This window comes from Microtus pennsylvanicus, chromosome 6 (assembly GCF_037038515.1).
Source record: "Microtus pennsylvanicus isolate mMicPen1 chromosome 6, mMicPen1.hap1, whole genome shotgun sequence".
NCBI classification, from domain to species: Eukaryota; Metazoa; Chordata; class Mammalia; order Rodentia; family Cricetidae; genus Microtus; species Microtus pennsylvanicus.
Genome location: NC_134584.1, coordinates 15,957,677 through 16,101,855, shown reverse-complemented (window position 1 = coordinate 16,101,855; position 144,179 = coordinate 15,957,677). Strand labels below are relative to the sequence as shown.

The 144,179-nt window shown below is 40.9% G+C and overlaps 1 long non-coding RNA gene across 1 annotated transcript; it reads right to left on the bottom strand.

The window, feature by feature from the left end:
- Positions 1–63,915: 63,915 nt before the first annotated feature.
- Positions 63,916–122,494, bottom strand: LOC142852772 (uncharacterized). The gene is made up of 3 exons (XR_012910988.1): positions 122,383–122,494; positions 121,764–121,961; positions 63,916–65,934 (listed from the first exon to the last, which is right to left on the bottom strand). It is a non-coding gene; the product is annotated as an uncharacterized LOC142852772 (long non-coding RNA).
- Positions 122,495–144,179: the final 21,685 nt, after the last annotated feature.

Below are 144,179 nucleotides of genomic sequence, written 5' to 3'. Positions count from 1 at the left end.
GGCGTGCCAAAGATTTGCAGAAGTCAGTATCAGCTGCGGAGCTGGAAGCTCAGGCGAGGGCATAGTGATGATGTTGCCAAATCCCCTGCTGCCTGGGGCTTACAGGAGGGAGGGGATGCACAGTGGAAGCACGTAGCAGAAATATCATACAGGAAACCTGAGCTACCACAGAGCAAATATTCTGGACAGTGAGTCTTAGGAAGAAAAACAGGGAGCTTTGTAACATGGGACACAATCTCTCTGTGTATTAAAAAAAATCAAAATCTCCAAGAGCTAAGGATTGGCTGGTGAGCTGAGCTAAAGCATCAGCAAGTAGGAAAGCACTGGGAAAGACATTTCATTTCAGTGTTTGTAGGCAGACGTCACTTTTACAAACTCAGAACTAGGATGAGGATGCCCCAGTTACACCGGCTGTGAATACAAGATGCCAGATTTGGGAGACAGGGCATACTTGGATATTTCAGCAGAATGAAAATGTTCTCCCATGTATGCAAGCCACAGAACCGTGGTGGGGATGCCACAGTTTCATCCTTACACGTTGTAGGTTCTCCGTTATGTGCTTTATTGGGCCGAAATAGAGGAGAGTCATTTGTCCAGACACCTGGCAAGCACACTTTGCAAAGACCAGGCCTGTGGGATACAGACAACAGCAGAGAAAAGGGGGATGTGTATCAGTGAGGGAGCAGGCAAAAGGCTGCTGCAATTCTCTGGAATGAAAAGGAACTGCGGAGCCTTTGTGGTTCACAGATAGAAAAATTCACTTTCTACAAGGGAAGAAATTTCTAATTGAAGATGGTCTTCTTTATGAGTCTTCAGTGGGATCTTAGAAACACCTCAATAAAAATAGGACATAGTAGGGAGAAAATGAGCAGAGGTTGAGATGAAAGAGAGAGATGGGGGGGGCAGTCTGTGAATAATGAATAAGCCCAAGTCAATGAGTAAAGGAGTTGATAGAAATATCAGGAGCAGTTGGAAAAAGAGAATGAGATTTCATTGTGGAAAGACTCAAGCAGAGGCAGATGTTAACTCGGTACAAAGGTGGCTGCAGGAGCTCTGGCCATCTGGGAGGAAAATGAGATAGAAGGACCACAAAGCTTAGACAAGCTACTGAAATCCAGCAAAGCCACTCTTCATGCCTCATGCCCACAGACTGTCATCGTCCACCTCCACATATCCACGTCCAGCCCTCTCATGTATTACCAATGTTCTTTCCACAGATAGATAATAAAATTTATTTACCTGAACTCAGTCTCTCTTCTGCTTAAAGTGACTCACTGGTCCCCCATTGAGTGTAAGACTAGAATGGTTAGCATCCCCTGTAACACAGCCCAAGGGAGGAAATGACAGCTGCCGCCTCCTCTTCCCACCTATTGCTCTAGTTCATCCAGTCTTTCTCATATTGGAGTTCTTTAGGTCTTCAACCCTTCTGCCAGGCTTGAGGCATCTGATCAATCTGCCAAGGACATTTTCCACTTTCTCCACTGTCCTAATTAACATAAACTGCCAACGTAGTCTAGAATCACCTGAAAATAGAGTCTCACTTGAGTAATTGTCTTTATTCAATCAATCTATAGTCATGTTTTAATTGTTACTTGATATTGTAGGGTCTCACCATGTACTGTGGGCAGTATCATTCTCTGGAGAGGAATGTTTATAAAATCTCACTGAATATAGCCCTCTGAACAAGCCTGCAGGCAGCATGCTCCATGGTTTCTGCTTCAAGTACCTGCCTTGACTCTCCTCAGTAATGTACTGTGACCTAAATGTGTAAGCTTAAATAAACCATTTCCTCTCCTAAGATATTTGAGTTAGAGTTGTTTTTTTGTTTTGTTTTGTTTTTTTTTTTTTTTTTGTCACATTCTTCTTACTTGAGCTCAAAAGCCATATCCTCAAAGAAGCCTTATTTGGAGCCAGGCAGTAATGGTGCATGCCTTTAAACCCAGCACTTAGGAGGCAGAGGCATGCGGATTGCTGTGGGTTCAAGACCACCCTAGTCTACAAGAGCTAGTTCCAGGACAGGCTTCCAAGCAACAGAGAACTCCTTTCTCAAAAAAAAAAGGCAAAGATAGATAGATAGATAGATAGATAGATAGATAGATAGATAGATAGATAGATGAAGAATTCTTATTTGATCACCTAGGTGCCATGAATCCTCCTGGTTGTGTGCATTCATGCTAACCTTCATAAAGAGTTCCACAGTTATAAACGTACTGTGCATGAAGGCATGTGGCAGAAAACAGGGAGTGGGAAGCCACTGTTTCCTTCTGGCTGGTATAATAACAAAATGGTGGGAAAGAGACAAAGAGAGAGAGAGAGAAAGAGAGAGATACAGGGTGAGGAGGGTAAGAGAGTGGGAGTGAGGGAAGGATGAGGGGAGACAGAAGAAAAACTGAAGAAGAAATCTAATAAGAAAAGTCAAGAGTTAAGGATAGGACATGCGAAATCCTATGGAGAGATGACACTGTATGGAAGAAAGATAGTCTCTAGTGAGAATTTTAGTGATGGAAGCTTTCATAGAGTTTGAGAAGGGTGGCAGGAGCAGACAAACGCAGCTAGAACTTGCCTTTTGTCTCTACAACTACTGCAGAGTCCTTGTGTCTGGATAATACCCTAACAATGAAGTGGAACTCTGTGAAACGAGGCAGTAGGCATCAAAGAGGCAAAACATTTATACTAATGTTCCAAAGACCCTAACTGAATTCACGAGAGCCTTCATTATCTGTTTTAAAATAGTAACCAACTGAAAGCACAGATTTCTCTCAGCTAAAAAAAGCTATCTTAGTCTTATACAAAAAGTTTGAGATACAGAGTTAATTATAATTATTTTCTAATAGAATCTTCATAGGTTATTATGCATCTACACAAGGAGAGACAGTTGATGGGCCCAGGGAGGAAAGGTAGAAGTAGAAGGTTTGGGGTCATCTAGATAAAGCTGCAACTGGCTTTAACTGGAGGGCAGTAATAAAGACCTTCATCACCATCACTTCCTCCCTGCCCGTTTCCTCATCCTCTGCAAGGGCCGCAGCCACCTTTTCATTCTTTCACGCCCATCGTCGTCCTCTTTCCCATTGTCATCCTCTTTCCCTACGTCTTCAAAGCTGCATTTCTGTTTAAAAGATTTATTTTTTGGCCCAGTTCGTTCTTGCTGTTTTCTTGACATACCACCCTTAAAATATTTCCTTTATTACCTCTCAGGTTCATTACAATTTCAAAAGGCTTCCCTTAACCTCTAGCAGCTAAAGCCAGAAGGATAGGACTAAAAAATTTCTCTCCTAGTTTTATTCATAATGTGTATTATCATTTAGGGTATAAAATAATCATTCATAATGTGTAATCTATAATTGTTATTGTTGCTACCTTTGTTATTAACTGAAAGTTTGGTTTGAAATGTGTTTCAATATAGAGCCACTCCCTGTATTTTGATGTATTTTCTCTGAGATCCCGATGCTCAGGGGAAAAAAATTAGGCTGTGATAGGAAGTTCCGAATTTTCTTTGCCCACGTGAAGTGTGAAGACAAGGTTGGAGCTACCAAGTGTCTTGAGCAATGAAATGGGAGTTATCTATGCAGGCCATTTGGATGGAACTCAGAGGAGCGTCAAGGACCCAGGGAGAGGCACAACCAGCAGTCTAAAACAAGTGTCTGTCACATCAGGCAGACCTGAAGGAAAGCTATCTAACATACAGGCTTCTCTCAGATGACTATGAATGTCACAATCAAACATACATCATCAACTAATTTCTGTTCACAAAGTAGGGAACCTTTATGGCTGACTTGACTCTACAAGTCTCCTGGTATAGTCTACACACCAAGGACCTTTCCTGTGTCAACATTCATCCACATCCCCTTCACACACTATAAGAAATGTCTCCTCTAGTCTCCTAGCAAGTCAGCCTCTGGAGAATATTGTTATTTCTTCTGCAGTCTATCCCTGTGAGATGACGGAGGCATCTTGCCTCCTTTTGTTTTTCAAAGAGCATTTCTTCTCTCAGCAAAATTGCATGAGCAGAGACCTGATTCTGTCCATTGCTATCCCATTGTAACTGTCACAACCAAAGTCCACACCACGTCAGCAAGAGGAAGAAGCACCCACCCACCAGGTCGTGCTGTGGAGAAAAACAGGGATCAGTAGATAACGTTTCAGAGCTTAATCTCCCTGTACACGTGAGGACTCAGGGTTGCTTAACTGCCCGCCAAGCGGAGATAGGATCTACATTTCTTTCCTTCACAGAACTGTGACTGCTGCAGTGAAAATATGCAAGTGGAGACACTCACTAGGCATGGATTCAATTCCTAAATAGAAACTGGAAATACTTAAAAACCTAAAATCCTTGAAGTTTTCTTACATTGTCAACAAAGCTTAGCACACAGTGTCTTGTGTTTAAACTCCCCCACTTCCATCCTTAGGGTGCTGGAAGCTGAGAAGTAAAGGGCAAGGCAGAAGTGAGAGTGAGAACAGTGTGCATATTCTCAGACAATCGAGTCATCCCAGGTCTAAGAAAAACAACCTCACAAAATGACTGGAAGACCTGTAGAGAATTTTAAATATCTTCTTTTGCCTTCCAGGTTTAACTCATTCAATTACTGTTAGGGTACTACATTATTAGTAGATTGGATCAAATTTTAAAAATTAAATAAAACATTACCCAAACCATTTTCTCTCATGTCCACAAATACAAAATGATATCTTTGTGGCCTATCAGTACAGTGTCACACCATACAACCTAAAGACTGGATTTGTCACCGTGGACTATTGTCAAGTTGTCAGTCTTGGCAACATCTCTCAACATCCAGATAATGTCTTCGATCATTTAACATTTTACTTTTGAGATGTAATTTCTTATAGATTCAGACACCAATGATTCATGTCTTTAAGTTTCAGACCAAAAGTGAGAGCGTGGGAAATCTCCACACCACAGGGATGAGGATGCCAGGAATTTCTTCTAACCCCAGCCTTCTGACATGTCCAACCTACAGAATGTTCTGGTGCCTTCTCTGTGGAATGTTTTTGAGATAAATATAAGAAAATTGTAGGTAAGACCTTCCTGGAAAATTCAGCAAGAGACCCGACTTAACTTTCAAACCTGAAATGAACTTTTTTCATTGCAAAGGGAAAAGATGGAATTCTATGCCTCTCACTGGGAATTTGATGCTCCTCTCTTATGTCATGTAAGTAACAATCCAGTTTTTACAAACCAACATTTTTTCTTCACCTTAGTGGCACTAAAACTTGGTGCAGATTCTGTGCCTATTAAAAACTTGAGCCTGTAAAATCCTATACCTTTACATTTCTCCTTAGTCAGGATAGGAATGGTCTGGGCTCTGTGCCAAGAGATGTGCACATTTTTAAAAACAGTTAAAAACTGAAGAAGCAAAAAGTCAGAAGCTAATGAAAGGGTCAAGAACAGGTACAAACAATAACGTGTCTCATATTAAATCTCAAGGCATTCCAACCAAAATCAGTCCCATATGTTTACAAAATTCACTAACTTAGCCACAGTAAGAATTGTGTGTTTTCTGCCTTATTTGGAAAAAAAAGAAAGACTTGAAGGTAGAAAGGAATAAGAACTAGGCCAGTGAAGGATGATGGGAGATGATTATGGATAATAAGAGATAAATATGATCAAAGTGATACATGATACATATGCATGAAGGATAACATATTGAAACACATTACTTTGTAGAATGAATATACATTAATCTAAAAGTGCTCAGACCTGGGCCACATATTGAGAGAGTAAGACAAATGAAGAAACACTTTGCATAATAAGACTCAAACCAAGCTAATTCTTCTTCATAAATTCTCTTACTTAATTTTACTCTTAAATAAACATACATTTGATGAGAAAAAAGTCAGTAAAAACAATTAAACCTAAAATAAATGAATACAAACATCAATAAATCCTCAAATGGGAAGGTGAGCATTTTGTTGGTACACCGTTATGATTATATGAAATGTAACTGTGAATATAATATCACATTCTAAGAAATATCATGCTGTGTAGCAATTGAGACAGAAAATAATGCAATACTTCTTTAAATAAAATTATTTTCCCAACCATCACCAGAGTAAACAAATAAACTTTGAAAGAGTAAGAGAAAATAATGTGAGATCATTGTGCGTTGTTATAGAGAAAGCAATTATAGGTAGTTATAGTGGGTGCATTTATGAATTCACTAAAAAAATAGACCAAGTGTCCCTGTTGTGCTGGTGATACAAGAGAGGTAGCACCTAAAAGTTCTGCTTCCGGGAATCGAACCAGTTAATCAGCAATGCTAGAGGTGGAGTCATTCAGAAACTAAGGGAACAAACCACCAAAATGTCTTCCTTTCACAATCTTCAGAGACACCCAATTTTGCACAGGTAATTTAAAATTGCAGCACGTTTTAAAAAAGATGATTGATCAAAGTGTTGAGGGGCATCTTGATCCAAACCCTATCCCTCAAGGATCAGGAAATGTGACAGAAGAGAGGGCAGAAAGAGCGTAAGAGCTAAGGTCAGGAAGAAAGACAGGGAAATACTGTCTTCTGGACATACATGGCTATCACACGCAGATGAGGGCACCTACACAAAACCCGTACAAAGTCAAAACAGCTGAAGTCCTAGCAGAGATGAGGGGGAACCCCTATGCCACCCCCTCTGATGAGAAATTCCAAAAGTGTCAGGGAGAGGCATTTTTATTATTATTTAATTTTTAATTTTTGAGAGTTTCATACATGAATACTTTATTTACATCACTTTCATTCCGTCTTCTCCCTTGCCTTTGTACCTCTCTAATTCTTGACATTTTCTTCTACAGTTATTATTTTCACACACATGCATGTGCACAGACACACACACACACACAAACACAGAGAAAGAGAGAGAGAGAGATTAGAAAACAAGGTATGCATGCTTTATGCCTACTTCTTGCTTTGTAACTATCCTTATTCTTTATTCATTATCGTACCTGCTGTACAAGTTCTCATTTGTATTAACAATAAAAACCCAGAGTCGGATATAGGGGCTAATGCTGAAGATCAGAGAAGCAGAGAGGTCAGCCACTAGAGAGTTCTTACCTCTATTGATGCTCAGACTGAAGGGCTGATTCTGTCTTACAAATCCTCAGAATGCAAGCTCAGACTGAATCCTCAGACTGCATCTGAGTTTTTGTCTCCTCCTGCCTTATATTGCTCTTTCTGCCCAGCCATATCACAGTCTCCACCTTCCTAGTACTGATATTAAAAGCATGTGATCCCAAGTGCTGGAATAACTTTTGTGTGAGCTCTTTTTCTCTTATAGACAGAGTCAATCTTGTGTATCCCAGGGTGGCCTTGAACTCACAGAGATCCATCTACATCTGTCTCCCGAGTGTTGGGATTAAAGGTGTGTGCCACCACTGCTTGGTCTCTATGGCTAACTAGTGGCTTAGTACTCCATTCTGATCTTCAGGCAGAATACAAAGTATCACTACACTACACGTACCTAGTGCGAAAATTTTTAATTCTCATGTTGAAAATAAGTAATAAAATTAATATTCTCATAACCATTGTGACTTTTGCATCTTCTAGTATAAGCAAAGAGTAGAAATGATTGGGCTCTAAATACAGTTTAGCATATACCCATTTAATATATTGATGTGTATTACAAACCAACTAACTTTTTTTTTCGTTAATAAGAAGCTGAGGAACCTTGCTGTAAGTGAGTGGTCTTTTTCCCCTACTGATTCATTGTAAAAGTTACTGTGTTCTGTGAAATGTTGTTGCTATCACAGCTATATTTCTTCTAGGTTCTAGAGTCCTAATATATTCCGGATACTGTTTCTATATGATATTAATTTCCAAATTAGCATCTTTTAAGTTAAGACCTGTTTGGGATTAGTCTGTGCTACTAGAACAAATTAATCAACAATGTCTACCAGACTCATAGCTCCAGAACTGTGAACTACTTCAATGAAGCCTACAAGAGTTGAATGTAGGAACAACAAATTGAAGGACTGAAGGACAGAGTGAGAAACTTGAATATTAAGATCACTGAAGATCAGTCTTGTTTTTTTTTTTCATTTCCTTCCATCCATGTAACATGGCATCAAATGTTGCACATTTTCCTCTTGAAAAATAAGCAGGTTGATATCAGTATCTTAATGTCTGAGTTCCTTCAAGTTATTAATAATTTCCAAGACATGAAAATTCTGTCTGTTGATAAAAATTTCTATGATCTGAGAATTTTCTTGTGTTTCTGTGAGACATCTCCTTTTAGTTAAAAGTACATTACAGACTGAAAACATAGCTCAATGGCAGAGAACTTCTCTAGTATTTGTGAATTCCAGGGTTTAATCACCAGCATTTTGAAACAATTTTTTAAAGAATAGTATGTTTTATATAAATGCCAATGGTGATGTAATTGTTCTATAAATGTAATAACAGGGTGTTTATCATGTACAACATAAATTCTTGAAAGAGTATTGTACCTCTCTAAGATAAAAATTAAGTACAAAAGTAAGTATTCCCATAACCAAGACCAATATGGTTCCTAGTAGTTAGAAAAATAGAACAGTATAATTTTATTTATCACAGTGTTTATATCACAATTTTAAAGAGATTATAAATAGTTGTAGTATGTATATATAACCATATTATATAAACATCTTTTAACATGTCATGTAAATTAAAAGTTGAAGAATTAGCAACCGGAAATTACTACCCTAGAAGTTTAGAGAAACAAGAAATTACAGTGCTGAGCAGGAAAAATCTAAAGATTGCAACTCAGAAAATTGCTAACTGAAACTAAGAAGAAGGTGATGCTTACAAAATGAGGAAACAGAAAGGAGAATAATTTCAGCAAGAGTTGAATGAATTTTCTGACCTCAGGGGAAAAAATGCATCTTTAATACCAATGCCCCAGAATAAAAATTATCTTCCAAGTTCAATTTATCTTGTGCTACTAGGAGACCTTTGTTGGTCCTCTATTCCCTGATATCCTGGTTGTGGGAAATTATTTGAATTTTTATTGGGAGGCATACTACACATGTGTGACGAGAAGAGAACAGCTTTCACAGTTAAGTCCATTTTCTCCATCTATGGTGTGTATTTGGGGGACTAAACTCAGATCACTGGGTTTGACAATAAGAGCCTTTCCCCACTGAGCCATCTCACCAGCCCTCAAGGTACAGTATTTAGACTACTTACCAGATTTATGTGAATAAATTGAGAATGAGGAATCCTGCCATAGGATTACAGAGCTAGTATTGTTGAGGTCATTGATTAATTTACATGGGTGTTAGAGCTTAGGAAACACTGATAGATCCTACAGTCTCACAGCTCAAGGCAGCTGATAATTTCTAGTAATTGAATAGCAATTATTTGACATGATTTATAAATACTAAAATTACATAACTGAGAAGCAACTCATACATAATATGTTAGTCAGACACTAACAGAGGTCATGTATAAGGCAATTTGCTTATCTGAAACCTTAAGTATAGAAAACAGGAAGAAGAAGGAAACATGCTTCAAATCAAGTGCTGAGTCTTAGTAAGAAACTCCAGCCATTAACAGCAAAGCACTGACATTTTCAGATAGAAAGGTGAATTCTTGGCTCTTAACAGCAGTGTGAATGCACAAGGTTATAATTAGTATACACTGAATGTCAGAAGATTAATCTTTTAGTTCCTATGAAAGTGATTACCTAAATTATCAAGAATTAGTTTTTGTATATTAGTAATTGTATATGAGCTACATCAACTCCATACCAGGCCTTCTAGACCCTTTTCTACATGACACTCTATAGTCTAACAGATTTTGATGGGGTTTTTACCCATTTTTTTACTCTTACTAACTATATCTAAATGATATTTATCTATTCTAAGTTCAAAATGTTAGACACCAATGTAATGAAATGGTGCAGCCACTGAGAAAGAGGATGGATTGTCCTACAGAATTGCCATAGAATGTGAACTATCCTACCTGCTGTGTATTTAAATGAATGGAAAGGAGCATCTTGGAGAGCTAATTCGTATTCTTAGCAGTATTATTCATAACAACTAAAAGGTAGAAACAACTAAGGTGTCCCCTGAACCAAAGATAAGTAAAAGTTAAGCATGATAAATGTGCTCAATGGAGTCTTAAGCAGTCTTTAGAAGGAATGAAATTCTAAAACATGCTACAACATACATGAAACTTGAGACAGATGAGTACAATAAGATGGTCACAGAAGGAAGAGGCTGTGGGAGTCCATTATTACACGGTGTCTAGAGCATCTACATTCACAGAGAACATAGAATGGACACCAGGATGTGGGGAGAGGAGGAAAGGAAGAATTGTTGGTCACTGGGTATGCCCTAGTATAATTTCTGTTGTGTTGGCAAATATCCTGGTCAGAAGCAACTTAGGGGAGGAAAAGGTTTATTCGGTTTTCAGTTCTGGGCTACAGTTTATCACTGAGGAATAGCCAAGGTAAGAACTCAAGCAGCTAGTCACAGGTATCCACAGTGAAGAGCAAAGAGAAATGAGCACCACGTGCTTGCTGTTTGCTTGCTTGCTGTTTGCTTGCTGGCTTGCTTGCTTGCTTGCTTGTTTGCTTGCTTGCTTGCTTAAAGCTATATTTCTTCTGGCTTATATAGTTCAGAACCCCCCTGCCTTGAGAATGGTATCCCCCATTCTCACTTTTGCTAAATTAATTTTAAATCCTGCACTGTGTGGCTATTTTTTAGAGAGACTCTCTAGAACAGAATAACACATGCTACTTCCAATTTTCTTTCAGGAAAAATAACTTTTGTTAGTGCTATTCTTGTTAAGTCTTGTCCCAAAATTGATTTCACACAAAAGAAACAATGAGGCATTTAGTTAAATCACAACCTTGCTTTAATCTTCAGAAAGGAATGGATTAGAAAGCAAGGAGAAATTTTACATTTGGTTATTTGTTCTTGAGCTCACCAACATACAATCTCACATTTAGTACTTTATCATACAAAATATGTTAATCATATAAAATTATATATTTAGTCTCTCTGTATGAATACAAATGTCATTCATCGGCTACTGATGCCAGTACATTGTGTTCGTCTGTAGATTTCAAATTATCTACAAACTAATCTGCCTAATGCTGCTTTATGTTAATGTCAGTTTTATATTCATTCATTATGTAGAAAGTGCTAGTATCAATTTGTAACCATTGATGTAATGGAGAAGCCCACAAAACAAGCCAGTCAAGATGACAACAGAGTAGAGCTACCCCCGATCATGAGTCCTGGGACAGGCATCAGTGTTTAGAACTGATGTGAGATTTATTCAGCTTCTATGTTAAAGCATCCTGCATGGGCTATGAGAATGCAGGAGGAGAGCTCCTTGATTTGTTTAAACTGCTAAGATGCAGAAAATAGTACTTGATATATAATTTATTTTTTAAAACATCAAAACAATCTTTTTCATTTTATTTTTTTTATTTATTTATTAAAGAATTCTGTCTCCTCCCTGCCACTGCCTCCCATTTCCCTCCCCCTCCCCCAATCAACTCCCCCTCTCTCATCAGCCCAAAGAGCAGTCAGGGTTCCCTGCCCTGTGGGGAGTCCAAGGACCTCCCACCTCCTTCCAGGTCTAGTAAGGTGAACATCCAAACAGCCTAGGCTCCCACAAAGCCAGTACATGCAGTAGGATCAAAACCCAGTGCCATTGTTCTTGACGTCTCAGTAGTCCTCATTGTCTGCTATGTTCAGCGAGTCCAGTTTTATCCCATGCTTTTTCAGACCCAGTCCATCTGGCCTTGGTGAGTTTCCAATAGAACATCCCCATTGTCCTGGGTGCATCCCTCGCTGTCCTAAGTTCCTTGCTCGTGCTCTCTCTCCTTCTGCTCCTGATTTGGACCTTGGGGTTTCAGTCCAGTGCTCCAATGTGGGACTCTGTCTCTGTCTCCTTTCATTGCCTGATGAAGGTTAATATCCTGGAGGATAACTATATGTTTTCTTTGGATTCACCTTCTTATTTAACTTCTCTAGGATCACGAATTATAGGCTCAATGTCCTTTATTTATGGCTAGAAACCAATTATGAGTGAGTACATCTCATGTTCCTCTTTTTGGGTCTGGCTTACCTCACTCAGAATAGTGTTTTCTGTTTCTGTCCATTTGCATGCAAAATTCAAAAAGTCATTATTTTTTACTGCTGAGTAGTACTCTAATATGTATATATTCCATACTTTCTTCATCCATTCTTCCATTGAAGGGCATCTAGGTTGTTTCCAGGTTCTGGCTATTACAAACAATGCTGCTATGAACATAGTTGAGCATATACTTTTGTTGTATGATAGGGCATCTCTTGGGTATATTCCCAAGAGTGGTATTGCTGGGTCCAGGGGTAGGTTGATCCCGAATTTCCTGAGAAACTGCCACACTGCTTTCCAAAGTGGTTGTACAAGTTTGCATTCCCACCAGCAATGGATGAGGGTACCCCTTTCTCCACAATCTCTCCAGCAAAGGCTATGAGGACTGCTGAGAAGTCAAGAACAATGGCACCGGGTTTTGATCCTACTGCATGTACTGGCTTTGTGGGAGCCTAGGCTGTTTGGATGCTCACCTTACTAGACCTGGAAGGAGGTGGAAGGTCCTTGGACTCCCCACAGGGCAGGGAACCCTGACTGCTCTTCGGGCTGATGAGGAAGGGGGAGTTGATGGGGGGAGGGAGGGAAATAAGAGGCGGTGACAGGAAGGAGACAGAAATCTTTAATAAATAAATAAATACCAAGATAAAAAGGGAAAAAAGGTTACTTTAGAAAGATAATGGCCCTTTTCTTCAACTAAAAAGTAACATCATTCTTCATCTCACTATTGTGATTCTTCCTCCAAACTCATCATAGTGTTTTCTGAAACACCCTTCCTTTTCTGATCCAAATTCAACGAGACTAGAGATAAAAAAAACAATGCTGGAACTGTCATAATTATTTTATAAAGCGCTTCCAGAATCATTCTCTTGTCAATCAACCTCTATGGGTGCAATTTTGTAACTGATGGGAGGAGAGAGGAGTGAAGCAGTTGATCCCACAAGGGATGATGTGGTCTTAATTAACTGATGTGGGAGTGATTTCTTATTAATAAAGAAACTGCCTAGACCCATTTGATAGGCCAACCCTTAGGTAGGTGGAGTAAACAGAACAGAAGGCTGGGAGAAAGAAGCTGTGTCAAGGAGTCGCCATGATTCTACCACTCCAGGCAGACGCAGGTTAAGATCATTCCTGGTAAGCCAGCTCGTGGGCTACACAGGTTATAAGAAATGGGCTAGTCCAGGTGCGAGAGTTAGCCGAGAAAATGCTGGAACTAATGGGCCAAGGGTGTTTAAAAGAATACAGTTTCTGTGTAATTTTTTCAGGGCATAAGCTAGAGCTAGCCGTGTGGGCAGCCAGGTGCCGGGGACACAGCCATGCCACTCCTATTACAACAGAGTGGCACCCAACATGCTAATGAACTCCACTTAAAAATCCGAGAGAGCTTAATTTTAATTAGAGAACAAAACAGAATTTAACACAGATTTTTGCTGTTTGTTGGTGGTGTGCTGTAGAGAGATTTCCTGATTCGGCAACAGCAGCAGAAAAAACGCTGTGTCATGTTAAAGCCCGGCTTCCTGGGGCTGTGCTGCCAGCGTGAACTCTGGCTTTAAAGCATTTCAATGGATTTTATGGGACTGGATGTTTGTGTTCCCGCTTGGGATCGGAAGGAGAGTGCTCTGAGACCCTGCGGATGGCTCAGCACTCCCTGCCTGCACCTGGGCAGACAGCCAAATCAGGCTTAGGCAGGCGGAAGGGCATGGCGTGTTTTCAGACTGCGCAGTGCTCTGCGTGTCAGATTTGGCTGTAACTTGTATGAAAAGAATTTCTGTGCTGCACGCTCAGTCTCAGAACTAAAGTGCTGAGTGCCGCTCCTACCTGGTGGCCCCAGAGCTAGCACAAAATGGTAAGTCCTCCATTTTGAAATTTTCCTGACTCAGCAGCAGGAAAAAAACTGGCTGTTTTAAAATGCTGGCTTTCTGGGCTGTGCTGCCATTGCAATCTCTGTCTGGCTCCTGAGGGAGACAGAGCTTTTGGATGGAGCATTTGGAGTAAAGTGCTACGATTTGTTTGATGGCAACTTGACTGCTGTGTGCCTAAAAGGGGGACATTGCATGCTGCAGCTCAGAGGCACAAGCAGCTCCGCCATGCTACTGGTGCAATGTGCAAGGATCCGAGGCATGAGCTGCTCCACCATGTTGGACTGGGTGGGGCCAGCAGGCAGTACCTGTTTTTGACCTAGGAATGTCACAGCTTAGATTCTTAAGCGCCTAGTGATTTAAAGGCACAAATCAAAACTGCTCCTGGATATTAAAAAAAAAAAAAGTTACAGATTCACAATAAAACAGATTCAGACATAAAAGACCACACTGTTGGATGAATGTACGTAGGCTTGAGAGAGAGAAGAAAAATAATATAGAAAATAAAGTTAATGGTTTAAAATAAAAGTAAAGTCTTTAAAAAGACAGAGTACAGATAGTTATAGATTAAGAGAAATAAAGTAAAAATAAGCCACCTAAAAATGGAAAATTCACAGAGAGTCTGGATTATGTACATTGTGTTGTCTTTAAAATTTTTGACTGTAAAGGAGCTAAGTACAGAGAGACATTTCATTACATGGGCTGCCAAGCTAAATCAGAATAGATATAAGGGTATTACGATTTCAAAATTTGGGTCTAAGGATATGATGCTTTGGAGAGGGTCTTCTTTTGTTTTCACAGAGGACCAGACCCTATGGGTTGCATCTATCCCGATATGGTATGATAGACCACGACCTCCCGAAAAGTTCCTGTGAACACCCTCAAAAAATTACTTCACTCAACTGCCAACTGAGATAAACATGGCACACAGGTTACACCCTAAATGATCTGATTAACAGCGCCCCCATTCATCAGGAAGCAGTTTGGAGAGAAAAAACTGTGCCCATGTTCCCAAATATGGTTTATAAATGTTCTTTTACATTTAAAGGGGGATATGATATAAATATGAATAATTTGCATTAGTATAGATTTTGCTTTATTCATAGAGATTTAAGGTCAATTTTGTTATATGTATATGTATTTCTGATCTTTATTAAGGTGTTGTGATTGTGTAATTCATTTTTAAAATGTAATGTATAATTAGGAAATATAGGTTGTTGATGGATAATCATAAATAATAGTCAAGTTTGTAGTCATGTTACTTAGATTTTCTAGATATATAGAGATATATTTCAGATAGGCATTCTTCATATCTCTCAAAGGCTGCAGAATATGGCATTTAAAATATTTTAATAACTTAGGGCTTTTCATGACAATGAGACATATCTGCTCCTGGCAGCACCAATCTACTTCGTGAGGAAGATGGGCATCGAAGAGGATCCTTATAGAGTTTGATAGCCATTTGGGCAAGAAACTGCTCTTGCCTGGACTGTTGCATAAAATGGACACAGAGAACCCGCAGAGAGAGGACTGCTGAACTTGCCTAAAGGTGAGATGGTCTTTCGGGGTTCATGACTCATGAAAGAGTCTGCGAGACATTCTGCAGAACACAGCAGAAAGTGACTGAACTGTCTTTGAAATTTCCTGCTTCATGGAAATGTCTGCTGGATACTATGGGCCTGAAGGCTGAAGATGGATGCCCCAACGGTACAGAGGAACTTTGGGTGACTGTCCAGGCAGCGAGATGTCTTTGTCATTTCTAGAGTTTGGAGTTTCTTAGTTCTTGTTTACTTAGGTAATATTATTTCCTTCTGGAGTCTTTGATGGACTTGAAGAATGGATAAGTAGTTACAGTTTTCCATTGTTATGATAAAAGATAAAGTAGATATAAATATTGTAACTGTAATTCTTACTTGATAACTGTTTTGTTATATGTAACTTTACTATGTTAAAGTTAAAGCCTTTCTTTTTGTTTAAACAGAAAAAGGGGAAATGATGTGGGAGTGATTTCTTATTAATAAAGAAACTGCCTAGACCCATTTGATAGGCCAACCCTTAGGTAGGCGGAGTAAACAGAACAGAAGGCTGGGAGAAAGAAGCTGTGTCAAGGAGTCGCCATGATTCTACCACTCCAGGCAGACGCAGGTTAAGATCATTCCTGGTAAGCCAGCTCGTGGGCTACACAGGTTATAAGAAATGGGCTAGTCCAGGTGCGAGAGTTAGCCGAGAAAATGCTGGAACTAATGGGCCAAGGGTGTTTAAAAGAATACAGTTTCTGTGTAATTATTTTGGGGCATAAGCTAGAGCTAGCCATGTGGGCGGCCGGGTGTCAGGGACGCAGCCCCGCCGCTCTTATTACTACAATTAACAGATTAGAAATAAGAAAGAAGGATAGCTGCTTTCTATGATCGTGACTTATTTATTTTCATTTTTCTTCATTTGTTTTTTATTTTTTTGGACAGGGTTTGTTATGGCTTAGGCTGGTCCTAAACTTCCTGTATTGTTAAAGATGAGCTTGAATAACAGATCCTCCTGCATCCACATCCAGAATGCTAGAATTGCAGCTGTATACCATAGCATATATAGTGTTATAATTACAGGTGTACCATAGCATCCAGAGTGCTGGAATTACAGCTGTGTACAACAGCATCGCGAGTGCTGGAATTACAGGTGTGTTCCACAGCATCCAGAGTGCTGGAATTACAGGTGTATGCCACAGCATCCAGAGTGCTGGAATTACAGGTGTATGCCACAGCATCCAGAGTGCTGGAATTACAGCTGTGTACAACAGCATCGCGAGTGCTGGAATTACAGGTGTGTGCCACAGCATCTAGAGTGTTGGATTAGAGGTGTGTGCCACAGCATCCAGTGTTTAAGTTGTGCTGGGAATTGAACCCAGAACTTTATGTCTGTTAGGCAAAAACTCTATGAACTCAGTTGGCATCTTCTTTTTATACTGCACACTCAACAAAATACTTGTCAATGGTATGCTTATTGACCATGATACACATCATGGATAAAATGACATTAATGAAGTCCAACCTCTCTCTTTCCAGAAGTAAAAAAAAAAATCTGGTGTCTTGCAGTATTATTATATTCTACCCTTAGCCAGGAGTTTCTCAACTGCTGTCATTACTGAAAGCACAGACACTGAGAGAAACAATTAATAAATGGGACCTCTTGAAACTGAAAGCATCTGTAAAGCAAAGGACACAGTCAACAAAACAAAACAACAGCCTACAAAATGGGAAAAGATCTTCACTAACCCCACATCAGACAGAGGCCTGATCTCCAAAATATACAAAGAACTCAAGAACCAAAAGAACAAATAATCCAATAAAAAAATGGGGTACAGACCTAAACAGAAAACTCTCAGCAGATAAATCTAAAATGGCTAAAAGACATTTAAGGAAATGCTCAGCATCCTTAGTCATCAGAGAAATGCAAATCAAAACAATTCTGAGATTCCATCTTACACCTATAAGAATGGCCAAGATCAAAAACACTGATGACAACTTATGCTGGAGAGGATGTGGAGTAATAAGAGCATTCCTCCATTGTTGCTAGAAGTGCAAACTGGTTCAGCCAGGTTGGATTTCAGAATGGCAATTTCTCAGAAAATTAGGAAACAACCTACCTCAAGACCCAGCAATATCATTTTTGGATATATAGCTAAAGGATGCTCAATAGGACATGAGCTCAACTATGTTCATAGCAGCATTGTTTGTCATAGCCAGAACCTGGAAACAACCTAAATGCCCCTTGACCAAAGAATGCATAAGGAAAATGTGGTACATTTTCACAATGCAGTATGACACAGGAGAAAAAATAATGACATCTTGAAATTTTCAGACAAATGGATAGATCTAGAAAACATAATATTGAATGAGGTAACCTAGACCCAGAAAGGCAAATATTATTTGTACTCACTCATAATTGGCAAAAAAAAGCAATCTACAATTCACAATCCCAGAGAACTTAGACAACAAATAGGACCCTAAGAGAGACATACATAGATCTAATCTACATGGGAAGCAGAAAAAGACAAGATCTCCTGAGTAAAATGGGAGTGTGGGGATCATGGGAGAGGGTAGAATGGATGAGGAAGAAAAAGAGGGGAATGGAGAAAATATATGGTTCAATAAAAACAATTTTAAAAGCATACATTAACCTTATAATAAAATAAATGTGTTTTATAGTACATATGGAAATTTAATAATATTCAACTAAACTTTCATTCGTCTTTGGGATGCTGTAAATTAAGAATGTACAAGAAAATTATAGAGAGTACTGCAGATTGCTGCATGTATTCCACTCTTATACCCTAGCATTGTAAAGCAAGATCCTACTGCATAAAGTTATGATCAAAGTAGAAATACAGTAGATACTTCACTGGGAGCATGGAAAGGAAGAAATATGAGCAGATGTGGATCCCACCTAGGGAGCTTACTCTTCAGGAACAAAAGGAGAGGTGCCTTTAACTTAAAAAAGAGAGATTAAAAGCAATAAACTCAATGGACCCTAAAATTTAGAAGCTAGAAGAACTAACCTCAACATTTCTTCAAAGTCCAAAAAGCTGCTAACATATTACAACACAGGAACTGGTTGATGTCCATATTCATTCTTCAGCTAACATGTAAGTGCACTTTATTATGAATAGTCGTGACATACAAGGACCCAGTTACAACTTCAATAGTCAAAATCCCTTCACGTGTATCTCTCAAAGGAAATCTGCATCTTCATCCCAGCTGGTGGGGGACGTAGCTACCGCTCTGCACACATTGGCTGACAGCCTACAAACACCCCTTGGTGGATACTGTAAATTCAACATCTTACCCTTGAGAAAATGGAGATCTAGGGAGTTTAAGGCATTTTCCCAGAAATGCAGGAAATCAGTGAAGAGTAGGGAGGCACAGTGAGTGCACAGATGGCCCCAGCTTCCTTAGCACAGCACCTCTGGGGTGGGAGAACACTGCTAGTCCCAGAGCCGAAATCCTGTAACTCACATGCATCACGTCGGGCATTAATGTCTACAGGACTGAAATAAAGTAAATTCTGTATATTTGAGAGCATGCCTTCTGGGATAGTTCTGTTCAGTGCTTCCTTGCTCTTCCTTTCAGGTGTCTTATGGATTCCCCAACCCTTACATTCAACCATTACATTCCTCAAAACACAGGTTGCTTGAAAAATTTTTCTTTTATAGTTCTGTGGGGGGGGGGGATTACTACAATTATGCACTTATTCAAAGCCCGCTGAATATGATAGATCTTTACTAATGACGGGTTCACTTTTCCCAGCATGCTTTATTTCTTTAAGTGGATTGAGGACTAGAGCACTGTCAGTGTAACCCTGAAACTCCTTTCTTTGTATGCTACTCTGTTCTGATTCTAGGCCTTTGGAGCTCAGTTTCTCTCATCTCCAGCTTCTGTAAGCCACTGCTCCAAAAGTTCAAACCCTTAGAACCCTATGGCAAGTACGCAAGAAAGGGAGAAACTTATTTAGTCTAAGAGGAAAGTTAGTCACCCCCATTTTAGAAAGGAGATAGATTACTCTCAGAACCATAACTATTACCATCAATGTCATCTACATTAATTTTACATATCTATTAAAATGAAGTGTAAACAACAGTGCCGCATACGCCTGGGGAGGTGCTTCGGATGGTAAAATGACTGCATCGTGAGCCTAGAGATCAGAGTTCAGATACCCAGAACCTAATCAGACATGGTGGCACATGCCTATAACCCCAGCGATGGGAGTGGTGGACACATAGATCCCAGGAGCTAATCGCCCATCTCATCTAGCTAAACGGATGATCTCTAAATCCAGTGAGATTCTGTCTCCAAAAGTAAGGTAGAGAGTAATTGATGAAGATACTAGAATCCAATATCTGGCCTCCACAGATGTGAATACAGGTACATACATACAAACATTAGAAGGGAGGAGAAATGCACACTTGCAAGGAATGCTAGATAAATGTAAAGCTTAAGCTACCACACGCCACACAGAATGATGATAAAATATTTCCACCACAGTATATGTTAGATGCATTGAAGTCAGTGAAGATAAAAAGGAGAATGAAATATTCGTAGTTCTCATAGTTGGAAAATGGGTCTGGGTTGGAACACAGGAGTAATGACTTCCAACATAATTAAAACCACCTTAAGGCTATAGGAAGTAAATGAGCATGAGGTGCTTAGCATGTCTGAGTCAACAACCCCTTGTCTTTTCATCTCTTGATGGTTCTAGCACATGGTCTCAGACATGTCAAATAGGCTGTTTTGAGTCGCCTCACATAAATGCTCAGATTTCTCATCATTTTCTTCGATTTTGTTTCCTCTTAATGTGTTTTTACTCTTTCAAAGTTCTAATGGTATATTACAAAAGGCACCCTGTCTTCTGGCTGTATGCGAAACAAAGGAATAAACACACACACACACACACACACACCATAATGCAGATGACTATGTCCAAACCCACAAGAGTAATCAATAGCAAAACAGACTCACTCAAGTACAAATATTTTTACATTCTAGTTCAATCAATGTTCTGCCCACTGAACCATGCTACTTCAGTAGGACAGCCAGTACACTGTCTGATCGGCAGTTGCCAAATGTTTAACGACCAGCAAAACTAGCTTTGTGTTCAACCTATAAATGATAAATGATACCAGGTCAAAACAAAGCCACTCCACACATTGCATGATTGTGCCACCATTGTTCTCAAATTCTATGCTGCAGCCAGCCAACACAAATCAGCCTTTCTTGATGGGTTTTCTTTTTACCTTTCTATCATGACTACAGCTCCCCAACAGGAATAGTAGCCCTGACTAAAGCAAATCACAGAATTGATTGCCATTCTGGAAAGAAGAGCTTGGCTGTTGCCCGCCGCTGGTGCCAATACCTCCTGCCAATTGAAACTATAGCAAGGCATTATGGGACTTCTAAGCAAACTCTTACCTCTCTCTGCCAGGAGTGTTCGCTGTGACTCAGCTGTTTACTGGATTCCGCCGTTGTACTCCACTTCCTCTGCCCACATCCAGCTGCTACTTTCCAGAATGGTCTCTGGCAAACAGGGATTTCAGCAACTCCAGCTCACTGGTCATCCATTAGCTTACAAAACAGGGTTGATTCACCAGTAGAAAAGGAGTTAAAATCACGTTCAGATGATAGAGGTTTATTTTTTTTATTTTTAAACAACTGGTACTAAATTAGTATGTGTTCTGTTTTCTTGACAGCAAGAAAATTAAGGGAATTTTAATTAGGAAATTAATTTATACACATAACTTTGGAACCAAAAGAAGCTCAAGTCAAACATTTATCTTATGTCATAGAAAACTGAGCCCCAGAGAGGATATGATATTCTCAGAGCTGAGGGTGAAGCACACACTTACAATCCCCAAACCGGGGTATCAGAAGGTTGCAAGTTGAAGGCCAGACCAGCATACATAGTGAGTTCTAAGTTGCTACTTTAAGTTATTTTTCTCCTGCTGGGATAAAATATCCAGAGTTTTATTCTAGCCCATTCTGGCCTGGGGTCAAGGCATCAGGAACTTGAAATGGCGGGTAACATCACATCCAGAACTGGAAAGTAAAAGCATCAAACATTCTGTCTAGTGGACAATTTGCTTTGTCCTCTTTGTGCTCTCCAGGATCCCCTACTCAAGAAATGGACCCATTTACAATTACACTGTGTTTTTTCACAGCCATCAATGCAAGCAAGAGGTCTATGCAGAAGTGCTTCTCACAAATGATTCTAGATTCTGTCAAATTAACAACAAATGTAATAACAGCTATGCTGTTATGAGGGGGGCAGAGAGTAGGAAAACACAGAAGGAGTTGGAGGAAGGAGAAAAAATGATGTAATTATTTTAATTTTTAAGTCTGTGTCAGAAAACAAATGAAACCTGCCTAGACACTCTCCCTGACTGACATCTAAAGCAGAAACTGAGACCCCCACAAACTCTACCTACATCACCTACCCCTGTGTGCTCATCTTTACCACACTACAGATGGGAACCAGTCATTGCTCACATAGATGTCAAGTAAGATGGAAATTGAAGCCTTTATTCAGACCTCTTCCCATTGATATTCCTTACACTCATCACTAGAGACTAAGAATCCTGTTCTAATAACTTTTAGAAATAGCCCTCGTCCTAACCGTGACATAGCAAATAAGTGTCTATTGTCCATATTTTGTTACTGTGACAGCTGCATGAGGAAAACAACCTAAAGAAGATGACAGACACATTTCAGTCTGTAGCTCAGCTAGCACCATTCCTTTCATGTCCAAACTAGAGCCATACTTTGTATGCATGGAGCTCATGATGGAGTGATGCCCTCACATCATGGCAAATAAGAAGACTGAGGGGCCAGAGTCTGATAGGCCCTTCAACTGCAATGGCACACTCTCAATGACACACCTCCAAGTAGGTTCTCACTACCAAGTCTCTACCATCTTCCAATGATGCCTTTGAACTATGATTCCACCAACTGATTAATCTAAATGATCCAACAGCTTTTCAAAGGACCCATCCGCTGTAATGCAAATGTGTAGTGGAGAAACATTGAGATATTTCATCAGATTCGAGCCATCACAAATTAGAAATTCCTCATGACAGAGACTGGGGAAATTTGTTAGTCAGGAAAGTGCCTCCTTTGTGAGCTTGAGGACTTGCATTCAATTCTCAGAACCCACAAGGAAAAGAAAAAGAGAAGAAGAAAGAGAGAAAACTATGCTTGCTCTTGTGAGCTCATGGTCATGGGGAGGTGGAGGTAGGCTGATTGATTCCTGAACTTGCTAATCAACAACCTACTCAATGAGCTCCAGTCGTAGGCCATTGAGTATTGTAAGGAGGCTGTTAGTTTGTTCCCCAGCCACCGAGCAGCTCAGACCCAAAATAAGCACACAGAAACCATATTATTTAAGTCATTGCTTAACCCATTAGCTCTAGCTTCTTATTGACTAACCCTTACATATTAATTTAATCCATCTCCATTAATCTGTGTATCACCATGAGGCTGTGGCTTACTGGGTAAAGTTTCAGCATCTATCTCCAGCAGGGCTACATAGCTTCTCCTGACTCCACCTCCTTTCTCCCAGCATTCAGTTAAGTTTTCTCTGCCTATCTACCCTATCAGGCCAAACCAGTTTCTTTATTAACCAGTGGTATTCACAGCATACAGAGGGGAATCCCACATCAACTGAGAATCCCTGTCTTAAAAAGGAAAACATGGAGGACAGTGCCTGAAGCACAGCAGCTGAGGTTGTCCTCTGCCATGTACACTCACAGGCACATTTACACAAGCACGTGTGATAGGCTAGGAGTAAAGATTTGCTTTATTTCCAAACTGCATTGCTCTTATAGATCACAGTGACCAGAACTGTGGGTGTAGCTTTTAAAGAACATGTCATAAATATTTTACTTTCACTGTCGGTCATCTGTATAACAGACTAGCCAATCCATGAAACATCATTCTTGATCATCACTATTCAGAAAGAAAGCAATTAGCATCACTTGAACTAGCTATAGGTCACTTTCTTTGGAAAGATGGGCCCACAATGGTTCTATACTCCAGCTGCACATTTAAAATATCTGGGAATGTTTTAAAATTTCAAGACCTAAGTTATATTTAAGATGAATTTTTTTAAATTAGTGGAGCTGGGACCAACACATCTCTATTTTTAAAACTCTTCAAGAAATTTCATTCTTCAGCCAAGTCTGAGACTCACTGGCAAATTCACAAACCTTAGACTCAACATACATGGCAGCAATTCCTGCATCTGTCCCATACTTTATAAACATGGATACATTTCTTTACAGATCTCTATTTCAACTTCCTATTACTATTGATGATCCTGCAGCCTATCCATTGTGAACTAGTGTTAATGTTTGTAAAACCCTTGCCCAGTATAGGACAAAGGACTGACAGTATGCTCATAATTTGCATGAGAAGTCTGCTTCCATTTGTGATAGAATAGATCATAACAGACTATCTTAGTTAATTAAGGTTTCTATTGCTGTGAAAAGTCCATGACCATGGAATTCCTATAACTAGGGTTGGTTTGCAGTTTCAGAGGTTTAGTACATATCACTATAGCAGGCCAAACAAACATGGTGCTGGAAAAAGAGCTGGGAGTTCTACATCTTGATCCACAGGCAGCAGGAGACTGTGTACCAAACAGGGAACAACTTGGACCTCAAAGTCCATCCCCATAGTGACACCCTTCATCTAACAAGACCACACCTCCTGATAGCACCACTCCCTTTGGTATAAGTATTCAAACACCCATCTGTGCAGTGGGGGCATATCTACTCAAACTACCAGGCAAACTAAACGTTCTATGGTGATTATTATAACACACAAGAAAACTACTATGTGGCCTTGGTAAGTGCCCAAGAGAACATCCCCATTGTCTCAGTGTGTGGGTGCACCCCTCGTGGTCCTGAGTTTCTTGCTCGTGCTCTCTCTCCTTCTGCTCCTGATTTGGACCTTGAGATTTCTGTCCGGTGGCCAATATGGGACTCTGTCTCTGTCTCCTTTCATCGCCTGATGAAGGTTAATATCTGGCTGTTGAGGGAGGGGGAGTTGACGGGGGAGGGGAAGGGAAATGGGAGGCGGTGGCGGGGAGGAGGCAGAAATCTTTAATAAATAAATAATAAAAAAAGAAGAAAAAGAAAATTACTATGTGAAAGCATGGGTGTACAATTTGAATGAGGCAGAAACTCAGGACACAATCCTTCTACCAGTGAAAGCTCACTAGGTGAACTCCTAACTTTTGGCTCCTCTGATGATGCTTGTAGGCTCTTCGCATGGCCATATGGAGAAAATGGGCATCTTCCAGGAAAGTGTCCTATTGATATGAGGAAGCAGAGGTGAAGTGTAACAGAGACTGCTTGTTCGTTTCCTAGCTGCCCAGACCCAAATAATCACCCAGAAACTATAGTAATTACAATATTGTTTGACTAACAGCTCAGACACATTTCTAACTAGCTCTTATATCTGAAATTAACCCATTTCTACTATTTTGTATTTTAGCACGAGGCTCATAGTTTGTTACCTCCTGCTTCTTGGGCAGCTACATGGCAACTGCCTCCTTCGGCAGCTATATGGTGTCTCTGACTGTACCTACTCTCTCTGTGTATCTCTGTTTGGATTTCCTTACTGATTTTACTCTGCTAAGCCACTGGCCTAAAAAGTTTTATTCATCAACCAATAACAGCAATACAAATACAGAAGGTCATCCTGCGTGATCTCCCCTTTTCTGTCTAATTAAAAAGGAAGGCTTTAACTTTAACATAGGATAATTACATATATAAAACAAGTTCAAGAAAGAATTATCTTTACAATATTTAGTTCGTTTACATTTGGAAAATTAAAGAAAATATTCTATCATCTATTCTATCTCTGTGAGTCTAAAGTTTTATATCTAATTTATCTTTTATCATAACTAGTGAAAACTATAATTATAACTATCTAGTTTTCAACTCTTTAAAGACCCCAGAAGATTATAATATTACCTAAGTAAACAGGATGTGCATTGTAAGCAACTTCCAAAGCTGTAGAATTGACAGAGACATCTCACTGCCTGGACAGTCACCCAAAGTTCTTCTGTGATGTTGGAGCATCCATCTTCAACCTACAAGCCCACAGTATCTGGCAGAGTTTTTCATGAAAAAGGAAATTTGAAGAACTGTTTTGCCTTTTACTGGCAAAGTTTATCAGTTGCTTCCTTCTGTATTCTGTAGAATGTCTGGCATTTTTTTCTGTGAAGTGGAAACCTTGATGGACCATCCCATCTTTTGGCAAGTTCAGCAGTCACTTTTCTGTGTGTCCTACATGTCCAGTTCACACAGCATACCAAAAGAACTATCTGGAAGCAGAACCAAAAAGAATTTGAAAGTTGATGCTAGCAAAGTCTAAAACAGTCTTTTCCAAGGAAGAACACGGCAATTTGCCACCCCTGAAAAATACGAGAAAAATTATACAAAGTGAGCAGGTTATCTTTATGAGGGTGTATGTGTATACATATAAATATATGCATGTGATAATAATTAATGAAGAAAAGAGGCCATGAGACTGAAAAAGAGCTAGAAAGGGGTATATGGAAGAGTTTGGAGGGAGGAAAGGGAAAAGAGGCGTGCTATAGTTATAATTGTAAAAGTAAAAGAAATCACTTAAAATAAAAACAAAATATTTGATTATTATGATAAAAATTTGAGAAAAAAAGTGGACCAAAGACATGTGAAGAATCTTTACAGATAAATGAAAATTAATACAAAAACGTAAACAAGTGAAAAGGGCAAAAACAAAGCACTTGTATAAAAATGAAGTCAGATTAACTCTTGAGTAGATGTTGGGGACAAGTAATCAACTAACAGAGAAGTAGAGATGTGGGGGGAAACTGTAATAATTTATAAAGGCTGTGGGACAGTATTTTAAACCTAACAAATATGTAATCATGACCAGGAGATGAAAGAAGAAATAAATAGAGAAAGAATGATTAAACATTCCTGAATTCTGATAAAAAAAAATACAACTAGCCCCCAAAATAAAGGAACTGCAAATCTCACGTGATACAAAGACAAAGATTTCTAGGTAATTTTTCAGTAAACTGCCAAATAAAGAAAATAAAAGAGTCTATTTAGAAAAATGATAGGATAAATCTGACAGGGGAAAATGATGCATTGTACTCAGGAGAACAGCGTTAAGAAGGGTGGCTCAGGTGCTCAAATGTCATGAGATAAAAAGCCACTACAAGACATTGAAATAACTTCATGCCAAATGAAAGATCTGGGAACTGTTTATGTTGACGAATTCAAGGCAAAGCCATTTCAGACAATAGCTAAGCTTTTCCTGAAGCAAAACCTCAACTCATTAAAATAAGAAAAATGCTCAAAGAATTTCTTCAGGCCAGAAAGCCTGACACCAGCTGGAAACCCTGGTTTGCAGGAAGGATGAATAGACCACACACACACACGCACACACACACACACACACACACACACACACACACGGTACTTGGAGATAAGAACCAAAAAGGGCCATTTGGTTGGTCAATCCCTTAGTTGATTGGATAAATAACAAGAACACCTCATCTTTATGAGCTGCTCAGGCTGTGAGCAACACCTAGGATGTCAAGGTGGGATATCACAGTTGCACAGCTCCCGTGTTAGTGTCATGGAGGCCACGTATTCATCTAAAGGAATAAATGGCATGGTCGTTCAATTAGATAGTCCTTGAGAAAACTTAATTTTTGGTAAACTATTAAGCAAGTGTGAAAAAAAATCCATTCTACTGTTTCTGCTAAAATTACTTCATACAACAAATACAAAGGATGCCACCAAATTGGCATTTTTATGCATCAGAAGAACACTGACAAACTTTTATATGGACATCCAATCAATCAGGATCAACTCTTCCCCTAGTCAAATCACAGGAAGGTTTGCATTGGTTAAGTGCAAATACCACAGGAATGGACTGTCAGTAGAATATTTAATTGTCCAGAGTACTGGAGCATCCACGGGTTTTAAGAGCCAGAGAAAAAAATCATATGCTCACAAAACATTGAGGACATTAACAATAAAGAGAGAAGTCTGTCTTGTAAATTTCTTATAGCACTTATATTTTTACATTTTCCTCATTTTTTTCTCTTAGTCCCAGAAAGGGTGATATTTAGATAGGGAATCACCCACCAAATGACACTATGCAGAGTTAACCTTTTTCAAGTATCAAATTCAAAAAACTAACATTTACAAATATAATTCATCTTGTTAGAAGAGACAGGATGGAACCATAATCCAGTGCTAAAGGAAGTTCCTAGGTCCTGCACTGCTTGGTCCTTGCCTGACCACTTATCATGTTTCTTCCCATTGCCATTTACGAGAAAAAAAATTAAATTTCTAACTCTGTCTCATCTCCTTCTGATAAATTTTTTCATTGATATATATTCACTTTACAAAGTGAAGGATTTTTAATCATTTATTTTTTCTGTGTATGTTATATGACTGCATTAGTTTGTGTGTCCCACATGCAAGCAGGAGCCAACAGATACCAGAAGAGGTTATTGATTTCACTAGAACTGGAGTAACAGGCAGTCATGAGCCACTGTGTGAGTGATGGAAACTGAACCTAGTTCCTCTACAGGAATAATAACCCCTGATCCAGCTCCCCCAACTCCAATGTGATAGGTTTTATAATGACATTTTTTCATTCAAGTATATCCTATATTATCATATTCAACACCTTATTTCCCTCTCCTATACCTTCCCATGTAATAGTCTCATTCAGTTGCCTAGTGTTTTATCAACTTGACACAAGCTAGAATCATTTGGGAAGAAGAAACCTCAACTGAGAAAATATCCCCACCAGACTGGCCTGTGAAAATGACTGCAATACATTTTCTTCATTAGTAATTGTTGTTGAAAGACACAGAATATTGTAGGCACTGCCCTTCTTGGACTGGTGGTCCTTGGGTACATAAGAAACAGGCTGAACAAGTCAGGAAGGAACCAGCCAGGAAGGAACACTCCATGCTTCTGCTTCAGTTCCTGCCTCCAGGTTCCTGCCCTGTTTGTGTTCTTCCATGAGTTACAGACTACTTACTACCTGGCAGCATAAGATAACATAAACCGTTTCCTCCTCAGGTTGCTTTTGGTCATGGTGTTTCATCACAGCAATCGAAACCCTAACTAAGACGCCTTTTACTGACATGGTCTTCCCTCTAACAGAATGCTATCTTCTTACTTTGTTTCTTTTGATAAACTTCTTTTGCCTGGTACTATAAATATAGCCTTGTACTGTAATCTGAATCCTTCTTTCCTAGAGTTTCCACTAGGATTATTTGTATTTATACCAATTTGATGCCCCACAGAAAGATTATAGCGGTAGAACTGTCTTTATGCCGCATCCCTTCTGATCAAAGTCTTAACTACACTCTAATACCTAGAAAATCAGAATCAAATCAAGCATTGTGCTTTTTTGCAGTTATTTATCAGGCGTAACAAGTTGTCTGTGTTCCGTGACCTGCAAGTATGAAGAGCTCAGAGGACAACTTGCAATAGTCCAGTCTGCTCTCTCCTCCTACCATGTGTAGTCCTGGGATGAAGCTTATGTCACCAGTTTTTGGCAAGTGCCTTTCCCCACTGAACCATCTTGACAGTCCTGGAGCAATGCTCTTAAATATAATAAATGCAATGACATAGTTTATGTCTGCTTGTGGAGCAGACCTCTTGAGACTCAGTGCTACTTGTGATGGCAGAATTTGGGGAAAGTCACAACGTTTGAATTTAATGACAGAAACATTAATATGTTAATTTAACGTGCTGATTGTTTCATGTACACATCATAATACTTGTGTTCAAATCTGTGCAAAGTACACCAAGAACTCCTAAAATAAATTTTAGGTTGGATGATAGCGGTATGGTAATGTAGACTTATCAACTGAAGCAAATGTACGGCAACAGTGGTGTGTTTGGTGATAGGGAGACTGTGCCTGTTGGCACAGAGGGAATGTAAAATTCTCTGCACCTTCCTTTCAATTTTGCTAGAAGCCAAAAACTACCCCCCAAAAAACCTTTTAAATAATTTTAATTTCTGTTATTTTGATTGTTCCATTTTAATGAGAAGACATGCTGCAAAAAGGCATAGCGAATGTAGACACCCTGGTGGGTTTCTGTATGTGTCTACCCAAGCTCTTCACAGACAAAGGTCAGCTAGTCAGAAGAGCACACTATTTCTCCACAGGCAAATGTCAGCTTATGAGAACACACTAGTTTTCCAATATTTTTATAGTTGTCTATTTCTTTGCTCAAAATAGGGGGAGAAAAACCTTCAACAGTGAAAAGTGGGAGTATGGCAGAGCGGTGTGAAAACCCTAGGTATTTCACTTCTGGTATCCCGTATTACAGTTTTCCAGTTAGAGACATTGTGTCCTACTTAGATAGAGCAAGCAGAAGAAACTAACTTGTACCCACAGTTGGAAACAAAGTTCACTTCCCATATGAGTGCGAGAAGACAGAGAAGTCTTGTTCAACAAACCATAAGACGTCACAAGATGAATGGGAGCTGTAGCCAAGGGCATCATGCAGCACTGTTTCATGGCTGGAGTTACAAGCTGTGCCTCACCCTTCGTGTACCAATAACGCTGTGGGAAAATTTACTCTGGATTTCTGTTCACATCCTCAGCTTTGAGAGGTCTCAAGACAAATGTCATCTTGACATAGCCAAGAGAAACACAGCACTGAACATCTATCTTGCATTTTGAGAGCCACGGTTACAGAGCCAAATGCAAACAACTCCTTGCTAAAGCCTTCCTAGAAAGTACATCGATTACTCAGAATGAAAAATCCCAAAACAAAGCATGATTTATAGGAAGAAGGAATTATTTATTCCTCTTATGTACAATTCATCAAGTTATTCATTTACTTGTAATTTTTCATGGCCTACATCATCAGTTTTTAGACTTTACGCTACCACCCATTTTCTTCCTGTGGTGTTTGTTTGCTCCAAGATGATTAATAAATTACTGATCTGTTACAAATTCACACTTATTCGTCCCATTTATGTGTGATCATGAAAATTCCGTTCTAAGGAATATAGGGGAGAAGAAAATACTATATAAAGGACCTTCAAATAACAGAATCTGCCAGGCAGTGGTGGCACACGCCTTTAATCCCAGTGCTCAAGAGGCAGAGGCAGGTGAATCCCTAAGTTTGAAGCCAGCCTATTCTACAAAGCAAGTACCAGAACAGCCAGAGCGATTACACAGAAAAACCCTATTTCAAAAAAAAAAAAAAAAGGAATCCAAGTAAATAGAGGAAAAACATACCAAATATAGATGCTGCTTTTATTTTAGCCTAAGGGTCCCAAATCTCATGTAGTAAAGGCTTGATCTTCAGTGAGAGATAGTAAAAAGTTTAAGATATGGACATAGTGGAAGGTCATCTGGTCAACAAGTATGCTGTCAAAGGAGATTTGAGGACTCTAGTTTCTTCCCCTCTTTATTTTCCTCCCTTCTTCCCCTCTATTATTTCTTCTTCTTTCTTTCTTCTCTCCTCCTCCTTCCTTTTCGCCTCTCCTCTCCTCTTTTTTCTTCTCCTTTCCTGAATATGTAGTAAATGTTTGTGCTCTGCCATATATCCCTGCAATTATAAGCAGCTATAATCCTAAGGTCATGGGAACTGGTAATGGACTGAAACTTCCCAAAACTACAAGTCAAAAATAAACTTGTTTCTCTCAGTGAGGTCATTATTTAAGATACTTGTGATGGTGACAAAAAGCTAACACACATTATTATAGGATGGTTAAAACAGGAAATAAAATAGACACAAATTATTCTCAAATGTCCCAATTTCAAAAGTTTTTCACACACCAGACTTGGTGTCATATGCCTTTAATCCCAAAACTTTGGAAGAAGAGGGTTGACCCCAAACTCATAGAGATCTGCTTCCCAAGTACTGAAATTAAATATAGTGAATTTTCAGATGTTTCTCGGTTTATTAAAATTATGACATTGCAAAGTGATTTTCCAACCCACTGATTCTATAACATACCATGAAACACAAAATATTTCAAATTTCTCAGCTTTATTAGGTCAGCTCTATAACCTCAAATGTTCTTCAGTTCTAGCTGTCTCTCCCCTCATTCTCTCCCTTAATCCATCTCCTCTCCCCTTTCTCAACTGATCCTCCTGTTCCTGCCTCCCCACATATACTCTGCTCCAGTCCATTAATAAAATATATTTTATTTTTCCTTCCAAGAAAGATCCATGTGTCCCCCTACTAGTCCCTTCCTTTATGCCTAAGTTCTCTGGGTGTATAAAGTTTTAGCTTGGTTATTTAAAAGTTAATAACCTGATATAAGTGAATACATGCAATATTTATTTTTATTTTCTTAGCAATAAAATCAAAGTCTGATTTATTATAATTATTGATATTTTACATAATAGAGGAGTATATCATACCAGTAAAATATTCATTTTTTAATAACTTCATATCTTCCTCTAGCAGTTAAACTCCTTGTTTTTGTGGTGTGTTGCCATTAGATGTCAATGTCCAACAAAGAAGCTGGCATGACTTCAGTAATCTTCATGGACTCTAGATCACCCTGAGACTTCAGCCATAAGATTTGGGGAGCCTCTCAGAGCTAAAGATACCATATCCCAGAGAAGAAGTAAGTTAACATGATTTTTTCCATTTCTGTAGTAATTCATCATTCAAAGAAAAAAGAAAGGTATTCAAATTTGAAAGAATTAAAATTCTCTATGTGATTTCCTTCTGTTTTTTAAATCTTTGACAGTTATACACACAGACACACACACACAGAAAGAGAGAGATTTCATTTTACATTGCCTCCTCTCTTCTTCCATCTAATTCTGTTTTTTGTGAAGAAGAAGAAGAAGAAGAAGAAGAAGAAGAAGAAGAAGAAGAAGAAGAAGAAGAGGAGGAGGAGGAGGAGGAGGAGGAGGAGGAGGAGGAGAAGAAGAAGAAGAAGAAGAAGAAGAAGAAGAAGAAGAAGAAGAAGAAGAAGAAGAAGAAGAAGAAAAGAGGAAACAATAACAACTTTATTTTCAGGTTGTGGTTAAGTGTACATCCCACACAAAACAGTTAAATTACTAAACTACAAATAGCGATGAAATTATTTGATTTGCTTTGCTTTTGCTAATATTCATTCTTTTGTTTTTAAAACTTTTTATTGACTTTTTGTAGATTTCACATCATGCATCCCAGTCCCATTCCTCTCCCCATCCTTTCATATACACCCTCTGCCCTTGCAATGCCTCCCCCATAGCCAAATTTAAATTTAAAAGACAAAAAAAAAAAGAAAATCTCATCATGGAAGCAATAGCGTGACACAGTGCTTCACATAGTATACCCTTTAGTCCATGTATCTTTACTCCCAAGTGTTCATTGCTGAGTCATTGGTCTTGTTGGAGGCCTCTGGCTTCTGCTACACTATCTACACTGGGCCCTAACTGGGACTCCTCTTGGTTGTTGCCCTGTGTCATGGAGATGGCTCCGCTTTGGATCTGCAGGATCTGCCCCTTCACGTGCTTCTCCAGTTCATTGATGGGGTAGATGTTGAGATGGGCCAACTCATAGCCTTGGTTCTGGGTCTGGGTGGTAACTGGGTTGGTCAGCCCACCAGCTCTCCCTCAACCTCACCACTAGGGTGAGCTCTGCAGCTCTGCCCTGGTCAACTCACCCAATGCAGAAGGCAGCAAGGGGCAGGGCCAGTTGTACTCCCACTCCTTTGGGGTTCACCAACATTAACACCAGCAGGGCCAACTTTATTGTGCTGGCCAGGTAAGGCGCAGGTCCCACTTCCCAAAAATGCTGCAGCTGATGGGGGGCAAGGCCACCTCTCCCACGCCCATTCCCCAGAGGTCAACTCTCCCACCTGCCGAAGGTGATGAGTGGTGATGGGGAAGAGGCCATCTTTCCTTTGCAAGCACTACCACATCGCAGATGGCAGGGGTGGAGGTGGGGAGGTTTCAGCTCTTCTTTCAGGGCTGGCTCACCCACCTTCTCCTTTACCTTGCCACACACCCCCATCCTACCACCACCAGCAGGGTCAGCTCTCTTTTGTTGCCCAGGTCAACACTCTTTCAAGTGCTGCATCTAATGAGGGAAAACTACTCGGAGAAATATTGCAGAGTAAATTCTGAAATATTTGCAGCCTAAATAAGAAAAATAAAGTAAGACAAAGTCAGCAACTGTCAACTGATTCAGAAAATTGGGTTACATTCATAATTTCCACTATATCAAAGATGTCTAAAAATCGTTTCAGACTTTGATCTACTTTTTCAAAACATAGATGTGTTTTTTATTCTCAAAATAACTTTTTGAAAATGTAAATAAAATAACCTTTCAGCCTCCCACCCTTTCCACACATCCCCTCTTTTTTTCTACACACTTAGAGAAAGTGTTAGAATGTTCGAATGTCTGTGAAATTCTGCATCACTTTTATCCGATAGAAAAAGCCAACAAAATTGAAACAGCCTGATTGGAAAGTAGTGATTTAGCTATTGTTGGATCATTTCACTTCCATTTGGGAGGAGTTTTTCATGAGAAATTCAAGGTTTGGACGAATGCCTGAGGATTAGAATTGCAAAGAGATCTATCTCTTCATATCCTTACCTATATGAATCTAACTTGGGTTCCTTCTCTCTGTTCTCTCTCTCCATTCTCTCTCTCTCTCTTTCTCTCTCTCTCTCTCTCTCTCTCTCTCTCTCTCTCTCTCTCTCTCTCTCTCTCTCTCTCTCACACACACACACACACACACACACGCACACACATACATACACAATTTTCAACTTTGCGTGGACCCTATATCCCCTAAGGAAATGCTTCTCCTCTCAAGCTATGTTTTCTGTTGACTCCAAATATCCCTTGTTAGAAGTAAGATTAATGCAATGTTGATAACTTCTGACTATGGAGTGCTACCTCCAGACAAATGCAGCTCTCACCTTCATTAAACTCCTCTATTGAGTGGTCTTATAAAAAGCTAGCTGATCAAACCATGGTGAGCATGTTAGCAGTGCTCCTCTGTGGTGTGTGCTCCTGTTTCTATGTCTACTCTTGCTCTGACTGCACTCTATGAGGGAGTGTGATTGGGTAGTGTAAGCCAAATAAACCAGTTCCTCTCAATTTTGGTCAGTTTTCTGTCACATCAGTAGCCAAACTAGGACAGTGTCGTCGTTCGTGTCAGCTGTCAGCTTGACACAACTCAGAGACAGCTGGGAAGAGGAGATTCAGCTGAGAAATTGCCTAGATCTAACTAGCCTATGGCCATGTTTGTGAGTCATTTTCTTAATTGCTAATTGTTGCGGAAGGACTCAGCACACTGTGGTGCTGTCATCCCCAGGCAGGTGGGCCTGGGCTGTATAAGAAAGGTATTTGAGCAAGTTAGGGGAACCAAGCCAGCAGGCAGTGTTGCTCTGTTTTCTCTGCTTCAGCTCCTGCCTACAGGAGACGGCTGGGCTCCTTTCCTGTCTTGCTTCAAGATGGACTATAACCCTGTAAACTGAAATAAGACCTTTTCATCCCCATGTTGCTTTTGGACATTGTGTTTATCACAGCAACAGAATGCAAAATAGGACAGAAGGGGAGGAAGGAAGGAAAATGGAGAATTCGGTACTCGACTCAGTCTTCGCTTTACCCAGTCCATATTTTTATGGGAGATCGATTCTCCATACCATGAATGCACTGACTTCAGTGGGCCGCTCAGGAAAAGAACATAGAAAAGGAGAACTTGTAGAAGACAAGTTTTAGCAAAGAGAAGACTGGAGATGAAATAAGGGAAAAAGGGGTGAGAGATGACTGCAATTAGTTAATTCTTGGATATTTTTTAATTAAAAAAAATAGAATACAAAGTGAAAGGACCCCCAAAAGGCTGCAGCCATTTGAGGACGCTGAAAATAAGCTCCCAGTCACACGCTGAGAGCAGAGGAGGGATGTGGGGGATCCAGGGTTTGCTACAAATAGCAGAACTCTTTAAAGATAGAAGTGTTAGCAATGCTCTCCCAGAGATCTTTGAAACTACAGCACATCTTAGAAGTAATAAATCCCATCACCATTTCCTTAGCAGGGGAAGTTACATTATAATGAGCCAGCCAATGTGGGTGTAAAAGCCTATTCTAACGAAATCCATTTGTATGAAACCAGATCACCCTGTTTAGGCATCAGCTTTCTGACCAGTCATTAAGAGCAACAAAGAAAAACAGGGCCTTGGGTTAGTTTATATAAACACCATGCTGCAGGTAGTCTAGAAGGAAGGATTAAAGTGTAATTTGATGGTGTATGATTTTGAAAGCAAAGGAGACTTAAGATAGGTTATGGTAACCTAAAACTGTTTACTTTTTAAAACTGTAGGGGTATAGAAAACAGTCTACTTTAGTAAACTTTTATTCTAAAAATAAATAAATAAATTATTTTAAACAATACCTGATCATCTCTAAACGTCTTGAGCTGAAAACACAAAAGGCCTTACATGTGTTTATTTTTATTTTGACTTTAAGAACTTGTTCCTTGGCTCTGAAAATTGTGATTTTAAAAATAGTTTCATCTGAATCTTAATTTTGCATTTGCTTTCTACAAATATATTTGAAACACTTCATTGTGAGAAAGCTATCCCATGCTTAGTTCTCACCATTCGAGGACTTACTCTATTGACTTCACATCAAACTGTTGTGCCGTAGATCCTCCAATAGAAACACACTTTGCTTAAAATGTAGCTGTATGTATTTTAAATTCACACCACAGTTCACAAGAGAGAAGGATAATGAAGATGCCAGAAATGAGAAGATTAGAAGCAAATCTGGGCACATGGGGTTGACCCAAGATGTCTCTAAGACAGCAAAATGCCCGTGTTAATTCAACCATCAGTGCAGCACCCATAGCAACATCAGCACTTTGGGCACCAAGGGCAACCTTCACATAGCAGAAAACATCCCTCAAGTGAAGTGGAAGTCAGGATCAAGTGTTTATGTATAAACGTATCTAGTGTGTTATAGATAGAGCATTGCACTTCTAAAGCATGCAAAAGCGTAACAGCACAGCGCTCAAACATGGACCGCAGGTACAACAGTGGTCCCATAGAACCATAATGGAGCTGAAGACATCCTATCAACCATTGACGCTGCAGTTTAGTGCATGGCTTATTTCTCTGCAGTGAGGTGACACTGGGGGAAAACAAACCTGCCATGTACCAGTCACACGTACTGTGTGTGTATTATGTGTAGTACACAATACTTAATAAAGAATGACTTTGTTATGGTTTTATGTATTTGCTACAAAACCATTTGTCATTATTTTTGAATGTACTCCTTCTTACAGAAAAGAGCTAACAATAAATCATCATGCCTCCTTTTGTGGGAAATGGTCTCATACAGCTCCTGTTAATTCAACCTCATGGGTGGACTGCTTTCTCTTGTGCTGATTTATTTCTTGTTATTTTGCTCACCTTGAGGAGCAATAGATTTTGTACCTACACGCAGACACACACACACACTAAGTACGTAGTAGGCTACACCATCTCACCTTGTCCATGTTCACTTTATAAAAGTCACACAAGAGCATTACCTAACAACACATTTCTTAGACTTGATCCCACTCTGGTGATGAACAGGTATGTAGAGTGCACACTATTAAAACGTATCATTTCAGAAGACAAAGGAGTTGTAGAATCAGTTTGATCCTTATAAAATTGCTGCTATTTTATCATTTATGTGGCCGGTTACGTCAGGAAATAGCAGGGCATTAAAACATTTGCTTGACCCTGTACAACTTATGCTTGTCGTCCAGGGGTCTGAAAACCTGCCCTCCTGTCTCAGCTTCTGAGTAGCCACCCTCCTCACCGCCTGTTATAGCATCCCCACTAAATCTCCTCTTTCCCAAAGCAGACATCCAGTTTCATCGAGTTTGCTCTAAATAGATCTGTGGGGGAGACAGGGTATCTAATCCATGACTGTAGTTGCATGTGAAGGAGAGAGAGGAACACATTTAGAAGTTACAAGTGCAATCAGACAAGTCACCCCAAAACGAACAGACGTTACACACTTCAGAAGATGGTCACCTCAGCCTACACAATGTCAAGTGAGCCTCTTTAACCTTCTCATCCCTGAGATCAGTTACATAAGTCCCCTCTCAGTTACCTAACCTTAGTGAGTACCAAGCACCCAAAAGGAAGTTAGAGGGAAAGGTAAAAATTCCTTGCATAATTTTTTGGGCAATCTTTACTTTGCAGCCACCCACCAGATGTAAGGAAGCATTCCTCCTCGAGAGCCATCTGTCCCTTCTGAGATATGAGAGATTTACACTAGATGGTAGAAATCAAAGAAGTTAAATTGACCTAGGTTTAAATCTGGTCACCTGCTGTTGCTGAGGGTGCTTAAAATCTCTACCTACAATACTCTTGCCTGCCAGGTGGAACTGCCCCTCATCATCAGGGTAAAGTGAAGCCAAGTTTGTTAGGTATTTTTTTTAATGCCAAGGTACAGCTTTGAGATCAAGAGAGTTTGTATGGGGAACAGAATTGAGATGGCAAAGTACTTTAAAACAAAACTAAAACAAAACAAAAAACAGATAGAAAATCAGAGCAAATCAAAGCTCGGGGCTCTGAAAATTTAGTTCCCAAAGAAATATTTATTCTGGGCACATCAGGAGGATCTGTTAATCTGTTAAGATAACAAATACCTCCAGTAAACCTAAAGATTCCTTTGGTCCAGCACATTCACAGGATAGGATCTGCGGAATGCCTCTCACACTGATGCTCAGAAAGACAGCTCTGTGTAGTTCCAGGACCCCCTGAACACTATGTAGAGAAAAGGGGACAGTCAAACTTTTCATTAAAAAAGAACCATTACCAAGACTTTAGGGACCCAGTAGAGCCTGTGACACCTAATTTACTGCACTGTTTATGTGAAAATACTTAAACAAATAAACCCAATATTGGAAAATAAATGAATACCAATATGGTTATTGGAGCATAACCTTCATCACCACATTTAAAATGAGTGTAAGAAGTGAAGGAATATAATTGCTATAATTTTCAGCACATAAATTTAGGTTTTAAGGATTCAATACACACAGAGGTTGGGCATGCATGTGGTGTGTGTATCTGTGTGTGTGTGTGTGTGTGTGTGTGTGTGTGTGTGTGTGTGTGTGTGTCCTGAAGCTCCTCTGAAAATAGGCAAAGGTCTCTTGATAGAATAGTAGGTTGGAAAAACATAGTTGCACCAAACTTCATATAAGTTCATATAAGAAGACTTCTGGTGACATATAGGATGCAATTTCATCGCACACACACACAAAAAAAACCCAATATGGATATTTAAAGAAATCAGTGTATTAGACAAACAAATTTAAAAAACAAAAATTTCAAAGAGTAAAGAAGTGAACTGTCTTTGATCAGCTGTCTTCTCCCAAGGAACACTTGCTTTCTCTGACACACTCTAAAGATCAAAGCTGGTTCATTGAGAAGGATCACAGAAGGGAAAAGAACAGCCAGCAATACTGAAACATTCATACAAGTGGCCACAACTTGCAAATAAAAGTGCAACTTCTCTGTGTTCAGTACATCGTGTAGGTGTCTTCAGCAACAGGGTCTTACCACCAATAGCCTGGGTCAATGGGGGTTCCCATGGACCCATTTAACCATGAACTCTATTAGATATAACCCATTCCCAATACTGTGAGCTTTATTTGTTGAAGAGAGATACCAGCTAGGGCTCAGTCTCCTTGTTATTTTGTGATTGGTAATTTTGTTTAGAACACGTGTGTGTGTATGCATGTGTGTGTATACACATGTGTGCAGGCAGTCATGCCTGTGCATATGCAGAGAAGTCAGAGGAGTACTCTGAGTATATTCCTCTATCACTCTCTGTTATGGGTTGGTGTGACTGTACCCAGTGTTTTTGCGTGAGTGCTGGGATTGGGAACTCAGGCCCTTACGCTTTCCCACCAAGCACTCTTAACCACTGAGCCATCACCCAGGAATCCCCTGCTACCACTATCTTTCTTTTTGAAATTTCTACAAAAGGAAAATAAACAAGAAGGGAAAAAAAACATGGGTGTTTTCCAAAATCTTCCTTATTGAATAGTATCTTTTGTTCTTTGAAAGCCTCATATAGTTCTATGATGTGTATTGATCATATCCACCCACGGCTATCTCCATCAAACTCCTGGTGCTCTTTACCCCATCCCCCTCCCTACTTTGAGTCTAACTTTCACTTTCTTATGTTTTAATGCTAATAACCCCTGCGTCCAATTAGTGCAACCCAAAAGTCTAAAAGCAAGCAGTCTTTACATTTAAGAATCTCAGACAAATCCACAGTATAGATATTTAAAAAAAAACATAGCTTGCTATTTCACCACCCTCCTGTAGAAGATAAAGGACTTGGTTTCAATGAGCTAAGCGGTCAATGTACATCATCCTTGTTTTAACCGTAGACATCTCTTGTTACTGTTCATTTTAAAAGAAAATTTAATTCCCAACAATGACAAGAAAAAACACAAATGAATGGCCTATTGTTTGGAGATTATCAGTACCTAAGCTGTTTGTTTCTAATTGTCTTGTAACTGACATAACAGCACCTTAAAAAAGAATCTCTGTGTCTAACTAAATAAGCCAATAAAAGTGGTGAGAAATAACTTAGAAAAGTAAGTTTGAAATATTCAGTCTTTATAGTAACATTTGCTTCAGAGAACCTGGCTAATGTTTTTCATAGTGTCATAAAAATGGAGAATCAGGCACAGGGTATGAGTGGAATTAGAGACAAAGAACCAAAATGTGCGGAGCCCTTCACAGGTATCCGACATTTTTCTCAGTTCATTACAGCGGTCATGTGGATACGAAACCAACTTCACACAGATCATAAACGAGCGTGAAAGAAGGCCTACTCATTAGCCCAGACCCCTGGAATGTCTCACTTAATGCAAACCACTTCAGGACATCCCGTGTCTGAGTCCATTCCAGCTTTGATTTCCTTCTATCCAAAGATAGAATAAAGCTGCTGGCATCTGGACCGGTGTGAGATTCACTTCTTTCCCACTGATCTTTCTCCCTGGACTTCAGCTGGCAGGCCCTCCTCCCTTCTCATCTAAGAAAGTGCTCCAATCCCTCTCTCTCCTAACAGCAAATTTAACGATGAAAACAGACACAGCTGTCAACACATTCCAGCAATCCAGTATGCATATTCGTTTTACCTGGTTTTTTGTTTCTGTTTCTGCCAATCGCTTAGGAAAACAAGGACAATTGAAATCATAAACAAAGAAAGAAATTCATAACAAGTTTAGAGCCACCATTTCTAGAACACTATTCTATAACAGAAACTATAAATACATACAAGTGGCATTCTTCTCCCCAAACTCCACCCCTTCACTGGCCCTCAATCCGCCTTCTCTCTGAGCTCACAGTTGATTTAAGCAGACCCTGCTGATGTCACAAAAGCATCTGGCATCTCCGGGTTCTAGAGCTCAATGCCCAACACTTAGGTCCCATAGAAGTGTTTCAGCTGCCTCTATAGCTACTTCCATTGTAACATGGAACCCTCTAAGGTAAGACTCCATTAGCAGCAAACACAGGCTCGTTCCCTAACTCCTGACTAAAGAATGTTTGGGAAAGGGGGCATCTCAGAACCAAGTAAAGGTTCATGCTTGTCCTAAGTAAACCTGTTCAACCTAATTAGCAGCTTAAAGCTCTGGCATTCCTAAATGTCCAAATGATGACACATTGTGCCCTGTTTCACTTTACACACTCGAGTCATTATTTTTCCAAACTAGATAGATGTCTTTTCCTCCTTCCTTATATTTTGATTTTGATCTAAACTATCAATCATTTGCATTTTAGCATTTTCTCTTTTCTATTTGTTTTGAAGCTATCTCCTAATTACTACCGACCTATCTTGGAGGAAATTATTCCAAGTCACCCTGAAAATGTCTTGGAAGAAGGGGACAGAAGTTAACATTTCAGAGATTTATTTCCCATAGTGCCATGGAATTTCCCTTCCATAAGCACTCACTCTATTGTTCTAGGTCAAAACCTTTCTCATACCTTAAATAACAACATTGCACAGAATGAGGTTTTCTCCACAGCTACTGTTTAACTGTTCATAAACACAGTACGGCAGGAAGGGGGAAGGGGTTACTCTTTGACTTCTGTCCATGGCTTCATCTGTGACTCTCCGTATTTAACATCAAAACCAAGCAAAGAGACACAGCAGTTGGCCACTTCTGCCCCTTTCACCTCTTCCTTCCCATTATCAAATCTCTTTCCAGAACCTTGCCACTCTAGCTTTCTGGGAGATGGCGAGACTCAGAAAGGAAGTTAAAAGTTATGTAATAAATTAACTCAGTGACCTCAATTTCCTTGCCTTTTTGATAAATAACTTGTGGGTTTTTTTTTTTTTGAAACTGCAAACATGTTTGAGAGTTCAAGCCAGCTTGGTGGTCAATCATCCCGAGGCTTATACAAGCATGCAGCCTTCTCTTGGCAGACACCAATTCAAACAGCGAAAGTGAAGTGAAACCAAAACAGGGTGGATCAGTGTGTGCACAGCTGTACCTCGGTCCCCAAACCACAGACAGGCCGTGCATCCTCTGCTACACGACGTGAGATCAAGACTGTTGCACAATCCCATGGCAGCTAAACTTCAAATAATTTTTGAAAGCCTCAAAATAGCCCTAACACCCAATTTTCGCTGCTTTATTGAGAGACATAGATTATAGGTTGTGATCTAGAACCTCAGAAAACACTCAGAGTCATGCAAAGCCATTGTCCCCACCATCACCTCCTTGGCTTTTGCTTTCCTGTGAAAAAGGCAGACAGAGCTGGAACAGAAGACACTATGAGAACAGAGGTGGTGATCAGAGGCAGAACCTCTGCCACCACAGAAATAGAATTATAGATCAGTGAGGGAATGAGAACTTGGTTCAGGCATAAATACTAACTTTTCACTGTTAGTTCCCTTTTGAATAAGCACTAACCACAGCAAGACCCTCCTTCAGTTAATGGAAACTTCCCAGCTAGGAAACAGAACTTGAGACCATAAGCTCCCTGCTTATTACATAAACTCAAAACAACCCGTGCTTATCACTAGGTTTCCAGCGTCCATCCATGCCCTACCCCAGGTTCATTGCTTGCTTTGTCGGTTTTCAAAGCACCTATCAGAATAGATTTAAAGGCCTTTCATTCTCCTCCAAATAGTCATCCAAAGGACTTTGAAACCACACCTAGAGCCTGCGAGCTTGGAGTCACCAGAATAGCTATCTACAATCTGTGACCTGCAACCCGTTCTCATCCTCCACCTCTTGAGACCCTCCTCCTTCAAGGCCCCTGTTCACTTGTTCTAAGCACTTGGGGCTGCTTTGAGGCCTTTGTATTTCTACTCCTTTCCAAGCAGGTCTCCTGGCCTATAATCTAACCTTTCTTAACCCTCTGCTCAGATATTCCCTTCCCAGTGAGGCATGTCTAGTGACATTATCTGAACTGATAAAATATGGCTCTCCACAATTGGTACCCCATGCGACTCTGCTCCTACATACAGTATTGATCACCATCTTATATTCATAATATGTGTGTGTGTGTGTGTATTTCTCTTTCAATAAGATGCATGCTTATGGATTTTCCCTTCTTTTGTGCACTGTTAAATCTTACCATTAATATTAATGTCTGGTGCACAGTACGACAAATTAACCAAATGGGCAATTGTGTACTTCATCCTTCCATCTGACCTCAGACAGATTACTGTGGACTACTGTTCCCCAGTTATTGTCATTATCTTACTGAGAACATTGTATTACAGAAGCACTCTGAGAAGGATCGAAGAAGAGTTGGGTGGCTGAGGAGTCCAAGACTGAAGGCAGTCATGACCATCCAACTGGCTCAGAATTACTGTTTGATCTGCGGTACACTCCTTTAAGATTCCTCCTGACTGGCATTGTGTTGCCCGTTTTAGTCATTTAAATCTTCACAGGTATAGGGGGAAATGAGGTATTTGGCAGTATTCTTAGAAAAATAGCATCAACATTTTGAAGTACAACAAAGTGAAAATGCTTCTGAAAATTAGCTTAATAATTCTGACATTTCTCTACTGAAAATCAGCTCTATGGAGACCACAGAAAGTGCCAAGGAGACGAAGAATCCCTGCACTGTTGTGCTCTTTTGATCTTTCCACTGCACCTACTTCATTTGAGTAATGTGTCCAAAGACTGATTCTACCTCCCTCGCCCACTTTAATAAAGGCTCATTAGTGGATTAGAAGACATTTGAAACTGAGCCCAGTGGAGTCAGCAGAGACAAGTTCCAAACAACCGTTGTTCAGCGTATTTTGAAAAGTACCAAGCTAGCAATTTGGAAAAAGGCCGCCAGTAAGATGTGGGGCAATTGTGCATGAGGAGCCCAGGCAGACAAAGCTACCCCCACCCCCGCTGCTCCTTCTAAGTGGGCAAGAGCAGTAACCTGGACCGATGAAAAGGAACGAGGCAAAGGCTTGCATTTAGTGTGAGCCAACCCTGACAAGACGAAGACAGCAATCATGTGGAAAACGATGATGGGAAAGCTGACGGACTGCGGGAATGAAAAGAAATAAACGCACATGGCCACTTAGCCTGTCCTACCTAGGAAACCCATCACCCTCCACGAAAGCTTCAAGACAGCTCGGTGGCGGCATGGCAGTTTCCCCATCCCTCGGCAGGCTTTGCACCGATTCTAATAGCTCCTTGGGGTGAGCTTTGACAACATCCGCAAAAGATGTGGCCTTTCGGGTCCATTCTCGCCACCAGTTACCGTGCCACCTTGTGCTCTCCATTTACGTTGAGACGCTCGGGTCTTCACGGGGATAGGGTCACTCATTTACTTCATCTGCAGTCTCTTTCCTACCCCTACTGATGCCAGTGAATGCATCCAGAGCCGTGAGTGAGACAGAAAGAGCATTTACAGGAAGGCTGTTAACACAGCCTAAAGAGTTAAGAAAAAGCACATCAGAAGGACATGCTGTTTCAAATGGTATTTCTTTAGATTATTATTTTATCAAACATTGCTTTGTTTGGGCATTTTTTTCCATCTTACTGGTCTTTTGTTTGTATGTTATGCTTTCTGATGTGTGTGTGTGTGTGTGTGTGTGTGTGTGTGTGTGTGTGTGTGTGTGTATAGTGTGTTTCTTAGCTTTGTTTGCTTTTGTTTTTTAAATTCTGGTTTGTTTGTCTGTTTTCTAAAGAGAGAGAGAGAGAGAGAGAAAGAAGGCATGATGTTGGAGGAGTATGAGGTGTGGATGATCTTGATGGTAGAGGATAAACCATAATCAGAAAAAAATATCTTTAATAAAAAAGAGAAAAATTTAAAAGACGTTGGGTTCTATATTTATACAGTGAAGTTTCGAAAGCTAAATTTGACATGGGCATCACATAAATGGTGCCTTCCATTCTCCTGGCTATGCTATGCATTTGTGGTTATCTTCAAAGAAACAGAGGAACAAGCTTTGGAAAGGGCACTGGAAGCAGGATGGAAGCGGAATGCTAAGGATGGAGCAGGGAGAAAGAAAGGACCTTGAGGGACTTAAAGAAAGAACTCCAATAGGAGGCGTAACAGCAGCCTTGGTACTGTTTCCTCACAGCTGGAGATACAGACGGCTCAGGAATAGCAAATCTGACAATAAAGATTCTTACAAGATTAAGCAATATCTGAAATGCTCTGAGAAGGCATAAAATATGAGGACGTGCGGGGGTGGCTCAGCTGATAAAGTACTCGCCGAGCAAGCACAAAGACCTGAGTTTGATCCCCAGAACTCGTAGTTTAAAAGCCAGGCAGGCATGGTAGCTCACACTTGTAATGCCAGCCCTGGGGGAGTAGAGACAGGCACATCTCTGGGAGTGGTTAACCAGCCTAGCGTTACTTAGTGGGTGGTTCCAGGCCAGTGAGAGACTATAAATAAATAAATGAATAAATAAATAAATAAATAAATGATGGACAATATCTAAGGAATGATGCTTGAAGTTAATGGTTGACTTCGTGTATATATATATGAACACATACGCCACATATTGCCTCCACACGTAAGTACCTGGGCATATGTGGACACATGAGGGGACACCTAGAAAGAGAAAGAAAGGAAGAAGAGAGAGAAGAAAAGAAGTTAAATATTGGAAAGGAACAAGAACTATGTGACTCATAGAAATAATGTATAAACAGAGTAAAAATAACCACACAATGGAGTCTGACGACCTCTTCGTATGCATTTCCATTTCTGGGCACAGCATCATTGTCTAGCCGTTCACTCATTCCAGATGTCTGCTATCAAACTCAGCAAACCGAAGCTCACATCCCTAGGCAGCAGCTGGAATCCTGCATGGATCCAGTCTCCCAAATCCTTGGTGAAAAGCTCTCTTAATGTTGTTGCCATCATAATCTTCCCTTGTCACAGTGACAGTGTCTGAGAAGTCACTGTAGTCTTAATAAATATTAAAATTTGGAAAAAAAATAAGTTGGTGTGTCTTCATGAGCAGTGTGTCCTCATCTGCGGTCCTTTGGCAGCTGCTTCATTTCCCCCCTACTATTCTGCTCAGGCATATATGTGATCCACTGGTACCAGCCCGACTGCCCTGCAGGGTGAGAGCTCAGCCCGCTGCAGTGCACGCTGCTCCTCGGTGCCTGCAATGGTTCTCCATCTAGGCATAATGACCAGGCATGACTTCTAAGGTCAGTCCCATTCTTTTTTTCAGCATAGTAAGCCCTTACTCCCTTTGTGATAAATGTGGCTATTGGTATCTCCAATTGCTTTTCCAAAGATCAATAAAGAAAGCCTAAACCCAGAGCAACAGCTCATGGCTACCTTGGGAGTGGGGGCAAGAGGGCCTAGCAAGCTGAGATCCAATGACCACTCCTATATTTGTAGCCTACAAGAAAGAATCGCAATGCAAATAAAGCTCTGAGTTCTGCATGTACTGGAAACCACGAGTAAACCCAGCAAAGGCGTATGCAGGGACGCTAACATTTAGAAATGCCAGCTCCAGCTCTTATTCCAGAAGAGATGCCCTCGTGAAGCTGGTCATTTCTGCAGTTCTGTCTCTTAGTTGGTATCAGAAATACCTGTAACTGCTCTGGCAAGGTTCAGATTTGATGGGGTAATGGATGAAAATAAAAGTATGATAATTAAAAAAACTGAGAGAGAGCAAAGATAAAAGGTAGGAACTCGGAGGAAGTCTTGCACCCCTAGAAGGAGCCCCAGGTATCAGACAGAGGCCTCTGGGGCATGAGTGTATGCCAGGTGTAACAAATCACAGCAAGCATGGCGGGAAGAGCAGTAGCAGAGGCTGCGCCTAGAAATGGATTAGCTAATGCAGATTTACTGCACGTCTGTCTCAATGCATATGTAACATTTGAAGCCAATTATTACAGATCAGTATTATTTTGCATTAACACATCTCAATGTCCCTCTTTAAATCAAAGTGAGGCCTGGGCTGCCCTGAAAGCGAAGCCTCCAGTCACCCCGCCTAACACCCTTTGTTCCCAGTCACTCGATTACCATAATAATTGCACAAATGCCACGACACAGGCCAACAGATGACTTCCAACGCATTGTGTTTGTTCTGGCCTGGCACTGATTTCCGTTCCTGTGGAGACTTCCTTGCTTTGCTGACACTTTCTCTGAATGTTTAAACAAGAGCTGCCCCCACTCCCCTGAGGAGCAGGTGTTGGCGATGCTTGGGTTCCTTGAATATAATCACTTGTGTAACCTTGGCCACAGCCTTAGCCTCCTGTCACATTTCACAGGTGGAAACTGAGTCTGGGAGGAACTAAGCAACTCTTGCAAAGTGTCACACCTATGAAGTCCCCAGCCTGAGTTAAAATGACAACGCTATTCATTCAAAGATAGCTTTCAATTCTTAGACATTCTAACTTGTTAAACAAGTTAGCATCTGCTAAGAAATAAAAACTACTTCTCAACTGGCTGTCCTCATTGCATTTGTGGTCACAGACTTTCATCTTTGGAATGTATACGATTCCTCACTCTCCCTGATTGTAGAGGGTTCTGTTCCCACTTACCTGAAACCCTGAAGATTCATTCAGAAAACTGGTAACTGAGGATTCAAATCTCCTCCACCATTCTTTTTTTTTTTAATTTATTTATTTATTAAAGATTTCTGTCTCTTCCCCGCCACCGCCTCCCATTTCCCTCCCCCTCCCCCAATTAAGTCCCCCCCCCCAGCCCGAAAAGCAATCAGGGTTCCCTGTCCTGTGGGAAGTCCAAGGAACCCCCACCTCCATCCAGGTCTAGTAAGTTGAGCATCCAAACTGCCTAGGCTTCCACAAAGCCAGTGTGTGCAGTAGGATCAGAAACCCACTGCCATTGTTCTTGAGTTCTCAGTAGTCCTCATTGTCCGCTATGTTCAGAGAGTCTGGTTTTATCCCAGGCTTTTCCAGACCCAGGCCAGCTGGTTTTGGTGAGTTCCCAGTAGAACATCCCCATTGTCTCAGTGTGTGGGTGCACCCCTTTTGGTCCTGAGTTCCTTGCTCGTGCTCTCTCTCCTTCTGCTCCTGATTTGGACCTTGAGATTTCTGTCCTGTGCTCCAATGTGGGTCTCTGTCTCTGTCTCCTTTCATCACTTGCTGAAGGTTAATATTCAGGAGGATGCCTATATGTTTTTCTTTGGGTTCTCCTTATTTAGCTTCTCTAGGATCCCTAATTATAGGCTCAATGTCCTTGGTTTATGGCTAGAAACCAAATATGAGTGAGTACATCCCATGTTCCTCTTTTTGGGTCTGGCTTACCTCACTCAGGATAGTGTTTTCTATTTCCATCCATTTGCATGCAAAATTCAAGAAGTCCTTGTTTTTTACTGCTGAGTAGTACTCTAATATGTATATATTCCATACTTTCTTCATCCATTCTTCCATTGAAGGGCATCTAGGTTGTTTCCAGGTTCTGGCTATTACAAACAATGCTGCTATGAACATCGTAGAGCATATACTTTTGTTGTATGATAAGGCCTCTCTTGGGTATATTCCCAAGAGTGGTATTGCTGGGTCCAGGGGTAAGTTGATCCCGAATTTCCTGAGAAACCGCCATACTGCTTTCCAAAGTGGTTGCACAAGTTTGCATTCCCACCAGCAATGGATGAGTGTACCCCTGACTTCAAACTCTACTACAGAGCTACAGTATTGAAAACAGCTTGGTATTGGCATAAAAACAGAGAAGTCGACCAATGGAATCGAATAGAAGACCCTGACATTAACCCACAAACCTATGAACACCTGATTTTCAATAAAGGAGCTAAAAGTATACAATGGAAAAAAGAGAGCATCTTCAACAAATTGTGCTGGCAAAACTGGATGTCAACCTGTAGAAGAATGAAAATAGATCCATATCTATCACCATGCACAAAACTCAAGTCCAAATGGATTAAAGACCTCAATATCAGTCAGAACACACTGAACCTGATAGAAGAGAAAGTGGGAAGTACTCTACAACACATGGGCACAGGAGACCACTTTTTACGTATAACCCCAGCAGCACAGACATTAAGGACCTCATTGAATAAATGGGACCTCCTGAGACTGAGAAGCTTCTGTAAAGCAAAGGACACTGTCGCTAAGACACAAAGGCAACCCACTAACTGGGAGAAGATCTTCACCAATCCCGCAACTGACAAAGGTCTGATCTCCAAAATATATAAAGATCTCAAGAAACTAGACTGTAAAAGGCTAATCAACCCAATTATAAAATGGGGCATTGAGCTGAACAGAGAATTCTCAACAGAAGAACTTCAAATGGCCAAAAGACACTTAAGGGAATGCTCAACTTCCTTAGCGATTAGGGAAATGCAAATCAAGACAACTTCAAGATACCATCTTACACCTGTCAGAATGGCAAAATAAAAAAACACCAATGATATCCTCCACCATTCTTAAATGCTACTGATGTGAAAATGTCATAGTTTACTAATTACTGAAAATTCATAATGTCCCTAGAAATGAATGTGAAAGAAATTGCCATTGCCTTATATTTTAAACTGCCAAAGAAATACCAATCAGCTGTCATCTTGAGCGCTGAGGAAAATGTTTTTGTTTTTCCTGTTAAGGGATGAGGGCCATTATATCGTGAGCCTTCCCCTCCTCATTTGTCCCTATTAGCCAATCACATCAGATTGTGATGTCAAGCTCACACCAATGGGAATAGATGCGGTCACTACCTAAGTCAAGGATAAAAGATGGCGGGCATTTTGGCAAGTATGTTCATTAGCCCAGTTTGGATTCTATCACATCCTTTTTGTAAAAAAAGAAATCACCTTGCCAAATGACTTTCCCTTGATCCCTTTGTGGGCAACTGTGCGATTAGGCAGTTCTCGACAGTTCCCACCGTGGAACCTTGTCTAAAAGCATCAATTGCAGACGAAAGCTGACTTTGCCAAACCAACTCTGTAAGTAGCACCATTCCAATTGCACGACTTCAGGTTGCCTGTAGAATTCACACTTTTGTAATACAATGATAGACTAATATTACACTTGAACACAAAACTCACCCAGGCAGGAAAATGGCCACTACGAAAAGCAGGGCGGGGGGGGGGGGGGACAACTACAACAGCCTGAAAACTCAGGGATGCACCAACCCTACACAAGTCTACATATGCCTATGTAGAATATCTCCACACACACACATCTCTGTCTTTAGTTTGTCTTTAAGACAGAGAACCTAATCCAGAACCCAATGCTACCCATCTTGTCCCATACAAGAGCTCCATGATCAACTTGTTCTCAATAGGCTTTCTCTTGATAGTGGTCTGCAAATGAATGTAAAAAACATTCCACATTTGTTGGCATTGTGTTCTGCAGTATTCTGCACACACACTTCTTATAGCGTTCCCAACAACTCTGCGTCAGCTCAGTACATGTAATTTTCAACATGTCCTACATATTTATATTGCAAACAGAAGGGTGATTTAACCTGACCATTGGTCACTTGGTTTTTTTTTAAGACAATATGGTCAAGATTCATAACTCAATTTTCGAAGACAAAAATGGTCATCAATAAACACACTTGCATATGAACCATCAACATTCATGAAAGTTTTAATTAAACAAAAATCAAGAGCATATTGCACAGGTAGAAGGTAAGTGTTCGCTTGAGGTATGCTCTTTAAATCCAAGCATACCATAACGCACCACGACATGAAATGCCAAGAAGGGAAAACCGACTAAAATGGGAAACCAACATTACATTTCTTGCTGCCTACAACACAAGTGATGATAAATGGATATGCCTGGAGATCAAAGAATAAGAACTTCATGATCTGTCACTCCATTGACGGACTGCTAAAGCCTTGATGTCTTTGCCCCAAGAATTCTGGATCTTGCTGTAGTCTCTCTTCTCTCTCTCTTTCTCTCTCTCTCTCTCCCTCCCTCTCTCTCTCTCTCTCTCTCTCTCTCTCTCTCTCTCTCTCTCTCTCCCTCCCTCCCTCCCTCTCTCTCTCTCTCTTTCTCCCTCTCTCTCTCTCTCCCTCCATCCTTCCCTCCCTCCTTTCTTCCTCCCTTTGTCACTCCCTCCCTTCCTCATTCGCCCCCTCTTCTTGGTCACTAAGAAAAAAATGAATTCTCTGTTCTCTAATTAACACGTGTAGACTAGAACAGCTCTGTAATTCACTGTCAAGAGAAGTATTTTCCAGTTATTGACATTGTCTCATTCTCTGCCATGGCTACTAATACCCCAGGAATAACTAACTGTCCCGTGGAGACCCAGGGTCGTGAGGAGCCAGGTAAAATAAGGAGGATACAATTGAGCACCCCAAGAGATGCTGAGTTGTGCATAGAGCCACCCTGTGCTGCTTCCTCCTCTATGTCTGCACTTCATGCCATCTGTAAAGCATTTGTGGAGAGCTGCTGGTACTTTCCATGTCTGCATTTAGCCTTCTGACGTCACAACAGCAGGCAGAAGCTCAGCAAATGTTCCCTAGAAGACAGATCAGTCTAGCTTGTATTTTAAAGGACATATAATAAATCCTGTAGGTCAGGAATGGAGAAGCCATTGACTGAGAGGATACACAGAAGCAGACCAATCCTTCCTGAACTGATAACACAGCCCGACAGGAACAGAACCTTGCTGGAGCAGACACGGAGGCATAATTTGCCTGGCAGAGGCTGAGCTGCAGTACTCACTCTGGGCACTCAGAAATCCATCTGCTCGTGCCAACAAATCATGACTAACATTCAAGCTAATCACAGTCTTGTGTAGCAGCCGCAATCCCAGCAAAGTCTCAGGGAAACAAACCTCAGGAGGCTTTCTGTCAGCAGGTAGGGACATTTCAGCCTAGTTGCTTCCTCACCACCACCACCACCACCACCACCACCACTGTAAGTGAGATCGTCAACCAAAACTATTGGGAGAGGCTTGAGATATTCCCTGTTTGCATTTCAGATGCTCTTTGACTTATACACAGATTACATCTCATTACACTCATAATAAATCGAAAGTATCTTAGGTTGGAGATACTGAACATCACAGCTTAGCAATACAGCCAGTTATAGAAAACATACTGTTTTCCTCATGGTTGGGTGGCTAAATGGGGGCTGCAGCTTAATGAACACCCAATATCACGGAAGAGGATCAGACTGTCTATTGCTAGCCCAGGTAAACCACAAAACTCAAATTTAAGGTACCCTGAATGTCTGTATCTCTTGCAACAGCAGAAAAGCAGCTTTAAGGCAAACTGCTCTAAATCATGGGGCATATATTTATTTAACAACTGAGCCTTTTTAATAGATAACAGACATCTTTATCAGGAAAAAGAAACAACACACCTAAAAATTTCTCATAGGCCATTATTCCTCCAAGTCACTGCTATATCTAAATAACAGATGATTCATGGGCATTTGGGGCTGAATTGCTTCCCAGAACTGCTAAGAAGCAGGCTTTCTATTTAAATTTCTCTTACTCCTCTGCTTCCCAATCTTGCTGTTTCCTTTCTCCACAGAACTGAGTCTCACTAGGATCACATTTGGATTGCTCACACATTATGTTTATTGCTTATCTTCTGTCTTTGCTCATTTGATTCACTCGTGTATCTCCGGTTGCCTGGGTCATGTTTAACCGGAGGAGGAACTCAAGAATTATTTGTTCGGTGAGAACCTAGTGCATTAGAATTTCCTCTTTTAGCACCATAACTATTAGAACATTTCCATCAAAAAATACTGCGGCACAGTTCCTTAGAGGTGTAATCCATTGTGAAATTGGGGATTTCTCCTCTGCACCCAGTTCTTAATATGAATCTATATCTCTGACACAATTTCCAAAGGGATACAAAGGAGTTTCACTAGCATAGACAAAATGCAAAGCAGAGATGTGAGCGTTCCCATCTGTGCCCAAATGCTTGCCCATGTGCACATGTGAAGTTTAAAAGACCTTGTCAACTGTGACATCAGGGAATAAAAGGGTAAAATGAAGTATCCAAATCGAAATCCAAATAAATATCATTTCTAATGTTTATCAAAGTAATAAATTCTTAACTCCAAAAAAGAATGCAGATAAAAGGAAAGGAAAGGAAACCAAAGGAAAGGAAACGAAATGAAAGGAAAGGAAACGAAAGAAAAAAAAAGAAAAAATCTTTAAGGAGCTGGAGAGGTGGCTCAACAGTTAAAAGTTCTCCCCACTCTTACAGAAAAGCCAAGTCAGATTCCCAGCACCCATGTCAGGCAACTTACCTGGAACTCCAGCTGCAGGGCAACCAATGCCCTCTCTGGACTCTGCAGGATCTTGTACTCATGCATATACCCATACACACACAGACAATTTTTTAAAAATATGTATTTAAATATTAACAAACATTTAAATAATAAATGGCATTTAATAAATATTTTTGATTCTGAATTGTTTACCAGAAAAATATAATTTTAAGTATCTTAAAATTTTTTCATGAAAACACAAAACCAGAAAGCATAATATAGACACAAAGTCTCTATAAGGTAATAACCAATCAGATACTGGTTGGCTGGTTGGTTGGTTGGTTGGTTGGTTGGTTGGTTGGTTGGTTAGTTCCACAAACGTTGTGCTACTAGTTAGTACATCTTACAAGTAAGTCACCATTGTAGATTAAAAGGTTTGTAGTTGGGTTGGTGTTGGGTTTTTTGTTTTGTTTTGTTTTGTTTTGTTTTGTTTTGGGTAACATGTAGAGTACTTTCCAGTACCTTGAACATTAATCAATATGGTTAGAGGTTCTGTGTAGGCACCAGCTCGACTTCTCCATGTTCAATGAGTTGTTTAGGTGTTCTCTTTAGCAACAGAGTCTTGATGTCAGTTTGTAGAGAGAAACCTTGGCAAAGGGATTTCTGGATGTGTCTCTCCATCTATGTGTGTTTCTTGAGTTTTTTCTTTGACTCTTTTTCTTCTGTTTGTTCGTTCTTTTCTGGTTTGTTTGTTAATATTTTATCTATTATTATTATTATCATCTTTATCATTATTATAATTATAATTATTGTTTCAATGAGTGCTTACATCATAATGAGAGAAAGAAAGGAAGAAAGGGTGTGAATTTGGGTAGGTGGGGAAGTAGAGAATATCTGGGAGGAGTTGGAAGAAGGAAAACTTTAATTAGAACACATTGTTTTAAAAACAACAAAATCTATTTTCAAAAAATAAATAAAAATAAAATATGTTCACTAAAAAGAAATTTATCACTTCTATCTTAGTTAGGGTTTTTATTACTGTGCAGCAATGCCATGACCATGGCAACTCTTATAAAGTAAACATTTAATTGGGGCTAGCTTAACAGTTTCAGAGGTTTAGTCTATTATCACCATGGCAGGACATCATGTCATGCAAGCATAGTGCTGGAGAAGGAGCTGAGAGTTCTACATCATACACATACTGCAGAAAGAGACTGTCGCACTTGGTCTAGCTTGAACATATAAGACCTAAAATCCATCCATCTCTACAGTGACGAACTTCCTCCAACAAGGCCACACTTCCTAAAAAGGCCACTCCCTGTGGGCCAAGTATTCAAACAAATGAGTCTATAGGGGCCATTCCTAGTCAAACTACCACACTTTCTAAACCTCTTAAAGAAAGAATACATTAAAATTGTAATTGAAATTTTTATTTTAAAAAGTTCTTTCAATTATCTTAAGAGTACAGAAATGTTAAGAATTAAATAAAAATACATTTATAACTTATATAAGCTTAAAAATGTAAAGTTCTATCAAATGATCCAAATGGAGCCAAAAAGTTTCTATGAATTCTTTATGGCATGTTCAGCCATGTATATCATGTACGTGGTCTTATTCACTCCATTTCTCTCTCTTGCCTTCTTCACTGGTCTGTAGGGTCCAGAGAATGATTTATGATAGTGATGTCTTTGGGTTTTGAGTGAGTTGGGCTATTAAATATATATGAAGGAAAAGTAAAAGAGTAAACAACAAATACCAGTTACATATATATATATATATATATATATATATATATATATATATATATCAAATGGAGCACTTCACACATCCAAGTGGCACAATTGAGAGAACCAACAAAGATAACATCACCCAAATGGGTCTTATAAACATCCAGAGAAAACTAGCTGGGGACACCCAACCAGGCAATCAACTGGGCAGAGCAGTGTGCCTTTGAGTGGCTTTTCCAAAAGAAAGAACAGCAGCAGAAAGGAGGCGCCATTACACTGGGCACTTAGTTGTCCAGAAGAAAGAGAAAGAGGAAGTTCTGATGAAACTGTCAGGCTACAGTTCCCAGCAAGAACTCAAGAGTTCAGGGTAGAGAAGAGCTCCCTGCTTCTCTTTCTACCTGTAGGCATTTCGTATCATAGAATAAACATCTGTTGGAAACAGTTTACCTTCTAACTGTTCTCAAGGACACAGCATTTTGACTCTCAGATTATTTTGATGCTATCTTCCTTTCTTGTCACCGACTGGGAAGGGGGGACTAGTTCATCCCCAAACAAAGACTCTAAAAGAGGACACTCTGAGGTACTTGAGTTTGAAATGAGGGGGGCAACCCAATTCTCAGTGAACACAAACCGTGGTGTGACAATTTCCAATACACCATACATTACCTTCCCATTACTCTCCTCAAACAAAACAGCCTTTCCTCAACAGCCACACCACATAGATTATTATTTTTCTTGTACCTTATTTTGAATCTATCTTCTCTATAGAGAAAGGGCATATGGCATTTATCTTTTGGAGTTTGACTTATTTCACTCAACCTAGTGATCGCTAGTTCCATCCACTTTCCTACAATGATGTGATTTCGCCCTTCATGACTTAATCCAGTTCCATTGCATATATACATATACTTCATCAATTCATATGTTCATGGATATCTAGGCTGATCCCATAAGTTGGCCACTGTGAAGAGTGTGCTATCATCACAGTGAAGGAAACCCACTGGTTCTGAAACCTAAGAAAAAAGATCTTCTCACCTTTGGTATTGTGAGTAACCCTAACACCCAGGTGTATATTTGAAATTGACACTATAAAGATTTACTTCAACAAGTCTCATCTGCTGAAGTGCTTTAGCATGACAAAAAACATTAAATACATACTAATTCCATTTAACATAAATCATGTGCTATCATAAGCCTATATGTGAAGCAATCTCTGTCATATGCTGGCTATTATTCCTTCACATAAATACCTGGGTTGTTTAAGTTTTAACTCTAGTACATGACTTGAGGTCAGTGTCTATGGCATATTAGGGAAGCTGAGCTCTGAGCACCACAGTGTTGAAGCTTTCTCCAACTTTAGGGCCATTGACAGTATCAACCCTATGTAATTGGCTTCTGTTGGTTTTATTGTTGATTTTGTTATACCTTACACACTTATAACAATTCTACCCACACGTCATTTGAAAAGGGGCTTTGATATAGTCTCTAATCTAAAAATGATTCAGTTCTCAAGTAGAAAAATCACATTATTCATAATGTGATTACGACATGTTAGTTGTATAATTAAACACACACACAAGCTCATTTTTACTTCACTTTTTGTAATAGAAGTGAAATGACCTTATGTCCTTGTTCTCTCTATGTGGAGGGAGAATGAGCTGCTGCAAGACACAGTCATGTGTATCATCACAGTGGGTTTAGTGGAAACTGTACTTAGGTTATTGCAGCTGTTCTCAACCTGTGGGTCACAACTCCCTTAGGGGTCAAAGGATCCTTTCACAAGGGTCACCTAGGACCATCAGAAAACATAGGTGCCTACGCTACACTTCATAATGGTAGCAAAATTATAGTTATGAAGTAGCAATAAAATAATTTTGTAGTTGGGGGTCACCATAATATGAGGAGTTGTGTTAAGGGTCAAAGCAATAGAAAGGTTGAAAGCCACTGGCTTGTGGTGTCCTAGGCTTTAGCCTCTGCCTAAGACAGCTATACCCTACTTGAATTTCATACAATTCTTGGATCTAAGAAGTTGGGGCTTCTGTGGGAAGTGAATACATCAAGCATACTAGTTACTTTGTATTGTCCTGATACAGAACCATGACCAGAAGCAAGTCATAGAAGAGTTTATTTGGACTGACAGTTCCATAGGGAGAGTCTGTAACAACGGAGAAGGCATGCCAGCAGGTGGCCAGAGCAGGAATTTGGCTGATCACATTTCATTAGCACACAGGAAGCAGAAAGGGCCAAAAAATAATAATAATAATAAGATGAGGCTGTGAACTCTTAAAGCTATATCCTAATGATGGACTTCCTCCAACAAGGCTCTACATTCTAACAGTCACGCCAACCTCCCCGGATAGCACCAACAAGTGGGAACCTTGTTATTCTAACACGAGAGCCTGTGGGTCATTTCTCATTCAAACTACACCACTGAGATACAAGGGCTCCTCTCTGTTCAGACATGGTATCTACCTCAAGCGACCAGAATGCCACTCTCCTCTGTAGTATCTAGATGTGGGAATGTTGCTTGTATATCTCAGTGCAGTGAAGCAGACTGGGAAACTTGTGTTCTCTTTCTTTGCTTGTCATTCCACTGGCTCAGTGATTTTAAACCACTCCCCCTATTTTAGGTGTGTTTGCACATGTGTAACATGAAACACTCTGCTTGTGTAAAGTATATGAAAAATCCTAGTTTTGATATAATAAACTTAAAATACCGCTTTGTTATAGGAGCATGATTATTAGGCATGAGATAGTGGCTCACAACTTCAGCCTGCTTTGGAATCATCTGGAGAGAACTTGCTAAGACATAGATTTATGGACTTGCTCTGAGAGACTCCACTCAGGGCTCTGAGGTGCAATGGGGATGGTGCATTCCTTATAAACTACCAGTTGGTGAAGCTGCTGTTGTTCAATGGCCAGGCTTCGAGAGCCACCGGGCTATGAAATTAATGCAGTTGTCCATTCAATTGGATTGCTTGAGCTGTGCAGAAAAGGCCTCCCGTTGCTGGTACCTATTCCTGAAGATGACACCCCTGAACCTATTCCTGAAGGCTTTCCTAAGGACATACTTCTACGAAAAGGATGCTATACACCCCTCCTGAGGACGAGACGGCAGCATAGCAGTATCCAACCCTTCCCTGTCGCCAACTTTGCCTCTTCACAGGGCGGCTGCTGAGCAGGCACGTGGAAAAGTCGATGATTGTGAAAAGCCTCTTAGCTACCCTCAGGGAACCAGGGCACATTAGCACTCCCAGTTTGAGACAAAACGATCAAGGTCTCACTCCTGAGTGTGCGTGGTCCTGGCTACAGAGAACCACGCTGGGGATTCGGAGATGCAGCAGCTTTAGCAGCCAGCAGTGCTCAGCACCGCTTTGTGTGGGGTTCCCCCTGAGACCCCTGTCCCGTGTGGTTACAGCTGGTTCTCCATCTGTCAGCTCTCAGTGCATTTGGGGGGGCATAATAATGCAAATGCCAAACCTAAGTGTGTTTTTTTTCTTTTCTTTTCACCAGCTGCTAAAGGTTGACAAAGAAATTAGAAGCAGAGAATATTAGCACGTCCTCTCCAATCTGCAAAGAGGAAGGGGGTGTCTTAGAGGAGCTGACCGTAGCTGTCAGATAATTGTGCTCATTCCTCTTGAACAATGAGCCGGCTTGTACCCACTCTGCTCCCGGTGACTGCCCTTCCTATGCTGCTTTTTCCTGTGGCCTAGTTTCCGTTTGGGAAGGCTTCAGTGCTTAGAGTTCAGGAAAGAATCAACGTGAGACAATATTTTCTCTAAATAATAGTTTGCTAATATTTTTGGGGTAATATCCCACTCAGTAGCTAATATTTGATGAAAATATAAACGATGAAAGTACATATACTTACCATGATTTTAGAAAAGCTCTGGCTTAGTACAGTCATTTCATCTATAGGTAATCTACCTTTGTGAACTTGGATGGTGAATAGTGAGTTTTCTTTTCCATACAAACCAAGCCTTGCATTAAGCAAAGAACTATGTGCTTATTTATTTTGTTTTGCTTTGCTTTGGGTTTTGGTCTGTGGAAATGCTTTAAGCCTTATAGGTAAATGGGATTTTAAATAAGACACTGAGGAAATACTTTCCTTTAGAAAGAGCCTAAGTTGCAAAGATGGCTAGCCAGAGCTATAAAAAAGGCTCACACTTGAGATACACTTTGGAATTGGCACATTCTGCACATGAGGTTCTTCTTTTTTATTTACGTATTTATTTAATTTGGGTTTTGAGGCAGGGTTTCCCTGGGTAGCCCTGCTGTGCTAGAACTAACTCTGTAGACTCAGAGACCAGCCTGGCTCTGCCTCCTAAGTGCTGGAATTAAAGGTGTGCACCACCATACCTGGCTTAACCAGATAGTCTTCAGTTTGATCAATCTGTGGATACAGAGAACAGCAGAGCTGTTACGCACTGCCTTTTGGGTCACCAGGGCTAGCTGTACACAGCACATGGGGGGGGGGGGGTAAGAGGGGATTGAGCTGAGGGGCTTTGTAAATTTTCGTAAGGCTCAGGAGCTGGGATCTGAACTTCTAACTCCTGACTCATGCCTTCCTATGACTCCATTCAGAGGACTGGACACATGAGTATGGGGTATATGGAGGAGAAAAAGGGAATCCAAGCTATCCCCAGACATCCAGCGGAAGATGCAAAGGAAACAGCATGGTCACGATGCCCCCACCTTTCCCTTTTTCTTCTGACACTGACTTTGCACTCAGTGGTAAACTCAGAGCCAACTATAGGTTGTTTTTAAGAACCTAATAATCCTCACCCCAAATGGGTCAATGTTCCAGACGGAGTGATCATCTTCCACTGGTAACCTGTGTTCGATTGAGATATCTGGCCCTGTTGGGTGGTATCTAATAAAGAGAGGCCCATCTGTATTGGTCATACTTGATATACTTCTGACAAGTCCATGTAGAAAGGAAGTACCCAGGGACCAGGGCTAAGAATAGGAAATTCCTCTACTGCCCAAGGACCTAGCTGGGGACATCCCTGTGGATACCTGAGAACCCCTCTAGAGCCAAGTCTCTTGCCAACCCTAAAATGACTCCCTTAATTAAGATATCTACTTCCCTGCTCCCATATCTGCCCTTCTTCCATCTCAACCATCCCACTCCCCCAAGCTCTCCCCAATCCTCCCCTTCTCCCTTCTCTCGCCCTCTCTCCTCTTCCCCCAACCCCACCCCCATGCTCCCAACTTTCGCCTGGTGATCTTGTCTGCTTTCAATTTCCAGAAGATCTATATATGTTTTTCTTTGGGTTCACCTTATTATTTAGCTTCTCTAGGATCGCAAACTATAGGCTGGCCTTGTCCCATAGCCACAATGATGAATATCTTGAATATCACCATAGAACCTTCCTCTGGCAATGGATGGAGACAGAGACAGAGACCCGCATAGAAGCATTGGACTGAACTCCCAAGGTTCAGTTGAAGAGCAGGAGGAGGAAGAAGATGAGCAAGAAAGTCAGGACCGCAAGGGGTTGGTCCACCCACTGAGACAGTGTGACTGATCTAATGGGAGCTCACCAAGGCCAGCTGTACTGGGACTGAACTAGCATGTGATCAAACCAGACTCTCTGAATGTGGCTGACAATGAGGGCTGACTGAGAAGCCATTGATAATGGCACTGGGTTGTGATTCTACTGCATGGACTGACTTTGTGGGAGCCTAGTCTGTTTGGATGTTCACCTTTCTAGACCTGGATGGAGGGGGAGGACCTTGGACTTCCCACAGGGCAGGGTACCCTGCCCTCTCTTAGGACTGGAGGGGCAAATTGGGGAGTGGGAGGGAATGGGGAGGAGGGGAGGAGGTAGAAATTTTGAATGGTATTATTTATAAAGCAATAAAAATTAAAAATTAAAAAAATAGGAAACTCGTGCCACCTTCTACATGGGTCTCATGGAGTAAGTAGAGCCTTTCATCAATGCACAGCATCTTCTTATTTCCTCAATGCAGACACGTAGATGGAATTAATATTCAAGAAACGGGAGAAGGATGCAGTAAAGGAAGAGGCAGGCATGCGCTAGGGACAAACTTTCAAGCTGTGAAGTTCCGATGCGGGTGAGAAGACAGGGGAAACATCAGGGAGCGCCTCAGCGTGAAGCCAACTCTGAGAACTTTGAACCAGCTGATGGCAAGCTCTGGCGCAAAGGAAGACACCGCTTTCTGCAGGAAGGACATGGTGCTCATGTCTCAGACATGCTCCATGCATGGAAAAAGAGTCCAGAAGTGCAGCCGGAGCATAAACGTTATACAGAATTGGAAGACGGAGGCACCAAAGGCTGTTTGCCAACTCCCCAGCTTGGTGCAAATTTATTTTGTAGGCAGAGCTGAGCAACACACATTGCAATCTCCACACAAGTACTCACCACCCTTGTGTTTTGTTAACACCAATACAGAGCTTTCCCTAGCTATTCAGTGCCCCACGTGAGAACTGCCATTAGTTGCACATGGCGTGGTCATGCCACTAGTCCTTTGATTCTGATAAGTAACTGATAAGGTTACTACTGTTCAACAATAAGAATATCATGTTTCTTTACTCAATTGTTGTATCTTAGGCATGAGAGGGAGTTGTAGAAATAATTGAATCCATTTATACACGAGGAAATCTGGTTCAGCCTGAGCAAGCTTCTCCCCCACCTGTTGACTCCTTCTGGGTTTCTAAAACAAGGTTCTTGATTCTCCTTAGAGAATTCACAGGAGGGCTTTACAGACATCCCATGAAAGACAGCCAGATGGGATGCTTTGGTTTTTTTTTTTTAATAGCTCAGAGTATATATGATCTCCAAGTTCTTCAGCCCTTTGCATTTGGCTGAGAGATGTTTTTCAAGCCCAGGAAGCAGACTGAAAATATCTAGAGAGCTTTTAATAGTGGCCAGCTCCTCAACCACACTGACACCAAATACGTTCAATATTCCATAATGGGCACTGGAAACCCCTTGTGCTTTTTCTTGGCTCCAGATAACTGGTACAGTCTGATTTCATATTTAGTTGGCATTGTTTCAGAATGGATATGTTACTTCAATGAAGAAAAATAGCAGTCTCACACAGATTGACTTGAATCTAATAACAACATAATAGATATTAATATTACTTCAGGACAAGTCTTAAAGAAATACCATATCTGTGCTTGCTTGCATACTCATCTATTTTAGTAGAATATAATAGCAACTTAGAATTTTGTCCTACTTCATCAAACATGCATTTTCTACTTACAATTTCTAGATATTTTAAGACATGTTGAGTACATACTAAATAGTAGGTGCCAAACCCTTGATGCTGTGCAGAGCAGAAACTGAGAACTTTTTGCGATATGTTAAATTCTGTAAGATTGGAGCTGCTCTGTATACTGCTTCACTTTCCATACTATGGTGGAAAGTTTTAGTTATAGCCAAAAAATCAATCATCACCTTTCTTGGATGTGATTGTGGACTCAAATATAATTCTACTAAGCTACTTAGTAGCTGATGACTAACACACTTGCTGATTGTTGTATTGTACCTATAGGTGCTATTCTCCTATCTGTATCTACATAAGCAAACACACATAGATATGCATATATGCATATACATGATGATGACGATGATTGTTGTTGTTTGTAATCACAAACACTAAATGACTACCTACTGGGTCATAGATTCTATAAGAATTCATAATTAGGTTCAGTTTGCATCAACCAATCAATTAATAACCTTGTTTTATGTGTGTTTCTGATCTAATAAAAGAGAACTGACTCCTTAACATTAAACTCAACCACACTGCAATTTGTGTCTTCCTGCTTATCTACCATATGTTTTCTCTGTAAAAGGCACATCATCCACATCATGCATTTGGAAACACTACACAAGGCTTTACCACCACTCTTAAGAAGACAGGAAAATCAGAGCCAGAAAAATACAACTAAGCATATTGAGAAGGGGACAGATGCTTGCACTGTGAACGTTGGGAAGAGTGTTAGAACTCCACCTGGAGCAGACACAACAGGCCGTTTCCAGTGTTCACCACCAGTGCCTGTCCATAGTGACTGTGAAAGTGACGTGAGTATTGATTTCTACAATAAACCTGAACAAATAGGAAAACTGACCAATACAGAAACTCTCAATAGTGAGAACCAACTGGCCTTGTGTGCACATGTGTATCTCAGGAGGGTACATCCACAGCTCACAGTGGTTGTCTCAGATAGGAAATAGCCTCACCCTCATTTTATAAATTAAACTTCTAGGTGGCTTCTTGATGGCAGTTCTGAATGGCTGGTTTATTATTTGAAATCAAAGATTCAGACCTCAGAGCTCGTCCACCTCACACTCAGTGAGGATGATTACAGAATGTTTGTTTTTCCTTTATTTTCTTGGGGAAAGAAATGAAATATGGCAGAACTTCATAAAGTATGTATATCATATGTGTTCTGGCACAGGAATTGTCATTGAATGAAGAAAACCATGCAGCTAGGACTGATATGATGAAATAAATCAAAAGCCCTTGAGCCCCTTGAAGACCCTTCTCAGTGACCTCTACAGCTCCAAGGGTATCCAGTATCTTACCTTTAAGCATTGTCTGCTATTTAAACTAAGAGTCACACACCTGACACCAAGGGTCTCATCTCTAATAGTCTCCACTGGGTAACACCAATCGTCTTTGGTGATATAGCTGATTCTCAAACGAAAGCCCAAAAGCTTAGAGAGTAAAGAAGAAACAAACGTAATGGAGATGTTGAAAGATACGAGCCAACTAAACAAAGCCCTTAACTGTCAAAGCAATTGGGAAAAAACGAGCATCCAAATAAATAAAATATACTTGAGTATAACCCAAAATGCAAAACAAATATCCATGAGTCTACACTGATAGAAATAAATGATTAAATAGACAAATCAGCCAAAAAGAATAAATGTGTTTCCTATTCAGAAATACTACAGATAATGAATATAGGTCAACCATGTTCAAGAAGGTGAAGAATAATATCATGCTTCTCTATTCATTTCCATTTTTATTAATATATTCATTGTACAAAATAATGAGTTTTATTATGGAATTTTCATGCAGGGTATTTTTCACTTTGATATTATTCTTCTTCCCTCTGGCCTTCCACCCCCTCTACGACTCTTCAGTGTCCTTCTGCTTTCTGTATTGTCCGCTTTCTACTTTATGCTCTTCTTGAACTCCGCGTTTTTCATCATTATACAGAAAACACACAGTAGCTGCCTTTTTGAATCTGTGTTCTCTTCTTAATCATGATTATACCCAGTTGCACCCACTCTCTTGAGAATGGTATCGTTTCATTCTTCTTTACAAGTATCTTTTGGCACCACATTTCCTGTCTGCTTTCCTCTGCTGATGGGCATCTAGGCATCAAGCTCCATAACTTGACTATTGTGAACAGTGTCACGATAAACATGGATTGCAGGCATGTGTGTGTTATATTATCTAAACAGAGAGAATCCAATAAATGAGACCAGGGTTCCCTTGAGACACAGTTGGTCCTAGAGATACAACAGAAAAAGACACCACGCCTCTGCATTCTTCGTTGGAGTAGATCATGCAGAGCTACTCCCCTCCAAAGAGTCCAGCTCTCCGTTGTACTACTAAACTGGCCACAAGCTTCTGATCAGCTGCTTGCAAAACTAAGGAAATAATTGTGTTTTGTCCCTGCAAATGCTCATAACTGATACTGTATTATGGAAACTCCCAAGATTAGGTGCTAGCATCAAGCTGGGCAGTGGTGCTGCACACCTTTAATCCCAGCACTCCTGAGGCAGAGGCCAGAGGATGTCTGAGCTAGAGGCCAGCCTGGCCTAAGGGCAAGTTTCAGGACAGCCAGGGCTACACAGAGAAACCTTGTCTCAAAAAAAAAAAAAAGATAAGAAGAAGAGAAAGAAAAGAAGTCCAAGTATCGCCACCCACATTTACTAGTTGTAAATTCTAGACAAGCAGCTTGACTTCCTTCAGTTTTAACTTTCTTGTGTAAGAAATGTGGTAATACTACTGTCTACACTTTTGAGTGTTTACGGGTAATAAATATATACTGTGTGAGAAAATACTGTGAAGTGTGTGCCATAGAAGATGGGCGATATGCATTAAAGGCTGATTGGGATAATGACAGCCGTGACCTGCCTGACGTTATAAGCTTCAGCCATGCTGAGATCATCAGCTCTTCCATATAAGTCTTAATTGAACAGCGCAAAGGCCTACATGTCTCCCCTTCTTACACTTGTCTAGCTTCTCAATCAGCCCACCCATTGGACACATTCTGTCTTTCAATATATTGATAGATCTGATTGACTAGGGGTCAAAGTCTCACTGACCTAAGATCATTTTCCTCTAATAAATTGTTCCTACTTACATTATACCCAGAGACTCCCTGTTCCTTTCATATTCCATTTTCTTAGGAGAATCACTATGTTCCCCAGTTTTGGCTTTATCTTCCCCAACTCCCCATACATCCAATTCTGGGAGTCTTCTTTCTTTCTTTTCAAAAACAAACAGGCAAAAACTAAAACAATAAACAGGCAAAAACTTTAAAAATCAAAAAGAAATAGCAAGGAAAAAGCATGAGAAATACACACACATTTATCATACACTCAAGCACACTCATACACATATACACTTACACACATGCACATACACACACTCATACACACAGACAAACACACATGCACACACAGACTCATACACATACACACATGTACATACACACATACATACAATACACAAAGATGTACATGCACACACACACACTCTTACACACACACACACACTACCCATAAATACACAAAATTAGAAACCATAATCTACAAGCAAAAGACCAGTAGAAGGAAAACATTAAAAATGCCCAAACAAGCAATATGAGACAGAAAAAAAATCAATCTCCAAATCCACTACTGAGTTCATTTTGTGTTGGCCTTCTGCTGTTGGGCATGGGGCCTTAAGTGTGGTTTTGTATACCCAGTGAGTCCATGAAAGAACACTAATTTTTCCTCTGCAAGTTGTTGTCAATTAGAGATAGCTTCTTCCTTAGTGGTGAAATCTTGTGCCCACTTTCTCCTCTCAGTGCTGAGAAACCATCTGGTTTGCTGTGCATGGGCCATACGTTCTTGCTGAAGGTTTCCTGGGGCTTCTATGAGAACACAAATAATTCTATGATTAGATTTCAACTGCGTGTGTAGCAAATACCTTCATTTTTTCCTATAACCCTTGGTACTGAGAAAGATACAAGCTAACTAAAAAAAGATACACTAGCAGCTCCTCCAATTGAGGGAAAATGTTATGCACAACCACTTCCTTACATACAGAGCCAGACTGAAATGTAGTGTCTAATTGTGGGTTTTATTCAACCTGTAATTTGTGCTCAGACATTCTATACATTAGGGAAAAAAAGCTGGCTATCAAGGTTCACTAAATTCATATAAAACTTCTTTTGTATGAAAAGCTTTATTAAAGAACCTGAGTAAAGTCCAAGCCCTGGGCAACTGAGCTAAGACACAGTGAGCAGGAATCTTGAGCTCCCTTGGGCTCTGCCTTCTCTCACATAAAAGCCTGAATACTATATGTTCATCAATGGAGTGATTTTGTCACCTTTCCAGACTGATCTGTTCTTTCTTTCTTAAGTAGTGCTTATTAAATATTAACAAAACAGAGAAATCATTGAATGTTGCTGTAACCACCACAACGTTTAAAAATCAGATGTTATGAACATAGTTGAGCACATGTCCTTGTGATATAATTGAGCATCCTTTGGGTACATACCCAAGAGTGGTATTGCTGGGTCTTGAGGAAGGTTGTTTCCTAATTTTCTGAGAAATTTCCATACTGCTATCCAAAGGGACAGTACCAGTTTGCACTCCCACCAGCAATGGTGGAGTGTTTCCTTTACCCTACATCCTCTTCAGCATAAGTTGAAATTTGCATGGAAATGGACAGAGCTAGAAAACATCATATCAAGTGAGGTAACCCAGACCCAGAAAGACAATTATTATATGTACTCACTCATAAGTTGTTTTTTAACATAAAGCAAAAAAAAAAGCCTACAAATCACAATCCCAGAGAATCTAGACAACAATGAGGGCGCCAAGATAGACATACATGGATCTAATCTACATGAAATGGAATAAAAGACAAGATATCCTGTGTAAATTGGGAGCATGGGGACCATGGGAGAGGCAGGGAGGGGAGCAGAGAAAAATGTATAGCTCAATAAAATCAATTTAAAAAGTTAAAAATAAATAAATAAATGAAATTTACATAGCACTGTTAATATGCCAAAAAAATCAGATATTGATGTTAGGGAGACAACTTGGCAGATAAAATAGCTTTCTATGAAAGCAAGAGGGCCAGCTGGATGGTGGTGACACACAACTTTAATCCAAGCAATCAGGAGACAGAGACAAGCAGATCTCTTGGTTCGAGGTCAGTCTGGTCTATAAAGAGAGTTGCAGGACAGCCAGAGCTACACAGAGAAACCTTGTCTCAAGAAAATAACCACCAAACAAAAATAAATAGATGATAGATAGAATTCTCTTGGGTGTATGGGGGTTGTCAGGTTACCCAGGCAGCAGTGTTTGTCCTCACACCCATGAACATATGAACAGCACTAATTATACTAGTGGATTATATTTAAAAGAAAAAAATGGAAATAAAGAAAGAAGGAAGAAACCAAGAGAGGGAGGGAAGGAGGGAGGGAGGAAGGAAAGGGTATCAATAAGACATGAAGTTGGAAAGCAGGTGTGTTGGAGGGACTTTAAGGAAGTTGGTGTGGAAGAGCACGGGTAATATGATTAAGGAGCATTGCATCCATGTATGAAAGTTTCAAAGAATAAAGAAGAATATTTAAAGAGAATTTGTCAGAGGAAATATAGAATATTTTATACAAGCAATTTGCAATTAAACTTTTCTCATTTCACATCAGGTTGTTCCCTACGATGGAAAAAAAATCGTGAAGATTATTGATCCAATAAGCAGCAAATAAATTTAGTTCCTGCTGGAGATGAAGAAAACTATCTTCTTCAGGCGAACAAAATATAGAAGAAAAATAAGCAGGAACAGAAATCTTCCTTCCTGGTGGCCAGCTTTCATGGTGCTGGATGCTACTGTGCAGGCTGCTGAAGGAACAAAGGTGCCAAAGATCTTCCCCAACTGCAAATCCTATGAACTACAATACCAACCTGCAAGGAAAAATGGGCGAATTGTTGTAATAGTGGCCAACAGGGTCATTCCGCAAGAAGGAATACATTGCTAGCACAGAAACCCAGTCACATATCTATTACCGAGGATGTCTTGGGACCAATGTGGGAACTTACTATTGCTCCTTAGTTTATGTCACAACCTCAAACTAACTTCCTACTATCCATGTTGATACCCACACAGAAAGTCTATTCTCAACACCAGCCAGTAAAACAGTGAATGGAAGTGAATGCAGAAGCAGATACATGGTTGCACAAGATGCTAAAAATAAGGACTCAGCCCTATAGAAGATATTTATACAGAAGTTTAAGGCTTAGGGAACACTGCAAAAGAGAGGTTGGAAAGAATGTATGAGTCAGATAACAGGGAAAAGATTTAAAAGGCTACCTTCGTCCAACTCAGTCAACGTGATCCTGAGCTCACAGCACCTGCACTCACTTGAACAGGAACTGCAGAAGGGAGGCATGCTCAATAGTCAGCTGTGAATGATGGAGAGACTACCAGGGCCCTGCCAATTACTGCTGACTACTAGCAACTAACAGATGCTGGGAGGCGGGGAGGCAAAGGATCCAGCTGTGCATCTACTGATGAGCCCACTGGGCTCTAAGGGACAGTGCAAAAGCCCTGGTCACACAGACTGTGGTAGTGAAACATGGTAGGGCATTTTTGCTATGAATATCAAAATGAGATGGTAGGAAAGAAGCGTGGCCTGCTGGAGTAGAAAGAAAATAGCTGAATGTGAGAATGGAGGGTTGTCCGAGTACACTATGCTGTAGTTTGGTTTGCGTTGCTTTGACAAACAACATGACCAAAAGCAACCTGAGTAAGAAGGGGTTTATTTCAGATTAGAGGTTATAGTCCATCATCGAGAGGAGACACAAGGGCAAGGCAACAGCTTGAAACACAAAGTACTAAGGAATGCTTACTGGCCTGCTCCCTCGAGCTTGTTTCACTACATTTCTTACACAGCCCCGGCCCTGCCTAGGGATAGCACTTCCAACAGCATGCTGCCCCCTCCCTCATCTATTAGCAACCAAGACACTGTCGCCGGCCATTTGGTGCTGGACAATTCTTCACTGATCTTTCATCTTCCCAGGTGACTCCAGATTTGTGTCAAGGTGATAGCTGAAACCAACTTTATACAGGAAGGACTTGCCAAAAGAACATCAACAGTGAGCCTTAAAATGACATGAAAGAGGAGTATGTTCCCTTGAAAGTCAAAGTACAATGGACATTTTCAGAGAATATGAGTACAAAGTGAAGGACAATATTGGTTGTATCAACATTCCATTGGCAGCGAAGCTGTTTTTAAAGGCTATAAAAGAAAAGCTCTTGCAAGGCAGTGGTAGCACACACACATTAATCTTACAAGGTAGAGGCAGGTGGTGAACTCATGGTCTCTGGGAGTTCAAGGCTAGCCTAGTTAAGAGAGTATGTTTTAGGAAATTCTAGGATAGCTGGGTCTACACAGGGAAACCCTGTCTTGACAAAAACCAAAAATAAAAAAAAAAAAACTCTGTGCGATTCCACTCTGTATGCTTGGAATATGTTTTATTACCACTGAAGCTACTTTGGTCTGTAGCAAGGCAGAATAGAGCTAGGTGGGAAAACTAAACTGAATACTGGGAGAAGGCAAAGTCAGAGATACACCATGCAGCCACCAAAAGAGACAGACACCCTGAAACCTTGCCAATAAACCAAGAGCCTCGTGGTAATGCACAGAATAATAGAAATTGGTTAATTTAAGACATAATAGCTAGCTAGAAATATGTTTAAGCTATTGGTCAACTAGTATTGTAATTAATATAGTTTCTGTGTGATTATTTCAGGTTTGGGCAGCCAGGAAAATGAATGAGCAACCTCTGCCTACACTCTGACCTCAAAATACAGAGGTATTTTGCTGTTTTGTTGTCTATTTACTTTCAGATAAATTGTACTTCTCAGGCAAACAGAAATTTGATACATACATTGAACAATGTCTAATGAATAAACATGCACACTATTTTAAAAAAAAGTGTCATGGGTGTATTTAGTGGTCACCCAGAGATTTTCCTAGATTGAGTATAGAACACTGTAAGAAAAAAAGAAATCCAGAAATGAAAAACAGAAAGAAGAGGAAATATAAATCCTTTGATTTTTCCACATAAGAAATACATGGGAGAAACATTAACGAAGGAGGCAAAACAACAAATTGACTTAGAATACCATTGTTGAAAAGGGATTGTAGTTCCCAACTGTCCTACGAATTCTAAGAGCTCCAAAATTTGAATGTAAATATGGGTTGGATTAAGTAACAGTGGGTATGATTAAGAATTGGTGATCACACCTTCATTCGTATATTCACATCCTGCATATATATATACATCTATGAAAATAATATAATTGATTTTGTTATTGGTTTTTATATATTTTTATTGTCTCTTAAAGGAAAGATATAAATAAAGCATGTAAAAAATATTACTGAGACTACATAGCTACTTGTACAGACTAAGAAAAGATAAGCCATTTCTGCCTGGTTATACTTTTATGTTTGCACCAATATCTTGCACACAGTAAGTACTCAAAAGAGGAGCCAATATCTATGAGATCACAAATACAGAAGTGCTAAGTTGACAAACTGATAGAAACATATAGCTCTGAGAGATATTATTAGGTAAAGAAATAATTACTAATACCTTTGGATCCCAGGGAAAAGGCAGGAAGATGCTAGTGACCAGGGTCTGCTACTGCATGGAATGCTCGAGGCCCTTTATCCAGTGCTTAGTGATTACCCTAAGTTTAACTGTCCCACCTAATCTCTAACCTCAGACCACAATATCCTCTGCCATGTGTCTGCTTCTCACTTCCCTCCCCTCATTTCAGGAAGGGCACAAATGTACTTCCCTCTGCTCAGTCATTCTGAAATACTGCTTCAAACACAGCTCACAGCTCTGAGCATCTGAGTAACACTCACTTTGCCCTGCCTTTTCCTTTCTGTTTCATCTACTACACCCCAGTCCCTCATAATTGGTCTAAAATATATGTGTTTGTTAAAAAGCCTTTCCTAGCACCACCTGCTGAGACTAATATTTGCTCCACTGCCTGAATCAGAAATCTTTTTTAAGTATAATTTTGGGATATTTTTAAAGCAAGGAACAGATCTTTCTCACATTTGTATCTACCACATCTATGACAATATTACAGCTGTGCTATTTTAACTACTTCAAATGCTGAGAGAGATTCCCGGGAATTTTTGAGAACTGACACTCGAGAAAATGGAAAACACTAATCCCAAGATTAAACTTTCCCTGTGGTGTACATCCTTTGGATGGATCTGCTAATGCTATGAGGTGTCATTGTGTACCCCTAAACAGTGACTGCATTATATTTCTACTGAAGACAAATACTATTACCACACAATAATCATAAAGAATGTTTAAAGATTGAATGGATGCCTGTCAAACAGCATAAGCTTTCAAGCTGAAAGAGGGAAGAAGAAAACAAATACACGTTTATATTTCAAAGGTCAACAAGCAGAATTTATGTTCCTAAAAGGTTTTCTGAAAAATGCAGAGACTCACAGATTCATCAAACTTCAATCAGCAACTCAATAACTTACAAACAAATTTTTTTTTTTTTGGATTTTCGAGACAGGGTTTCTCCGTAGATTTTGGTTCCTGTCCTGGAACTAGCTCTTGTAGACCAGGCTGGACTTGAACTCACAGAGGTCCGCCTGCCTCCCAAGTGCTGGGATTAAAGGCGTGCGCCACCACCGCCCGGCTTACAAACAGATTTTGAGTTTGGTTCTGGCTACCTACAAAATCAACCACTAAATTCACCACACAACCATCATATAAGAAAAAAAGAATATCATTAACTTTATTATCTATATGTTGCTATGCCCCAGTTAAGTTGTGGTGACCAAAATGGATGACCACCTTCCTATAAGGAAATGTGGACATCACTCGGCATACAGCATATGGGTCTTCTTGTCTTGACTCTTGCTTCAAACACCACAAGCACCACAAGGTCAGATCAGAGACCAGTGTTGAGATTAAGGTGCACGATCTAGCATGGAATGTCATGTCGACCCTCAGCTGACTGACCTGGGTCTCACTGTCTTCATTTGTAAAATGACAAAAAAAGATTCATATATGCTTATGCAAATGCTTTATTAGCAGCAACCCCTTGTTTTCCCCAAAAGACATCTTACTTATAACCCTAATACAGAAAGGAGAAGATCAGCTCCCCCCCCCCCCCCGCACCCGTTCTCTGTAAGGGCACCAGAGCTCCAGGAAAGAGTTGAGAAAATCGCTGCACAGATGACAATCTAAGTCTTTTCCAGGAAAAGCCCCAAGTGGCCTGGTGAGTAAGGATGACAGCAAGGCAGGTCTGCTAAGCTGAGCATCCACCCTCACCTGTGGGGAAAATGATATAGCCCTGCTTCTAACCCTGAAGGTGAAGTGAGAGGTTCCTCCCTGAATGGCCTTGTAAGGCTTTGTCCGTACCTACCTGTTTTAAGCTGCAACCCTTCATGTTGTGGTGACCCCCAAGCATAAAATTATTTCATTCCTACTTCATAACTGTAATTTTGCTATGGTTTTAAATCATAATGTAAAGATCTGACATGTAGGATATCTGATATTTGACCCCTGTGAAAAAGTCATTGAACCCCCAAAAAGGTCTCAACCCACAAGTTGAGAACCACTTGTCTAGGAGTTCTTCAGCTCTTGGCTTCATACAAAAACAAAAAACAACAAACAAACAAAAAAAAACTTCTTGAACAGTACTGGTGACTACCTATCTGGCCCATGTCTCCACTTAGGCCCTCCAAAAACTGCTTTCACTGGCCCCTGCAACCAGTGACTTCTTCCCTGTGAGCCACACTTACCACTTCAGCCATGACCTCTGACCTCTATGACTCACTGAAGCAGGTGACTATGACTCTGAGATCTGGAAAACTCAGGCTCTTTCATGCCAACAGGAAGAACTGTGGTCCAAATGACCCCAAGGGCCCTTCATGACCCAAATCTCTAAATCTCTCATGCTGTCCTGCTTGGTTACAAGAAGTCAGGGCTTTGTCTGTCCTCCCACCAAGGTCCAAGGGCCCAGGACAGAGCAGATAAAACTCACAAGCCTTCACTCTCAACTGCTCAGACAAAGTGAGAAAATGCCTCCAAAACCACACCTTCCTTTGACCACTTTAACTCTTTCAGGAACCAAGTAGAGAAAACCAATTTCATTTTTCTCCTACAGCTTATGGCAAAATCTCCAAAGAGATTTCCAGAGAATGATAATTATCTACTCTCTCACAAAACACCCCCTCCCTCAGCACCTGAAGCCCGTTGGGCAGCTGATGCCACGGGACAGAAAGCAAACAGAAAGCTTCCTCCCAACTCAATGCCTCATGTTTCGTGTTTCTTTACATGTTCACTGTGTGAATGCTTGCCTGTCCTTCACCCTTTGGGCATCCCAGGCAATGCCTTGGAACTACATATTTTCAAAGTGGGAAGGCAAATGGAGCACGCTGTGAGTCGCCGAGGTGTCTTTTCCCCCAGGCCCATATCAGGGGCTTCTTCCTTTCCAAGTAACTCTTCTTCACAATCTCTCCTGAGACTCAGAAATCTCCCTTCAGGGGGAAGAGGTCACTGCCGTGGTATCACAAAACCCCCACTTTCTCTGACCTAATAAGTCTTGTCAGTAACCATTAGTATATAAGCAGATAGAGAGGCTGCTCTTCGGCCAGCTGGTATGGGGAAATGGCAGCCTCGCTCCCCAGGTTCCCTTGCTAAAGTACTAGCTCACCACAGACTTCAGACAGCACCTCATGGGAATGCTGCCCGGATTACCCGTCAATAATGTATGAGCACAGACGGCCAGCCCCAGAAATGTGCGCTTTAGGGCAGCTTGAAGTAGTGGGGGGGAGGGGGCGGGGGGGATGAGTCACTCCGAGACACACATAGCAGATAAAATAGCTGCCTCAGAGCCTGCCTTCTGCTGAGAAAAAATTCATTCCGAAAACTGGTTTTTCTCTTGCTACACTTCCACCTTCTGGGTAGACTTTATGCTTAGCCATGTTGAAACAGGAAGAGTGGCCAGATCTTTTCACAGTTCTCCCTATAAATAGAGGAGTGAGGTAAGAAGAGACTATGAGGTAGCTCCGTGGTAGAGCGCTTGTGCAAGGCCCTCTAGTCAATTGCGTATATTGCAATCCCCCCCCACACACACACACACAAAGAAGAAACAGATTAAAGCAGGAAAGCATTCTGTATGTGTCCACATACATATGTGTGTTTGTGTACATGTGGGCTGGGTTTGTAAATGCACATAGGACTTAATTGTGTGAGTTGTGTGTGTGCGTATGAACTGGTGTATAGGGGAGGATGTGTGTACAGTGTGGGTGTGTGAATTTGAATATGGTTTAGGTCATATCTATTTTAATCTTTTTGTTCAACAGGCAGTCACTCCAAGGCAGTGGCTCTTTTCCCTATAAAAGTTAAATGGAGCGTTTTCATCTCAGTCGTGAGATACAATACAATCTTCCAAACCAACTTTCCAATATTCCAGGAAATAACTGGCTCAGATAGCTCCTTCACAGATCTCAGGGTTTAGCTCATTAAGCCTTGACTTAATCTGAAACATCCCACGTAGTGTAAACTTCCATTCCGTTTAGTGACATATGCAGGCCTGACTCAGGTGTTTCTTCCTGGCTGATGACCTTAATTTTGGACACTGCTTTTCACGCTGGAGAAAGATAAGCGAAAACATGCAGGATCTCCACACCGAAGTCATGCCAATTTTCTTCTCCCCAGGCCCAGCCACACCTCCTCCTCCACCTGCCAGCCATGAGCAGCCTACATCAGCTGTAATTGCCGTTTGCGGACAGTCACCACTCCTGCATCTTTCCAAGCCTGCACTTGCTGTACTTTGATTTATTTTATCCTCTGAGCTGCTTTCTGTGAACATCTGTGACCTCCACTCTCAGGCTGCCTCTGGCTGGTGCTGAGAAGCATCAGTTGACTGACTTGGGGGTATTATTTATTTAGGCTTCCAGCATTTATTTGCTCTGTGATGTTAGTTGGCATGATTTTTTTTTCAATCTGCTTTATTTTGCTCTTGGAGTTCCTTTTTGCCTTTCCTTATCTACTCTCAGCTTAAGGCTTAGAACCTTGCTTAGGATGGGAGGTTGCTTTAATACCACCCTCTAGGTGATTCTCTGCGGCAGCTTTCAGGCTAGCAGTGGGGGAACAGCATGTTACTTGAAAATACACTAAATTTAGTGGTATTAAAAACACTGAGGATAATTAAGAATTTTTGCTTTAAGTATGAAACTAATATGAACATAGGCAGTGGCTCGTGAGAATACATGCTGCAGAACCTGAGACTTAACATCCGGTCTCCTTTCTGGTAACTCTCAACTAAGCAGTGATGTGCACAGAATTCTCCATTGTGATGTGCTCTCAGCTTAGGACAAGACCAGAGTGAAAGGCATTGCCACCGTCTTCTATTTCTTCCTTTAAAAGAGCAACTGCCTGTTTCACTTACTAAAGAATCAAGTCACCAAAAGTGTGTGGGACCACTCTGGTGAAAGATACACAGAAATGATGAGATTTGGCTCGCCTATTGAAATAGGCAAACTCCCTTCCTGCCTAGTGTTGGCTGTAGGCACATTTGAATTAACCTTCAGAGACAGGAAAAAGAAGGGCACCCAGGAGTCCTTCATCTCTGCATCTCAGTTCCTGTAGACACTCTAGACACTCAGTGCTACTCCACCAGCCGTGTTTCTCTAGGTTCCTACTATGCCTGGGTAAAACATAGAACATTGCTGGAGAAGGGCTGACAGGTGGCAATGCCTTTAAAGGAATTAATGTTCAAATTCCTCTACTTCATATACTGAATGTAATCTCTGTGGCATTATATCTCACTCTGAAGATCCAGACTTAACAAATCTCTCCATGGAAGCTAAGCTTATCCTGGCCTCAAAAGGGATTGAGAGGCCCTTACAAAAGCCCATTTGGAGCCAGATAGAACTATATCCACAGCCTCAACTCCCAGGTCCAAGGTGGTCCACAGTCCATGCAATCAGGAGAAGCAGGGGAATGGCATAGGCTTGACTCAGATGGCCAAGGTACTCAAGTGCAAAGAAACAGTTACATTTCCCTCCACTCCAGCAAGTAATGCTACTTTGCCAGAATGGAAAATTCAATTTGTGTCACTTCTGACCAAATCTGAAGGCAGAGCGATATGACTCAGCCTTTAGAAATCAGTCAGGGATTTGACTCCTAAAACCAGCAATGACTAAGGTCTCAGTAGCATCATACAGTAAGAAATAATAGTAAAATGTCAAGCCTTGGAGGGGATTGGCGGAGACAAAAGTCTTTCTACACTTCAAAATAGCACTCATTCCATTAAAAGCCACACGATGGGAATAAACTAGTAAAAATATCTGGAGGTGGAAGACTTCCTGTGACTGGGCAGTTGCAGATTCCTTCGAGAGTCCATGATTAGACAAGTCTTACAATCAAGTTTGCTTCACAAAAGTCTGGTTTCTCAGACCAATTTCAGTAGACGGCTTTGCTGGTTTCTTAGTGACGTCACTATGAAGTACCACAATGAGGAGGCCACAGCATCAGGAACTTAACCTTCATCAGTTCTAGTCTGAAGTCCAAATTAGGGAGCCAGCCAAGTGATTTCACTGAGTCAGGGCTGAGATAGCATGCCCCAGACCTCTCTTCTCAGGCTTTAGGAAGTGTCAGTCTGCTTTCTAGTTCCAACTTCATGAGATGTTCTCACTGTCTACACATCACTGTAACCAAATTATTCTTATAACAACACTGACCATATGGAAGTTGGAATTACTTTAATGGTATCAATTTATTTACCCTGCAAAGACTATTTACAAATCAGGTCACATTCTGAAGTCAGGATGAGGGTCTCTGCATTTGAGTATGTAGTCAGGACAGTCACTAAGGTCCAAGGGTGGAGGCAGTCATGCAAATTTAGAAAGGAACCTATTTATTAGCTGGCCGCTGGGGTACATCGGGCACAGTTAAAGGAGAGTTAACATATCCTGGGAAGTTAAATGGGGATGGACATGTCCTAACCTCAGTTTCAAAATCAATGAATTCCTCATGCTCCATATTTAGTATTCAGCTTCACTTCGTCAGAAGAAGAGAACACATTCAAAGGGTGTGCAAATCTCTCTCTGCTTCTGCCGTAATCCTGCATAGGTCAATATTCTTGGGTATTTTAGACAAAAGATTCAAGAGTCAACAGGACATTGGATCCTTGCCCTGTTTGGATATTGCAAACACCATCAAAATATATTTTTGAATTACAAATTAGGAAGAAGTTGAACTTAATCCTGAAACTCAGCTGGTCTTAGCGGGTCATTCCTAAAGAAAGAAGATACAGTCCATGGGAAGTATGTTCATTGACCTTGTGATCAGTAGCAATACTGACAGAGAGTAACACAGATAGGATGTCGTACACGTGAGGAGATTTGGTGCATTGTGTCTGCATGATTCAACACGAAAGCAGTCTAATCATGACAAAACCATCAAGCAAACCCGAAAGGAACAGTCCATACGATGCCTGACAAAATAATGGAGAGCTGGAAAGACGGGGGAAAGTGTCACCAACCAGAGGAGTCCAAGGAGACATGATATTCTGCAACATGAAAGCCCAGTGGGGACCCAGAACACCAAAAGGAAAATGGAGAAGAGCTGATGGACTTCAGTATAGCCTCGAGTTCCACTGTCACTGTGCAGCAGTGGCAGTTACTAGGTTGTGCAAGATGCCAAGAAGAAAGGAAGTAGAAAAATAGATGGGGAAATGCAGGGACATTCTCTACCATCTTAGAAACTTTTCTATAAACCCCAAAATATTCCCTTACAATATTTACTGAGTTAATTATAGACCCACATTTAAAAATCTATATATAGTATAAGAGTCTAAAGTCAATACCTCAACTATGAACCAAAATAGTAACAATGTATGCTTACTGATTTCCTTTGTTAAGAAATGAATATTAAAGGACCAAGGACATGTCAGGCATGGAGATTATTCAAGATAAAATCTTCTTGCCCTTAAAAACCCAAGTTCTTACTCTTGAGATAATGTAAAAGACATCTGCCCCACAGCAGTGTCACGGTCCTGAACTAAAGGGAACTGATAAGTACTTTTAAAATGCTGTTCCTAAGAGACCCTTATTGACAGTCAGCTTTGGGAATAAGAAACAGAGAGAGAGACAGAGATGAGAAGAAAAAAAGAAAGTGGGAAGAGGGAGTTGGAGAGATGGCTCAGAGGTTAAGAACACTAGCTATTCTTCCAAAGGTCCTGAGCTCAATTCCCAGCAACTACATGGTAGCTTACAACCATCTATAATGAGATCTGGTGCCTTCTTTGGCGGGACACTGTGTACATAATAATAATAAATAAATAAGTCATTTTTAAAAAAGAGAGAGAGGAAGGAGACACAAAAATTTTTCCTTGAATCTCTACTACTAGCTTTTCCCGCAGTTATTTACAAATGAAACTTTGATTGTTTGAACCCAAAGAGCCATTTTGTTTACATGTATATGAAGGATGCAAGTGAAAAGAATGTCTATCTTGGCTCATGGAACTTAAAACAATCAGATATCCACTACATAGTCACAGCATCACAAACAAAGGGTCTACTGCAGACAAAGGGCTGGAAGGAATAGGTGGTATTTGTAGAAATACAGAGGGGTTAAGGGAGGCTTTCTATGATGAATTGGCTTATGGCCTATACCATGCAGAAAAACGCTGAGAAAGATAAATCCCAGAAGTCAGTGCAGGTGAAAAGGTGGCAAGATCCAGTAGCCCCGCCTGCATATTGCTAACAAGACTTCAAGTGACCAGATAATGATCATATGTAGACATAAATGTAAAAAGATAAATAGCTTGACTGAACTCTGCCTTCTCCCAGAAAGGACTAACAGGATCCTTGGCCCCTGACACTTCGGTTCAGGTATAGGACCTTCCCAACCTTGTCAGTGTAGATGGATGCACAGCAGGCCTCTGACCAAGCCAGGCCAGGATTAAGATAATGCTCCAGGGCCTTCCTAATTGGAACAAAAATCTACATTGCTGGGTAAGTAAGCTGGAAGTTTGGAGGGTGATGTTCCCCAACAGTGGATGGGTGAGCTGACCGGTTTCAGAAAGAAATGAGATGGACTGTTGAGCCAGTCATCAGGGTGTCTGGAGTCTTTTACTTTTCAATAAGCCATGACAGTTGGCTTCTAGTGGGTCCCTCCACCACCTTTCTACACTTGCTAACGTCACTTGCAAACAAATAAGCCCTGAGTAAGAGTTTCTTATCACTAATAAGCATAAATTTGTTCCTATTAATTACCCACATAGTATTTTCCCCAAAGAAAATAATCAAATCCTTAAAAATACTATGTCCATAAGAAATAAAAAAAAAACAAGATTTTTAACACTTGCCTCATTTGTACCAAGAGAAACACGGGGAAGGACCTAGCCAGCCATATGGGAATTGTAAACAATGTCACTTTCACAACCCATCCCTTAAGAACGTGGTGCATCCTTTTAACACTGTGCACATTTACCTTACCTCTAACGGTTTCTGCTATTATAAATCTATGTGATATTTATAATATTAGGATCTTTAAAATAAAGATAGATTATAAGTATATGGCTACAACTATTGCAAAAAAACTGGGCACTAAAAAAATAATCCTCTTGATGAAAATAAAGCAAAATTACAGTGTGAATAACACATGCTAAAGATTCTGACCCTGCTGTGCATGTTCATGGTGAGCAATCACTGAACAATTCATAGTTATAAGTTACATCAGTGGCTAATACAGCCCTTTCTGGCTTTTACCCCTCACAAGGACAGGAAGTTGAACGGTGGGTTTGGCAGACCGTGTTAAAAGTACTGTGTTCTGGTATCTGAGGTTCTTAACCACCACGTACAGATGTAAATCACCAGTCATTCCATAGTCGTGCCTGTCAGTTAACCAATCTGGGCTTTATAGAACCAAGACACAAATGGAGGTCATCATGTGCCAAGGTTCGCTCCATCCAGTGCATTGCCCTTTCCTGAGCATGGAGTTAACCACCCAGGATAACTCTTCTAATCATGCTAGTGGGGTCATTACGCGGTCTCTAGTTTCACTCTAAGCATTTCTTCAACAGAAGCAGAAATCTAACACCTTGAACAGCTTTCCCTTGCTGTGTGCCTGGGTAAATGAACCAAATCTCTTGGTTCACCAATTATTAATCAGCTACACGTTATCAAAGAATGATTAAGAACACTTGCTACTAATGCAATACACTCATCACTGTACTAAAAAGGACAGAGAAAAGAAAAGGCAAACCATGAATATCCACTCAGTAGTGAATGCCTGTGACTTCACTCCCCCAGACAGATAATGAAGGAAAACACTAGCGATCCTGGAAGGAGAGTCAAGTTACTGCTCTAGAGTTAATAAGGCAGCTATTACAAGTTAATTGAATATCAATTGATTATACAAAGAAGTGTTTATTGAATCTTTATAGGGTGTGAAGATTGATTAAATCAGGAGAGTAAGTAGCTACCAAGGTATCAGGTTTAATTGTGCCTTTAAAGCCAGCATTTCTACCCATGACCTGGTTACCCAGTTAGTATATAATGCATAGTGACTACCCTGTGTACACGCTACCCATGACTTTGTTACCTGGATAGTGTATAATACAGAGTGACTACCCAGTGTACACCCATCCTATGACCTGGTCACCCAGTTAGTATATAATGTATAGTGACTACCCTGTGTACACGCTACCCATGACTTTGTTACCTGGTTAGTGTATAATACATAGTGACTACCCTGTGTACACGCTACCCATGTCCTTGTTACCTGGTTAGTGTATAATACATAGTGACTACCCTGTGTACACGCTACCCATGACTTTGTTACCTGGTTAGTGTATAATACATAGTGACTACCCTGTGTACACGCTACCCATGACCTTGTTACCCGGTTAGTTTATAATACATAGTGACTACCCTGTGTACACGCTACCCATGACTTTGTTACCTGGTTAGTGTATAATACAGAGTGACTACCCAGTGTACACGCTACCTATGACCTGGTCACCCAGTTAGTATATAATGCATAGTGACTATTCTGTGTACACGCTACCCATGACTTTGTTACCCGGTTAGTGTATAATACATAGTGACTACCCTGTGTACACGCTACCCATGACCTTGTTACCCGGTTAGTTTATAATACATAGTGACTACCCTGTGTACACGCTACCCATGACCTTGTTACCCGGTTAGTGTATAATACATAGTGACTACCCTGTGTACACACTACCCATGTCCTTGTTACCTGGTTAGTGTATAATACATAGTGACTACCCTGTGTACACGCTACCCATGACCTTGTTACCTGGTTAGTGTATAATACATAGTGACTACCCTGTGTACACGCTACCCATGACTTTGTTACCTGGTTAGTGTATAATACATAGTGACTACCCTGTGTACACGCTACCCATGACCTTGTTACCTGGTTAGTGTATAATACATAGTGACTACCCTGTGTACACGCTACCCAGGACCTTGTTACCTGGTTAGTGTATAATACATAGTGACTACCCTGTGTACACGCTACCCATGACTTTGTTACCTGGTTAGTGTATAATACATAGTGACTACCCTGTGTACACGCTACCCATGACCTTGTTACCCGGTTAGTTTATAATACATAGTGACTACCCTGTGTACACGCTACCCATGACTTTGTTACCTGGTTAGTGTATAATACAGAGTGACTACCCAGTGTACACGCTACCTATGACCTGGTCACCCAGTTAGTATATAATGCATAGTGACTACCCTGTGTACACGCTACCCATGACTTTGTTACCCGGTTAGTGTATAATACATAGTGACTACCCTGTGTACACGCTACCCATGACCTTGTTACCCGGTTAGTTTATAATACATAGTGACTACCCTGTGTACACGCTACCCATGACCTTGTTACCCGGTTAGTGTATAATACATAGTGACTACCCTGTGTACACACTACCCATGTCCTTGTTACCTGGTTAGTGTATAATACATAGTGACTACCCTGTGTACACGCTACCCATGACCTTGTTACCTGGTTAGTGTATAATACATAGTGACTACCCTGTGTACACGCTACCCATGACTTTGTTACCTGGTTAGTGTATAATACATAGTGACTACCCTGTGTACACGCTACCCATGACCTTGTTACCTGGTTAGTGTATAATACATAGTGACTACCCTGTGTACACGCTACCCATGACTTTGTTACCTGGTTAGTGTATAATACAGAGTGACTACCCAGTGTACACGCTACCTATGACCTGGTCACCCAGTTAGTATATAATGCATAGTGACTACCCTGTGTACATGCTACCCATGACTTTGTTACCCGGTTAGTGTATAATACATAGTGACTACCCTGTGTACACACTACCCATGTCCTTGTTACCTGGTTAGTTTATAATACATAGTGACTACCCTGTGTACACGCTACCCATGACCTTGTTACCTGGTTAGTGTATAATACATAGTGACTACCCTGTGTACACACTACCCATGTCCTTGTTACCTGGTTAGTGTATAATACATAGTGACTACCCTGTGTACACGCTACCCATGACCTTGTTACCTGGTTAGTGTATAATACATAGTGACTACCCTGTGTACACGCTACCCATGACTTTGTTACCTGGTTAGTGTATAATACATAGTGACTACCCTGTGTACACGCTACCCATGACCTTGTTACCTGGTTAGTGTATAATACATAGTGACTACCCTGTGTACACGCTACCCAGGACCTTGTTACCTGGTTAGTGTATAATACATAGTGACTACCCTGTGTACACGCTACCCATGACTTTGTTACCTGGTTAGTGTATAATACATAGTGACTACCCTGTGTACACGCTACCCATGACCTTGTTACCCGGTTAGTTTATAATACATAGTGACTACCCTGTGTACACGCTACCCAAGACTTTGTTACCTGGTTAGTGTATAATACAGAGTGACTACCCAGTGTACACGCTACCTATGACCTGGTCACCCAGTTAGTATATAATGCATAGTGACTACCCTGTGTACACGCTACCCATGACTTTGTTACCCGGTTAGTGTATAATACATAGTGACTACCCTGTGTACACGCTACCCATGACCTTGTTACCCGGTTAGTTTATAATACATAGTGACTACCCTGTGTACACGCTACCCATGACCTTGTTACCCGGTTAGTGTATAATACATAGTGACTACCCTGTGTACACACTACCCATGTCCTTGTTACCTGGTTAGTGTATAATACATAGTGACTACCCTGTGTACACGCTACCCATGACCTTGTTACCTGGTTAGTGTATAATACATAGTGACTACCCTGTGTACACGCTACCCATGACTTTGTTACCTGGTTAGTGTATAATACATAGTGACTACCCTGTGTACACGCTACCCATGACCTTGTTACCTGGTTAGTGTATAATACATAGTGACTACCCTGTGTACACGCTACCCATGACTTTGTTACCTGGTTAGTGTATAATACAGAGTGACTACCCAGTGTACACGCTACCTATGACCTGGTCACCCAGTTAGTATATAATGCATAGTGACTACCCTGTGTACATGCTACCCATGACTTTGTTACCCGGTTAGTGTATAATACATAGTGACTACCCTGTGTACACACTACCCATGTCCTTGTTACCTGGTTAGTTTATAATACATAGTGACTACCCTGTGTACACGCTACCCATGACCTTGTTACCTGGTTAGTGTATAATACATAGTGACTACCCTGTGTACACGCTACCCATGACCTTGTTACCTGGTTAGTGTATAATACATAGTGACTACCCTGTGTACACGCTACCCATGACCTTGTTACCTGGTTAGTGTATAATACATAGTGACTACCCTGTGTACACACTACCCATGACCTTGTTACCTGGTTAGTGTATAATACATAGTGACTACCCTGTGTACACGCTACCCATGACCTTGTTACCTGGTTAGTGTATAATACATAGTGACTACCCTGTGTTCACGCTACCCATGACCTTGTTACCCGGCTAGTGTATAATACATAGTGACTACCCTGTGTACACGCTACCCATGACCTTGTTACCTGGTTAGTGTATAATACATAGTGACTACCCTGTGTACACGCTACCCATGACCTTGTTACCCGGTTAGTGTATAATACATAGTGACTACCCTGTGTACACACTACCCTGTGTACATACTAGTGATCCAGGAAGGAAAATGCCAGGACAGTTTCCTTGCTGGTTTGAACCCACTTTATACCATCCTCTAACATCCCCATCACGGGTTCAGTATTTCACAGCATCCATATGACCTCCCGCCTTATAAGGAACCCATAGCTCCTCTGACAGTCCTACACATCCAAAGCAGAGATGCAGACCTCACAATATATGGTGTGTGCCAAAAATGAAAGAAAAAAATCAAAATACTCCTCATCTATGTCCACTATACTAAGACATTAAACTGGAGCAAAAAAAAAAAAGAGGCCATATATGAACAATAGCCAATAAGAAAAATACATGCTAGAATACCTAATTGTGTTTATATCAAACAGTTTTAATTTCTATATCAAATATGCTCTACATGGTGGGCTTCTGTTGGTCTGCAACACAGACAGTGGGACTGTGCATTGCTCTAGGCATTGCTAGCACACAGGACAGCTCAGCATAGTACTAGGCCTGAGACAGTAGAGACGTCTTCACTCCTGGATCCAGACATGCCAAAAGCTAACGTACTTCTCACAGCATTCTTTGTTGTCTCACATGAACTTAGACTCATTTCTGGAATCTATAAATAAAATATTCTACAAGTCTAATCTTATGATACTTAAACAAAAATAGTCAAAACAAACAAAATGTAAAGCACAAAGAAAACAAAAGTCAATAGCAAGAATAGAAAAGAAAGGCAACGTTCCCTTATGACACACATTCTTTCTTCAACAATGAAAAAAATATAAAAGCTCAACACTAAATGTAAATAAATTGTGATGACAGTATACAAATAGTATCACAAGAGCTTAAGTATCAAATTTAAAGAACTTTTGGATAATACATTTTTACACAACAAAATTCAATCTTATATCATCACATTGTAACGCTAACAATAACAGTGTACAATAATGATAATGTATCCACTCAAAAATAAATGGAAATAAAAGAATAAATGATTATCCCTTAACCGTACCTAAAATTAAAAACTTTGGTATAAGAAACAACCACTTTCATTGATTACACTTTAGAGACAACTTTAAAGGGGAATTGTGGTTAGACTGAAGTTCAGCATCCCTAAATGCCAGACCAGAATACATCTTGAAGCTTCTAGAGGAAAAGAAAGGAGAACATCTTCAAGATCCACACCTAGGATCTGAAGAGGCCTTGGATTGCTGAGGAAAATAAGCCCAAATACTGACAAAAGGACTCAATGAAATTTCAAGACCTGAACAGCAAAGGATTAAAAAAAAATCATCTAGGTGAAGGGAAACCTACAAAATGAGAGAAGGCTTTACCATCTGCACATCTGCTGGAGGATTAATATCTAGAATTTACAGAGAACGTAAAAGCTTCAATAACAAGATAACAACCCAATCAATAAATGGGCCGATGGAATGAACAGGCAGGTCTCAAAAGAATGAAAGCGATGGGCAATTTGCATATGAGAAAATATTCCACATCTTTAGCTATCATGAAATATAAATCAAAGCTACATTGAGAGCCTGTCTCACCCCCACTCATTAGGAAGAAGGGCATCAAGAAAACAAACCGCAGGTAAGGGTGTGGGGAAGGAGGATCCATAAGCATTGCTGTTGGGAATGTCAATTGGTGCAGCCACAATGGAAACCAGTATGAAGGTTTCTCCAGCAAGTCAAGCAGAACGACCACGTGGTCCAGCTACACCACTCTTGGGGGACATACACCAAGGAACCTAAGTCAGTATACTACAGGGACACTGAACATCCATGTGTCTTGTGGCACAATTCATAGGAGCCTAGATTCAAAGCCATGATTTACAGCTCTATGTAGGTGTTCATCAACAGGCAAACGGATAAAGAAAGTACGCTGTCCACCCACGGTGGAGTGTCATTCAACAGCAAAGAAGGGCATTTGCATGAAAGTAAAAGCCAAGTCTCCCTAATAACTGGCTAAGAACGTGTGCATGGGTGGAATAGAATACTAAGTCGCAGGGTTCAAGAAGATGGTTTCTATCTCCACGGAGAATGAGACAAGGTCGTATGGTGGAAGCTATACTACGGTTGGCTTAGGGACAAGAGGAAGAAATTTTTGAAAATTCTCGTCTACTCAATTGTGTGATTTTTTTTCTACCAACTTTTAGCTGCCAAATATCAGCTTAGGAAAGGTGACAAAAGATTCATGCCAGCTTCAGGGTAGGAAAAAGTTTTCATCCACGTGTGAGTGCAGCCAAGAAATGATAGTGTCAATTAGACTCGTGTATATTCCTTTCTGCCGGATTCTCAAAACCACCCTACCCAGCGGGTCTCTTTTTACAGATCGGGCCAACAAATGAAATAGCTTGGCATGTGAGCTTTTGATCGGCTCTCCTGGACCTGCGGTGCATACTAATAGGCTTCCTTTATTCCTCTCTGCACCTCTCCATGGTTGCACAGTGGGCACAACTCTCCATGACTTCAAAGTGGACCTGCTACACGGAACAGACCCAGGGGCTCTGCCTGCACATCACAGAAATGTGGATGATAATGACCTCTGAAACACCAGTGGATATTCCCAGCTACACGTGGTTGTTGAGGGGTTAGAGAGATGGATCAGCCTTTAATAGTGTAGACGGTTCTTGCAGAGGAACGTTTTGATTCCCAGCACTTTTACTGGGGAGCTCACAGCCTCCTGTAACCCTGGCTCCACAGGATATGACATCCTTTTCTGGCCATACTATTACACAGACAAACACACATACAGAATTTTTTAAATATATTGAAGAGCTGGCTCAGCAATTGAGAGTACTGACTGCCCTTCCAGAGAACAAGGGTTTGGTTTCCAACATTCACATGGCATTTCACAACCATCTGTAACTCCAGTTCTGAGGGATCTGACACCTTCTTCTGGCCTCTTTGAATACCAGGCAGGTATGTGTTGCAAAGACATACATGCAGACATAACACATTTAAAAAATATAGATCTTCAGCAGTGGTTTAAACTCAACTAATTGTTAAGGTAAGAAACATAACACAATATTATAGGATATAGTACACCTTGAAAACAGAGAGAAATTGGCTGGTGGCTGATCAGTTAGTTAAGTCGGAAGGCACAGGAATAAGAAGCCATGGTAATAGATAACAATTACAGCTGTGCACCCTGTCTTACACACACGCTCACAAGGTTGGCCTGCTCTTACATTCAAGGCTGGCTCTCTTGAAAGGCATGCCCACAGTGAAGCTTGTCAGTCTCAAGCAAACTAAATTGTCATCTTAATTTACCTGTGGCTAACTTAGCTCCCTTGTCAACCTGACAATACACTTTGGGGTACGTCCCTAGGAGAGTTTCTACAGAGTACGAGACCTTTCCTGGATGTGGGTGGCACTGTCCTGTGCTGGAACTTGAAAGGAATAAAAGAAGAAAAGAAGAAAGCCATCAGGATACTGGCACCCTACTTCTCTGCTTCTTAGCACACTGTGATGTGAGCTGCCAGGCGGTGGACAGGGCTCTCTAGAAGTACAAACTTCATAAGCCCTCCCTTCTTTGTTTATGTAGAGATTTCGCCACAGTAAGAGGTAACAGTACTTGAAATACTTGTGAACATTCTGCACGTGGTCCAGGAATAAGACTTGTCTTTGAGAGAATGCCCAGGGGTGAATTTCTGGAATTTCTGGAACATCTCCTCATCCTCAGTTCAACCAAAGCACCTTCCTGACCTTGCTAGCCCCTTAGGGGAAGCTGAAAGGATCCTAGAGGCCAATGCTCTCTCAGCTGATCACTGTCTTCATTTTTGCAGCTAATAAAATGCATCAGAAAGAATTCGTTCCTTATTGTTTGAAAACCACAGCAAGAGAGTTGGAGGCATCCATGCATTGAGAACTCAATCTGTCCTCAACAAACTTACACAATTCTAATACAGAGAAAATTTATTAGATAAGAAAGGAGCAAATAAAAAAAAACTAATGCCTGAGCAAACCTTTAAAACCTGTGGATGAGAACTGATTAACTGTGAATAAGCTGGAGAAGGAAGGCCTGCGAGACCAAGAAGCTTGAGAGGCGGTGCTATTGTCTTGGTGCTTGCTGGCATAACTTTTGTTTTTATCATTGTTTTTGTTTGTTTGCTTGCTTGTTTTGTTATTTTGTTTTGTTTTTCACAAAATACATTTGCCACCAATGCAGCAAAGCAGAGTAAATGATATCACTTTTTTTAGAAAACCATGCTCACCATATATGACAGGCTTCCATATGTGACAAAAAGTCCTTTCTCTCACAAAAAAAGAAAGAAAGAAAGAAAGAAAGAAAGAAAGAAAGAAAGAAAGAAAGAAAGAAAGGTGTAAGAAAGAAAGAAAGAAAGAAAGAAAGAAAGAAAGAAAGAAAGAAAGAAAGAAAGACGTAAGAAAGAAAGAAAGGACAAAATGGAATCCAAGCATCTTACGATTGGTTAGAGAATCTTTGGAATGAGGTTGAGACGCATAAAGACACCCCCAAATGTGACCCCCGTGGTCAATAAATTGTGACCATTACAATTGGTACAACTGATAAGTTGACATTGGCAGCTACCATTTTGTCAAACCACACACGATTCAAAACACTCTGCTATAAAACCTCGAGCAATGCATTTTAATTTTCCTGTGTCACAAGTGCTGTTCTGTCCCTGTGGACTTAAAAAGAACAGAGGATGCTTTGATGTTTTTCTCCAAATGAATTTCATTTTGGAATTGCAAAATTAATATCAAACATCATTCAAAACTTAGTACACCTGAAATTAAATTTATAAGCTTGCCTCGCCCATTTTGATACACCTTTAATTCTTTTCTGTCACAAAATGACTTTGTCCAAAATTTCATCACTCAGAAGAGTATTTAGTTTATTGTCAAACAGCTTACATAGGACAGGGATGGCCCAGGACTTAATTGCATCTCTTAATCCAAGGGTTCTCTTAGGCTGTAATGAAGATGTGCAGTGGGTTGCAGAGAACTCACAGTTAAACTGAGAAAGAATTGTATTTCAAGCTCATAGATCAACACAGAATTCATTTCTTCATGGGTAGTTAAACTTAAGATCTCCGTTCATGGCAACACACGGGCATAGTGTCTAAAGCAGCACACCACGGGATTGCATCTTAACCTGCTGCAGGTAATAAACAGGCTGAGGTCCCAGATTCTAGCCTAGTTCTTGCTGTTCCACCAGAGCAAGCCTGCCCCACCAGATCCCAGGTTTCCTGTGCATGTGTCTGTGTGTCTGTCCTCTCTTTACTCCCTTTATGCTCCAACCAGGTTTCCAGGACCAAGCAGTGCAGAAGGCGGCAGAGCCTGTAATATATCTACCAGCTCTCATGACATTTGATTGATAAATTGCTCCACTTGGCATCAAATATAGGAAAGAACAATAATGACAGGCTTTTAGCATATTGTGTACCTGTCATCGACAGATCTAGTCCCTATAACCATGTGACCGGATGATCTCTTCTTCAAGCTGTCTGTGTACAGAAATAATATCACCAATATAGAAACACATATTTTTCCCTCCAATTTAGTTATGCCTATAGTATTGCTCGTCCCGTGCATACATAAGCAGCAGCGGCTAATGTAGGCTGTAATAAAATTTCCATATAGTATCTTTTTTCCCCATCTGTAAAATTATAGAGAAACGTGCCTTGTCCTTTCATTGGGACCATTTACAAGCCTGGGGGCAATTACCAAGAGTGTATTAGAGTCACCCACACAATCTCCTAATGGCAGCTTGGCCCAGAGCCAAGCTTTAAGCCAACCCTCGGGGAATTCAAATGTACAAGTCAGCTGCATTAGGGGCAGTGATTCGGTTTGAAGAAGGTATCGTCTTTCATGATTTATTACACCCGGTGCTCTCAGTACACTCAAGAGATGATCTAGTTTAGTTGCGTTTGCAAGGGAGCAGGGCTGCATAAATGAGAACCATCTGAACTGGGGGCAGCAGAATGGGGAAGCTTGAGCAGAACTTGTGTTATGTGGAAAACACGATTCCTCTTAGAACGAGGCCTGCAGAAACCCCAGGATCTGCAAAAGTAGCCCACACTTTCCATCCCCGGTGTCTAGCGTGCAGTTATGAAATGACTACAAAAGTGTTAATTCCCTATGTGCAGAATAACCCCTTAGTACAGGGATTAGACGTGCGATTTAAGATGTTATTCTTGGTAGAGTTTGTAATCTGTGAGCAAACTGTGCCCACTCTCAAGGAGAACTTCAAAACTCTCCTCTGTATAGCCCCAGAGAACCTGAACCAAGATTTAAGGGCTAATGGATTCTCGCTGTGTGCCCTGATAGATTCCACCTCAACAGGAGATCCACCAGGGAGTCAGGAAATCCCTTCCAAACACTTATGTTCTGTAATCCTCAATTCAGATTTCGAAGGGAAAAAAAGGTGAGCTACAGCAACATTTAGAACAAAGCCGCTTAGGGTGGAAAAAATATGTGACTTTTGTAAAAATAAATCTCTCTGCTTATATCGGTGAATGGAAACAAAAGCCCCGGGAACGTCAGGTCCATTTCCCACTGGTGTCTCCAGCTTTATATTTTATTGCATTCCTCCAGGCTTTTGCAACCAACTGGATCAAGAGTTTCCAAGTATGCTAGAAATAGTGAGCATGGCCGAGGGCAAGAGCACTCCTGACTTGTCCCAAGACGCATAGCTATGGCGCATTCCAAGTCCGACCGCACTCCTTCAGACACATGCATCAGGAAAGGGAATTTATCAGCCAAGAAGAGACAAGCAGGGGTTGTTCTACCTTTCAGGAGACACCAATTCCATTATCACAGTAAACTCAGCAATCTACTGTGTGTCTCTATATAATGAAATTGTGAGAACTTGTCCGAGGGTTTAGAGGAAACTTATAGCACCACGGCCCTTCTATACTCAAGTTGCTCCTACCGTCTTAAGAAAACAATAACTCAAAATGTCCAGAGCATCGAATTTGCTTATTTATTTATCCATTATTCTTTGAACAATGTGTTCTGAGCACCCTCCGTGTGGTCCTACGTATCTTAACGTGACAAACAATTCAGACAGTGTCCTCATCATCACAGAGATTCCATAAAGGCTGAGGAGATGAGCAGAAAAAGAACATGAAAGGTTAAGTCACAGTAGACAGGGTCTGGAGACCAAATCGGAAAACAGAAAAGGGGGACTTGAGGTCAACAGCCTTCCCCAACTTCTGAGCGGCAAGGGCAAGGTGGAGAACACGATTCAGAAAAGACATATGGATTCGAAGCCTGTGTGGGCTCAAGAAATTCCTGAAATCCTATCCAACTGCCCTTAGCTTCAGAGGGAACCCAAAGCATGTAGCTGTTCCTCTTCAAAGTTCTTCCAAGGACTCTGGGCAAGCGGTAGTCCACACAGGACTCACAGGTGCCTCAGCCTGCGAGGGATGAGCAGAAGGGTAACATGGTCAGCAGCTGGGCCTTGGGAGCCCTGCTGGAGACACAGGCTATTTTTCTGTAGGCTGCACTTGCCAGTGATTTGGATGGACAGCCAGCAGACCCAGAAAAATCGAGATCTGGAGAAACCGATGACCCACAAGCAGTTAAACCAGAGTATCCTCAGCAGGTGTTGGGAGCTGATGATGATGACAGAGGAGACAGGCAGGTGCCCCTCCCATCTGCACTAGACTCGTGCCAGACTTCATGAGAAAACGCTGGACTTCCACTGGAAGCATCAAGGGGCATTGCTAAATTAATTTGAATGAAGGCTCTTCTGCCTGGTAGAAGGAAGACTTGTTATAGGAACTAAATTCCATGACAGAAAAATAAAGTTAAGTTCTGTTTCCTGCAGTCAGGAACCCATGGCTTTTGAAATATACCTTCTTGTTCACTTGGGACTGAAGGGAGAGAGAGAATGACAAAGCAGATGTATTTCCAAGTTGAGAAAAACTTGAGAAGAGTTCACGTCAGAGATTCTCAGTAACTCTGCCCCAAATTGCAGCACAGGGTCACTTCACCGTCATAACGAAATCCTCTCTGAGGCAAGCACACCCCATTGTTGAAGGAGACTGCTCGTTCATTTCCTGACTGCCGAGACCCGAATAATCACACAGAAACTGTTATCAGAATCAGATAGAAATAACCTTAGTGGCTCTCCTTTGCCCAGCAGCCATCATCCTTGGCTAGTGCCCCCCTCCCAACCACACAAAAACACTGACATCGCTGCCACTGCTGTAGACCAGGAATGCAGTACCTCCATCCTGTCCAGAAGACAGCGTTCTGCGCTCCTCCCAGACAAGATTGTCACTACCTCTTTTGAGATCTTTCCTAAGTCTTGGGGTGAGTGGAGGTATAGAGTGGAGGACACCACAGTCACTGCCATCTCTGCACTCTGACCATTTGGGAGTCTCTGCACTAGCCCCTGTCCAGAGTGAATAGAAAGTGGGAAGGACAACAACTCCCACTGATCTGTGCTAGTAGACTGCCCAGCCTCCAGTGATGGGCCCACATCCATGAGCATGTGAGCTGCAAGCATTGGAGCTGTTGGGTTTTTAAAACCAGAAAATGAAGGGAGAAATTTTTAGGGAGATCAGAGAGAAGTTGGAGGGGAAATTGAGTAGTGGATGTGAGCAAAATGCATTGTATCTAAATGTCATAATAATAATCAATTAATTTTTAAAAATAGCCAAGTCCACAGTGAGGGTACTCTGAACTGTTTCATCATCTTTTAGAAGAGTGATCTGTATATTTTTTCCCTTCCAGAAGATAGCAGCTTGTCCTAGCATGGTGCGCACTGTGTCATCAACATTGGCTTTCACCAGTTTCACAACAGAAATGAAATGTTACTTCTTCCTTCAGCAGAATGATTGTGGTAATTCCTCTTGTTAGCAATCCTGTGTCTCCCCATCACCCTCACACGTATCCCTCTGCCCCTTCAGTGCCCGTCTATTCCCCCGACAGACACCAGGGAACGGCTGGCCTCTTCCTGGTAGCTGACATGTCTCCTGAGTGATCCGTCTTTCCCTTTCCTCTCCCTCCCATCAAGATCTCTCACACGCCAGATCTCATTGTCTCTTTCAACATTTCATGATAAGATATTTAAACACTCCAGTAAACTTCAGACAGAACTGGAAAGAGGCATCTGAAACCCAGCAAAGGGGACAGTGAACACACTGCAAGGCCTCCACCATGGCTCTGAAAGTCATTAGCAATGGTTTAGCCATTCCAACTTCCCCAACGTAACACAATTTAACATTTATTTCTAAAATATTTTATTATTTTTGCCATGTATCTAAATTTTGATATATTTTAACAAATGGTGTAAATATCAGAGCAACCAGATGCTTACCATTGATGTTTCTTCAAATTTATAATAAGCTCTGTATTGATGAGTGAGAAATTTTGTATTTTTCTTTCTCCTGGAAATCATATTTGTATTTTGTTTCCCCACAAGAATGGGCATAAATCAATATTCTTTCATGCTTAAGTATTGTCTATTGACTATCCTACCATAACAGATCATTTTAAGTTCACATAGTTTTTAACTTACTGTATTTTTGCCTCACTCAATGCGTGTTGTATTAGTACACAAGTGAGTACGAGGGTGGTACAAGTGTCTCATGAATTGGAAATATTATTAGCTCGTATTTTATTAAAATAACAACCATATATTTTATAACATTCTGTATCAATTAAAATTGTTCTTTGGAAATTTTATACATTGGATATAATGCATTCTAATTATTCTCTAATACACCCACACTCTCATCTCCCGCCTATCAAACCCCCACTCTTTCCTACAAATGCTTTGTCCATATTCCTGTCTTTTTGCTTTGTTTTGTTGTTTTGATTTTTAAAACTGTTGAATTTAACCGTGACTGTCTGTGTGGCCATGGGTTAAGAACTATCCACTGGAGTTTATAAACTCACCAATGCAAACACAACTGAAAACAGTGACTCCCCTACTCCCACAATCTAACAGTAGCTGATAGTTCAACAGAGAGATGCAGGGCCCATCCCTCATCCATGGCTGACTATTGACAAATTCAGTCTTGCAAAAGTACAGGAAAGGTAACCATAGCAACCATAAAAAATGCATTTTGATAACTAATAAAAAATAAATCATAAAGCTTAGAAAGGGGAAATTAAACGAAATAATTTTAGAGTTTTCATGTGTTTACAAAGGGAAGATGAGACAGTACTGTATATATTGCTGTTTGAATTGCTGGTATTATCAGGTAAAAGATATCAGAAATAGTTTGATATAATTATTAATAGCATAGGTGCAACTAACAAAAGTCATTGAGAGTTACAAGTTATAGAATTGTAGAAATTCAGAAAATGGAATAATACTTATTAATTCTCTTTTGTGCTGCATGAATCTACTTAGTCTTAATAATAAAAACCCAGAGTCAGACATGGAGGGGGTGAAAGCTGAAAGACCAGAGAATCAGAGCAGCGAGCCACAAGTTCCTGAGCCACAAAATCCTCAGATCAAATGGGATATCTTGTCTCTACAAGTCCTCAGATTCAATGCCTTCTCTATGAAAGCTCAGACTGCAGCCTGAGCCCCTGTCTCCTCCCACCTTATATTCCTCTCTCAACCCAGCCATATCATTTCCCAGCTCCACCTTCCTAATGCTATGTGAAGAAAATTGACTATAACCAATTATATCATCATAGCTAAAGTGTATGAAACAAAATTGAACAGCTGTAATTTTTATATACCTAAAACTTTCTCAGACTAGCACAAATATGGAAGAAAACATTACCTACTGGCCTCTCTCACAGAGCATTTAGATTCTTTGCACTCATGATGTATGACTAGTAGTGCATAGGGAAGGAGGCAGAAATCTTTAATAAATAAATAAATAAAAAACAAAAAACATACTATATTTTTCTAAGATTAACAATATCTCCTTCACACTATGCAAAAAAACTAAAGTTATCATATGTAAAATCTTTATTGCTTTTAACAATGTTGACTTTTACTAAAGAGGATGTTTTTAAGATTTATTTTACTGTTTATTAAATTTATTCCATTGTTCAAAATATCTTAAAGGATCTTGATATTGTTCATATTCCGATTTATATATGATAATGAGTTTCTCATATCCTTCAAATGTTTCTAAATTGGTAATATTACAGTAAAGTGAAAAAATTCTTAATTTATTGGAAAAGAAAACCTTAAGTAAAGTCTGAATTAAAGTAAGTGTCATCTATAATGGCTTATTTAGATCAATAGACTCATTGAACTTCAGCTAAGAATACATGAATTCTTACAGTAAGTTTAATGATTTATATTTGTAAACTGCGATTTAATTTTTTGGAAGTATATATTTCTTTCTGTTTTTTATATAAATATTTGTTTTCTTTTTTATAGTAAAGCCAAAGGTATACCCACCCCCCCAAAAAAATACAAAGCATTTTTAAAACACATCTGTTAAGAAGGTGGAAAGAGAAAAATCTCAATGTCTGGATAAAGGGCACATGCCAATTTATAGTACTTAGACCTATTCAATTTTTAGTCTTCTTGAAACTCATTTATCAAAATAAGGACATATCATGAGAACTGACATGCAGGGGGCCCTGCCACTGTTTATAAAGCTACCCAAATAGGACTTTCCAAAATAAGTGGGAAGGAAAGTGATTAAGCGGCACTATAGATTCCGAGTATTTAGAAACTGGATTCATCAAAACCTTTCCTCTGTCCACACCTTGGGAAGTTTTCACCCATTTCCTTGGGGTGGGAGATGCCTCAACATGAATATCATCTGTGCAGATGGACCCCTTTGCTATTTGTCTGTTTCCTTCTCTCAGCCCTGTATGAAGGAGCAAGAGTCTATGGTAAAACGCAAACACATTCTTCCCCTTGGTGACAGTGCAATAAATTACAGTGGTCAGGCTGTATATTTGGCATGACCTTTTTTCCTATTTCCACCCACAGTTTGAGAGCTTAAGAACAGTGATGTTTAAAAAGTCACATCGACAGTCCATTCACGGCCTTGCCTCTCTCCACTGTTGCGGGACTCATAACTACATATAAGCAGAAAGGTTCTGATGTTAAAGATCATCCACCAGAGGCAGAGCACTGTGCTGTAGGGAAGGAAAATCAGGCCAGAAAAGGCGTCAATCAAAGTTACCATCACAATGTTTGTAATTACACAGAACAACTAGAGATACCACTTCTTGTTCCCAACACAGGAAACAATAGAAAGGTGGGCAAAGGCAAGAACTGAAAACTTTACAGGAAGCAAACATTTCAAATCTCATTCCTCTGCTTTGATATTGAACACAGGGCAAGAGCATTTGGCTTGCTGCAGAATATTTGTTTAACTAAGCAAAGATGTATTGCATTTGTTTCATTGTGTAAAGATGCTATAGGAACACCTTCAGCCAGCAGCCTTTAAGATATCAGCCCACTTCGGCATGGCCTCTTATACTATAAACACAGAAGTAAAGCACACGTGCCCTCTCTCTTCTGCCTGCTGAATTCAGTTCCTGTTCCCTGTTCCTGCAGAAGACTGCGATCTATGGGTCTACCCCTAAATAAATAACCCTTTGTCCTACTCAGTTTGAGCTAGTGTGAGATTATTTTGTAACTTCCATCATCATAAAGATATGTTACATTTGCTTATGTTGCAGAATATTTGTTTAACTATGCAAAGATGTGTTACATTTGTTTAATTATGTGAAGATATGTTGCTATTTTACCTTGCCTGCCTAAGGTGCCTGACTGGTCTAATAAAAAGCTGATTGGCCAGTAACAAGGGAGGAGGTATAGACAAGACATCCAGGCAAGGAGAGTAAGTATGAGGAGGAATTTAGGCTCTAGGAAGAAAGAAAGGGAGACACCATGGGCAAACAGACAGACTCGAAGGAAGCAGACAGGTCAGACATACAGGCTGAAAGAAAGGTAAAAAGCCCCAAAGCAAAATGTAGATGAATAGAAAAAGTTAGTGGGACAAGCTTAAGCCAAGGTTGAGCATTCATAGTTAATATTAACTCTCTGTGTCTTTATTTGGGAGACGATGGGCAGCCCAAACAAAATGCTGACCAGATGGCTTGTCATTGCATTCTCTTAGAATTGATGGTGTGATGTCATTATATTTTGCTAATTACCTACATTCGCCAAGAGCTACAGTGGAATGGAGCTGTGTAGACTTTTACATGAAGACACTACGAGGCACTGGAAAGTTCAACTCTGAGTTATTTTCAAATACGGGTTCAAAAACCATTTGTAAAGCTTCCTAAAATGCAGATTACTAGGCCCAAAACAAGACCAACTAAAGCCGACTTGGGTGTGAGATGAATCAAGAATTAATACCCTTGGCAAGAAATCTCAGCCTAAAGACCCAATTCCTGAAAAGACCAAGCCTAGGAAAGAAAATGCAAGTCTGTATGAGCTGTAGGGCATGAGTCCCAGAGTGTTTATTGTTGAGTTGCATTTGTTTTTATATCATACAAATGTTCATAATACTAATGTTAAAGCATCAAGAAAAGTGGATAATTGAAAGGATAAATCTTAACTCTTTCTTCATAAGCATATATCTCACCTGACTCATCCCTGCAAGACTTGTACACACCCAGGTTGGGAGTTCTTAGTTCGTTTACAGTAACAGCTCTGTGGGACTGAGCCTTTCACATGCGGGGTACCCACTATGTGTGGGAAGTTTGTATCAGCAATGAGCAGAGAGGAGACCAAAAAAAGACTGATATAGGAAGGAAATATAATTCAAGTCCATTATAGGCATGTGTGGAGATGTCAGAATGAAATTAGAATACACCAATTAAAAAAGAAAGAAATAGATCTGGGGGGAGGGATGTCACAAACCCCACACTTAGCTGAAAAGCTACATACAATTAATGACAGCAGAAAGAGGGAGAATCAGTCTTCATCAGGAATGTGCCCCCTTATTGGTTATCCAATACCAACCAAGTGGCCAACCCTAAAACCACATGAATGAGAGCAACATTAAATGTACTCCACAGGTTGTGTGATGTATGTCTGTCCGTCTGTATTTCTGTATATTTTAAAGAAAAAGTAACCATGAACTTCAGAAATAGGGGACACAAGAGGAGATGGAGGAGAGAGAAGGGGAAAAATTATAAAAACACACTACTCAAATATAAAATTTCCAGAAAATAAGCTTTTTTTTAAAAGAGAAAGAGATGAAATGAGTTTTTAGACACCTGTTTGGAGCTGGATACTTGCTGGTTGTTACGCACATACATATATGGTTTTAAACACAAGAATGTGTTTCAATTACAACATGATTTTCCATCTCAAATACCACTCTAGTCCAATCATCACTATCTCTTTGCTGGACCTCCCTCCCTCAGGAGTTCCTAACCAGCTTTTTGTCCCCTCTGTTGTCCTGTAACACAGCACAGCAGAATTTTGGGCCTAAAGCCACAACATATCTGTCCTTTCTTCTTAACAAACTCACCTCGAAGAACTTGTAAGTGACTTAGAATGCAGCCCCACTGGCTTATCCTGGCTTTCCACGCCCTTCCGGAACTGGTACCACCTGCTAGTGGGAGCTCATTTCACATCTATACTCCCTTTCTCTTTAGATCTCTTTCTCTATTTTTTTTTTTTGAAGTTTTCCGAGACAGGGTTTCGTCTATGTAGCCCTTGCTGTCCTGGAACTTGCTCTGTAGCCCAGGCTGGCCTTGAACTCACAGAGATCTACATGGCTCTGCCTCCTGAGTGCTGGGATTAAAGGCATGTGCCACCACCAACCCACTTATCCTTTCTATATTGGCCTTCTTCCTAGTTTTCCTTCTATGAGTTCTATAGCTGTCTCCTTACCCTGGGGTGTTGGGCCCATGATGCTCTTGGCAGGACATCCTCCATGCTCTTCTCAGCACAGCATTCTTAGGTCTTCTTTAGAAATGATCTCAGAGACGCCATCAAAAACAGTAGCTCACTGCATCCAAGCAGGATATAGAATTCTCAGCAGATCCTAATCAGCGTCTGGCACCCTGGATGCTTGTTTACCCGTTTTCTGCCTGAAGATACTTTCTAGAATGTGGCTTCCATGAGACACAAGGCCTTGTCTGACCTGACTCTCATCCCACCCATTTGTCCAGTTGTTCAATACTGAAAGACCAAGGGGTAGCAAAAGCAAAAACAAACCCACAACTGCACAATTGCTGAATTAATTCACTAGGCATTCAGAGAGCACAGCAGCTCTCTACCGATTCTCTGTCTGAGTGCTGAGAGGCGCCCATGCTGGGATGAAACCATTCCAAGGACCCACTCCGTGAGAGGCGCTGTTTATTAGAGCATCAGAAGTATAAACAACTTGTACACAGCCAAACAGGAGGGCCAGCACCAAATGAGGCTGCTGGCAAGGGTCCTCGCCCAGTGCCAGGCTTTCAATGCTGTTCCCATGAAAACCATTCATCTTGCCAGGCAGTCAGCCTCCTGTCTCCTTGGGCACTAATTGCTCTGCCTGGGCAGACAATGTAGAAAACACACTACTCGCGACATGACATGCAGGAAAGGGAAGGGAGGAGGGTTGGCTTTTCAAAAGCACAATAAGTCCTGATGAAAAAGAAAACATGAAAAAGATATTCCAAGGGAAGAAGAAAATGCATCTAAATGGCAGAGAGCACCTCATCCGGACCAGGAAAGGACAGCAGACCTGCAGCCTCGATGGTCTCCAAGGCCGGTCACTGCAGCCCCAGTGAAAAGCACAGACGTGGGGGTGTCTTGAATCTGGTGTTTGGAACAGTGAAGGCTCTTTATTTTTCCCCTAAGCAGACAGACCATCCACCGAGTCTGTGCTAACCATATCCGCTAGGCCCCTTGCCTGTTTTAAACAAAGACACCAAGTGGGCTCAGTGGTACTAGCTGTAGTCCCAGCTACACTGACGGCCGAAGAAGCAGAATCCTTTGAACCCAGGTGTGAAAGACCATGCTGGACAACACAGAAAGACACTTCTTCAAAGATGATAACAATAGCAAAAAATAGAACATGGCGTATTATAATATTCAAAAGTGCAACTCTCAAATAAATTTAAGCAAAATATTAACATTAATAAATTAAATATAAGTTGAATATTCACGACTGACAGTTAATAGATAAACTTAGTTCTGCATAAATTTTCTCTGTTGTAATGATCCATGGTACAAACAGTATCCACTTCCAAAATCACAATTTGTACTTACATTCCTTAAAGTTACCATGGCCTTCTCCCCAAGATTCTACAGCAGAGTCATTCTGAAATCCTAGGGACAGTGGGGAATACAGACAAGGATTTGTCACCGATAATGCTTAATAGCCCCAAAATCATGAGTATCCTGAATGTCCATCAGTAGGAAAGCAAAAAAGAAACCTTACTAAGTATGCCTGTGATATGTTAGACAGTCACCAAAAATATATTCAGGAATCTGTCCTTTTATCTATGAATAACATAAGTATGCCTCTTCAGGACAAACCAATGGCTAGCAACCTTATTCCACGAGGAAGGGCATGTGCAGCGCTTTTCTCTGGAAACTTTCAAAAGTTAAATAATATATATTTGCTATACATGTTCAAGAATATCACAACCTTGAAGGAAAAAATGTGCTTTGATAACATTTGACAATATAAGTAAATGAAATCACTCTCCTATGCTTTGGTGTTTGACTGGTAGGAAAGTGGATATGATGCCTTTAAAGCTCATCAGAGAGACCACAGGAGAACAAGAATGTAAGAAGTGACCATTACCCAGGCCACTACCCCAGATCAATGGGTTTATCTATGAGGCTGATCTCATTATTACCCCATGAGTAAGGACAATACAGAAAGCGGATTTGTTAGGATTTTATGAACAACAAGATGAAGAAAACTTAATGGAGAACAATTATATATATTCCATTAATACCCCAAAATACCACCAGAAAACAAAGTTAGCTCTGCTCAACTTCCTGCAGTAAGAGAGAACAACACTGTACTCACCTGAGTCAGGACCAATTGGAAAGACATGTGTACAGAGTTTAAGGATCTAGTTAGTTTTCAGGCAGGTCTGGCAAGGTGGGACTATGGTCAGGATTGGCCATACTTGTGACATGTATGAGGGACATGGATTGAGGGACCATTCAGCAATATAAACAAACTGTCAGGCCCTCTAAGAGGATTGCTTTGTGGTTCACTGTCCTAACTTCAAGAAACAATGCTTTCTGAGCCCAGGAGCTGAGATATTTGCTCACTGATTCTGAGGGAGCTGCTCCAATGGTGTTGAACAGAAACAGGAAAATAGGCATGAGACCAGTGTTGTTCAATATGCATAGGGAGTTCTATGAGCTTTTAGCCCTCATAGATTTTCAACGAATTTCTGGCTATGGCTTGTATACTCTTCCCTACATTGTCTGGGTATTTTTATTGCCTCACTGGAACTAGAAAATCACTTATTTGGTGACTGTGTCAATATAATGCCTTACATCCAGTTAGTGTCATTGGCAGAGACAAGCATATTCTCCGTGGCCATGGACCCACACTATTGAGAATGAAGTTTATACTGGAGAAGGGTTCTTAGAGAGTGAACTTAAACCAAATGATTCTAGAAAGATTTTGAACAGCAGAATCAGGATGAGAACTTGGTTTGGCTGGCATTGCTTTCCTTATAGATTTTGGTTTGCAATTTTCATGCAACTTTGCATGCATTCTAAGTTGAGGTCTGGAAATGTGGCCAAATTTCTTCGCTCTTCAAGATGCCCCATTTTTTCATTCCTATGACCCTCAAACTTGATTGGGTAAGAGGCCAACCCATCTTATCTGGGTTAACTGCTGGATGTAGATGTTTTTGGAGGGATTTCAGCAGAATATACTTAATGACATTCTTTCAAAACTCCCTTTTCTTTACAAAAAGCAAAAAGGAGCAATCAAGGAGTGTGTGGAAAGTTGGGGCTAGAGACGTTGTTTTCATAGTGGTAAAAAAAATAATGTCTTACGAAAGTAAATTTGTTCTTGGAGGCTCTGCATCTGTGTTCCCCTAGCAAAGCAATGCTTGAGCAAAGAGTATGAGAGGAAAGGAGAAGCCAGAAGTTAACAACCACAGGAGCATCTCGTTCAGCAGCCTGCGGTCAGAAGGACAGCAGAAACCCCGCAGGGCGCAGAAATTCCGCCAGGCATCTGAAGAGAAGACCCTGAAACCTGCAGGAATGTGTTAGGTGATATGATATCCTATAATATGATATATGATACGCTTACCACAGCACAAACCTCTCCAAAGTTGTTTATTTTAATCTCACACTGCCTTTCCAACTCTTTTATAGATCATCTCTGGTCAGACTCCTTGAAGTCCCTGGGTTAAGTCAAAGCAGAAACCAGAAGAGTTCAGCTACACTCGTGCTCACTTGCAAACCTCCTATTCTAACATACACAAAGAAAATTCATTTTGGAGAAACACTTGCTGCCCATTTTCTGTTCTGTGCCAGAGAAGGGGCCCCTGTTTCCAGACGGCGGGTATTCATTGCTCTATTCCAGGAGCCTACTTTACGTTCAGGATCTTCCTAAACCTCTGTTGATATGCCCATCCATCAGCCCCTACCAGAAATGCTATTCTCCATTTAGTATCGCTACTAGAAAACTGAGCTACATGCCCGAGCTACTGTTTGTTTTTAAGCCAAGTCCAGTTTCAGGATTCCTTCTGACAGTACCAAAACTTAATGTAGGTGTTTTCTATCATGTGCTTGGAGCTTTATCTCTGTGTCATGGTGATCCCTATTTGTGGCTGCCCCCCCACCTTGTGCAGAGGGATATGAGGCATGTTCAGTTGTTGGTGGTTTGGGATATTATCATTTACATATTTTTATAATGAGAAGCTCAACTCTAAGGAATATTTGTCAATGTATACTTTCAAAGTTGAACCCCACAGCTATGCAAATTTATCTTCTAAGATGGCACTGTCTACTTAAATAAACTCTATATCTAATTTATCCTGGATAAAAAAAAAAGTCCACAAATCATTAGCCATTTACAGTAAGATAGCTCTTTCATCTACACAAACAAGTTCATAGCAGCATGACTCCTGCAATCTATTAAACTAAGTAATTACTAAAAGGCAGATGATTTTTTAACATTTTTATTATTCAAGGTTACTTAATGCAATTTCCATGCAAGTGCATAATGTATGTTGAGCATACATTATAAGTTGAATGATGAAAATGTGGTCCAATTTCTTCTTCCTTCAAGATCCCCAACTTTCCTTTTTATGACCCTCAATACCAATCAGGTGTGGCCCAACTGTTTTATCTATATAAATACCTTGTGGCAATTAATAACATTTACGAAACACTTCACCAGAAAATATCCCAGATTGGTGTTTAATTGAACAACTGAACAGTGTAGCCTACCGGTGCTGATGAAGAAAGTCTCTCAGTGTAGCCGTAGCCATCCTTAGGAATCACTGATACTGCAGCGGCTCCAGCATCAACAACTGGGGGACTGTTAGCTACACATCATCACTAGCAGGTACCCAAGGAAATCACTTAAGAGGGAGTGTCTCAGAGTTCCAAAGGTTCCGTGCATGGTCGGCTAGCGCCATTGTTTTAGGTCTGTCTGAAAGCGAACATCCTGATGAAGGCCATGGTGAGGCAGAGTTTCTCTCCTTGGGGCAGTGAGGAGGGACAGAGGGGGTGTGTGTGCAGTGTGTCATCCCAGAGTGTGCTCCCCTAATGACCTATCTCCTCGAGGTAGGCCCCACTTCCTAACACTCCTCCCAATGCCACCAAACTATGGCTTCATCAAGTGGATCAACCACTGAGGAGATTGGATTCTTCACGGTCCAATCATTTCTCAGTGGTTGAATTCACCAGTTCTTCAACGCGTACAGGAACCTTCTGAGAAGAACTTCATATTCAAACCAATCGTTACAGGAAAGATATGACCCAGGCATCCAGGATGTAACTGTCCGAGGGAATGTAATCTAACGGGGGAAACTGACAAAATATTGACAACTATACAGTATGCAGCACGCACGCACACACGCGTGCGCACGCACACACTCGTGCGCACGCACACACTCGTGCGCACACACACACATACACACACACACACACACACGACAGCGAAAGCCAAAGCATTGGTTAAGCCATTGCTTTCAGTCATTTACCCACACCGGTCATTAAAGCCAATCATCATTTGTTTGAAGCAAACCATGTTCACTAACCAAAATATTTCCTTAATGGAAAAATCCTTAAATTAAACAGATTTTAACTTTATCAAGAATAAAAGTTTTCCATTGTTAAAGCACAGAGTATTTAATATATAGTGATAGCACTATATATTATGATTTATCAACTTAATGAACATTTTTTCTGGTTTTCCCAGTGATTTTGTCAGACAAAAGTGCTATCATCAAGAAAATAACTGAAGGATGAAAACAATGCAGAGTGATCGCAGTCATTTTTATCCCAACTGTTGTCTTACTTTTGTGTTGTGAGTTTGCTTCTTTTTAATACCAAGTGTCTAAGCAAAGCAGGAATCTATGTCAAAGTCAAACTCCTGTTCTGAGCTGTGTGTACCACTGACCACACAGACTCCTGAACAGTGGGTTGGATGGGTCCGGACTCCAGCGGGGCTGGCAGCAGAGAGCTCCTGCCTGTGGGGATGCAGCCCACATGGTGCTTGTCCACTTTCAGAAATGCCAGTCTCCAGAATTATGTAAGCCAGTCTCAACCACCCCACCAGTAATGTGTACACTATTTCTCTGAGAAGCAATATAAGCCTTTCACTTAAGTTTCACATACATATTTTACCCAAAAGATATAACCACTGTGAACAAAACATCTTCCTTTAAACACTCCTTTTCCATCAATGACATAATTTATTTCCTGGGTATGGCATATTTTCAGTTACAAGCTGAGAGGTTTGAGGACAGTTTTTTATTGTTGTTTTGCTTCATTCTCTCTCTCTCTTTCACTCTCGCTCTCTCTCCCTCTCTCTCTCTCTCTCCCTTGCCTCAGGGAGTCAGATACCTGCTTTTTCATGACTACACAGTTGGCAAAACCAGATACACTCTGTTCTCTTTCCAAATTCTACTTCCTTATTGCCCAGGGCTTGTTAGGCAATGGACACTGGCCAGGCTCAAGGGATGGTGGACATTCAACATATCCCTCCCGCAATGTGTATGCCTGGTATAAAGATTCCCTAGGTTGTAATTAGTGGACCAAAAAGATAATGGTAACTTGGAGCTGCCGAGTGTGTCTGCTAAGGAGCTCTCTATTATTTATTATACTTTCTTCGTGACCCTTTCAGGGGACTTATTCAATTAATTGCTCTTCTAATTAACAATCTGAGAATGACCACAGCTAGCGAAGAAAGAGCAGAGCAGACATTTAATGATATGAATATTAGTCTCTTGTAAGACTGCTTTTTTGATAAGGTTTTGCTCAAATGACTAAGAGTTGCCTTGTTGCTAAGGTAACCAGCCTGCGGGAATAACAGATCTATATATCATTCCAGCAAGTGGTCTCTGCAATTTAATAAAGAGGGAAAAAATAATGTAGCCAGCCACAGGCTCTTATCAGAGAGGAGAGCAAAATTAAAATGTAGAAGGGAAAGTCAGAGGGGTTAGCGTGGCAGGTGCTGGGTTTAAAGAGTGAAGCTAGATGTATATCTGCACAGACAGAAGAAACTTCCTTTGGGATGCAAAAGATGAATAAGAGACCAGGAAGTGAAAAGGGACCATTGCAAAGATGGGGCAGGTGGGGAGCCCTAGGAAGAGAATAGCAGGGATCTGATCAAGGAAATGAAAATAAGATGGAGGTAAACACAGAACGGCAGGGTCACATAACAATAAGGGTGCCTGAAAACACCACAAGGAAGCATACAATCAACTATTTACCTGAAAAAAGTCTACAATACATGTAAGTCTGTGCATACATATACACACAGTTCAAACAAACTATTCTCATCAGGGTTAATGGTGTTCCCTCCAAGAGCCAAAGACCTTCTTTTTTCTTAGAAAGGATGTCTCCCTGGCTAGATGCTCATCAAAAAAGCCAGACTGGCAGGCCCACAAGGCCCAGAGATCCACCTTTCTCTGCCTCCCCTATGCTGGGCTTTATAAGTGTGTGCCACTGCACCTGGCTTTTTATAATGCCAGGAGAAGTCTGGTCCTAACACTTCAAAAGATACTTCTTTACAAACTGAGCCATCCTTGAAAGGACTTTCTTGAAGGTTACCATGGTGTAGTTTTCTCCCCTACTAGATGAGCTTTCCAATTTAGAATATGGGTTAAAGATTAGGGCTGAAGTTGCTTTGAACTGACTGTAGGAATGACAGAAGGTCGAAACTGCTGGGGTAAGAGGTAGGCGTTCGTGAGCTTGGACTCAGTCAAGGAAAAAGAAAATCACTTCAAATCTTCCCACAGAGAAGAATTTATTATGGGGGAGTTAGATTGCGAAGCTGTTGAAATGGTTGGAGGAGCAGGGAAGGGAGATGGTTCCACTGATTGGGAACTCTCTGCTACCAGCCCTCTGGAGGCTGTACTCATCGAACCTGCTGTTCGGGAGCCTGCGAAGGTCAATGGCTCTCCCTGAGGCAGAATATATCACGGGCACCAAGGGAGCCTGAAGCTACTGGTGAAGCCAGAAAGGGATGGTTTACACTCTTCTCATCATCTAATCTCATGGGAGAGTCTCCTGCTGGCAAGGCCTCTCCTGGAACCTTCTGGAATTGTGACAGGTAGTTTCCAGGCTTCTACCCAGGCCATGGCCTGATGGTCATTACCAGACTCAGGAGTAGTCGGTGGCAAAGAGCTGCTTGAGGAAGATGTCGTGGGCATGCACATAGTGCGGTCATATCCCTACAAATGATTTCTTCATTATTCCCTAATTCAGCCTTTATCTTGCCACAACTGCTTTAGCGTTTTGTTTCATTTATTATTTCCTCCACATTAATACTGTGTGCTTGTTTGCATCTGCTTTCTCTCTCTAGATGGATTCTTTTTTTTTTCTAGACAGGGTTTCTCTGTGGCTTTGGAGCCTGTCCTGGAACTAGCTCTGTAGACCAGGCTGGTCTCGAACTCACAGAGATCCGCCTGCCTCTGTCTCCCGAGTGCTGGGATTAAAGGCGTGCGCCACCATCGCCCGGTTAGATGGATTCTTAAAGACTAGAAAATGTGGTACATTTACACAATGGAGTACTACACAGCAGAAAAAATTAATGACATCTTGAATATTACAGGAAAATAGATGGATCTAGAAAACATCATATTGAGTGAGGCAACCCAGACACAGAAAGACAAGTATCACATGTACTCACTCATAAGTGGTTTTTTAAACATAAAGCAAAGAAAACCAGCCTACAAATCACAATCCCAGAGAACTTAGACAATAATGAAGACACTAAGAGAAACTTCCATGGATCTAATGTACATGGAAAGTAGAAAAAGACAAGATCTCCTGAGTGAATTGGGAACATGGAGACCTTGGGGGAGGGTTGAAGGGGAGGGGAGAGGCAGGGAGGGGAGCAGAGGAAACTGTAGAGGACAATAAAAATCAATTTAAAAAAAGAATTTCTCATCTCAAGATGCATTATTGTTTGGTCCAAGCTGTTTATCGAGGAAAATTAACATTTTTTAATCATTAAAGAATAGGAAAAAAAGAAGACCTTCACATATTGATGAATGGTCTGTATGTAAAATGAAGTAAGGCACTGTTTAAGACACTGAGGACAGAGGCTTGGTTGAGACAGCCAGTTTGTACTCTTGATGACGCTTACTTTCTAAAAGGGGAGATAGAAACAGTGAACACACGTTGAATAAATGTCCTGGAGGAAAAATAAACTAGAGTGAAATATTAGAGAAAATCAGTGGCTTGCATTGCAGGCACTAGGCAAGGGTTCTTACAGCAGGGATCGCTGAGTAGGAAGGAGGAGGAGCCATGTTTCTACTTAGAGAAAGTAATAAAGCAAAGGTGTGCTGAGGCAGGAGCTTGGCAAGTTTGAGAAATATGTGAGGTTGGAAGGAAATAGCAATCAGGGCTGCAAGAAATGAGATCATAGAGTAGGGTAGGTCATACAGTATCACATTTTAGAAAACTTTGTATTACTTTAAAAGCTTGAGATCACAACATAATCACAGTATTTCTTCTTGGACTTTTCTCCCTCCAAGCCCTCCCATGTGCCTCTCCACACACTCCTTCAATTTCATGGCCTCTTCTTTCACTAATTGTTATTGCTTACATTTATGTATATGATGTATATTATGTATAGACATATATTTTCCTAAATATAACCTGCTTTGTCTGCATACTATTATTTGTATGTCTGTTTTTAGGCCTGTCTTTTGCACTGGACAACCAGTTGGTATGCTCTTCCCTGGGGAGGATCACCCTGGGGAGGACCACCTCTCCCACTCCCAACTTTCCTCAGTCAACTGTAGTTCTTTCTAAGGTTGATGCCCTGGGCGTTTCCCTGTCCACCTTAGTATGTCCATTGGTGTTCTTGTCAGACAGTCATGTTGGTGTGATTTTATAGGTGTAGCTTCTGGTTTTTCAGCCCCCCTTCTGCAATGCTCCTTGAGCCTCAGATGTGAGCATGTTTGATAGATTTATCCATTAGGACAGGGCTCTGCTACTCGGCATTTTGCTTGATTGTGGTTTTCTATAGTGTTCTCTGTCAGTTGCGAGAAGTTTTCTTGATAAGGGGTAAAGACCACACTTACCTGTGGGTGTAAGGACAAACATTTATAGACTGCTCTTAGGGCTTAGTAAATTAGTGGTTGTAGATTCTCCCATAATCAATATATCACTAACATAGAATTTTTAGCTAGATTTCCAGTACCAAGCATGATTTGCTTCTTGTTGAGCAAGTCTTGAGTCCAATTAATCTTGGTTATGCCAAGGTATGCATACCACTGCTCTGCTCTTAGGGTTATAGTGCCGTGTCGGTCATTGATGGGGTTCTAGGCATCACACCTGGGAAGGACTGTTGATAGCCTCCCTCTTTTGGAAGCTTGCATTGTACATTCCAATAGCATGAAAGCGAGTCCTCAGGGGAAGGAACATTCAAGTCAGTTCCAGCTCAGGGGGCTCCGGGCCCTGTGTCTGAAGTACATTGTTTCTTCAGTAACAGGGACCTTCCTTTTCCCTCTCGGGGTAAAGCAAGGACAACAGCAATAGGCTGTGTGTTTTGGGAGTCTCTTGGACCTGCCCAATAGCATGATAAGACTGGGAACAGCTCCTCCGCACCACAGCCTTTGGGAAGCACTTTCAAACCACAGCAGGGACTGTCAAGGTGGGCAACGTTTGTGGATATTACAAAAGTTACAAGCAAAATCTCCACGGCTTGGCCCTTGAAATCTTAACCAGGAAGGGTATATTTGCATTTAATGGGGGGAAAAAGGTTGTGGGATAAGAAATTGAAGAAAGAGTTCAAGTGCAAAACTGTGGGTGCTGATTATACCATGGGAAATTCAGAAAGGCAGATGGAGAACCGATGACTAATATCTAGAAGGAGCCATGGGGGGGGGTGATATATATATGTATGTGAGTGTGTGTAGTGCATGTGTACTATATGTGTGGTGTGTGGATATATGTGTATAGTTTGTATTTATATGTATGCATGATGGGGAGGAGAATAAGGTATATGGGAAGGTATAGAAGTAATGTGTATATATGAGTGTGGTATGTATGTGTATGATATGTGGTTTGTGTGCAGTATGTGTAAGAGAGAGAAAAGAAGGTGTGTGTGTGTGTGTGCGTGCGTGTGTGTGTGTGTGTGTGTATTACATGTACATGAGTGTGTGCATGTAAGGGTGAATGTGCCCCGGCACATGCTTGCTGGGCTAAGCAGGACATCAGACAATTACCTCTCTATCACCGTTCTGCATCTTATTGCCTAGAGACAGAATGTCTAACTGAGCCAGATGCTCATTGATTCTGCTAAGCTAGTGGCCAGCAAAGCTCCCAGGATCGCCCTTCTCCTTCTCAGGGCCCTGGGACTGCAGCCAACCTTGCCTGGCTCTCAAAGCTGGTGCTGGGAGGAGGAAGTCGGGTCCTGTGCTTGCAGAGCACAGCAGCCATGTCCTCTGAGCCATCTCCCCAGCCCCCAGCTCAGCTCGGTTTTGCATGTGAAACTATTGCTTCCTCTTCATGAAAGTGACTCAGCAAACAGTAGGAGCCCCAGAGCAGTTTTCAGCCAAATTCCATTGCTCTCCAAAATGCCCAAAAGCCTGAGATGGCGACCTAACACCCAGAAAAGTCGCTGCCTGCTTACTTCGCTTCAACTGCTTCCCTTGGTAGTCCAGGCATTGATTTATTTGACACCTGCTATTTCCTACTAGAAACAAACTTCTCTCGGATAGTCAATAGTTGGTCTCATGATTGGAAGTATGATTACTACTTTTTCAATAAATAGTTCATTTTCATATCTAGTATATCCATATAGATTAAACAGGCTTAGAGAAGAAGATAGGAAATCTTTAAAGATTTCAGAAGAGCGTGAAGTTACCCGAGACAAGTGCCTCTCACAAAGCCGTTCATCTTCATTCTTCCAAAGGAAAAAAAACGGCTGAATTAAGAATCAGAAAGTATATTACAGAAATTTTGAAAATTGAAACCAGAAGTAATTCTACACGAATGTCAGAATACCCAGAAAATGTAAGAGGAAGTAGGGAGTGAACAACAAAACAAAAAAGATCTTTCCGATGTCTCAGATATGATTCAAATCAGATTCAATGAACAGAGATGAAACCTATGCCTTCTTATTACTAATAAGTCCTTTATAAGGCCCTAATTTGGGACTAGGGAAATACTGGGTGAATAAATGAAAGGTCTTTGTATTCCAACAAATATTAAAAGGGGCTTTTGAATGATATGTTTGAAATTACTGGGTGAGAGCAAGAACGGATCATGAAACACACAACAAAACCGGAGCACTGGACTGAGCTCCCAAGTTCCAGACGAAGAGCAGAAGGAGGGAGAACATGAGCAAGGAAGTCACCACGAGGGGTGAGCCCACCCATGGAGATGGTGTGACTGATCTAAAGCTAGCTCACCAAGGCCAGCTGGACTGGGACTGAAGGAGCATGTGATCAGACCCGACTCTGAATGTGGCTGAAAATGAGGGCAGACTGAGAAGCCAATGATAATGACACCGGGTTTTGATTCTACTGCATGTACTGGCTTTTTGGGAGCCTAGTCTGTTTGGATGCACAGGAAGGTCCTAGACCTGGATGGGAGGGCCTTGGACTTCCCACAGGCAGGGTACCCTGACTTCTCTTAGGACTGGAGAGGGAGAGGGAGGGGGAGAGAAATGGGAGGAGGGGAGAAGGTGGAAATTTTTAATTAAAAAAAAAGAGTTTATTGAGAGAATAAGACAGGTATGCAGGCCTGAGGAAGTTGGTGGGGGAAGAGAATGGGGAGCGGGCATGTCCAACTTTTAAGAATGCCTAGTGCATGCAACACAAGGTCTTACACATGCACACAAGGGCTTACGTAATTGCACAATTCGTAAGTCACGTGACCATGCTGCGTGTACATTGTGTAGGGCCTGAGAACCCTGGGTGGCTATATAAATTGCCTGAGCATTTGATGGTGCATGCACGGCCCTGGAGCCAAAGCACCGGGTGATAGAAACCATAACACTGTTTATGTTTCATTTCTTTGATTAAGCAACTGTCATATGTTCTTGAAATGATGTCTGCCTGCCACATTACCGTGACTTAAGCAACCACATTAGATGCTCTTCTCTGAGATGAACTATATTATTCAGGGTTATTAGCTGCTAATAACATACATTGGCTGCATGCATAGGAAGGGGGATTTTTGTCAAGGACAGAACTTAACCTCACAGAATCTGCACAAGTTTCAGAGAATGAACTGAAAGGCAACAGGACTGGGGACCACAGGCCACTGACCATCTCATAGCAAAGGATCTGGTGAGCAGCCCCAAGCCTGGGAGACTAGCCATTTTTTTCCCTGCTTTGAGTTGTCAGTCTCCCAACCTGAAAAGTGCATACCACATCCCTGTTTCCTTCCCTTGATCTTTCCAAAGCCTAATAGCAGTATGTATGCGTTCTGCATCCCGTCTGGATCAGGAGCCTGTACTTAGCGGCAGTGGATGCTGCCTTGCTGAGTCACACTGCAGACAGACAGAAATGAAAAATTTTTAAATATCGTTATTCTTTTTTTTTTTTTTGGAATTGTTTCCAGCATAGACTTTGCCTGAACTTCTATTTTAAAACATATCTTGACCACTGGTTTGGATTTCTTTCCTTTCTTTCTTTTCTTTCTTTCTTTCTTTCTTTCTTTCTTTCTTTCTTTCTTTCTTTCTTTCTTTCTTTCTGTGGATTTGTTGTTATGTGTGTGGTGCCTCTTTAAAACTGTCCCCTTGGGTGAAGGCCTTCTCAATCTCCCTACTCCAGCAGGAGTCAGCTGCTGAATGTAAAACTGAAGGAGGTCGGCACCAATGGATGACAACGCCCTAATCCCCAGAAGCTGAGGCTGTGTTAGCTTCTCTGACAATAGAAACTTCACAGCTGGGACTGCTGGACCTCAGGGTAGGAAACTGCCTTGGGCAGTGCAGGTGGTCTTCTCTGACTGCGGGGGAGGCAGGAGAGGACAGGTGATAACAGAAGTAGGAGACACAGAGCAGAGAGTCTCCTGTTAGAGGTGGAGACAGGAAGCAGACAACAGCCTCAAGAACACAGCAGGACCCAGAAACCAAAGAAGGCAAGCAAACAGATTCCAGAGTCTCGGGGAGGAATGCAGACCTGCTGCCACTGTGACTTGTCCTCCAGAGAGGCCAATCTGGAAATCTGACCCTCCGAACTATGAAGCAATAAACCTATGGGGTTTACGGTGTTTGTGGTGATGTGTTGGAGCAGAACAGAAAACTACCATGTTATGGGATTCTCTAGAGAACATCGTAGTGATCAAGGGTGGGGCACCAGAGAGCTTGGCAGGTACCCAAGACCTATGCTCTTCACTCAGGCTCCAGTGCGGATGTGTTCTTGCAGTTCTTAGCATCAGGTTTCGGCATTTGCTGGGGAAATGATGAGTTCTCAGCCTGATCTCTACTCGGTATTCATGCTCAAGTATCTTCAGTCATCCCTGCGCAGAGGGAGACTTGGCGCCCTGCTCTCTACTGACTTGCAATTGTTCAAAGCCAAAACACAGAGTTTAATTATTAACTCCTTTCCAACAAAGAGTCGTGAGATGCTAGAGTACCTTGTACTTATTAGATAACTGTTCCTCGCCAGTTCCTCTCTTTACTGCAATAAAGAGAGCCACACAATGAGGTCTACATTAACCGTTCACCAAGTGTCGGGATTTGCATGAAATTCTAAATGCTGACATTGGAACAATTTTCTGTTCCTTAGAAAAACTTATTTTTGGATCGTCTTATTCTATTTTATTTTGTCGTACTTGGTTGTCACCTCTTGGATGCCTGCTCTTTTCTGAAGGGAGCTAGAGGAGGGGAAGAATCTATTTTCAATAAATAAAAAAATGTCTCATTTAGGCTGAGCCAAAAAAGCTTATTACTATGTTTACCTAAGGTAAGCAGTAATGTCCTTTCAGGAACTGTGTTTGTCAGCTGGAGAGCTGAAGGATGGTCTCCAATGACAATGAAGAACTTACTCCCAAAGTGCACGACAGGCCAATCATTTGAAATTCAAACTTTATCTTCACTGAGTAATAGGGTGGTTAGCATGCGACACACATTTCAACCTTTTGAATTATAACAACACATAGAAAGGTTTGCATTTGTACATGTTAGAGTATAAATTCCCTGTTGAGGAACTGACTGAGTTCCCCACCGAGCTCATCATGTAAAGATCAGCCTGGCTAATGCTTCTACCTGGCATTCGCCTGTGTATGAGTGTACACGTATGTTTTCACACTGGAATACTGTCATATAAAAAAAAGAATCACATTAATCCTGTCACTTGCCAGCAGTAGGGTAGGCTCACAATAAATATCTGCCAAAAAAAAAAGTGAGATAATAACAAAATTATTAACAGAATCTGATGAATTGTTGATTTGAAGTCAGTGAAACTGATCAAGTTACGCTTCTATTAAGCCTGGTTTTAATTAATTTCTCTTTCCAACCAAGTTGGGGGAGAGGTGAGGAGGGAGTAAGAGACTCCATAAAAATAGTCTCACCAAGGCTCAGGTTTCTCTGAAACACCTACAGGCAAATGAGAGTCTGAGGCTAACAAGAGGATCGCAGGTTTCCAAAAATAAACCTCCCTTTAAAAACAGGCAGGCTGCCATGCCTTGAAACAGAACTCCAAAACCCCATTGCTGGGCCCTTTCGAGGAAACCTCAGTACTCTGTATCTTGCAAGACAGTGACCACTTGGCTGTCTTCTTCCAGGGTCTTAAAGTAAACAACAGGCTTTACCTGATTTGGAATGAGCCCAGGAGCTGTCCCTTGACAGAGACCATGCAAAGGACATGGCTGCTCCTAAACAAGGCACTCAATAGGGGAAACACGTTAACTCGAACCTACCCATGTAGAAGAGTCACATTTTAGAGAAACTATTATTATAGAATGTTCATATCTAGGCAGATTATGATGCTCAACAGTGAAGGGCATAAATATTCTTAGGGTGTCCAACGTCTGAGCCTACAGTGTTATTTTGCAGACAGAATTCCTACTTAAATACATGAATTACAAGTGGTATAAAGGAAAATGAGAATTTAATATCGCAATCAGCTCTTGGCAAAAATTTAAATTAAATAGAAATTGAAATACATGTCTCCGGTCTTATACCACACACACACACACACACACATACATACATACAGAAAGAGAGAAAGAAAGAGAGAGAGAGAGAGAGAGAGAGAGAGAGAGAGAGAGAGAGAGAGAGAGAGAGAGAGAGAGATTCACATACATCACATCCTATTTTAAGAAGCCGAGCCCCAGGGTGATAAGACATGCCTATGACCCCAACACAAGACAGAACAGTCTAAGTTGGAGGCCAGATAGACTATATAGTTTGATTCTGTCTCAGTGTTATTCGGTTTTTTTAATCCAAAAAAGCATTGGGTATGATGATTTATTAAAGCTGATATGAATTCACATCAGTGTTCTAAGTCTCCCAGAGATATTTTATCTGTCTCATGTTTAACCACAGCATAAAACAGTTTGCCTCTGACAGAGGCGGTTTGTCACTGAGCATTTTAGCAGCTGCGTCTCTGTTACCATAATAAAACACCACAATCAAGGCATCTTACAGGGGAACAAAGTTTATTTGGGCTTGCAATTCCAGAAAGCGCAGGGTCCATCTTGGAGAAGCATGACTGTGGCCTTGGTGGTAGATGCAGGAAGCTGAGAGCTCAGGTCTCACCCAAAAGCAGAAAGCAGAAAGTGTGAACTGAAAGTGGCAGGAGGATCTTAAGAGCAAAGCCCACCCCCTGGTGACATACTTCCTGCAGCAAGGCTACACCTCCTAAACTTCCCGAAAAAGGGTGCCAGCAACTGGGGAAGTGTTCAGATGCCCAAGACTATAGGAAGCCGTTCTCAGTTCAGCCACCACACGTATGGTGTTGACCGCTTTATTTTGCTTGAAGTTAGAGATCAATCTTCCTGGAACCGTGCTGTGTGCTCAGCTACTCACTGACTTCAAGTGTGTCGTCTTGGAAAAGCAGCTCCATTCATCCATAAGAGATTTCTACCCTCATCAGCCAACTGATGGAACCATTAACAGAAGAAACACAGATTTCAGAACTTCTACCTGCCATCCAGAAGCACAAATACACCCACAGCTCATCCACCTTTTTTTTTTTTTTTGACTAACAGCTAGGATAATCGTGCCGAGTTAGGTATCAATTTCTTAATTACTCATTCTGACTGTGCTTCCGTGAAAACAAAGACATTTCCATCTCCTGGCTTTCTCACATTCTCTTTCAAATCAAAGACCATCAGAAAGTGTTTTGACTTGTTAGCAAACCCAGGGCTCTTCAGCAAGCTGGGTGCTGCACAGAACACAGCCCAGGAAGAATTTAAACACAAGAAACTGACATCCTACAGATACCCAAACAAAGCTGGTAGACCCAACTAAGTAAAGGAACAGAAAGAAAGAGACACAATTTGAAAGTGGAAGGAACAGGCACGGCCTCATACAACCCATAGGCTCCATAGGCTCGTGCTCACTCACACAGTTCTCCTCAGTCCTGAAGAACGATCCTTTAATCTGGCATGTTTTCTGCCTATTGATAAGATGCCTACACTTCCCAGTCCTTGCCTATCACTGTTGTACCTGCCTTTCTTTCTTGGTTTTGTAAACCCAACACTTACTTTCCATCGTCTGCCATACTACTGACATTGAGTGGCGTTGAAAAAAGGGATGGAGACCTACTGATCTGTCTAGAACTCAAGCTATACCCATTAAAGCCCCCCCTTCTAATTTTAAATTTTGGGGACTAGGAAACACAAATGTTACCATCTACATGATGTAGCCACAATGTGTAGGCCAAGAATCGCAGAAGCTATGCGAGCAAACAGCCTGGGTGAACGGGGCCCACCAATGCAGAGGAAGCAACTGCCATGGGAAATGAACAGAAAGAATTCTGTGGGATTTGTGCTTTTCATCCAGCTGTGTCCACACATCTGTCCCTCCCTCAGTGGCACAGGCCATCCAGGAAATTCTTCATTTTGCCTAGCTATGGTTGAGTTGAGTTAATATAGTTTACTATGAGAAAAGAGGTTCTGCATACCCTGGGGTATGTTCTATTTCCTCAACCATATCATAAAGACCTTCGGGATAAGAGCTTGTTTCTCATTGTTTCAGTGACCTCCTTGGTAGCCACAGTGGCATTTTGGTACACAAAAGCCGCTCAGTCCATGTACCGATACCTTCCTGATAAGACGTTCAGTGCCTTCCTTGTTTCAGAGTCAAAAGCACAGATATTGCAAGCATTTCACTAACAATGTAACTGAGAGAGCACTGGACAACCAAACCGAGGTGATGTTCTTACAGTAGCCGGCCTCTGCCTCCTGATACCCCTATCTTTCCTAGTCCCCTCCCCTCCTGCACTCTAACAAGGTTGTTCTGTGCTAGACAAACAGCATGTAGCAGAAATTCTGCCACTTCTGAGATTCATGTAGAGAGCCAGGCGACAGCTCAGTGAGCAAAACGCTTACCATGCAAATGAGAGGATCTAGTTTGAACCCCTAAACCTATCTAAAGCCAGACTCAGCTCGTGTCAGCAAGTCCAGTGTTCATGTGACAAGCTGGAAGGTACTTTCACACATGGGCACACACGTGAGCACATATCCTCACACGTACACAATCTCACACACATGAACACATACACTCACACATACACACGCACACAGACGTGAATACATGCATACGCACACACACACACACACACACACACACAAAGACTTCAGATATACTCCAGCCCATTAGCCCTCTTCTTAGCATAACTCTGACAGAGAAAGGCTACTTGGAAAGAAACTGGACTGTGATAACAGTATCAAAGGATGATGCTCTTCTGAAAACCACATTCGTGAGCAAGAGCGTGGGTTCTTTTGAATCAAAGTGATATTGGTATGGCTGCAGACCCAGGCAACATCTCATTCACAGCCTCAGGAGGAAATGACTGAGCCCAAACCAGCAGCTACACATGCCCAGATTTAAGAGCCTCTGAAACCGTGAGATCATAGGAGAGACAGTTACTGCAGTTCCTATAGTCCCATTACCATATCAAGGATCCAAAGGTCTTTGAATTGATAAAACAGCCTTAATGTGTTCTTGGTCTTGCTTAACAGAGTTACAAATTGAGAACTAAAGTAAAATCATGCATGGGAGCTGGAGATCTCAGAGATAAGTGCAATGGAAGGAAACCTGCTATGAACCAATCAAAGTTTTGGAACAAAGAACCAATGCCAAAGTGAGGAAAAGGCATTGAAAGTCTCAGGAGCTCAAATTAGCAAGTAGTACAAATCCATAAAAGCAGGAGCAATCAGACAAGAGAACTCTTCATCCTTGCAGAAGGACTCCACTGTGCTGCGTGTCGAGTACATTGAGCTGTGAAGACCTCAGTGTACCATAGAAGGAATTATAAATCATGGCCAGAGGCTAGAGCCCCTCAAGGCTGCTAGGTAACATTCTGGGAAGTTTTATGTTTGCTCTCTGCCTAGCATTTCACATCCACAAAAACCACAAGCCCTGTAAGCTCATCCCTGACTCTCCCTTCCCGTCCAATCACTGACACTCTCCGTTTGGTATTTTCCCAATTTGGATCACCTGACTTCTATCTCTTGGCTTCATCTAACGTTACTGATTCTCTTAGACTCAGTTTCTGGCCCTCTGGTCCTCCAAGGATAGCTAATGATGTATCTATCGCACACTAAGAATGTAGACCACAGAACTTGGGCTTGGTTATATGTCATATTATTGATGTGTTCCCTCAGATTTCTTGCTTTGTCCAAAGGCTCTAAGATATTGGTTTTTAGTTCTACCAAGGTCTATGGCTCCCGAATCCAATCACACATCAAAGTCACCTTTACTGCATTTTGGAACTTACTGACTCGGAGTTTTAGGAAGTGAGGCCCAGGAGAGCATTAGTTTAACATACTGTCCAAATTGTTGCTTGGCCTGCCCAGCTCTACAGAGCCGTGGTACATCTGGGAAACTCAACAAGCAGCTTCAGGTAGAATGAGCTGATATCACCACTTCTGATCACAGAAACGATGCCAGTTGCTCCCAAAACAGGAAAAAGGAGTCCACAGATCTGATCAACTGGACTCTGACCCTAGAAACATTGATTTAAGCTTTCTTTGCACAATTAGAAAGATGTGTAGTAGAGCAAGTAGGAGAAAATGTTGGCAGCAAAGGCCAGGTGATGGCTTCATGGGTGTTTATTTAAAAAACTCTCAAATTCTCTGCATCTTTAAAATTTTTAGAAAAAAACATTGAAAGAAATTGAAAAAGAATCCTACACCTCCCAGACAGTGAGCCAACACAGATTTATTCTCTCTGAATTTCATTTCTTCTTCCTTTCTTTTTTTTTCCTTTTCTTTCCTTTTTTTTCCCCTTTTGTTTTTGTTTTATATTATGCTTGATTGCGGTCAGAAGAACTAACCTTAAAAGAAGCATCTATCTCAGCTATGCTTCTTACATCTGAGTTTCGTCCTACATACATAAAAGGAAAAGAGGGAAATTTTCCAACCCTTGCAAAAACTCAGCCCTGGTACTTGGGCTACAAATGATAGCTCAGTGTTTTATGCGGGCAATTTATCAAAATGATCCGAAACTAAATGGGGATTTTTTTTTTTTAAGTATCCTGATGGGTTTGATGAAAGACACAACTCAACAAGCAGTTTGGAGTAGACTGAACTGGCCCTCCCAATGCTGATCTTGGAAGCAAAGGCAGATGCTCCCAAAACAGTAAAACTGATTCCAAGAGACATAAATATCCGAAATGGAAATTGTTCAAGTTGTCTGATATTATTTTAACCTCACTATGATGGTTCATCTCAGTTTCTAACCCCATGAGGTCTAGACTCACCTGGAGGTGGTCCAAGGGGTGAAGACATATGGGAATTTCCCTGATTTTGTTGACTGGGCAGGAACCTCCGTGGCTCTTATTTCCATTCCTTTTCCCCTCCTTTTCTTCTACAAATTTACCTACCTACAGCCTTAACAGTCTAAATTTGACTCCATGTTAGAGCACTTATTCTTCTCAATGTTTTGCAGGGTTTTTAATCATCCATATCTTACAAAAAAAAGAGAACATGGTATTACATATGTTGACCATAGTTTTGCAGTAAGTGGCTCTTTCTATGTCAAAGCATATCACAGGTGAAGATTGAGTGTATGTTCTCATGAGCTTAAAGCCTGCACAGCAAATATCTCTGGCATGGCATGATTTGAAAGACATTTAAATTTTCAAAAGAAAGAATTTCCTTGTAGGAAAATTCAGTTTTCCACACCACAAAATCTTCCCCCACTCCCTGTTCCCCACATAGCCCTAGGGTTGAGCTCAGACTCCTGAAGTGTCCTAGCAATTCTGCCCTTCTTGATGATCTGGTTCAACTGAAAATGTTCTTATCAACAGTATTTTATCAGCCTCGTTGCTTAACTGTGACGCAAATACAAACAGCTGAGACCTACTTATTGCTTCCACTTAAGTGAGACATAATAAAAAAGCTTCTGTTAACAAAGGTGAGGCAGAAAGCAACGTTTAAAGCAGCAAAATATGAAAACTTAAAGCATATTTCATAAGACAGAACATTTGACTTGCTAAGACCAATTGCTAGGATAATACTCAACTTGAAAATATTTATTTGGTTGACAAACACATATATGTTTTCTGCAGCAGCTGAAACACCAGAAACCACAAAACTTCAATAAGTGTCATCTTGCTTTGACCTTTGACCTAAAATGCATCCAAAAAACTCAAAATATTTTCAAAAGCATGGAGGTAGACTATGTTCACCTCAAAGACGGGGCTTTTTTACACTCTGGAAAACCATATAAGAAAGAAAGTGAGATGGTGGCCACAAATATAATAGCTAACAAAAAAATGTCCAAAATACCAAGTGACATTAAATGAATTGTTCTCTCCAGTGGTCCTTTAGGGGCTATCTGGGACATTCCTAACTTATAAGAAAATTAATTATGAAATAATGCATGCAGGAGTTTTCATATACTCACATTAAAAATTAACACGAATAGCGACAGTGTTCAATTCTAGGGCACCTGCCCCTGACTGTCCTCGTTAATTAAAACTTCCATAGTGGCTTTAGCCTCCGGCAGTCCTTTGAATCCCACACCACCCCATCATCCTCTGTTCTGTACTCAGACATGTTGTGCTGACAGTTTTATTTCCCTGATGAACTCGTGTGATTGAGCCCAAGAATGCAAAATACCCTGGTGTTTTCCCTTCAGTTCGCCTTGGAGTGAAGACGGAACCTGTGAGAAGATGGGCTCTAATGGGAACAGTGGTTAAACTGATCGTTTGGAGGGAGGGCATCATTTCAGAGAGGATATTTAAGCTTGTGCTTGAATCATGCATCCCATTGAATAGATGACCAAGCTGGTGGCAAAGTGTGTTAGGAGAGGAAGGGAAATGGGAGGTGGGAAGGAAAGAAGAGAGACCAGGTGGGAGTAGGTGATGAATGGTCAGGCTGTTCCCACCATAGTAACGGTCAGCAGAGTAGGGCAGCGAGTTACCAAAGCCAACATCATGTCTGCAATAGAATCTCAACATCAAATGGAAATAGACAAGAAGAGAAGAGAGAAAGGTACATCTATTATGTATGTAAAAGGAACCAAGTGAAGTGCGTTTTACAAGTAGGATGCTAATGAGATTAGTACAGTCTCCAATCTACTTAGGAGAATTAAACATATCATGGCCCAAGTATTAAGGTGACTTAAAATAATTTGACTACTTAGGCACTTCCAGGTTCTTTTGGTTAAAGTAAAGGAGTGTATTCGGTACTCATTAGAGCTATTTACATATACTCAAATGACTGTGCCTGGGGACCTAAGGTCAAACCGTGTTTCCTGACATCAATATCGTGATGTGAGACCTGTGTTAAGCCATGACATGATGTAAGCACATCCAAACCTGCAGAGGTCACCTAGTTCATATCTTTACTTACCTCTGGTTGAAAAGGCTCTCAGCTTCTAAGAACTAGCCAATCAGTTCTATTCCATTCGTTAAGTATCCTGTATTTGAACCACAAGAGGGACGGACCTCCGGGCCTACGGTTGCAGGTTCTGACAAATCCAGCAAGCCATTTGTCCACTGCTATAAAGTCTGAAGCTGGGGCAGATGGAAGTGGATGGTGAAAAGCAACCTGGAATCAAGAAAGGGAACACAAACTGTCAGCAAGAACAAGACCCAAAGGCTCTCAGAAAATAGACTTCCCCATTCAGGACAAAAAGGAAGTAAAGTAAGCAACTCTGCCTTCAACAGAGTCCCTGGCTACACAAGGCACTGGACAACAACGGACAGCAGAATAGTTGCAATTCCCCACCGGGAGCAAAATCTTTGAAGGCCACGTGTTAGACCATCCTAATGAGGCAGAGAGTTGTGCTCTGTACCTTGTGAAGAAAACTAAACACAGGCTTTAGCGATCAAAGAGGCAAGATTGCTTCATAATTTGCTTACTAAGAAGGTTTTCATTCCCTACCTGTGCCACAAAGTTGAACTATAAGAGAATTAATGTGAATCCTCTGCCAAGTATTACATTGAGAAACCAGAACTTATTTTCATACCTTTTGAGAAGGTCGGGAGTTACCAAGAACATTCTAGAAACCAAGACAGCAACCTTCTCGCCTCTTCATCTCCCTGGACTTTTGCCAAAAGACCTGAAAGAAATAAGCTGGAAGAGCAATAACATGTGTGGGTTTCATTCATCCTAAAATTTCGACAATTCGTGGTCTTTGTCTGCCCAGAGAAGAGAGCTGGAAGCTGAACCAAAAGCATCGCACTCAGCAGCCCCCACTTCCTAAGGCACTTCTGACTTCACATAAGAAGGCCAAAGTGTGTCCTCAGGACAGGAAGTATGTGTCAGATCTCAAGGGCAAGTTTTTAAAAGTTGCTTTAAAACTTTGGCCCTAGGATAGACTTCTTTTCCAAAAGAAAATAAAGCCAATTTATGTGATCCCACAGGTCTGAGAATGACCTAAGCTCCCTAAAACAAGAAAATGAGTCTTCTGTTTGGCATATGCGAGGCATCTTCCTCAGCCCTGAGTTTCCTTAGGCAAGAATTATGTTCATAAACTGATTTGGCAACCATCACTTTGCATAGCATAGACATTAGTATGTTAGGTAAGCATTTAACATTCCCTAGGGACTCCACTGAAAGAAGGAAATGGGAAACCAGACACAGCAATAAACCAGAGCGGAAAGGCCTGCTGGACTGCATACCAGACAACTCAGTAGCCTGGGGTTTCATCATCTCGTTTCTCATCTCCGGGCTCCAGATATTATCTCCCAGAACATCTCAAATAAAACCCACTCCAAAAGTAATGCCCCATGTTTCCCAAGCAAAAATTCAGAAGAAAATCTGAGTAAAAAACATTATAACTTAACCAGGTCTTTAAGTGAGGATTATATTACATCCTCTCTAGTAGTGGTTAGTGACATTATTCTACAATGTCACTCTCCGAGTGCTGCTGTAGAGGCCCCTGCCAGACTTCCTCCATGCAACCAGGAATCATAGAGAACAGACCCCTGCTGCAACCCATGTAGGCAAACCTTATAGTAGAAGAGCCAATCTAGAAAAGAGGATATTTCAATAGAATATAAAGTGTGCTCTGACAAGAAGAAAATAAAATTCAAGAGGAACTGAATGCTTAGAAAATTGCATCAAACAAAGAGAATGGTAAGGAAGTGGCCAACTGAAGGTATCATCTTCATCGGAAGATGCAATGGAAAAACCGAAGATGATGATGATGGGGATGCGAGCTGGACATGGACACAATAGCAGGAAGGTCAGTTTGGTTGCTTACCAGGCCAAAGTAGATGTAACACATAGAGGTGATCCAACACAAGGAGAAGTCTTTGAAAGTGTAGTAGCTATTCATGGAATTATGTTTGGCCTTGGAGTATCAAACAGTAGAAGAGCTGAGGAGACTTATTGAATCTTTTCTCGCTGGTTTCCACATCACTAGCATGGTGAAGAAATACACTCTCGTTATTTCCTGACTGCCTTGATTTATGCTTAGGGTTGAAGTTGTCAGGTACCTCTTACAGCGAACCTGACATTCAAGGGTTAGTTCATTTCCTTGGCATATGTAGTAAATATTTTTGAATCAACTTATACATCCTTATGAAGTAAGACATAGCTTCTTCCTTACTCTCGGTTTTCCTAAACTTGACCCACATTGTACACTTGACAGCTTGGTTTGCAGGGGAGCATTTAACTTTATGAGCCAATGAGATAAAATACCAGTTTGCATTTAATCTACAAAAGTATTGTTGCCCATTTTGGCCATTGGGTCACTCATATGGGAAACACTCAGGAATCATCCAACATAATCCTATTCCTACCACTGTAGAGAAGTCATTGATTTTGGTGAAAATGTGAGAATATTCTCAGCAGAAGATTTAAATAAATACCTCAGCAATGATGGTGTGTGTTAGAATTCAACATTAGTCATTAAGGAAAAGCAAAAAGAAAAAAAAGCAAAACAAAACCACCATGAAACTCCACAACGCCATTCACATCAACTATAATGACTAGAATAACAACTGCAGAGATGAACGTGGAGAAAATGCTCTCTCAAATTACTGACACAGCTTATAATGGTGAATCCGCTTCAAATGACAATGTGACTGCTTCTCAGAAAGCCAAATGTAAGCATAAAGTGAATAGGAAGTCACTAAAATCCTCAGCAATTTCACTCTTAGCAATTTATCCAAAAAGAAATAAAAGCATGTATCCCCGTGAATGCGCCCACCAACACTACTCTTTATTTTTCTTCTGTGAATTAGCATATAAATATAGGACGTTATAATGACGGTTTCAAACAAAACGTGATTCTCTTCCCCATTCACCGCCTCTCTGTTCTACAATTGTCTCCCCACTCCTTCTCTTTTCTGCTTCCATGTCCCCATGCATCCGTCTGCACTCCATTCCCCATCCTCCATACCCCTCTGTCCTCTTGGTCTCCTCTGTAGTTGTTTTATCTTTATCCACACCATCCCCTTCTGTGTACATATATGAACATTACAATACAGGATCTGCATACGGTAGAGCATGCACTGCTGCTGTCTTTCTGAGCTTGGATCACGTCTCTCAATAGCGTACTTTGTAAGTCCATTTCCCTGCAAATTTCATGATTTCATTTTTATTAATGTCAGAGCAAAATTTCACCATATATATATATATATATATATATATATATATATATATGATATATATCACATTTTTAACTATCAAGTCATCTTGGCACTGAGCATCTAGGCTGGTTCCATTTCCACAATACTGGGAGCAGGGCAACAATAAACATGGATGTGTAAGTCTCTCCACTGTAGAAGACTCTGTCCTCCAGGAAAATGCCTCAGTGTGGGATAACTGGGTCATTCGGCAGTTCTATTTTCAATTTTTTGAGAAACCTCCATACTGCTTTTCATAATGGCTATTGCAGTTCACCATCTTGCTAGCAGTAAATAAGGGCTCCTGATGGCTATCGTCAAGAACTCTGACAGCAAAGTTATTCTTTATTAGCCGTTTGGAAACCTTCCAAATGGTCATCAAGTTGGAGTGGATGAGCAAAATGTGTTGTCATCCTGCAACGAAGCATGAGGGACTGAGGGGCCAGTACATACTACACCATGAAAGAATCTAAAAAGCATGCTCCAAGGAAAAGAAATCAGTCGCAGGACACTGGACATTGATTTATATGAGCCCACTTATATCAAAGCCCAGGAGGGACAAATCTATAAAGATTGAACACATCATTGATTGAGTAGACATAGATGTGAGAAAAGAAGGTGTCTACCGTGGGCACACTAGATGCTTAGGGGAAAACAAAACATCCATAAATTGAAGTCTGCGAGAGATCTTATGATCTTTCAAATAGACTAAAAGTTATTTATTTGGATAATTAAAATGAGTAAATTTCATAAATACAAAATAGATCTCAATAATCTACTGTTTAAAGCAGGATGATGGGGCTGGGAGAGGCTCGGTGGTTAAGAGTCCTTGGTATTCTGGCAGAGGACTGTGGTTTGGTTCCCAGCACCCACAAGGAAGCTCAGGACTACCTGCAACTCTAGCTGTAGAAGGATCTGAGCGCTCTCCTGGCCTCCGTGGTTCCAGGCAAACACACAGTGTGCATACATACAGGCAGGCAACATATTCCTGCCCACAAGATGAAAATACATAAACAATTTAAAAACATAATGACTTACTGTTAAGCATGATAGATGCTAAGTAGATGGGAAAACCTTAAATGATCTCTAAACTTTTAAGATCATGTAGTGATGTATATTTCATTTTAAAAAAATGTGAGTTTCGAGTCTTGATATCTCTTCACTCTTTTCTTCACAGAGCAAACCACAAGTTAACATTTTATAGGGAGCATATCAGAGACCCTAAAAGTAAAGATTTTATACACGTAAGACAAATGTTACCTCAGTACAAAATTATTGATTTTTATCATAAGATGTTTTTCAAAATGATGATATAGTGAGAATTAATGAAGAAATTCAATTTTCGAGCAATGGACATGTGAATATGAGACTCTTCCCAGATTAACAGGTGCTTACGTGATGGACAAGACCACCCATGCAGCAGAAGCCCTCAGAACATTCATCAAACTGAAAACCATGCTCAAAGTGATGCCGTACAGGCGTGAGCATCAATCAACATAAACCCAGCTGTTCCTGGGATGGCAGATCCTCAGGATTATGGGAATGCAGATATTAAGAAATGTCAAGCAAGGGAGTTCAAAAGAAAAAGGACAGAGAACAGGAAAGTGGAAGGAATTATTTCTACAGACTAAGCTTTCCACACAGTGCGATCTGCTGCCAGGAGGGATAGAGTTAGTCATATCGCCCTACCTATTGTGACTACAGAATTGTTATAGGAAGGTTTACATCAGGCTTAAGGGTATCGATAGAGCTATTAATACCTCATGTTTGCTACACCCTTAAAGCTTTCTTCACTGTTTCACATTATAAAACCAGGATGTCTGTCGAGTTTGATGTTTACAAAGTGGTGACTACACAAGAGCTCATTCCACACGACAAATGGAAACCCCATACAGACGTACGTCACCAGTGAGCTAGAAGCATTGGATGAAGAATTGAGATGTTTCCAACAGGGCCTGAGAATAGAACTTGGGGAGTCTGAACGTTTTCTCTGTTGCCATCATTGGGACTTTTTGATATTTTTGATCACTGTACAATATAAGCTACATGTTTTCAGGAGGGGTGAGCAGAGTGATACCCACTGCATCAGCTCATAAAGAAAAGATGAATAGCATTCTAACTGGTGAGATTTTTAGAGCACATTAAACAGGTACCGTCAGAATGGAGGCTCCGCCCACGATGGTAGTGATGAAGGCAGAGTTCAGAAAGTGAAGGATGTGTAGGTGACTGATGTGACTAGGAGTTTGTAAGTTTCCACGCCCAGTGCTTTCCAACAAAAGACCAGAGGGCTAGCTCAACAAAAGTGCACAAATATGGTTTCCCTTGGCTGGATGTGAGGCCTGGGTGCTTTGAAGTAGGCACAGCAAATGGATGCTCTCAGGCCCTCATCATCCATGCATTTTCTTCCCGCATCTATGTTCCTTAACCACTGTTAGTGAGGCAAGAAAATCATTTAGAGACATATATATATATATATTAAAGCTAATGATTCTTGTGGGAACAGAAATCACTATGTATCATCCTGTTTTCTTTCACCAAGTCACATGAGAGAGGTACTAATTCCCCCATCTTCCCACCAACATTTTAAGTGGTCACCACAAAAACAATTTTTTAAAAGAAGGATCAAAATCATGTAATTTATCTAAGGATATAGCTCAGTAGTCAAGGGTTTTCTCGGCATTCTCAGCATGTCCATGTTTGCCAACATGAAATTAAAAAATAAAATCTCTGTCATTTAAAAAAAAAGACCTTCCTCTTCGTTTGTATTTGGAGAATTCTATAAGAAAGAGTCACTTGAGTAAGAATTTAAAGACCCAAACACATATATTCAGTTACTTGACCTTAGGTATATTGTGGCTTAAATCCATCAGATACTCCAGAATAATACAAGTCTGTGTTCTCTTCAGGAAGCAGATATATGAAAATTCTGCACTAGCACAGAAACTATACATAACCAAAGCAGACACAGTATCTCTGCATCTAAATAAAAATATGGGGAAGCTATTCCATCTATGCATTCCTATTACCATTGTGGAACCTCTCCAGGGAAAATTCATCAGAAATCTGCATTAATAAATTCAGAGCAACTCAAAGGTTTAGATTTTCCTAGTGAACCAAACTGAGAAAGAAGGCATAAAGAAAAATATGGTTTTCTTATGACCTGGTCATAAAATGCAAATATTTAAGATAATATTATCTAACATCATTATTATTCTACCTTCTAACACTTATGAAACTCTATTCAAATTGTAGATCTTGGCTTCCTTCAAATGAGCAATGGCAACTGCCAGATATTTGACTTCTAGAGACAATCTCAACTGTCACAAAAAGTAAGTCACACAAAAGCCATGTAAAGAAGCTTTTGTCTATAATCCCAAATCTTTGGAAGCTGAGGCAGGAAACTCCTGAGGTCAAGACCAGCATGGGCTATACCTGTAGACCCCGCCTTGGCAGAAAAGATTCCTGTTCTAAATACAAAAACAGAAGCCCTTCGACAGTTAATCACTGATGATTAGTTACTAAGTGGAGCTTTGTTTAATCTATTCCTAATTTAGAATGAACAGAATTGCCTATTTGAACATGCAACCTCCATTCCTGCAAGAGATGGAGCATTTGGTGCTTGACCAGATGATATCAGCACATGATTGATGCCTTTGATAGAATAGAAAACGTTGTGATTCAAATTTTCATTATTCTAGGCTAATTTAAGACTGAAAATAAAATTCACCTCTTGTAACACCCTTTCTCTATGATAAATTCAACCATCTTCTTCCTTGAATTGTGGGTGATCTCTTTCCAGCAGAAGGAGCAACACGTAGGGTATCCTCATAACGGAATCTGGAAACTCCAGTCTGGGAATTGAGTTACCCAGAGTAGCTAAATTGTGTGGGATTTGCAATAGAGTGTGGGGCCCATCCAAGCTTTAAAAACAGGTGTTCTAAAACTGAGACTTCAGAGGCAAACAAGATGTGTGCTGTGCACAAAAGGAGACCAGAAGTAACCAAAGTTCCAACTGCAACTTTATTTCAAGGATTGCTGGATGAAAAAGAGTCTCTGGCCCTCAAGAGAGTTTTCAGTTCTGAATTCCACTCCCATGCTATCTGACACATGCAGAACGTTGGGTTGAAGTTATATCTCTGCACGCAATGTAAGTGAACTCACATCCCAGAGGATCTTACATTCAAGCCAAACCTCATATAATTCCCTTTAATAATCCCCAAGGAAACAAGCAACCTTCATGCAAAATTTAGGAAACACACAGGGGAAAGAGACCACTGGCACCTGGATGAGAATCAGCAGAAGTAACCAGCAACTTAAATAAACACACAGAACTTTAGATACGTAACTACATGCCACAATGGGAGCAATGACTATGTGTGATCACTTCTAAGTGAGCTTTTTTTTCCCCAAAAAAAAAAAAGAACTTTAAAACCTGAACAGCAAGAAAGAATTTTAAGGATGTGGAGTTTCCCAGATGATAAGTATAATAATTTAAACATAAACTCAATAAACATGAATATTTAATAATATCAAGAAAGTATTGCTAATTAATTAAAATGTAATGAACATACACATGGATGTGTTTATTTCAAAGTTGTAAATGCCGAAGCACTTATGAACCAAAGTCTGTAATTCACAAGGTCCTGCTGCCTCTGCCTCCCGAGTGCTGGGATTAAAGGTGTGCACCACCATTGCCCAGCTCTGCAGCTTAACTGTAAAGGACTTTAAGAAGAAAAGCAGGAAAGCAAACGGTAGGGTAGATGGAATAGGGTAGACATCGATATGAAAAGAATGAAGAGACAAGAAGGAAGGTAGATGAGGGATGGATGGAGGTTGGATACAAGATACTTAAGTAAAGCAAGTGTAGCTGGGCGGTGGTGGTGCACGCCTTTAATCCCAGCACTCGGAAGGCAGAGGCAGGTGGATCTCTGTGAGTTCGAGACCAGCCCGGTCTACAAGAGCTAGCTCCAGGACAGGCTCCAACGCTACAGAGAAACCCTGTCTCGAAAAACCAAAAAAAAAAAAAAAATCAAAGCAAGTGTAAACTAATGTTAAATCTAGCCGGATGAACATATAGAAATGAGGTATTTGGGGCTTCAGAGATGGCTCAGTGATTAAGAGCACTGACTGCTCTTCCAGAGGACCCAGGTTCAACTCCCAGCACCCACATGGCAGCTCACAACTGTCTGTAACTCCAATTCTAGGGTACTCAACACCCATGGCAAAGCACCAATGGGGGAGAAGAAATGAGATATTCTTTCTTTTCTTTTTTTCTCTAGTCTTTGAAATGCTTCTCAGTAAAGATTGCAGGGGAATTATAAGAAGGAGGGGGAGGATGAGAAGGACAGACAGGACAGGGAAGAGAAGAAGAAGGAAGGAATCCTCTGAAAAAAAAAAACAGTAGCAACCCCCCCTTCCCTACACCGAAGCCCCTGCTTTTCAGTCTTCACCCAGGACAGCAGGCTTCTCTCCTGAGGTGGGAACTGAGGGTTCCTTCCTTTCAAACTCTGCTCTCCAAGACGGGAAAACTAACTAAACTAAGACAAAACTTAATTTGTGTTCTTCTAAGAATCCACATGCATACAAACACGCACACGCACATACGCACGTGCGCGCGCGCACACACACACACACACACACACACACACGTCACTCAGTTCAGAAGAGTCCCAGTGCAACTGGCCATGTGGAAATCACACAATAAAATCATGAATCAGACTACACAAATACTCCCAGACAGTCTCGTTGGACAGAATTAAGAATTCAAGGACACTTCCCCTAGGGAAAAGCAAGGTGGCACTCTGTCATGTGCAGACCTTCATATAATTAAATTAATGAGAAATTAAAACCCTGATGAAATATTCACCTTTGTGCTAAAAGCAACTTGCTTAGTGTGCCGGTGCACAATTGCTTGCCTCTGCGGACATTAATAAAGAATTTACAAGATTAATTTTAGCACAGATCACACTTCCAGTGTTACTACACCAACATCAAGCAAATAAGCAGTCTGGCTGATGAAGAATTTGAGGGGTAAGAGCAACCATTGTGTCTTGACACAGCAGCGTTCGTAAGCCGCACTTGGTTCACAGTACATTTGTGTATTTAACTCCCACAGCTGTGAAGAGAGGAAGCAAAGGACTGAACCTGACAGACATATAATCTCATCTAGACTGACAACCGCCAAGGTTCTTGACCAAACTATTCATGCCAACACTTTGCAATCAGCCACCACTTTCAAACCAGACCATTCTAGACAAAACCAACAGTGGTAGCCAGTCTTCTGCCCTGCAATCCTTTCCTCACGACACAGAACCAGATGCAAACACTAAGAAAATATGTCTCCTAGACCTTGAAACAAAAACGGGGATGCAAATAACGTGGGAGTCATGTTCTATAAGGGCAGATGTGTACAGCGTTTGCATATGGAAATGCGGGCCTCCTGCTTCTCTACACCGAAATAAAAGTTGACCTCTCTGATCCTGAGTCCCCCTAGCAATGGAGGAACTGTTGGTACAGCTGAACAGCGCATGTTGACTTTAGACAAGAGGGCACAAAGATAGAGGAGAACAAAGAAAGACTCCTTTAGAGGCAGGATCAGTGAACTCTACTGGGAAAGAATAGACAGTAAAGACGTTCATCTCTGTAAGTGTTGTGGTTATGAATGAAAACTCAAGGGAAAGAGGCTGTCTGCAGAGACTGGTTGGCTGATTCAAAGTTCATTACAATGGAGAGACTGGAATGCTGCAGGTTCAAAACAAATTACCTTATCTTTGGCTAGCTTTAGCCCCAAACAGCCGTCCCATGCTTACCTTGGTGTGAGAACTCACATCCTGTAACTAATATATTGAAAACCTTTGGTATCTATTGACCTAGCAGACACACTGACTCCCATCAAAGCAGAAGGTAAGAATGTCAACAGATAACATCTTGGGTCTACAGAAGGTCTCTCCTTACTGTTAACGGCTTCTCTGACCAACATCCTTCAAATTGCCTTGATTTATAACTTCCCCCATTCCATAAAACCACAAAATTTTATAAAACTACTTCCACGCTGGAACATGGAACTTGGGCTGTTCCAGGGCCATGGTCACTCAGAGGAGTTTCAGAATAAACTGTCGCTTAATCCCTTTATGGTTTGTGCATTGGTAACCAGCCTGTGCAGCTACAGCCTAGTTTTCAGAAGTTTTGGTTCGCATGGATAGAATGACCTCCAAGGCTCATGTTTTGAGTCTGCTGTTCCCAGCAGGTTGTTTTCTTTTGGAAACCTGCATAACTTTGACATCTAAATCCTAGCAGGGAGATAAAGGCCTGTACAGGTGAGGGAGGCAAGTGTATTAGTAAGGATGGGCCTTTGAAGGTTGTAGCTGCCTCTGTTTCCAGGCTGCTTCTACTCCTATCTGCTGCTGTGGGGTGAGGCTGAGCCACACAATCCCTCCACTATGCTCCTCTATGCCTTTCCCAGAAAAGAGATCTGCACCCCCTGAAGCAAAGTCAGAAAGCTGCTTCAATCATAACAGTGAGAAAAGTAACAATTACACTGAGTGAATGGTGTAGACTGTTGGTCATGTGGTCTCTGCTACTGCTACCGTACTCGGCTGGGAGGAAGCACCACGGATCACAGACTGTATGAAAACGTATGTGCCTGTCTGTGCTCAAAAAGCCGCATGTACAGGCAGACACGGAAACTCATACTGTAGACACTTTTTATAGCTCAAAAACTACAAGGCCCTCAGTATGTAGCATTTCAAAATATAAGAAGCAAAATAGACATTGTAACCACCTGTTTAGATTCCCAGCTCCCAGGAGGATGAGGCAGGAGGATAGAGTACCAAGCCAGCCTAGGCTACACAGTCAAACCCTGAAGACAGAAAGAAGAAAGGAAATGAGGAAGGGAAAAATAAAGGAAGGAAGAGGAGGGAGAGAGGGAGAAAAGGAGAGAGAGAGAGAGAGAGAGAGAGAGAGAGAGAGAGAGAGAGAGAGAGAGAGAGAGAGAGACCATTAGCAGTCAGTCTTAGCCCTTGGACCACAGCTCAAAAACACTGAGTAGCGATTCTCAAGTCTGAACCAGCAGTTTCTTGGAGGATGAGTGAGCTCAGATCCTGAGATACAAGACTGAGCCAGTCTGTATGCATTTCTTATGGTTCTTAGACACATTCCTGATGCCGAGATACACATGGAAAGCCATGGATTTGAGAAAAAAGAACAAAATAAAAAAGGAAAAATAATTCATGTTGACCAGGATAGGATTTCAATAGTCATTTTAATATCAAGGTTAAGACTCAACAAACGTTAGGCACAAAGTGAGGCAGAAGAAAATGACTAATTTAGCAGAGTTTCAAAAGTATATTAGTACTCTTCAGGGTTTCCCCTAATAATTCTAGCCCCTGTTATCTACAAACTAATCTTAGCGCCTCCCTCATCTGTTCCAAACCTTTGCTCAAGTAATCTCAGGTCTATGAGACTCAAATACCTGTTAACAACGTGCTGTGTCTTCAATTCCCACACCTACCCCCTGCCCTCCGCCTTTAGTTCTTAGCAATTATCACCTCTAATGGACTATATAATTTACCCAGTTGTTATGCTTATTACCAATTATCTGTCCCTGACAGCACTCCTTGCTTAGAGCACCAGTCCAAATAGGGTAAGAAAAGCAAATGGGTGTCTCTGTATCCCCTACAGGAAACGGTACCTGCCACTCTTGCTACAAGTACTTAATGAGTAAATGCATAAACAGCACTAATCTATTTAGGTGTTAATTAGAAAAACAATGTAAAGACCACCTGACACTTCCCAGAACTTTGAGCAAACTTTGTACACGTTCACAGTCATCTCAGAGATCATTAAAACAAATCCAAGGGGTAACTTTCTAGAGCTTTATAATCTGAACTGAGGATTTGGTATCTAACACCATGATTTACCATGAAAAGATCCTGATGGGCCTCACATCCAACCATTCCTTGTTGGGAAAGTTCATGGCCCATCACTCCAGTCCATCCCCCACACACCAATTATAGACACCAGTCTTAACCGGCTCAGGTAGCCAGAACAAAACACCCCAGGCAAGGAGGTCTACGCAATAGACATTTCCTCACAGCCCAGGCAGCAGGCAGGGCATCAGAGGTCAGGGTACCAGAATGTTCAAGATCCAGTGAGGCCTATCTTCTGTCTTACAGATGCCTGCTCTTTGGGTGACTATAAGCTCAGCTGTAGCTGGGTCATCTAAACCAACCTCTCCCCAGCCCATGCTCAGAGCACATCTCACAGAGTGGGCATAAAGAATATAAGAGATGAAGGTGGCAGGGCGAGCTCTGAAAGGCTGTCTTCTGGTTGATGTGTATACATAGCTCGTATACACATCAACTCACTGCAGCCAAAGCTACCTGCATAAGACATACACAACATCAAGCCAGTCAAATTCCCAGCATTGAAGAGGGATTCTCAAAGCCACGCTCCCAGCTGAGGAGGTACTGCCAGTAAATGGCTGCTGGGGGAATGAGACTCACTTTTCTTTGTGGCCCCTGGTGAGTTAGTTGTTTGTGTCCCATTAGATGGCCCTATATTCATTTAAGTATGGCAAGCACTAATTCGACTCAGAGGGCTATTAATGATAGTTAGGAAGAGAAATGAAGTCCTGAGGAAGATGAGTTGGTGGGTCCCGAGAAGTGGGTGGAGGTACTGGGAGTGAATGAGATCAAAATACATTGGATATACATGTGAAACTTCTACACCATAAATAAAAATATCATTTTAAAAATAAATTTAAGGTCATCTTTTTCTGGGTCACACAAAGGCCCTTTTTCAGAAGTTCCTAAGTAAGAACAAGAAAAGAAATACCTTTCCAATGTCTTTACTGTGTCTGACTCAACCTACTCAAGTTAAATGATTTGCATCATTTCAGTTAAAAAGAAAACTCACTTCCAACTATTATTAAGTATCCTTCCCAAGCTTTTAATTAATTCTTAACAGCCTCTTTCTACTAAGACTTTTCACCTGACTCTGTGGATGATTTTCATCATGGCAATGTTTTCAATATCATGACAAAATGGGATTTTTCAGATGTACTCTACATACTAGAGGCTAAGCACTCCTTATCAAAACTTAGAACCATGAAACAGATGAAAAGTCCATGGCACAACTGTGGTGGATCTCAGAGTTGAGCTCCTTACGCTGGAGCACTGGATGAGATCTTGAAGAAGCCTGGTTAAAATGCAGACCACTGGGCCCAGACCAAAGAGAGTCTGGTTCAGGAATAGTGGTGGAGACCGTGAGTCTGCATTTTAAAGAGTTCCCAGGTAGAACTGAACTTGGTGATGCTGGCCATAGCTTGACAAGGACTGACATTAGTAACACCAAGATACGAGAGCGTTTTGTTAAAATATTAACTCAATCAATAATTTTGTATAATAAATGGTTTTAATTGTTATTAACAATTTTGTGTTGAATAAAACTTCATGTTTAAATAATGATCTTAATGATTGTTTGACAATTATTTAAAATTTAACAAATGTTAAATGGTGTCAATAAAAGCCCAAGCATTTGAGATCAGCCAGAGATGGCTTGCCAGTGACGAGCTTCACAGACTTCCTGGCACACAGAAGGTGTTTCCTAAATGTTTTCAGAAAAGGAAAGAAAATGGAACAGGCAGTTTCAGGGCCGCACATAGTTCAATAAAACCACGGTGAGGAAAGGCCTGTTCTGGAGCCATGCGTATTCCAATCTAGTCCAGCCTAACCATGTAAATAAGACTTCATCAATTGATGTTTTCTCTACGTGGCCTTTCAAAAACTCATCTTCTGAAATGTCACAAACTCTCAGATGATGATGTCTATCTGCAATGTCCCTGCTGATTTTCTCACTGCTGTGACAAAACACCCAAGAGGAGCAGCTTAAAGGAGCAGGCTCTATTCCAACTGACAGCTTGAAGTACAGCCTACCTATCGTCTACCGTGGCAGGAAAGGCACAATGGATGCCATGGTTAACAGCAGCTCTCAGCCATGGCAGTAGAAGTAGGAGTCTGTTGGTTACATCTCAACAGACTAGGGAACAAGATCTCAAACTTGAGCTAGGACCAGGGCTGGTAATTAACACATTAATCCCTTCCCATGATGACCTATTTCCTCTGATTAAACTGCAAAAGGTTCTACAACCTGCTACAACAGTATTACCAGTTGGGTCCCAAGTGTTGAACACAGGAGCCCACAGGGAACCCTCAACATTCAAGCAAAGTAAGAGCTTCCCTGTTTTCTACTCTGTCCCTTTTCCATGCATCTTCCTGAGAATGCACCACTGAGCTCCACCATCCTCTTCCCCATCTAGCCTTGAATTCACACATGGGAAGTTGCTTTCAGAGCACAGAGCTACATCTCCTAACATATGCTACCCCGACCCTGTAGCTTATCATAAGGAATGACCTACGGTAGTGCAGAATAGGGTAAAGTGGGAATTACATGCAGATAGAGGAGGAGAGAGTAGGCGGAGTCAGGGAGCCACCAGCCAGAACCTTGCCAGTAAACCTCGAGCTTCGTGGTATAATATAGAATAACATATAGGCATCCTCCTGAATAATAACCTTCATCAAGTGATGAAAGGAGACAGAGACCCACATTGGAGCACCGGACAGAAATCTCAAGGACCAAATCAGAAGCAGAAGGAGAGAGAGCATGAGCAAGGAACTCAGGACCGCAAGGGGTGCACCCACACACTGAGACAATGGGGATGTTCTATTGGGAACTCACCAAGGCCAGCTGGCCCGGGTCTGAAAAAGCATGGGATAAAACTGGACTCGCTGAACATAGCGGACAATGAGGACTACTGAGAACTCAAGAACAATGGCAATGGGTTTTTGATCCTACTGCACGTGCTCGCTTTGTGGGAGCCTAGGCAGTTTGGATGCTCACCTTACTAGTCCTGGATGGAGGTGGGTGGTCCTTGGACTTCCCACAGGGCAGGAAACCCTGATTGCTCTTCAGGCTGAAGAGGGAGGGGGATTTGATTGGGGGAGGGGAAGGGAAATGGGAGGCGGTGGCGGGGAGGAGGCAGAAATCATAAATAAATAAATAAATAAATAAATAAATAAATAAATAAATAAATAGAAAAATAAAAAATATAATAACAGAAATGGGATAATTTAAGATATAAGAGCTAGCTAGCAATATGCCTAAATGATTGGCCAAACAGTGTTTTAATTAGTAGTTAATTAATTAATTAATGTGTGATTATTTCGGGTGTGGGCAGCTGGGAACAAACAAGCAGTCTCTGCCTACAGGACAACTTGCAGCACAAAGCTAAAAACTTGAGTTCAAATCTAGTGAAGGAAGGAAGTAGTCATAAACACACACCTGTGACTTTGGGGACAGGGTGAAGTGACAGGAGGGTTGCTGAGGCTTGCTGGCTTCCAGTCTAACTCCAAGTTCAGTGAAAGACCCTGTCTTGAGGGTTCCATCACTTAAGGAGAATGACAAAGCAGGACAGGAACACACATGCATGCACACCACACACACATGGATGCACCACACTCACATACATAAATACACATGCACACACACATAAAAATAAAATTAATTTCCAGTCAAGTATGTTAACTTATGCTATATCTGACTTATCATAATCAAAGGCCCTATTACATATTTCTGCTATGTCTTTCACAGTCCTTCAATTATATCTTGCCTTTCCAAGCAACCAAATAAATGTTCAATTTATGCTAATTTGGGTGATCTTAATAGATTGCCACCTATTAGCCATCTGCCCTCCTGCCGTTGTTCTCCTTATGAATTATAACTCAACCAACAGTTCCAGCAATGACTCTAAGAGACTTCTTTTCCATGTTTTATTGCCTATAAATTTTATAGGAAATGAAATTAAGCCCCAGAACCTTGACTAATTCACACAATGGAATGACAGTCACAACAATTAGAGCCCAGTTCTGACTTCCATTCTGCTTGTTTGACCAAAACTAAAAAAGCTTAAAGAAATATCCAGCCTGTACAGATGGTAGCTGAGCAGAGAGAAGCAAACTTTAGTCCTAGGGAGAGAGGTAAAAAGTTATACATAAGAATATAATATGTAATTATATGCATATAATTAACTAGTACATAATGCATGATTATTAACAAAACTTCTTATATGTAAATATATATATAATTGTAAATAGCATGAAACATTTAAGGAAAATTTTAAGTATACTGAAAATTAATCATGTATTCCAAAAAGTAAAATAGAGTAAGGAAAAATTATACTCTATATGTGAATACAAAAGAAATATCTCCAAGAGGACAAAGAACTAAGAGGGGTTATTCGTATACTGGTCACATTTGTAACAATGACCTTTAAGATTCTTTTGAAATTCAACCTAATTTTTGTTTGCCCTGTGAAATAGCATGTGTCCCAGAGTATACACACAATAAATGTTTGTTGAGCTGAATTTAAATTGCTTGACTTTGACAAGATGAATTTTTTTCTGTAATATTCAGAAAAAAAAATCATTAAATAGATTTTCACCCTGTCTTTTATAACTGTCTTTATAGAGCTGCCCTGGTTGAGTTTTTCTTGTGAAGAATGTTGTGTTTTGCTCCCCCTATTGCACCTTCCTTTTTCTCCTTTTTGGATTAGCACAGCCAGTAAAAGAGACCTGTCAGATATATATATAATTATGAGATACAAACGCATATGATATCTTCAAAGTGTATCCAAGCACACTGTATCACGAGAGAACAAATAATCAAATTTAAAAAATGGAGTACAGACCTAAACGGAGGAATCTAAAATGGCTGAAAGACACCTAAGGAAATGTTCAACATCCTTAGCCATCAGAGAAATGCAAATCAAAACAACTCTGAGATTCCATCTTACACCTGTAACAATGGCCAAGATCAAAAACACTGATGACAACGTATGCTAGAGAGGTTGTGGGGTAAAGGGAATACTCCTGCAATACTGGTGGAAATACAAGCTGGTACAGCCCCTTTGGATGTCAGTGTGGTGATTTCTCAGAAAATTAGGAAACAACCTTCCTCAAGACCCAGTAATACCCCTTTTGGGTATATATCCAAAGGATGCTCAATCGTGCCACAAAGATATGTGCTCAACTATGTTCATAGCAGCATTGTTTGTCATAGCCAGAACCTGGAAACAACCTAAATGCCCCTCGACCAAAGAATGGGTAAAGAAAATGTGGTACAGTTATACAATGGAGTACTACACAGCAGAAAAAAATAACAACATCTTGAATCTTGCAGGAAAATGAATGGAGCTAGAAAACATCATTTTGAATGAGGTGACACAGACCCAAAAAGACAATTATTACATGTATTCACTCATAAGTGGTTTTTAAACATAAAGCAAAGAAAACCAGCCTACCAACCACAATCCCAGAGAACTTAGACATCAGTGAGGATCCTAAGAGAGACTTACATAGATCTAATCTACATGGGAAGTAGAAAAGCACAAGATCTCCTGAGTAAATTGGGAGAAGGTTTAAGGGGAGGGGAGAGGCAGGGAGTGAAGCAGAGAAAAATATAGATCTCAATAAAAATCAATTTTGAAAAAGCAGCTGTAAATCATGCATCTGCTATCTTGCTCTCACTTCAGGCTCTCACTTTGGGCTGCTACAATCTATTCCTACTCCCCGTCCCTGCAGAGGACAGTGGTCTAGGACAGTGATCTGTAAATTTTCCCTAAATAAATAACCCTTTACTATTCGTAATTCTGAACTAGGGTGGGATTATTTTGTGATTTCCATCTTCACCTGTGTCATTAATCTTGTCATATGAGAAAATAATGACTACCACTCATATTTAGTAGTAGACTTCCTCTGGGGTTTGCCGTGAAATTGCAGAAACCTTGTGATGTGGGATTTCCATTGTATGCTGTGAATACCATTGATTAATAAAGAACTTCTTGGAGCCTATAGCAGAGCAGGGCAGAACAGAACTAAGAGGGGAAAACTAAACTGAATGCTGGAAGAAAGGAGGTGGGGTCAGGAGAAGCCATGTAGCCCCGCCAGAGACAGATGATGGAACTTTACCCAGTAAGCCACAGCCTTGTGGAAATACACAGATTAATGGAGATGGGTTAATTTAAGATATGAGTTAGCCAGAAATATGCTTAATCTATTGGCCAAACACTATTGCTAATAATAATGTTTCTGTGTAATTATTTCAGGGCTGAGCAACTGGGAGCAAACAAGTGGCCTCCTACAACAACCTTGTTTGAAAAAGCAGGTGGAAAGAAACTGCTATTCTTTCTGATCGTGTAATTCAGCAACAAAGAAATCTCTCATTTATTTACTTAGCACACAACGGCTGATGTCACCTGAGGCGTTATCAGGCAGAGCTAACCCCTGCCTGTTTGCCACCTAAAGTCAACACCATTTAAGTGAATTGTGACAATAAAAAATGCCTTTTTTATCTAGAGCTATGTAACTGTTCAATTAGTCACTGAGTGATCGTTTCAAGCTTCAAATTTGAGAGATGTTCCGAGCTCAGACTTTGAGCTCATCTTTGTCTTCATGGAACTTTGTTTTCAGCCTCCAAGAGTACAGGGCTGACACCCTTCTACTTTCACAATAGATATTGCTCATTTCTCTAACCCCTGAAACCCAGCAAAGATGGCAGGGCTCACATTGAATTGAGGTCAACGCACCTGGTCAATGGGATTGAAACGCCTGTGTTGTGAAAGGCACTATTAAAGACTATATTTATATTTCTAATATCAGCTATACCTTTAAGAAAAGAAGAAAAAAATTAATAATCCCACTAAGAACTCATTCTTGTATGAACATTTACTGTATAGTACTTAAGGGGGAAATTGTATTCACCAGAGTTACTTCATTGTGTCCTTCTACCAAATGCTAATTTAATATCCTCCAGAATGATTGACACTGTCTTCCCTCAACAAACTAAGCATTTGTCTTTGGAAACAGCAAGAACCTCCCTAATGCCTTCGCTATCAGGGCTCCCCCACTTGCAGAGAGAGATCCAAACATTGTATCTATAATTGTATGGCTCTGCCTTTTCAATTAATCATTTTGCAAAACAGCTGGAATTGTTCAGTGAATTCTCCCTAAATGTTGAAAACACAATACCAAGCAGCCTCCACTTTTTGTGCTTGAGTTGCTCAGCTGAGTTATCCTCATACCTTAGGCCAAACTCCAAACAAGATTAATGTTATAGGAAACATTTCTCTATAAGAAAAATATCTCTTAACCTTTTAAACTCATGGACATGTATATGTGTGTATGAGTGTGTGTGCATGTGTGTGCATGTGTGTGTATGAGCGTGTGTTATATGCAAGTGAATCTGAGGGTATAAGAACCTATGCACACATACAGAGACCAGAGAGCACCAGTGTCTTCTATGATCCTCAAGCCAGGCTTTCTGGTGCACTAAAAGCTCATTGTTTTGACTAGGCTGGCTAGCCAGTGAGCTCCCAGAATGTGCCTGTCTCCCTGCCTGGTACTAGGGTTGGTTCAAGCACTTGCAGTCATACATACCTGCCTTTTCTGTTGGGGATTTGAACTCAAGTCCTCTTGTTTGCACAGTAGGCGCCCTTACCAACTGAACTATTACCCTACCCTCCCTCTTGTTGACACTGACTCAGTAAGCCACACCATGTGCACAAACATGCAGCCCCTGATACACCGTGCCTGGGATGTGGACATTTCTACACCCTAGCTAGAAAAAAGTCTTCAAGAGAAAGGATCCGCATGGCTGATCATTAATGTTTTGGTAATGAGTGAATACTCAAGGGAACCGCATGCTCGATTCCTGACAGTTGCTGAGCAAACAGGCTCAGTAAATGTTCCTTCTCAGAACTTCAGAACTCAAGGAACAAGCAGTTGCCAGGGCTGCAAAGACTAACAAAAAGATTTCAGCCCTTTATTTGCAAGTATTTAATAGGCCAGTTCACGAAAACAAAAGAGAACGATGATTCTGGAAAGGAGCTGCTTCCCACTGGTGTTCTCCTTCCTGGGCATAGCAAACTGCATGAGCTGGCATACAGCTTAGCGATGTCAGGGTTTCTCTGAGAGCTTTGTTGTTAAACCAAGTCCTTATGAATTTAATATGAAATAATCATGATGGCATGGGTAAATAACATGCTACAACAGGAAATGACCTTCAGGCTTCTCTGCACAGTGGACAGTAGCCATTTTCCAACTTGGACTGAAGGCATTCTCTTCCTTTCTGTGTAGGTGAAGTCAGAGAAAGACTAGCCCATTACAGCCACTTTTATTTTGAAAGTCCAGGAGTCTTTTCCAAGGTCAGTCTCTGTTATATGAAAATTCGGGGTCTTTAGGTCCTGCTGTGGTCTCTCAAAAGAATGTCTGTCCTTTCCTTTATTCTGGGTCAGTATATAATATCAACAAAAGCAAACTGTTTTGCAAATGGCCACTTTGGAGGAAAAGGATCCGGTATTGTGAGACAGAACAGAAAAACCATTGCATAAAAATTTTCAGACAAAATTACAGGTCTCAGTGTTAAAGCCATGGCTATGCCAACGGTGATCTTTGGGGAGCAGTTTTTGTTCCAAATTGTACCAAATGAGCTCTGAGAATATAGAGCATGATGGTGAAGTCATTTATATACCCAGAGTTGCCAGACTGGCAAAGGCCAGAAGACTCAAGGCTGAAAGTGGATTTTAGTTACCCTCCCTATTGCTGAGATTAAATACCCGAACTAAAGCAACTTAAAGGAGAAAGGGTTTGGTTGGCTCACAGTGTGAGGTGCTGCTTAGAGAAGTCAAGGTAACAGGAGCTTTTGCATCCCTTCACATCAGGAAACAGAGTTGAACGCATGCTGCTGCCCTTTCTCCAGTCAGGCAGTCGGGATTCTCAGCCAAAGAATGGTACCACCTACACTCAGTGGGTCTTCCCACCTCGATTAATGCAATCAGAATAATCTCATACAGACATCCACTGAGGCATATTTTCTAGTTAATTCTGGATTATGTCGAGTTGGCAATTAACATCAACCATTACACAAGGGGACTAAAGAAGTGAGCAAAACATGTTGGTGCTCTCAGGGGCTCCCTGGGAATGGCAAGGCCACGTGTCAGGGAGGGTGGTCCTCGGGGGTAGTAACAGTCCTTAGAGTAACTCTTGGTTAATCTGGGGAATGGGATGTTTAGTGTTCTCCCATCCTCTGAGCAATTACCTGAATTAGCACAGAGCATCAGCCACAAAGCCAAGAGCAGCTACAAGATCCCAAAGCAATGTCAGAGTTTTATTACCAAAAGTTAAACAGGGGCATGTGTCAGATGTGGAGGAACATAACTTACACTCAAGGATGACTAGGTGACTCTTACCATGTTTCTATTTAAGCCACAAACTTTAAAAACAGGTTCATATGAAAACAACAAGCTCATATTTAGCAGCAGAAGTTTCTCATGTGCTATATGATATCATACACAAATATATGTCATTTTGTCAATTGAAACAAAACTTTGCTGGGTTCAATACATAGAACTTCACAAAGTAAAAAAAAATAAGTAAACAATTTTTAAAGAAACTTTTATATCAAAACTATTTCTCTTGTTCTACAACAATTCATTCTTACTTTCTTAGTAGCATGACTTAAATGCATGTTCATCACACTGTAGACATGGCCTTTCTTAGGTTTTACTTTATCTGAATTACTATTCCTATAGTCCTAAATTTGTCCCCAAACTATACTTACAGCTTAGGCAAGTTTACAATCACTATAGAATAACAACTTGACCATGATTTTGTTCTGTTATAAATCCAAGAGGTTCTCTCTCTCTCTCTCTCTCTCTCTCTCTCTCTCTCTCTCTCTCTCTCTCTCGTTCTTGCTCGCTCTCTTTCCAGACCTCAGACTTGTTCAGCAAGAGCTCTAGCACCTAGCTTCACCTCCAACATACAACACATGTGTTTTATAATTAAAGAAAAACATATTGCTCTCCAGAGTTACATTATCACAATATATCAATACTGTTTACTTTGCTTTCTGATGCTGTAATAAACCATGACCAAACCGGGAAAAAAATTATTTCATTTTATTGTTTGTGATACATCATTGAGGAAAGTCATAGCAGGAACTTAAGGAGGGCAGGAATGGCAGAGCACAAAGCAGAAACCATCAAAGAACGCTGCTCACCGACTTGCTCCAATGCTCTGTTCAGCTACTTTTCCTAGATAACCTAGGCCCATCTGCCTAGAGATGGTACTGCTCACAT